At 43.6% G+C, this 144,179-nt stretch overlaps 3 protein-coding genes across 4 annotated transcripts; all 3 read left to right on the plus strand.

Annotated features, from left to right (window-relative positions):
* Window positions 1-1,469: 1,469 nt before the first annotated feature.
* Window positions 1,470-55,851, plus strand: actn4 (actinin, alpha 4). Its single transcript, XM_079166532.1, has 22 exons — window positions 1,470-1,860; window positions 31,047-31,161; window positions 33,207-33,326; window positions 35,816-35,902; window positions 37,227-37,314; window positions 38,263-38,341; window positions 38,542-38,623; window positions 39,755-39,840; window positions 43,768-43,860; window positions 43,994-44,119; window positions 44,258-44,362; window positions 44,584-44,731; window positions 45,628-45,778; window positions 46,623-46,731; window positions 48,045-48,185; window positions 48,277-48,459; window positions 49,159-49,293; window positions 50,102-50,281; window positions 50,458-50,604; window positions 51,890-51,970; window positions 54,742-54,900; window positions 55,092-55,851. Exons 1-22 carry the CDS (start codon window positions 1,735-1,737, stop codon window positions 55,248-55,250), a joined length of 2,700 nt encoding a protein of 899 aa, XP_079022658.1. The 5' UTR covers window positions 1,470-1,734; the 3' UTR covers window positions 55,251-55,851.
* A 1,968-nt stretch (window positions 55,852-57,819) lies between these two features.
* Window positions 57,820-80,620, plus strand: LOC306701121 (SPARC-related modular calcium-binding protein 1-like; the record flags this gene model as incomplete). The annotated part of the gene is made up of 12 exons (XM_079166368.1): window positions 57,820-57,900; window positions 68,916-69,090; window positions 69,832-70,065; window positions 70,195-70,248; window positions 70,327-70,348; window positions 70,506-70,609; window positions 70,821-70,901; window positions 72,015-72,195; window positions 72,918-72,991; window positions 73,225-73,318; window positions 75,923-76,243; window positions 79,617-80,620. 11 exons carry the CDS (start codon window positions 57,820-57,822, stop codon window positions 76,239-76,241), a joined length of 1,419 nt encoding a protein of 472 aa, XP_079022494.1. The 3' UTR covers window positions 76,242-76,243; window positions 79,617-80,620.
* Window positions 59,281-63,229, plus strand: LOC306701064 (uncharacterized protein). 2 transcript variants are annotated; one of them, XM_079166299.1, is made up of 5 exons: window positions 59,281-59,436; window positions 60,962-61,255; window positions 61,561-61,685; window positions 62,088-62,180; window positions 62,533-63,229. In XM_079166299.1, the coding sequence occupies exons 3-5, from the start codon at window positions 61,677-61,679 to the stop codon at window positions 62,842-62,844; spliced, it is 414 nt and encodes a 137-aa protein (XP_079022425.1). In that variant the 5' UTR covers window positions 59,281-59,436; window positions 60,962-61,255; window positions 61,561-61,676; the 3' UTR covers window positions 62,845-63,229. The 2 variants fall into 2 exon arrangements, with proteins under 2 accessions (XP_079022425.1, XP_079022424.1); XM_079166298.1 differs by having other exon boundaries at window positions 61,566-61,685.
* Window positions 80,621-144,179: the final 63,559 nt, after the last annotated feature.

Genomic DNA, 144,179 nt, shown 5'->3' on the forward strand with positions numbered 1-144,179 from the left:
CTTTGGATGTCTGTCCAGTGGAGGAAACATGATGAAGTTCACTTTAAAATGCCCTTTTAGTGGAGAAGAAGCGATCAAAGGCCCCCTAACAGGGTATTTTCTGCGTGCTGGTGCCCCACCGCATGCCGCACCAGTGCCCTTTGTATACGTTTTACGCCCATGCCCCTCAGACAGCATGAGTCCGCCACTGTAAAAACATATCATTCTTCCTGTCCTGGTTCAATACTCATACTGATATTCTACTTGCTAAAATATGGGCCTCGGGATTCGGAGCACGATTACAGTTTTTCAGCAACACCTCCTCGCTGCACTGTCACACTGTTACAGAAAAATCACACATAAAAAACTCCTCAATACAAGTAGTGTTCAAGTCTGGCAACAGATGAGACACTGTTGCAGTTTGGAGTCAAATGTGCTGCTCAAGGGCACCTCAACAACAGAAACCTGCATCCTTCTGCTCACAAAGTGGCTTCTTTACTCTTATTTCCCTGCACATGCAAAGGATACTCGTCTCAACCTTAAACTAAACTGAACTGTCATAATGTTAGTGTAAAACGATCACAGATTAATTACTAGTTTTATGTATGTGTATATATATATATTTAAAATGTTTCATTGGTTCAGAAGCTCACGTTCAAATAGTTTATGAATATTCATGAGCTGTCTGGGCCTATAGAAGCTCCTGCAGACAGGTGTGTCAATTTACACACGAATACAGTTCCACAGGGCGACATACGCGACGTTCTCTTCAAAATAAAATACCATAACTTTGTGTGAGGATTTACATAAACAGGATTTAAACAAAATAAACCACAAATGCACTTTGCTGTTCGTTTGCAAATTGATAATACAAGTTGGAGGCATTAACATTATTATGGAAGATGGATACTAGGGACATTTTAAGAATTGATTAAATACATTTCTTGTTGAAAATCACAATCCAGTTTATTGCCAGGTTTGCACATACAAATGCCTTAACATATTGCAGCATAACATAAACATAGTAAAAAAGAATGAAAACACAAGGTAAAAGAAAGATATATATATAAATAAATATAATAAGAATTTCAAAAGTACCCAAAAATATGTACAAGAAACAAAAATATAGAATGGAAGAGAAAAACAATAAAAAGGAAATAATACTATACAAATATGTACAATACATCTAGAATTTAATATGGAGGAGCTGTGCAGGTTTTTTAGAAAAGTCCTATTCAAGCAAATATAATACATTTGTGTAAGAGAAAAAGAAAAAAGCCCCCCTGCACAATTAAACAAAAAACCTGAGAGGTGTTTGTGGAAGTTTGTGTTGGTGTGGGGGGGAAGATGAAAGCTAAAACGCGCACATGAATTACTTTGAAAGGTGACACCGGAAGCATCACTCCCCGGCGCGTGCAGCTTGTCGGTGCCGCTTTCAAGCCTGTAGGAGCGGCCGGTTCCTCCCAGCAGCCTCACAGCTCCGAGGGAAAGCTTTTTCTTCTCACAGCAGCAGCGGAGATTTTCTGACTGCACACGCCGGATATTCATCATATTCAAAAAAAAAGACACTCACTCACGACCGAAAGCGGCGAGCGATAGACGGACACCTCCCTGTGTCGTGTATCCCTCCACGTTCCTCCTTGTTTTTGCCGTAGTTGCGTTTTTTTTTCTCTTCATTTTTATGTTTTACATCTAAAAAAATTTCATACGTGTTGTCAGTCTCTCTGTGTCGCACTCAGGTTTGATTGTGCTGACATGGTAGATTACCACGCTGCTAATAACCAATCCTCGACCGGAGACGCGCAGATCTACATGGAGCAAGAAAACGACTGGGACCGGGACCTGCTGCTGGACCCGGCATGGGAGAAACAGCAGAGGAAGGTAAGGGAACCTAAAGTCGGGCCCAGCTGGGCCGAGTCGAGCCGGGCTGAGAAGGAGGCGGCGGCGGGCGGAAAGAAAATGGCAGGGGAGGGATGGGACAGGGAGTGGAGGTCAGAGACCGAGCACGGGCCTCTAAACCCCGCAGCTCAGCTCACAATGCCCCACTTTTTTTTAAAATATCAACCATTTTTTTTCTCCTCCCAGCCCGGCTCTCCTCTTCGCTCGTCTCCTCCGTGTACAGCTGCTTTTATTTCTCCGAAGGTTAAATGCTAATATCTTGCATTTTAATCCCCCTTCCCGTGAATGAAAAGTAATAACTCTGTTTGCTGAGCAAAGTCTAAACATTAGCTTTCACTCCTTTTTTTAAAAAGGGAGATTTCCCCCCCCCCTCTCCGCGAGCGGAAACACGGCGCCACATTGTTGCAAAAAAAAAAAAAAAAAAAATCTAAATTGTGGTTGTGCTGACATTTGGGGCTTAACATAGCTTGATATACTGTGCTTTTTGGAAATGGTTAGTGCGTTATCGAGGCTTCCTGTCCCGCTTGGCTTGACTGGCTGCTCGGAGGCCGATAAGACCGAGCCTGCTGGAAGAAGAGCCGACCGATACAACGCCGTTCAGGGGCCGATATGCAGATCATTTAACCCTGAAGCTGCTGCGGTTCGTTGCGTCCCACGTTTAGTCGTTCGTGTTAACTGAGAGGAGTTAGTGATTTAACTCGGCAGGTTGGCTTCAGTATCACCCATTGGCCTGCTGGGGACATTCCTAGCATGGTTAGCAGCTTTTATCGGTTTTTTTTTTAGAGCAGAAATGAATCACCAACATTTGAAATGACTATATGACTATATGACACGTTGTCCATCCTGGATTTGTAAATCAGGATGCCCTGTGAACAGCAAAGGTGTTTTTAAACTAAGAGCAATGATGAGCACACCTGTTGTACATGCAGATATGCACACACTGCAATGATTGAGGGAACACACCCATATGCACACATATGTTAAAACGTGTGTAACATATAATATATATATATATATATATATATATATATATATATATATATATATATATATATAAATGTATATACTTCTTCTTAAAAGTCTAACCAGGGACATGATCTGCTTTGGCGACAAGTCCTTCACACATTGCATCTGTCACACTTTATTTAAATGTAACACTGCCTGTGTGTTGTCCCTGTTAACTATATAAATACAAAATAAAATGTTCTCTCCACAGCTCTGGGACATGCACGTTTCTGTAGCCACACTGGTTTCACTGCACAGAACTAAACGCCCACTTGCTGCAGATTCAATTTTTTTTTTTAGCTCCAGTAACTATTCTGCACAAAACTAGCATAAAACCCCACTCGGTACTCCGTGGAACATCGTTCCCCTGTTCTTTGGCCTAACACTACACCAATCCTTTCCAGTTGTACTCCTCTTCACCACCTAACCGATCCTCATGCACACAGCGTTGTGCTATTTCTACTTGTCTATAACCAGCAGCTCCTACTCCTACTCCACTCTCCCACCCCCACCTTCATCAGCTCTCCGTCCAACTTCTCCTCATCCTCTAACACTTCCTCTTCCTCGACATGGTTATTTTTTTAACAGATTCCGCTAATGTTCCTCCTCCTGATATTCACTAGACAAAGGTGACCTTGTTTTTTACGCAGTGTCCCCCCCCCTCTCCTGCTGTAATGAATGACAATGCCTCAAAATATAGACCCATTCAAGCTCGTGCAACATGAAAATGGACGTGGCGATGCGGGACACATCACCCTCTCCCATGAGGGAGTGGAGTGATTTGAGTGGGGTGTGTTGTTCATGCTAACCGCCCCCGTCTTACTCACTCGCCGGCCAGATGACTGGCATACTTTTACTAGTGGTGCAGCAGCATGCCGAGCATTGACTCGTGCATTTCTATCGGGCCACTCAGCGTTTTTAGGCCGTCGACGTCAGACATTCCTGCTGCTGTCGATTGGCATCAGAACCTCTCGGGCGGCGCCGGGCCTTTCGCCGTTCCCCTCGTGGCGGTCGGACGGCCCGCGAGGACTCTCTGCGTGTTTGTTCTAGACAACACACGGGTCAAAGTTTCCTCAACAAGAAAAGAATAAAAAACCTAACCTGCCGATCATTAACTGAGCGAGGCCGAGGTCCACCCCTGAACCTGCACTCATAGGTGTTTGGTTGCACAGGCCTGGCTGGGGACACGTCGTCCCTCCCCTCCTCCTCCCCCTTGTCGAGCCTGAGCTGCGGGGGGAACCAAGGGCAAATTCCTGCGGTGCATTCGCGCTCACTGTGCCAGTTATTGCGCAAAAGTGAGCACATGCCCTCCCACAGGAAATTTGAAGAGAGGAGTGGATGTAATGAGTGTGGGAATGAATTTGTCCTTGTAGTAGTGTGTGTGTGTGTGTGTGTGTGTGTGTGTGTGTGTGTGTGTGTGTGTGTGTGTGTGTGTGTGTGTGTGTGTGTGTGTGTGTGTGTGTGTGTGTGTGTGTGTGTGTGTGTGTGTGTGTGTGTGTGTGAGGGGGCTTAGTCCGTGAGGTCAAAACCAGGAGCGGGTTTGTCGGACGCAGTGTTTTTTCCTCATGCTGACTCTTTGCGTTTTCCCCATTGATTAATATAACACGGGGGAGGGTGTGTGTGTGCGTGTGTCTTGTCGTTCTTTATTCAGTGACCGTCATGTAGAGCGGGACGGTCGGGGAAGCCAGAGTGATGACACGAATATATGCAAAAAATAAAATGCTCCATACTCTCACCTCATCTCAAGTTATCTTTTCAGAAAAAAAGTTAGAAAAGATGCTTCAGAGACATTTGATTTGAATTTGCTCCGTTGAATAAACTTGTTTTGAGAGTTCTCTCGTGACGTCAGAGTCTCACAGTGTTTGTTTTTTTGCCATTCGAGCATGTCCCAACAGCCCAGAGACTGAGCCCAGCTGCCTCCGGTTTGTAGCAAGGCAAAGCTCCTCCTCACCCTCTGATACACAAAACAAGTCTTTCTCGCCACTCTTTGCATCCACAGCAGGCTGCGACACGTCAAAGGTATGCGGCGACGCCACCCGAGTTTTCACTGCCTCTCTGCGCATGTAAATGCTGCTCCTAGGCGACAGTTAGGCTGTGGCGAAAGTGCAGCGAGGTGGGCGGGTAAGCCAACAGGGGAAGCAGTTAAGCACACAAGCCAGAAGGGGCAGGGGGGGCATCGGCGATTGATTGTTCTCATTCGTCAAAGCCATGCGCTTTTGAAAATCGCATTTGCCTGCATTTGTCCCGGCAGTAGTGTTTGGTTGATTCACAAAACAAAGCAAAAGGTCAAACTTTAGATGATTTCAAGAACTAGATAAATGGAGCCATTCAAATCAGAGCCGATGTGCTGCCAAAACAAACTGATTCCTGGATTCACGCCGGAGCTCTTGTGTTTTTATTCCCTTCCCTCAGCTCGTGTCAGGAGTGCGTATCCACGACCGTGGAGCGTTTCCTCATGAATCAGCTTGTGGCCGAATCAGTTGCGGTGAAATACTGTGATGTTTATCTGTCCTTCATTTTCCTACGCTGACTGCCCGTGTGCACAGACGTGATTTGGAGCTGGGGGGGGGGGGGGGGGCACTTTCTGTTTTCTGTTCTTGTACGCGACCTGTCAGATGGTCCGTTACAGTTTCTACACAAAGAAAACATATTTTTCTCGTTCCACGTTTAGTTGTCCCATTGCGGATGTGTCCTCCGATGTCACAAAGCAAGCAGCAAGAGTTTGTGCGTAGACGGCCTCCTCACCAGTGCCCAGACTTGCAACAAAACACACACTGGTTTATTATTTTCCCGTCACTGCCAAGGTGGGCAGCCGGACACACAATGTTAGTTTGTTCTCCTGCCGCCCACTTTTCACATGCTTTGTGCGTGACTGGCTGGCCGGCAGGCGGAGCCAGGTTCAGACGGCCCGGGTTGGATCGGGACATTTCGTCGATCGTCGCTAATAAGGCTGCACGATAAGCTGTCCATTTTTTAGTTTTTTCCTGTTCCAAAATATTAAAAAAAAAGAATGAAGGGAGCTGAAAAATAGTTGACTTACTAGCCGACTCGCTAAACAACAATCGACAATGCTCTGTTTGTAGAGAGTTAAAGGAGCAGATGCTCCAATCGGTTCGTCTGTTTTGTGAGCGTGTGATTGGCTGACTCGGCATAGCCAGGACCGACCTGACCGGGGAGTCAAAGCTGTGGAGCTCACCGGGTGTGCAGTTTAATCCAGATTATATTCCAGATGATGTGTGTGTGTTCTAGATATGAAGCCCAAATGAGGTCTCTCTGATGATTGTTGTTGTTCAAATGTCTTTTTAGAGAATAAAACTGAAGCGGGAAATCTGGTGCAAAGAAAGAAATGTTTTGCATTTTTAATTGGAATTATAGTTTTGTGAAAACAATTGGTCATAGGCCGAAACATTTTCAACAACCGATGAATCGTCTGCGTCATTTGTGGAGCCAAAGTTTACCCGCTTTCAGCTTCTAAGATGTGAGACCTTTCTCTGGTTTTACAAATTGTACATGTTTGGGATTTATTTTGGGACTGTTTTTTGACATTTTTATTGAGTGAATAATCCAGCAATTGTCAAAGATACTCACCACTTGAACCGATGTATAAATGCTTGTTGATGAGTCCTGACCCCGCTGCATACAACCCCCCCCCCCCCCCCCCCCCCCCCCCCCCCCAACACACTGGGAGGAGTACGTGATCAGCAGTAGCCGCCTCTAGAGCAGCTAGGGACGTGAGATGATTTGAAGGTGCAGCCTTTGGTCCTTCCCCCTCGCTGCCAGCTGATCCAGGGTCAGCTGTGGGAAAGCCCTCAGCTGACGGCGATCCAGAATCAGCTTGTGGACCTAAACAAGGAACCAGTCAGTGAGAGGAATGTATCCCCTCAGTCCCCCCCCCCCCACGCCCCTCAGTCTTTCTCTCCGTTCTGTCATTGGCGGTGGCGAGAGAGCATGCAGGGGGGAAACATTCCTCTGGTGGCCCATTATAGGCCAGTGGGAGGGGGCTTACTTTTACTAAAGGGGGGCGGGGTGTCCTGTTTTGCCAGACACGGGGGGGGGGGGGGGGGGGGGTTGCAGGATTGCAGATGTGGTCTGCGTGATTGGAGGCGAGAGGGAGAATCCTCCATGGGCGAGAGTTTCCAGATGCGGCTGGAAGTCGTGGCGCTGATCGTCGCTCCAAATATTTATTTGCAGAAATGTTTTCAGACGCCACCAGACCAGAAGAGTCCAGCACACCAAGCACCTTAAAACACAACCCGATCAGTGAGGGGGCTGTAGTCCCCCCCCCCAGGGCTGGTATCGACATTGGTCGGCTGCATGGCTGTGTCTTCGCTTTGAAATAAATCTCTTTCCGGTCTGTTTCTCTCCAACTCTTTGTGTTTGTGCGAGGAAGGCGTCGCTTTTCGGGGTCAGAGAAGAGGATCTGAATGTTGCAGAATCCAGTTTACGGCTGACACAACCTCCTTAGCTGCCCCCCCCCCAATTGCGGCCGTGTTCACAAGCTCACTTCTTGGCCATTGTGCGTAGTTATGAGGATTAGTAAATGGCATTTCCCCCTGATGAATTGCAAATAGCACACAATGGGGAGTAAGAATTTCCATTTGGTCGGCTGCCAGCGCGCATGGCGGTAGTTTATTTTGAAACTCAGACTCCCTTTCTTCTTCTTCTGTATCCTCAACCGAGAGATTTAAAGGAAGATACAAACTTCTTTATTGTCTTTTTAAAAATCTGCCATTTGATTAATTTGTGCAAAAACAGTTATTGCAGTGTTTCTGCTGACCTCAGTGCTTTGCATCATCATTTCACACTGAAGACAGAAGCTGAAACCCGGAGTGCTTTAGTCAAAAGATAACATGTCACCAATTCATCATTTCATTCTTCTGTCGTGCTAAAGTGCACAACATTTGCAGGTTCCCAGTCACATAGCTGTGGGTTGAGTCTGCCGCTAAACAAACACAGGACCTCATGTCCTCAATTACTGCCAGTTTCAAACGAAGGTCCGTTGAACACACGGGGAAATAAAATGGTCTGAAACAATGGAATATTGAAAAGGCTGCAGTTCAGCTTTTAGCAACTTCCTCGTAAAGAAACGCCTCGATAGACTTTAAATTGAGGGATTACAGTAACCCCAACTCGCACCCCCACTTTATGTAGGTGTGTAATTGGGCAGCACTTACACCGCTTAAAAATAATGATCATCATGCTGCGTTCACTGCTGCAGTTTTCTAAAACAGGAGCCTAACGACGGGAACGAAGAATCCTTTTTCTGCAAACTTAGATTCTAGTAAAATGTTTGTCATTATACTCAAACTACCTCGTGACAATAAGGGCTGAAAGACATTATTAAAAAGTTGATGGCAGTCGTTAATCTCTGAAAACTTTAAAGTGGGAACTTCACTGATTTTACACATAAAGGTCAGTCAGTCAGGAGAGAGTACCACTCCACCTGAAGATTGTTGTTCTGTGGAGATTGGTGAAGTCTAACATAAAGATGATATTAGTTGCATTATGGGAAATGTAGGATCTAGTGATTTTGGAGCTTGTCCCAAACCAGGGACTAAAAGTCAGGATATCATTTCCTTTTATCTAGTACCAGGTTTAGCAAATGGCTTTTTTTTTCAGGGTGGAACAAACCGTCATGTGCGTGTGTGTGTGTGTGTGTGGACACACACTGCCACTCACCCAGAGATTACATCCCAGCTCAGATGACCAGCTTATGTCCAGACCTGACACATATCTGACATGAACAGAAACGGTGGGGAATGATGCGCATGACACCTCCAACATGGCCGCTGCTTTATTTGTCCGTTTGGTAGCGAAATAAGAGTCACAAATATTAGACACACTTTTCATGATGGCTGCCCTAAAGAAAACAATGTCCCCGTGAACGGAATAAAAGGAAGTGAATAGCTCTCTGGAACAGCGGTTCAAACGTGCATAATGACTGTCTGATAAGAAAGGTTTAACCAGGAAAGATGTAAGATCAAAATGATGCCGAGATTAAGATTTATTTTCTTTGGCTGTTTCAGGTCAGGAATCCATGAAGCAGACCACGTTCTTCAGATAATAGCGTTGTTCCTGTAGAATAAAGCTTGATGGGTATCTGCATACTCGGCCACACCTAGACAGGTTCTCCCTCAAGGGGAGGGTGTGTGTGTGTGTGTGTGTGTGTGTGTGTGTGTGTGTGTGTGTGTGTGTGTGTGTGTGTGTGTGTGTGTGTGTGTGTGTGTGTGTGTGTGTGTGTGTGTGTGTGTGTGTGTGTGTGTGTGTGTGTGTGTGTGTGTGTGTGTGTGTGTGTGTGTGTGTGTGTGTGTGTGCGCGCAACAAACAGGCCGTGCTAGTCTGGTAACAAAGAGATAGCTGAGATCCTCATGCTACATCTGGGATACGCTTATACACACACACACACACACACACACACACACACACACACACACACACACACACACACACACACACAGGGGGCAGACATCTGGAGGGGATGTAGGGCTGCATCAGGGTTTAGCACCGTAGCTGCTGCAGCTCCAGATAAACCATTAGACAGGCATTAAAAAAAGACACCTGATTATCTTCGGTTCTTCACCAGACACAAAAAGCTATTTCTGGTTTTTGTTTTTTTGGTTCCTCGTAGCAACCAGGTGGAAACCTCTGGTTCTGAAGAGTGATGCTAATGCAGAAGTGCCTAAAACCTGCATTCTCTCTCCTGGCCAGCAGGGGGCGACTCCTCTGGTTGTATAGAAGTCTATGAGGAAATGACTCTACTTCTCTCTTGATTTATTCCCTCAGTAAACATTGTAAACATGAGTTTATGGTCTCAATCTCTAGTTTCAAGTCTTCTTCAATACAGCATGATGTTCATTTAGTAAATGATGGTCCATTTAGAGTCAAACAGACCATAAAGCAGAGTATGCTTTAGGGCGGGGCTACACGGTGATTGACAGGTCGCTGACCAAGCTTCAAAACGTCTCTTGTAGCCGACGGCTACGTTGCACCTACGCTTTCTGATCGTAATAAAATAACGGCAAACACTTCGTTATCGCCCACATTGTCAGCAGCAGCGGATAACGGCTTCACTGCTTCCGCTCGGACCTTTCACAATAAAAGCCCTTGACAAATGGGCCACACCGCATCAAGAGGCAGACAAGATCAGCTGGGCGTCACATGCACGTCTTCGTCCAATCAGCTCACACAACAGTCTGTCTGCGTTTTAAACAGAGCAGTGAAATTTCTTTAAATCGCCATGAACGGGTTGTTCAGGAAGCTGTAGCTGCTTCACAATAAAAGCCTTGTAATGTTTGGCTGTTGGAGAGCTTTAATAGCAAAGCATTAGTGTTTGGTGTTTTTTTCATGTTTTTTTGATGGGGACTCATTTCTGTGTAATTCCACATCACATGTTGATTCTGTTATTTTTTGCGGACCGTTGAAGGTTCACTGAGCTGGACTCAGATCTGCTTCTGGGATCTGCAGGCATCGTTTGTCGTGGTGCCGCCCGTCACAGCGGCTTTTAAAAACAAAAGACACGAGTGGAGACGGGGCAAACGGACCATGATTCAAACAGTGTGTGCTTGTTTCCTCCGCGGCCGTCTCTGATTTCCTCCCGCTGTATTATTTAACAGCTTTCTAACTGGGGCAAAGAGGTGTAGAGGAGAAGCCTACTGGGACACACACATGCATACGGCAGACATGCTGGATAGTGTGTATACAGTTATTTCAACCCACACACACACACACTACAACTGCCTTCTATGAAATATGCAAAAACAGTGAGTCTATGGCAGAATCTGAAACATAAAGTACTTCCCTAAAGCTACACGATGCCAAAGTAACATCTGCTTTTTTAAACACACGCATTTGAAAGCCTGATAAACATTTTGTGCATCTTAAAAAAAGATTGATTTGTAAATGAGAGAAGACAAATCCAGAATGTTAAACTGGTGTGAAGTAAAAAGAGAATTGGGAGCATTTGTACACCTGAAGCAGAAACGTGTCAGTGGAGCTTCCATGTGTGCTGGTTTCAGGGCACATAACGGCAGCATTAAATATTTACTGACTGTGCCTGGCCTTCAGGTTCCTCCGCTCTCATTTTCAGCGAAGGACGCTCCGCTCGCCAGAGAATCCCACGCAGCGCTCTCCCTCTCCCACTCCTGACTCTCCACATTCATTCCTTCCCCTCGCACATTCTCCACCAGCTCTCTCTTGTCTTTGCCAGAGTCGTTAAGGCAACCGGTTCAGACAGAAGAGAACAGGAGTGTGTGTGTGTTGCTATTTTCAGGACTTGGTGTTGCAATTGTTTTCCTGTGTAATTCAGCTTTGGGGGCTTCTATCTATATTGTGCGGTATATTTCTGGTCGGGCATCTCCAGGACCACCCTGGGGTCTGTTCACTTCAATCAGTTTGTAGTTGTCTTTCATGGTTCAGAGGAAGTCCTTCAGAGACCACACGCCCAGAGCTCCTTCTCCGTTTAGAGTTTTACCACACCGAGAAGAACTCTGTTGGTCTTTGAGCTCATGCATAAACATTTCACTTTAAAGACCCATAGAATAGTTGAATATTTCAAAGCGTTAATTCCTAATGAATCCACCTTCTCTCGACCCCTCTCCTAAACACACACGGCGTTTAGTTTTCAGTTCAACATTCATTGAGATATATAACATATTATAATTTCCAGAATTCACATCTTGTTTTTAATCCAGCTAAATGTTCTGCTTCAATCCACATTTGTTGGCGTTTAGCCTGTATCTGTATGGGGCGGTCTAGCAGCAATCTAACAGCACCATAAATGACACTTATAGAATCACAATAACATCAAATATAATGACGTACTATTGCAGCTTCATTCCAATATTCTGAAGATGATGATTCGGCCAAGCCCTTTTTGGCACAGTGTCCTGCAGAGAACAAGAGAGAAATCGAGACACAGACAGACAGACAGATAGACCTTTATTTTGGGATATACAGTCTGCTAATGTAAGACTGCATTCAGACTCCAATAGCCGTCGGCAGAGAGCTCGAGACAGATGGATGATAAGCACTTACTGCAGGTTCACTGCCAGTTTATGCCACTGCTGGCCTCAGGGTTTCAAACAAATATGGAAAGCAGAAGGATTCTTTCCCGTCATTTTCCTGGTGACAGCATCGGAGAACTGCAAATCTGAGGAGTTGATAATGGTGGTTTTGGTGGTGAAGTAGTTTTGTGTGTGTGTGTGTGTGTGTGTGTGTGTGTGTGTGTGTGTGTGTGTGTGTGTGTGTGTGTGTGTGTGTGTGTGTGTGTGTGGAGAGACTGTACCGGTGGAAGAATGTGTCACGTGGACAAATAAATCATTTCTTCAGAAATGCAGAAATAATCCTTTTTTATTTTTGATAAATGGCTCAGCGTTAACGAAAAAAACCCCAACCTCAGAGAAGAAGGAAAGAGGATGAGTGTGAGTCGGGAGGCGGCGTTGGAGGGTGACTGCAGCACTGTGTGTGTTTATCCCCCTGGGAGTCGTAGTAGTGGGAGAAAGAGGAAGGAAGGCTCTGTGGTTTCTGCGGTTTTCTGTCTCAGATATAAAGTCGCCACGTGTGTGTGTGTGTGTGTGTGTGTGTGTGTGTGTGTGTGTGTGTGTGTGTCAGTGTGTGTGTGTGTGTCAGTGTGTCACCCCCGCCTCAACGGCCCAGATGGCTGGCCCGAGAAAGCAGGCAATGTCTGCAGACCGGCACCCACTGTATATCGAATAAACACGCAGAACAAGGCGTTAACTGTCACTTTTAAAACTGTTGTGAATAATACACTTCACACAGTTGTCTTTATGTTGCAGAAGGAAAATACCAGAAATGAAACGAAACAACAGCAAAAATAGGGTAGTTATCATCTGCTGAGGTGGAGAAGCTGCAACAATCTGCACTAAACTCCACACCGCGTTGACCAACTGTTTCATGTTGCTTCTGTACTTGAAACGCTCTTTTCTAGATCCTTGACGACTGTGACTTTTTAAATTCTGCCTCCAAAAGACTTTCGGAGTAGAAGCCTGAGTAGCAGGAAGTGGTCCAGGTCTCTGCTCTCAATGTGGGTCAGGGAAGTCCTCTCCGCCATGGGCCACGAGCCTACTATCCTGTCTGATCCAATCAAAGCCAGCCTGCAGGGGGATTACTCAGCTACCCCCCCCCCCCCCCTTCGGTCAACAAAGACTACTCTGTTGGCCCTCGTCTGACTCACAGCGCTGTGGGGAGTGCATGCGGAGCAAACACAGACCCTGGTACAGTTTTGTCTCGGCTCTCTGGTTTTGACACCACTGCCGTCTCTGCAGCGTGAGCGTTTCCTGCTCAACACCTCTGAACACCTTCACGGGGTCGACGGGTTATTTGTCGCTTTCTCGCACACGTCGATGACTGCAGCGGTGCTGCTCTCCAGCTGCGCTTTGGTGTGTGTGTGTGTGTGTGTGTGTGTGTGTGTGTGTGTGTGTGTGTGTGTGTGTGTGTGTGTGTGTGTGTGTGTGTGTGTGTGTGTGTGTGTGTGTGTGTGTGTGTGTGTGTGTGTGTGTGTGTGTGTGTGTGTGAAAAAAATCTACTTCAGAGGAGGATGGAGAGGTGACGGGGGCAGGAACACTGACGGATGAGAGGCCAGAGAATGAAAGTGTAGTCGGACACCAGGTGCTGAGATGCATTTTAAACCTTTCTAAAAATAAGATGCTGTAGCCCTGGGTTGCTTAGCAACAGCCCTGAAGCAGAGTTGGGGTGCTCATACGGCTGCTGCGCTATCCTTCACCACCAAACGGTTCATGAGGATTTTCCTCCAGTGAAACTTGGTAATTATCTATAACAGCAGCTGTAACATCTCATCTGCAGACAGAGCTGCATATCTGTGCAACACTGCTGATCTCAGAAGTCTCTCAGTTCTTGGAAGAGAAGCGTCGGTAAAGCGGAGGAAGCCAGCCGAGCGTCGAGCTCTGAGACGACTGAGGTGTGAATGTGCGAGAGGAAGTTCAGCGTTTCAAAGTCTGCCCCGACAGATCTGATACCAGTGTGATTTAAGAACAGGTTAAATGTCACAATGACCTCTCTAATATCTATTTTACGTTGCAGGGAAAACCTTCAAACAACTGGAGTCATTCAAGTTTCTTGCCAAGAACTACATTTTACGAGATGACATTTGAACGCATCGTCATAACGCAAAAATGAAGCTCTGCCTCATACTCTTTGTTACTGAACAGAATTTAAACGTAATGCAACCTCCAATCACTTTAGCCGTTTGCTCCAATTGTGCTAGTTAGTTTATATTCGCCCGATACTCGTTGGTGAATGGAGCTTGAATGCACCGTAACGCTACTCTAGCTGTTAGCGCCGTTGTTTAGCCAAACAGGACTGTGCTTCAAAGCTCTCTTTTATGCAAACAATGCAATAAATTAATATTTAGAGGTAAGATTAAATATTTCCACCCTTTTAGGACTGTTTCAGTTCACTGCATTAAAGCAACTGAGGGTTTTATGTTGGTGTGGGAGGAGTGTGTGGATTCACAATCACCAAGTAACCATTGTATTTAGTGTGGGAACAGAAATCCTGCTCCTATAAGCAGCGGTAGAAAGTAACTAAGTACATTTACCTAAATATTCAGTTTGGTGTTGGCCATTTGCATGCCGATTTGCTTTGGCATGCACTCGTGTGTGTGTGTGTGTGTGTGTGTGTGTGTGTGTGTGTGTGTGTGTGTGTGTGTGTGTGTGTGTGTGTGTGTGTGTGTGTGTGTGTGTGTGTGTGTGTGTGTGTGTGTGTGTGTGTGTGTGTGTGTGTGTGTGTGTGTGGGTCATCAACAAGCGCAAACTCCGGAACAAACAACGTGCCGGTCCTTGTATCGGGATCTGGGCCATTTCAGCACCTTTACTCCCACACAGGGTGTTCAAATCCAGCACATAGGAGCCAAGGCTGCCTGAGGACACGCACGCGCTTGTTGACACACACGTTTGACCGGAGTCTCCTGTACACTGGCAGGACGTTGGGAGGTTGTTTGTCATTGGGCAGCAGCTCTACTCTATAGTCTTTAGTCTTCACTTAACTGAACCTGCCCGTCACTCCCTGTCTCTCCTTCTGCTCATCCATCTCTCTCCTTGTTTCTGCTGCTTCATGCAGAACGTAGGTAGAAAAGGTGTGTGTGTCGTGTTTCACATTCCTGCACTTTACAGCACACACACACACACACACACACACACACACACACACACACACACACACACACACACACACACACACACACACACACACACACACACACACACACACACACACACACACACACACACACAGTGGACATAGATGCACTCGGGTTACTTTAAAGGCTCTGCAGTGTCGCCCTGAAAGTGTTTTTTTCATTTAATTCTAAACTCTCTGCATGTCCATTCTTGGTGTGTGTTTGTTGGGGGGGGGGGGGGCGGTGCACCTTGCTGCCCTCTTACGTCACCATTGTCGCCGTGACAGCCAGTCAAATGCGTTGCCTTATAAGGTAAAAGTGTGCGAGTAGGAGGAGGAGGGGCAGGAAGAGCCTGTTACCGTGACAATGCTGTCTGCTGCCGGGCAACTAGGCCGGCCTGAAACTCCCGTTTGGCCACATTTTCACTCTCACACACACACACACACAGACACACAGACACACAGACACACAGACACACAGACACACAGACAGACAGAGAGAGAGAGCCCTCCGTTCTCTCGCCTTCGTATCTGGAGCGCCACATGATTCACTCATTACATATTTGCTCCATGAGATATTTCTGTCCCTTTGTTGTCTGTCTGTCTCTCTCTGAGGTGTGTGTGCACTGGGTTTGGTTATCGTAGCAGGTTTTGTATGAGATCAGAAACAAATTCCAATTTTTCGAGGGAATGCCAAGTATGAAGATTTCTAGCTGTTGGAATGTTGCGCTTCTCATACCACACGCACACACACACACACACACTACGCTACTCTAAAACAAGCAGGCCTGCTTTGTTTGTTCACACTCAAACCGTGCAGTTTCTCCTTCTCCTTTTCCTGTCTTTCCTCCCCCTCACAGAGGTCGAGCTGCACTGACCTTGGTTTTTGTGTGTGTGTGTGTGTGTGTGTGTGTGTGTGTGTGTGTGTGTGTGTGTGTGTGTGTGTGTGTGTGTGTGTGTGTGTGTGTGTGTGTGTGTGTGTGTGTGTGTGTGTGTGTGTGTGTGTGTGTGTGTTAGAGGGAAGCGATGCTGCCAGCTAATCATGTGTTTTTTTATTAAAATGACCCAGCAGCACTGAGTAACTCTGTCTTGTAGTGCTCACTCATTCCATCTACAGCGGTGTTTCCTGTCTGACACGTTGACCCGCTACAGACAGAGAGGGGAGATCAGGTACAGCGCTGGTAAAATGTTGTTTCTACGTGTATCAGAAGTTTTACTGCCCCACCCCTCTAGATGAACACAATCAGAACTTCATTTCTCACACACTTGTGCACCAACAAAAGTGACTTCTCTTTTGCTGACCAATAACTTCCTCTAGCTGGTTTTTATCAGTCACGGTTCCAAAGGGACTCTGTGGTGTGATGAAACGGTAGAAAACAGAAGTTAAGCAGCCGCTGTGACTGTTGCCTAAGCCTGGCTTTAGTTAGTCACCAGACTCACTGTTTAGTTTCATTTCTTTTAAATTTACAAGGGCGAGGTAATAATGACATGCATCTAAATGACAATAAATAGGTGCACTGTGCAGCAGTAAAACACTGATAACATGCGGCGATCAAAGGAGAGAAGAGATGCAGTCAGAAGTGTATGAAGGTGAGATCTAACGAGCCAATCAGACTTTGTTGCTGGTCAGAAAAACTGGTCCCGCTCTTTGAATACTCATCACTGCTGATGTTTCATTGGTCGTAACGACACAAACCATCAGCGAGGCCTCTGGTCTCAGAAGCCACAGTCTCTTCTCCAGCTGTGTCCTGTGCTGCACATTGTGATCTATGCAAGCCGCATCGCACCACATCTTTTGTATTTACACCATCACCTCTATTAGGCCGGTTCTTTTGTAATATTTGAAAGTGTAAGAGTGTGATTTTTGAGGGAAGACGCCCAATGCTAATATTGAATTTCTGATAAAGTATGCCCACCATCATCAAACACGATAACATAATGGCTAAAGCATGTTAAAAATATATCCTATTATCTAACTAACTGACTGTGATACACTCACTGTAGCGTCTGGCCCTGCTTTACCCTACAATATGAAGACAACGAGATGTGACTGGTGTGTTTGTGTCGAGCTGGTCTTGTGTGTTAATGGTGCTGATGAGCAGTAAACGCTGTAGCGTCAGCCATCACATCACATCATCAGCGCTGTCATAATAGTGGACTTGGCATACTATGGTTCAGCCGGTTGTTACTCAACAAATGTGTGCACACGGACACACCCGACGTTAACGGTTACTCACTTCACACTGGCACAGTAAATCACGTCCACATGTCGGTGAATCATGTTTTCCAGAAATATCCGCTCTGTCAAGAAACCTTGTGTTCACTCCAAATGAATTCATTCGTGACCTGTTTTTCTGATGCTCTTATCCCGACTTGTTGATGCTTCATATCATGTTTGCCGGTTTTACCAGCTGTTGAATTCCACCGTAAAGCCACTACGAGGAACTTTTGTTTGGTGTTGATTTTGGCGGTCCCTGTGGACAGAAGCGGTAGTGTCTCTAAGCGCCACAGTCCCTTTAGAAAACCCCTCGTTTTGACTGCAGTAGGGGTCTGACGGTCTGCCTTGGTTCTGTCCCCCCCCCCCCCCCCCCCGTGCCTTCCTTCCCTCCAGCGGGCCGAAGCAATGCGACCTGGGTAGCCAGGTGTCTTCCTTGGCCGTTAGTAAGTACTAACGGCAGACTGTTTGCTGCCGTTCGGGTCCAGGGGAGTCTGAACTAAAGGACCTGCTTGAGTTTGCATGATGTCCCGCGAAATTCCGACACAGTTGCATCGATGACGATCATCAAGAATCACGATATAGACCCGACAGTCTTCTAGCTGATGGTCTCGTTCACTTATGTAGGACATTTAGAGGCATCCGTATGAAAATTGAGACTATTCCTTTAAACTTTAACTATTTAAAAATGCCTTCCATTTCATGTGTTGCCATTGCTATCGTATATTTTTCTTTTTTATGGCATCAGTCTGGTTCGTTGCCATTTTCTGCACTTACAGAAACATGTTTGTCTCACGCTGCGAAAATCCATAAATGCTGAAAAAGCCCCAAACAGCAAGAGCCGGCACCAAGAGCCAGTTTGGCATCGAGACAACGGAGCGCTTTGTAACCAGAAGCGGGTTCGGTGGAGTGATTCCGTTTCCTGCTGCCTGAACTGATCAACAACAGAACGGCAGAACTGTCGCGGCGCTCTGGAAAGATTCAGCCAGCGGTTTTAATAAAAGGCCGACACAAACAGCTGACGCTTCGCCTTGCCAGCTGCTCTCGGGCCTGCCAAAGCTCCTGATTGGGACTGTGTAAAAACACACACGCACACACAGACAGAAGTGGGTGTGTTTAGTAATAATAATAGTAATGACCTCAGCTCATTCAGTGATGGCAGAGCTCTGGTTTTGTAATGGGTGGTCGGGCTGAGGAAAGAAGGGGAACACCGCTCTGGCTACCGGTGGTTCTTGCTGCCCAGACCATTAGAACGTAATGACCCACTTCTACGTCACAGCAAGGCAAAAAGTCAACTCCGCCAAAGGAGGCGTCGGCTCTCTCAGTTGATTGCGATCATTTTTCCAGATTTGCGGCCAAGTTGAGACTCGACTAGTGCGGAGTCGAGGTTTTTGTCCCTTAAAGAAGGTGATGTGAAGTTGGATTCACTCAACTTGGACCTGAAGCACGTTATTTGTTTCCTTATCTGTTCTTCTGTTCCACCTTCTCTGTGTCCCCCGTACACAAGCGCCAGTTTCCAGGTGTACTCAAGACCATGAGCTGGCTCTCCACGCGTTAGTCCGTGCTGAATGGGATCCTGAACTGGGTGATGGTGTATGTCACTACACAGATTTGTTTTGAGCAGACGTCATGGAGAACAATGAGGGTCTGTCTTGGTCTAGCTCGGCTAAAAACACAGAATCCGTTAGCATGTTGCTCACTAGCCAGTTTTTATCCGGCACCGTCGACGTTCTCCTCACTTCACTTATTCGGCTATCTTTAGCAGTTTAGCTAACAAAAATGTGAACTGAGCACACGGCGGTGCGACACATGCAGAGTGAATGTCGGGAAAACACTGGAATGGATACTTGCTGTTATATTTTTTTGCCTGTCTAACTATAAGAAACGCACCTTGTTGACTGTGTTTGTGTAAATGTTTAAAAGTATATTCAGTCTTGCTTTACTGTCTAAGGCTTTGAGAAAGTATCAAATATAGTTCAGTAAATGCAGTTGAAGTGGTGTCATATTAATCGAGGTGTGTGTGTGTGTGTGTGTGAGAGTCAGTTTTCCCTCCAGAGTAGTGGAACTTTTCCAAACTCACACGGCAGTTGTGAAAACGACGTGCCGGTTGAGTCATTGAGTGGGCGGGTTTTAAGGCCCTCGATTGTAAAACGCCGTCGGTCATTGCACCACCTGTTCTCGTAATCTTTGACATGCGGTCGGTTACCTGAGGTGTGGCTTCTAGAAGGAAGGACTGTTCCACTAGAGGAGGAGTCCTGTGATTTATATCTCTCCTGGTATCAAGTGAATAATTTACCTTTTTTGCCTGTGAAAGTGCGCTGTGCGTTGTTTTTATTTATTTCCACTGTTAATTCAACTGAAACGTCATTTCACACTGAAGCGTGTTGTTTTGAACATTTACTCCTTTTCTTATTTTAATTAATCTGGGCAGGTCCTCAGCATTTGGATGCCTAAAACAATAAATTCCATTGAACTGCATCGTCGGCCGTTAGGATTTAGAAAATGATCCACAGGAGCAGGTGTTCATGGAGGCCAAAACGAGCTATTTGAACATATTGTTTTGACATTTTAAGTAGGCAATAGATTTATGCAGTTTCTTAACAATACCCTCGTCATCAATAATTCGCAGTATGGTGAATTTCAGTCCTAAAATCTTAAAAATGTTTTGCTGTTCATTTGTCTGATAAGCTAGTTGGGATATCAGAATTTCTTTTTTCTTCTTTTTACACCAATTACTTCGACTTGTGAGCCCATGCGACCTTTCTTCACAAGCCTGCATGATTCCATTAAACCAAACGCATGTGACGGTGGATCTTTCTGCTGTGGTTCTGGCCTGAGAAATACAAGCTGCAAGAGTGAGATCCTGAGAGTGTAACTGGCCAGAAACCAGTCACCTCTCACCTCCAGACTTTCTGCAGTTAGCAGCGCCTTCCGTCCCACTAACCTCACTCTGCTTTCTACATGAGTCACCTCCGTTATTTGAATCACCACAGCGCAGCAGGCCTTTATGAACTTCCTGTGCACGTTCCTCTCTGAGCCCATTGTCGGTGGACATGGAGGCTGTGTACCTCCAGAGTTTCCTCAGGGGTTAATGTTTCACGTCTTGTACAGTTGGGATTCCTTCGCTGCATTCCTGGGGAATTAACATGGACATCCTCCCGCCCCCGCCGCTTCCTGTGCTGCGACTCTAAAGACAGGAAGTGGATTAGTTTGGCTGCTGATTGGCTGGGGAGAGGTGATGGTGTGATATGAGAGAAACAGACGCACACACTGAGGGGAAAACCTTTTGCTAAGTAATGACCTCGTGTGAATGAGGTTGTTTTTTCCTCTCTCCTCGCTGCCTCTTTGAGCCGGTCTTATTCATCTTTCTCCTTTTAGCCGCAGCAGAACTTTGTCTCACCGTATTTGGCATTTGACATACAAAGACCGGCAGAAGGAAGGTTTAGGGGGAAACAAAAATCACTTTTGATATTGGAAGTACCAATTGAGTGCCCGCCCACATGTTACAGCTTATTGGAGAGTTGAGGATCCTCACTAGGTCCGTCACGATAGTTACGTTATCAACCTATCCTACGATATGTAGACATGACCTCTTCATTTTTACTTATCAACTTATTGTACGGTTATATAGACGTAACTTCATTTTTACGTTATCAACTTATAATACTGTTTCCCCAAAAAACGTCCTCGGATACATACAGAACAGAGACGTCATGCAGTTTCCTGCTTGGAAGAGATTTAACCGTTTCTGGCCTCCACCAGCGTGAACAAAGTATGAAAGAGAGAGAGAGAGAGAGAGAGAGAGCTGAAGACGAGGGCGGGAAAGAGGAAGGAGAGGAAGTAGCTGAGAGAGGGGAGAGAAGAAGTACTAGACGGGGAGTCAGAGGGAGGAAGAACATAGCTGGCATTCCTGACGTCTCCGTCATGTTGAGCAGGGGTTGACACTCGTTCATCAACCGTTCCCTTCTTCTCTTTCATTCTGTCCTTCTCTCCTCACCCCTCTCACCTTTCTCTTTTTTTCCTGCTTGCCCGACTCTGCTATGCAGAGCTGGTACAAGAAAAAGAATTTCACGAGAAAGGTTTGTAGTTTCTTTTTTTTCTTTTTCAAACTGAAGTGGGCGGAGCCAGACAACACAGACGTGTTTGATTTGTCTGTGACAGCGGCAGATAAATGATGCAGATTAAATGATCCAGATTCACATCTGGAAAACAATAGTCCATGACATTTGCATACAAATAGATCTGTTTTACTTCTCTGTGTACTCAACACAAGAACTGTAGCGTGTATGTAGTTTGTAAAACCTTTTCTGTTGTTCTCTTCCCTTCATTTCCTCCCAGAATGAGTCCCAGTGTCCTAATAAATCTCTTTAGCCCCTCAGCCTCCTCCTGCACACAACTGTCACCAAAGCATCACACATTATTTCTGCACATTTTGAAGTAGCACATTAGAAAAGCTGCACGGAAACTAAAAAACAAAATTTGATTCCTCAATTGCCCCGCGGCCTGTTAACGCTCGCTCGGGGTGGTTTTTGGCTTTTGTTGAAATAGTGTTGACGTCTCTTTTTGCCGAGTTGAAACAAATTCCTGAAGACCGTTCTGTGTTTTTCTCTCATAGATGGTGGGATGGTTTTGTTTCCGGTTCACAACCTACTCTTCTTCTTCTTCTGCTGTTTATTTGCAGGATTACAGACGCGTGGCGCAAACTTGTGACCAAACTACGCTTTAGCCGAGTTTAATCGCCTCAAACTAGCAGATTTCTAAACTGTGTTTAGAATTTAGCGAGTGTCCGGTTAAGAGAGAGAGAGAGAGAGAGAGAGAGAGAGGGGGGGGGGGGGGAGTTTGTGACGATGAGTATGAAGTCATCAGTGGCGTTATAGCCGTGAACGTAGCAGTGCTACAACTCAAGTTCCTGTGTCTTGCATGTCATTCAGCTGATAATAACGAAGGTGGTTAAAACTTCACATTTTCTCGTTGAGGGTTGAGGCTCTGGGTGGTATTTGCCCTCAGACTCCTCCGGCTTATTGCTTCACAGCAGGTTACACCGACTACCTTTTTAAGCAGGAGCGATTTCTTAATCGCGGCCCCCCTTTTAGAGCCGGAGTGATCACACATACTTTGGAGGATTAATATTTTTAATCTCTGGGCGATTTTCTTGTCTGTGGGTGAAGTACATGTGGCGGCTTAATGAACAGTAAGTATATTCAGTCCAATTTCTAATAAAGACTTGACAATAAAGACCTCAGCACATAAATCCATCTTTTCTAGAAGTCTTTCAGTGACACACCAACCTTTTTATACGTGCTACGTCGCGGATGATCGTGTCAACTGAAATCCTCACCTGGAAAAGCAGTAGATTAAGAAACGTGTGTCTTTTGTGGTGGATGGTGTCAACATACGGCGATGCAACTCTGACGCAACCGGCCCCAAAGTCCCCCAGCAGTTGGTATTGAAACACAGCCGGACGACGTGGCCTCATAGTGTGGAAACGTGCAGCTTCAGGTTGACTTTCTTTAGGACAGACAAACCGCTTCGATATGAGAGCGGTCGTATTTCAACCTTTACTTAAGTAAAAGTACTGCATGGAAAATGTTAGTTGTACTTAAGTATATAAATGTCCCTGTGACTATTTTTATATTCTATCATTAGATTATCATTACTCATGCATTCATGTAAAAGCAGCAGCAGCAGCAGCAGTAGTAGTAGTAGTTAGTTGAGCTGGAGCTTGTTTTACACTATGAACTATTATTATTATAAACTATTATATTCATTATGGATTAATCTGCAAATTATTTGCAACTCAGAAAAACAATCCCGGTCTTTAATTCAAGTAAATTCATTTGCTACACAATAATTTATGAGTTGGTATTAATCATTTGTTAGTATCACATAGCCAGTGTGTATAAAGTGTGTCTTGTTTTTAAGAGCGAGGTCGCTGATCCTAAAATAGGACACAGTCTCTGTTGGTGGAGGTGCAACCTGACCCAATGACAGCAACAAAGACAGGAAGAGGCATAAATAAATGAACAAATGACCCCACCGCTCGACACGTTAGTCCTCCTCCCCTTGTTTCCTCTCCTCACTCTGCACCTTTTTAAGTCTCCTCTCATAACACGCTAGCTATTCACTAAAAGCCAGCTGCTGATTAGTTTGGACTTTGATGACTTGTCCGATTATCGGCCATTCATTAGATACTTTTTTTTTAAGTTTAAAAAAATAGTTATATCAAAATCCAATCATCGTTTCTTCTTGTAAAACGACATGACGTGTGCTTAGACTAGTACCAACCAGTAATATTGTGACGTCCCTCCATCGATCAATCTGCAACTTTTGGCTCCACACGTCGTTTGTGTGGAGCCACCATCCTCTTTAGCTCAGTATCAAAGCCCGCCCACCTTTTAGCCGTCCAATGAAATGCGAAGGATTTGATTCGGCAGGGCGCCGAGCTCTCCTCCTCCCCGCCGGAGCTTCCGTCTGCGGGTGGAGGTTCTTTAGAGAAGCCGGATCTGTCTGCTGACGTGCATTAAGACTTACGATACTCTTCTCCCTGATGATGGCGTTCACTCATGAAGGTCCTATAAACTGAGACGGTTCTCATAACCACTTAAAAGTTCCCCGCATGAACTTTAATTATATTTGTCACATATGTCGTCTCCCTTCCTCCCAGTCGGATCATTCATCATGTTTCCACTCCTCCTCCTCCTCCTCTTGATCATCTCCTGGCTTCCTCTCTCCCCCCTTCTGCATTTCCTCTCCTTAATCCTCCCTCTCCATTTGTTATCCGCTATATTGCGTCTCCTCCTGGAGAGCCGTGCGTCCGCTCTAAGCTTGTTGACTCACATAATGGCATATTTGAGGGGCATTAGGCCGGCCAAGAAGCACACAGCAATTACGTGTGTGTGTGTGTGTGTGTGCGCCCCTTATTATAGCAAGCACTACTTTACTGACTACCTGTCAGCACATGAAACAAGAGGGAGGCTCCCTGTGTTTCTCTGTGTGTGTGTGTGTGTGTGTGTGTGTGTGTGTGTGTCTGTGTGTGTGTGTGTGTGTTCGTTCACTGCTGTCCAGACTTGAGGGTAATGAGACCAAAACAAACCTCTGCAGCAGAGCTGTGCTTCATCTTCCTCGTCTGCTTCCCTGATCTATTCTTCCTCCCGTTTGCCGTCACATGACATGAGCATGTTGATCTGGCAATCACGACTTTTCTCAACAAACAGCTGTTCACTGGTTTAGCTGTAGGATGGCTCCTCGTCGTCGTCTTCTTCAGCCGCTCAGTTGTCACACATGCATGCATCGATGCACCGTGAAAGCCCCCCCCCCCAACTGAGGGACGGTGTCGTGTTCCCTTACTGTGACTCCAGAGCAGCAGCTCTACAGTAGCAGGCCTGCATATCCAGTTCCAGCGGGGCTGCATGGAACCAGAGTGCAGTGGAATCTGTTTCCTAGTTTGCGGTCTCTAGATTTCTGTTCCCGCTCGGCGTCGTTGTGGAAAGCAGGCGTCCTGATGTTTGTTTCTCAAGTGGAGTTCGAGGAATGGTGATTTACGTTGTGGTTTGCTTGACTTAATGGAGGACAGTTGTGACTCCAAACATTTTAAAATGTGGAGTTGAACTTTTGGTAGTTGACAGATGCTGGGAATGCATGTGGGAGACTTCTCCTCCCTGTGTGTTGAGGCACAAAGACCAACCCGTCCTCCACAGCGTCTGAAGCCAAAGACTGCGACGACGGTGCCACGGTGTCGCACGCCACAGCCCCATTTTAGTTTTTTTTATAATCCCGTGCCTCTAAGAATAGGAGGCCTTGTGTCAGGCCAGACCAGACTATCTGCTGAGCTTTACTCGCAGCAGCCAGGTTTTGGTCTGGTGCAGCCGGTCCAGTCTAGTACGGCTCTGTCCAAAGTTCCTTGAGGTTGTAGCTCTCTGCCAGCAGGTCCCATAAAACTCCCTTAACTAGCAGCGCAAATCAGCTTTTTTTTTTTTTTTTGGTGCAGCAACTTGCCGTCTGCGTCCGTTTTTACATTTGCGTTTTTTTTCATTCTCTGGCGCGTCGTCGTGCTACGCCCGGGCTTCACCTCCACACAACCTGACTACGTTTACATGCACACAATATTCCACAAGACAGCTTTCACGAATGAATTGTATTTCATTACATTGAAAGTCACTTCCGAGCCTCCCCTGTGTCACTTTGGCTCTTTTTTTTTGGGGGGGGGGGTATTTTTCACGACAGTGTTGTGGAGGTGTTTCTTTCAGCAGCAGCACAGTATGGAGAACAAACGCTGCTGCCTAATTAATTCAAACCGCACTTTCAAACGGTGCAAACTGTCACTCTGCAATTGTTTTTACAGGAAGTGACAAAAGACGTCTTTATGTGTCAACGGTTTCATCAAGTCAGAGTCTCAACGTAGCAGTGAGATATCAAACCGTTCATTTTATCGAGGTGTGTGTGTGTGTGTGTGTGTGTGTGTGTGTGTGTGTGTGTGTGTGTGTGTGTGTGTGTGTGTGTGGCAAGGAGACCTCTTGAGGAAGACCTTGAAAAAGATGTGTGGCTTGAAAGCGTGAGACCTTTTGAAGAAGTGTGTTGCTTCGAAGAGGTCAAAACTCCAGCAACACTTTAAGTGTGAAGAAAGCGTAGTTGTAAGAACAGACGTGTGTAGCTGAGACTGTATAAGAAGTGGACGTAGTCTTTATGACTTCACCCATCGGTTTGTGGGCTGCTCTTTGGAAGCACTGTTCTTTTTGGCCATTGCCATTTTTTGCTGCCGCCGTCTCGGTTCTTGTCCATCGTCGTCTTTGTTTTTTGGCAGTCGCCATCTTGTTTCTTTGTGGAACTAGAAGTGACACGAGAGCTAAATGCTGACCAAGACTTTCTTAGGCGAAAAAAAGCTTGCAATGAACTCTTATGAGCTAAAAACACAGTGAAAGGGGCTCATTTTTTAAGACAATATATATATACGCCGTGGTAGCGGCCTGTCAATCACAAAGTAGCCCCGCACTAAAGCATGAAAATAAAGATATTTTAATCATGTATTTAAAAGACTAATATGGTTTAGTAAAAAAAAAAAAACATGACTAAACCATGTTTACCAGTTCAATGTATCTTTATTTTGTTTTCCTCTGGAATATTTTCTAGGATCTGATAAGATAAATGTTTAATGATCCTCAGACGGGAGTAGAATTTTAAAAAAGAACGATACGAGCATGTGGAGACGAGGAGTTAAAGTGACGGTATAATAGCCGTTTGTTGAAGAGTGACACAAAGTCAGCAGTGTGGATGAGTCAGTGGAGCTGCCACAGAAACAGGCTGTCAGTGTGTGGATTTGCTTTAAGAGTGAGCTCATTGGCACTGGCAAGAAAGAAAAAGGGCGTGCGATCTCCAAAACACACACACACACACACACACACACACACACACACACACACACACACACACACACACACACACACACACACACACACACACACACACACACACACACTGCTGACATGCAGAGAATGTGCGGCACTAGAGCAATAAGATTGTGTTTAACCTGGCTCATTCTTCCCTGGTATAGCAAGACACACCTGCGTGTGTGTGTGTGTGTGTGTGTGTGTGTGTGTGCTCCCTTGTCTATGTATTCAGAGAACTGCACATGCATTGAGACGTTGGGTGTGGGAAGAACTGGCGAAATAGTTGAAGAGAGCAGTACAGGTATATGATAGGTGTGTAGTGAAACGTCCATTCAAGCACATTCCTGTCCAAGGCGTGGTGTGTGTGTGTGTGTGTGTGTGAGAGAGAGATGCTGTCCACCCTTTTTCTGCTCTCTCTCTATGGAACTCCATGTTTTCAGTTTCAAATGGAGCTTTGTATCATGCATTTTCATGTGCGTGTGCATTTTGGAGTTTAAAACTTCTGCCGAGTTCCTCTCTTTGAAACGAATAGCTATCTGAACCTTGACCTTTGACCTCTGTAGGGCCCATCGGGGGGGTGGAAACTGAGATCAAACGGCTGACCCCAGTACACCCCGTTAGGCTCCGTCTGTTTTTCCACCCTCTGGCAGCAGTAAAGCAGCGAGGAGGCGGCTGTATATCTGCCACAGAGGACGGAGACACGTTGGACGACTTAACCGCTTCCAGATATTTACTCCACAACACAAACAAGGATGTCTGATGATGTCGAGAATCACGATCACGGTTATTTTGGTCACTATTGAGATGGCGATCATTCATTGAATTTGGAAACATCATGCATTCAGAAGGACAGCCTTGATTTTTAAAGTAAAAGCGACAGTTCATGCTAGAAGTCCTGACCCGGTGGCTGAAGATAAGCCACAGGCCTCGTTATGAGCAGTTTAATGTTTTAATGTTGGCCCTACGGTTGGAAGAAAATAGTTCCTTTTACCAAGACACATTTTAACATCAGTCCGTTGCACTTTGAGAGCTAGATTTGAATCATTAACCCCGTTTGTTGTATATGTACAGCGATGACACCAGTCACACCCACAAAGTGTGGTAAACGGGGGAAGGGGGGGTTCAGGACGGGTCGGTTGAGGACAGTCCGCCCCCGGGTTGACGGTCTTGCAGGGAGTCTCTCCCACACACCCTGTGCACCGTAAGGCTGCTTTGATCAAGATTTTCTGTTTAATTTGATTAGACAATGATGGATGTAACAATTGGCCGCCGGTCGATAAAAAGATGACCGTTACAAATGGAGCTTCAGACGTGTAAAATCCCCTAAAGCAGCGCTAACACACGTCACCGTGATGACACGTTGGGGTTCAGCAGTGACCTTAAACGGCGAAACGAGAGACTGTTTGAAACAGTGATGTCAGAGAGGACGTTCTCCACCGTGGCTGCAGATACCAGAGGATGAGAGCAAAGCTGGGTCGTGAGTGTTGAGAAGGCGCCGCGCAGACGTCAGCTTGTTATCTGTGTCCTCAGCTCAGAGCAGAAATCCTCTGGTCTGATCTCTCACACGCACGCACGCACACACACAGCAGCTTTAAAAGGCGTCACTGGCACTCGCCCCATTTGGTCAGTTCACTTTTAAAGTCGGTTCAGCCAGTAGATATCCACGACAATCAAAACTGGAACTCTGATGCGATAACGACTGACAAACTAATATTTAAATTAGCATTTTAAACTGGGTTATTTGAAAGCCAGTCGAGGTGAAGCAGTTGAAATAATGCTTGCAGCGTCTCAGACGTACTTTCCCAGTTAGTCGCACCAGTACAAGATTTGGTCGCACCCTTTCTTTCTGTTGCAGCACAACATGAATCAATGCTCGGTCTGTCCCTGCTGCACTTTCATCATCAGTGGCGTTGAGCCCCCTCCTCTCTCTCCTCATTCTTGCCTTTTAGAATTATCAGCCATGTGCTGCTTCATTTTTTCACAACGGTAATAGACGGTGGCTGATGTCTCTAATCCATAATGATGTGTTTGTAGAAGGGGAGTTCAGGTCAGTTCACCTTGCCTGAAATATCGCACGATAACATCGTCACATGCTGGACCTGATGCTGTTTTTGTTTCTGTTGTGACAAGAAGACCAGAATTGTTGTAGCTGCATTCTTGTGTCCACTCAGCATGGTTCAGTCTGTGTCTGAGCTTCCGTGTGTGTGTGTGTCTGCATGCCCGTACCCGTCATCAAACGAGCAGCAGCACCACACCTCGTTGTCCCGGAGTGACATCAGTTAGCCAGAGGTGTGCTACGTCCCCCCACCCCACTCCTACCATGATCAAAGCTAGCTGAACGCTGTCACGGACTCGACTACAGGGCTACTGTAAACTACGACGAAGCCGGGCTGAAGTGCCCTCGAGCAAGGCGCAGAGTGTCTGACGGGGGTCTGACCTCCGGTCCCTCAGAGGGAGGCGGATGAGAGCCGTGGGATCCGCAGCCTCGTAAAGTTCCTCAAGCTCCCTGCAGGTCTCGACCCGTCCCCGTGTGTGTTCTGGTATCCTCCTCGTCACCGCTCCCAGTGGCGGCGCTCCTGTTGGGACAGAGCACGCGTTTAGCACGGCTGCTCTCCCATACGGTTTAACGTTCCTTTATTTTAAACAAAAGCATTTTGTGTGCAGAACCCCTCGTCGTCCCTCACTTCGCTCCGTCCGGTTTTAGGTGGCAATTCAGAAAAAGAGATTTGTTTTTTAGATTGGGGACATTCATCGTGTTCATTTGATGGTCCACCAACAGCTACACCTCTTTTTAACAAACCTGTTAAACATCTGTTACAGTTTTGGAACATGGAACAGTCTGTTGCATCATACAAACCCTGAATGATTTGAGATTCATAGAAAAGTTTCTGCTTTGTGTTGAACTAAGCTGGAACTTCCTGTCATTGCGGTGCCACTTCCTGCTGCATTGTCGTTAACTCTCTGTCTGTGTGTGTGTGTGTGTGTGTGTGTGTGTGTGTGTGTGTGTGTGGGGGGGGGGGGGGGGGGGGCGGCATTGTCTTTCTGCCCCCCCAACTTTGTCTGAACGTCTGTTTGTTTATGTGAAATGTATCTCCCCTTCCTCCCTCCTCAGTGTATGTACTGGTCCAGTATTAATTGTGTGTGAGAGAGAGAGAGAGACCCTCCCCCAGATAGGCCGATACCAACCCCCAACACACACACAGAGCTGAGGGAGAGTACAGAGGGCTGAAGGGTGCTATTATCCAGGAGGCTCAATGGGCGCTTTGTGGCGGTGTCCGTGGTGGGACGGGGGGGGGGGGGGGCAGGGCAGCGAGCCCCCCTGTCATAATGTTTGTGAACACACAGCGGTGGACAAAGAGGTGTGCGGATCGATAGATACTCGCTCACTTTCAGCGGTGATGTGGTTGATTTGTACGGGTCATACCGGAGCTAACGGCTAACGTACGGAGGTTCCATAGAGTTCCATTATCTGGAGCCTTGTATACCAGCTGCCATAACAAAACAAGATGCCAAAAATGATCCGTATCAGCTGATACAGATCATCGGCAATTGGTATCGACGGCACGAACATGTTATCGCGGGCATCTCTAAAAGTTATATTTGCTCCTTTTTTCTTCTATGAATTGTCTGAGAACTCATCTTTATCATCCAGTCCAAAAGTGAAATGTATATAAATAAAGATGAAATATACAACTAAAGAAAGCATCAGCAAATTCTCAGTTAAGTAAGATGAACAATAAACATTTAGTAGTTTCGGCTTCTTAACTGTTTGTTTTATCTCCTTTATTTTCCCGCTGGGGGAAAACCTACTTTCCTTCGTCCACGTTCTTGCTTCCTTTTTCCTCCTCCCCTCTCATGACGGGCATTCCCTCTCAAAGCTGTTACATTTCAGCCGTTTTGCTTTATAACACGTATTTTGGTCACTTGGCATTTTTTAGACACTTCCCTGAATTATGTAACAAGTCAGGAAATAAAAGTGTTTTGACACATTGATGACGAGCCATAAGTGTGATTTCTGACTGAGTGGCGTGACACAAGCTCTCCGGTCCCGTGCCCACCTCAGTGCCACGAAACCCTTTCACAATAAAATGCACAAAAATACGTGAATTCCAAGCAGCTGTTGACATGTGAGATTTGTGCCATTGTGACATACAGTGTAAATTGTTCTTTGATGTCACTGGCTGCTCTCATTTCTTAGCTGTAGGTATTGTATTATAACATCGGTCTCCTCCCCTTTTTGCTTCTGCTACTTCCTGTCTTATCAAAAGTAACTCCCTGACCTTCCTTCCTGTCCATTGAAATTCATTTTCTTTTGATTTGAAAGTGGTTTATTGTCGTAAAAGCTGAAAAACCAACAAACCAAACTCTGAATAATCACCATGCGCCTCCTGTTTGTGTTCTCTCTCACGCAGACGTTCACGGCGTGGTGCAACTCCCACCTGAGGAAGTCCGGCACGCAGATCGAGAGCATCGAGGAGGACTTCAGGGATGGGCTCAAACTGATGCTGCTGCTGGAGACCATCGCAGGTAACTCGTCTGTAGAGAGTCGGGCTGCCGAGTGAAAACGTTTTTTTTAATTATATCTCGACTAAACCAGCTGTAGGGACGTCTGACGTTTCGCACAGAACCCGCAGGGAAAGCCGTCAAGCCGCACGCACGCGTCCCTGAGCCTCTGAGCTGTCAATGAAAATGTTGTTGGTTGTTTAAGATGCACAACGTCTCTGTCCGTTCCGGGACGTGGTCGCTCACAGCCTCAGCATGGACCCACCGACTGCATATAAAGATGGGCGACATGACAGCTCCTCAAGAGTGAATGTCAAACAACTCAGCCCCCTGGTGGTTGGCTGCAGTACAGGTCCCAAAGTCCTCCATGTTAGCGGCCAGAATAAATCAAAGTAAACGTCGAATAGATTTTTCCTAAATATGCTGTCTGTGATTTTGTGTAGTTCTTGTCACGCTGATGTATGTTAAAGTGTTTATTCTTTAGTCTTTATTTGATGCTTAGAGCTGCATGAGACATCATGACTGACAGCTGAGTCAGCAGTCCCAGAGCTGGATGCTTGGGGAAATGTACGAGGCAGGAGCTGTAGCTTTGACTCTCCATAGCCGTCTGGATGATAGAGCTTGTGTCAGTTTGTCCGATAGTGGCCGATGGTCGGCCACAGTCCCTCCGGGACGTACGACTCCAGATTATATTCTAGACAAATGTTAAATACTACATCAAATAGCACTCTCACTTCGAGACCGGCACTCCACTCTGGCTGTAAATGCCAGCAGACCTTACATTTTGTTTGAGATATTTTTTTATTTAGAATGTTTGAGCTATTTTTCTTCAGAACGTAATGGTCCACTTTATGTCAAAGCATTCCAGGGATAACCTTAGAAAATGCTGCTTAGAACTGTGCGGTCCTGGGAACAGCTGATTTTACAGCAAGCTCACGTCTCATCTGACCCGTTTTTAGTTTGTTTTCCCCACAAAAGATTTCTCTTAAATATATAACCTGAGGTTATTAAATAAGGTATCGGATGCTTAATCGGCTTTGTCCTGCTCCAAAACATCGTTATTATATCTGCCTTCAAAAATCCACTATCTATCGACCTCTAATTTATAGAGGTATTGTTGTTAGTTATTGTGTCTTGCTTGCCAAAAAGCCACCGCGGTGCTGACGTAGCAGCTATGTGGCTCACGCTAACGGACTGTGGCCGCCTTGCTCAGCTCGTGATTGGCTCAAGCGGGTGTTTGGGCAGGACCTCGATGCCGCTCTGGCTCCAAATGACGTCCAAATTGCAAAAAAAATCCAAATTGTTATTTATTCCCTCAGTAAACATTGTAAACATGAGTTTATGGTCTCAATCTCAAGTTTCAAGTCTTCTTCAATACAGCATGATGTTCATTTAGTAAATGATGGTCCATTTAGAGTCAAACAGACCATAAAGCAGAGTATGCTTTAGGGCGGGCTTACTGGGATTGACAGATTGCTACCAGAGCCGCATACGACGTCACTCCTCCACATTCCAAATATGATTACCGTTCATCGGTTGCGAGGAAAACAACATCGCAACAGTCCCAGATGGCAACTAACACGGCAGTCCACAAACCAATGGGTGACGTCACAATGACTACGTCCACTTCTTTTATACAGTCTATGGCAGCGTCCTTACTTTGTCTTTACTTTTGTACAGTGGAAGGAAGTGGAGACATGTAGCCCATCTGTATATACAGTCTATCCATTGACCGCAGAAACATAGAGAACCTGCTCTACATCTATCACTGTATGACTGCAGTCCTCTCCTTGTGTTTAATAGCTGTTTGTAGCTCAGTAGATCATCATATTAACTGCTATAATACAATACAATCTGACTTCACATTCACTCCAGTTTTTTTTTTTTCTGCCTTGAGCGACGCCATCGTCCCCTCTGTAACTCTAACTGTCCTGACTGAGTGCGTTTCTGCTGAGCCTGTGGAAACATGCTCAGCTGTCGTCACCGCAGGAGCTAACTGTTCACTTTGTGTTTGTTCCCCCGTGTGTGTGTGTGTGTGTGTGTGTGTGTGTGTGTGTGTGTTTCCACAGGCGAACGGTTACCCAAACCTGAGCGAGGCAAGATGAGGGTGCACAAGATCAACAACGTTAACAAAGCCCTGGACTTCATCGCCAGCAAAGGAGTCAAGCTGGTCTCTATTGGAGCAGAGGGTAAGCGTATAAAAACAGGACCCATATTCTTTGAGTCCTCAGACCTCACTGGTCATTCATCCACCTCAGTCCTGCTTAAAACTTCTGACCTCACGAGAAAAAAGCTTTCGCTTCGTTTTCATCCTTGGAGGCGAGAGTAGAATCCAAGAACACAGAACCTGCTCTGTCTCTTTAAGAACACAGAACCTGCTCCGTCTCTTTAAGAACACAGAACCTGCTCCGTCTCTTTAAGAACACAGAACCTGCTCCGTCTCGTTAAGAACACAGAACCTGCTCCGTCTCTTTAAGAACACAGAACCTGCTCCGTCTCGTTAAGAACACAGAACCTGCTCCGTCTCTTTAAGAACACAGAACCTGCTCCGTCTCTTTAAGAACACAGAACCTGCTCCGTCTCTTTAAGAACACAGAACCTGCTCCGTCTCGTTAAGAACACAGAACCTGCTCCGTCTCTTTAAGAACACAGAACCTGCTCCGTCTCTTTAAGAACACAGAACCTGCTCCGTCTCTTTAAGAACACAGAACCTGCTCCGACTCATTAAGAACACAGAACCTGCTCCGTCTCTTTAAGAACACAGAACCTGCTCCGTCTCTTTAAGAACACAGAACCTGCTCCATCCTGCCGATTGAGGACACAGGTCTAGGTCAATGCTATCACACTGCTGTGTGTGTCAGCTGGAGGAGCGTGACCTTTATTCCTACTTTATCAGGAATACGTGACATTCTTGCCACATGACACTGATCGCCATTGAACTCAAAGTTGCCCAAAATACTGCACTACCAAACACACTCTGCACGTTGTGAACTCACACACACACACACTCTTTCTGGCCTTCTCTGAAAGCAACCCACTAAAGGTCATCGAGTGGAAACTAACAGTGAGACAAATGCTGACATAGAAGATGGAAGAGGAAAGAAGTGAGGGATGGTGGCGATGCGATGAGAGAGGAGGAAATCCTACAGAAACATTTTCCCATTTGATCTTCAGGGACTTCAATCTTAAATATATACTTCATCCCCCAAAAATGTGTTTTATCAGCTACTCACCCTGTATTCTAGAAGAAAGCTGCCTTCACGGTGAACGGAGAATCCAAAAACTAAAAAATGAAATTCCTCATTAATTGATGTAAATGCAGCAAAACTATATCAAACATCTGTTTACGAACTCTCACACAACTCATGCTGAATAATCCAAGTCTCATTTATCCGGTTGTATTCTCACTAATTCCAAAACACATTCATCTTCACTGATTCTTCAAGATTTTCAAGGTAACACATTTATTAAATGAACGCTCATTTTGTGGGCGAAGTATTCCGTTAAACCTTCCTGTAATACATTAAAGGACAAAGTTGGGGAGACGCAGTGGGAAAAATAGGCCTTTTTTCTAAATATCAGAACAAAAAGAAAAGATTTGCATTAATACATTTGACAGTGATTTTTAGTAGTAGAAATTAGGGATGCACAATAAAATGAATATTAATTGCGATCACCATTTTGTCTTCCCACAATTGAACGGACACGGTCGTGGTATTGATGTTTTTTTTTTAAATACTCCGCTCGTAGAAAACTTACTGCATATCAAATCAAGCGTTTCCTAAACTAATCGGCTAACCGGGGGCGATCCAGATGTTGCACCCCTTTTTAGGGGAGCCGTCCTGCTGCTGCTGCACATCGTATAATACAACAGAGCAGGAGAACAAAATGGCACTGAATTCAAAAAGAACCTTATTTTCAATCTGATATTGACTCAAAGGCGTGTACATTAGCAGTGCACTGTGCATAAAACAGTTTGTACCTAAAATGACTTCATAATAACGATAAATAACCGTGATCTCAATATTGATCAAAATAATTGGGATTATCATTTAGGCCACAATCTGAGAGTCAAACTCAGAAGTCAAATCGAACAGGAAGAAGGTTAGAATGACAGTGACGTGAGTGTGATGGACAAACTAGAGGACAAGAGTAGGACAGCACTGACCAATGGTGGGGGGATATGAGAGTGTGTTTATATGAGAGAGAGACAGAGAGAGAGTTAATGTCTTGAATGAAGGGTTAGTTGTTGGGCAGGTCGGCGTGAAGTCTATCATTTAAGCATAAGATAATTACATTCATTTAACATGCTAATGTGCCATGATTAATATAGGCTAACAGAGCGCACAGTGGCTGATGTAGTTCATTTGTAGAAAACGTGCAGACTTTTATATTCCCCCATCAACCAATCGATTGGATTAAACAGTTAACTGCATTTTATATCTACGACATATGAATTTCATTTTATGAACGACATGATGAAAGCATCTCACTTGGAAGAGAAACTGGAAGCTGTGGGACATTAAGTGAAGCTGTGGGACATTAAGTGCAGCTGTGTGTGGGTGTGTTGGCATTATTAGATGAAACAGCGAGGTTGTACAAACAGCAGTGACAGACGGTGGAACAACAGAAATGTGGTGGTTGATTATTGACTACATTTATTTCATTTTTTGTGCAGAAATCGTGGACGGAAACGCCAAGATGACCCTGGGAATGATCTGGACCATCATCCTCCGCTTCGCCATCCAGGACATCTCCGTAGAAGGTACAACTTCCTGAGGCTTTCAGTTTGCATAAACACATTCAGCAGCAGCTTGGCAGAGAAGTGCCTTGCTGAAGGGCTCTGTTTTCTGGATTATAAAGGCAGGGTTGGTAATCTTCTTTAGAAATATTTTTGTAAAATTTTCACGACATCCTGATAGCAATCAATGAATCAAATGCTCTGACCCAAAAAAAGGAAAAAAATCCATCTGAGTTTTCCTCAAGCTGCTAGCTTAACAGTGTGAGTGCTAACAGCCATGTTTGTTGTTTACATTATGCTCATTCTGGGGGCGTGGCTTATGAGGGAGGCCTGAAGGGGACGGGCTATTGGTGTTGCCGACTTGTCGACTTCCTCGCTAGATTCAGCAACTTTTGGAGCTGCTGCTAGCTGCGTTTATTGTAAAGGAGTTGGCAACCCTGTGCTGTGGGAACGAGAGTGAAAGTAACAAAGCTAAAGACGCACGCACATACACACAAATGTACTTTTAAGCTAAAAGCGCTATCGGACTGGGATAATTTGCCTAACACTGATTCTTTTTTTTCATGACTTGAGGACTGGCTTTGCTTGCTCACCTCAAATGTACTTGTTCTTCTTTCTTTAGTTTCTATAACAAAAACTTGTTGTTTTGTCTGACAGTGTTGCTTTATTCCATTTTTGGTGCATTTAGTGCCGATGTAGTTCAGTTGATGTGGGAGGGACCTCTCGTTGATGTTACCATGTTGATCGTTTCATTGATCACCATCACTGTTGCGCATGTGTCTCCTTTCTGTTTAAATACCTGTTAATTTGGTGCAACTCAAAGGGTTTAATCCTCATTTTAAATGTAAGGAATGCTTGGTTATACAATGAAAGACTTTTACATATTTTTTCAAAGCAAGTCTCCCCACTAATGGTCATATCCACAAGCCGTTTAGTCTGGAAACTGTCAGAGGATAAGTTCTCGGCTTCAAATGAAACCCAGGACACTGAATTTAGACTGATTGAGCTGCGGTGACTCTCTGCTGGCTAATTAGAAACCGTCTGTGTTGAATTAACTCTGGTGGGTGTGGGCCACCAGAAGCAATATTGAGTCATATTTGTTCCTCTCCAGATTAGCGGCTGATGCGTTTCTTAATGTTTGTTCAGGCACACGCAGTAAAAAACAACATCCCTCACTCCTCCAGTCCGCTGAGGACGGAAGCCGTTTATATTTAGCTCGCATCATAAACAGGCACCGTTCATAGAAATATAATAAGACGGTGATTTAAATGGGATGAAGAGACATTTTCTTCCTATCCAGACCTCCTCGTCCTCTTCTCCTCCTCTAACTTCTTCCTCCTCATTGCAGAAACTTCTGCTAAGGAGGGTCTTCTGTTGTGGTGCCAGAGGAAGACCGCTCCCTACAAGAATGTCAACGTGCAGAACTTCCACATCAGGTAACGCGCACGCGCGCACACACACACACACACACACACACACACACACACACACACACACACACACACACACACACACACACACACACACCTCTAACGTTTTTAAAGGTTATTAGTGTTATTGTGTGAAAGGTATTGACAGTCAATATTACAATGAATTTATTGATTATGTTATTAATGTGCTACTACTAATAATAATAATCATCATAATAATAATAATGATGGATTAAATCAATTGTATATTTAGTAATTAATTATATTATAATTTTATAAATATGACGGCCCTCCACATGACTTTAACATTATTGTTATAGTTGTTATTAATAGTAGCTCTGGTGGTGGCAGTAAATAAAGGTTCAGTATTGGCATTAGTGTACGACACACAAACAGAAATATAACTCAACACATACAGACTTGCACTTGTCCCGGAGCAGCATGTAGTGGTGTACGAGTGAATGTGTTTGGGGATTTGTATGCACGTATCGATAGACGCACCATACCACTGTTAATGCTGAATGAAAGCTCAGTGCTGTCTATGTAAACTACTCCTGACACAGACTCCTATAATGTGTAGAAAGGTCGCCCCCTGTTGGAGAAACAGGAACATGTTTCACTTCTCTGAAGGAGTCAGAAGCCACTGACATTAGTGTGACAGGGAAACGTGGTGTGCATGTGTTTGTACATTTAAGAAACCATAGAAGAAGCTGAGGCTCATACAAAGTACAACAACCTTTTTCTATTATCAGTGCTTCACTCAAAACCAAGCAGAGACCAGGTCTAAGTTAAGACCAGGGTTCATACAGTCATGAAAACCTGGAAAAGTCATGGATTTAAAAAAAAAAAGGTTGCAGGCCTGGAGAAGTTTTGGTTCAAGCGCATCTTAGGTTAGGCTGGTTCTGTGATGTCACCCCTCCGCCTCACACTCTGCTCCTCTGTTCTCTCCAACAGCTGGAAAGATGGTCTCGCCTTCAACGCTCTGATCCACAGACACAGACCGGATCTCATTGATTACGACAGCCTCAGAAAGGTACACACACACACACACACACACACACACACGCACACGCACACACTACTGCTGTACATCAACACTAAACCCAGTCCAGACCCAAATGTTGTAAAGTCTTTACAAACTAGTAAAGTTTCAAATGACCACTAATCAAAAACTTGCTGATAATAACGTTTTAAACATGAAGTTGTCTTCTGACGCTGTGATTGGTTGTCTAGGATGACCCGGTGACCAATCTGAACAATGCCTTCGAGGTGGCTGAGAAGCACCTGGACATCCCCAAGATGTTGGACGCAGAAGGTAGGTCCTGACGTTTCCTGTGAATGATGCTGTGTTATAGTTTGGTGTGTGTGTGTGTATACTGTAATCCACCCTACTGTATGCAAACTGTTTTCAATGAGTGGCTGTGTTTACATGCACACAACAAGGTGACTTTGACGCGAGTGGGCAGTAGTCTGTAATTTTACAACAAAGTAGTCGTACTCCAGTTTCAGTGTCGCGTGTTTAGAACAAGTTGGAATATCAACAGGCAACGTGTTGCTTTATCAAAGCTCTTCTTCAAACTTCACAGTCGAAACAGAAGGTTAGTCTAGAGTTAGCACTGTTGAACATCAGCTGAACTAATCCCAGTTTAAACCTCTTCAGTCTAACCACTGAGTAGACTGGAAAACAAATTCAACAGTATTCTTTAGGGACATCCACGAAATAGATGTTTGAATCTTTTCATTATTGAAGAAAAGAAGAAAAACTCCAACATAACAGCTGATTCATTACTTTTCAACAGGAGTGAACATAGTTTGCAGGTCCTGATGCTTTCTGATGTAGTGAAACTGTAACACAGACCAATTTATAATCGCTTCATCACTTTGAGTGATTTATTTATTTACTCCTCTATCACTACCACTGAATATCTTCCAGTTGTGGACAAACAGACATTTAAGGACGTCATCTTGGACATTTTATAGACTACTAATAGGTCAATCGAAAAAGATTAATTTACAATGAAAACAATCAAACAATTGTATTATTGCCTCACTTCCATTACAGTCACAGTGTTGATGATCTCCAAATGCACAGTTACATCAGGATCGATGGAGCCTCCATCCCTCCCTCTCCTCCCCTGTCTCCTCTTTCTTTGGATTGTAAACAAATGTCTTTGCAGAACTTAATTCTTGTTATTCTAAAATATCCCACTTCCCCAAAAAATGAAGTTATGGTCGTCCTGTCAGCTTAAGTGTGTGTGTGTGTGTGTGTGTACTATGTGAGTGCATGTCCCTTCACATGTGTCCTGTGCAGTGTATAATCGCGTGCCTTCTGTCTTGCGCGCGTGTGTGTGTGTGTGTGTGTGTGTGTGTGTGTGTGTGTGTGTGTTTGTTTGTGTATATATATATATATGTGTGTGTCTTCATAACCACGGTCTCCCCCTTGTAGACATTGTGAACACTGCTCGTCCGGATGAGAAAGCCATAATGACTTATGTGTCCAGTTTCTACCATGCCTTCTCTGGAGCACAGAAGGTACCCTCTGACCCTCTGACCATGACCCTTTAACCCGCCCCCCTCCTCGTTACTAACAAGGTGCGGCTTCCTGTCCAGCATGGCCTCAGTTTCTCGACAGCGCCGCTAAGCCCCCCCCGAGCCTCGACAAGGACACTGGATTCACGGGGCACACAAACACACACAAGCTCAAATAGCGTGACTGTAACTGTGCTGCGGAACGCAGTAAATGTTCTGTCTTCTTGTCGAAATGAGTCCGTAGATTGCAGAAGAACGCAGCTGAGCTTCTTGGTAGCACTGTTTCTAGAATGAATCGCTGTTATCAAGACCGTAATGGTACATCGGTGTTTGCAGCAGCAAGACTTTTTAACTGCTAAGTTAACTATTCCACTATTTGTAGGATAAGATTGCGGCGGTTGCTTCATAGGATTGTTTCCCACTCGTGTGATCCAACCAAATCCAATAGAACTCCAGAGAGTTGTAAAGTCCAAAAGTCAACATTGATGGATGTCTATCAATGTCTCTGCATGTGAATTTTACTATTTGATCTCCTCTATTTGATTCTCTCGTTCACCTCCTCCTCTTATTTAGCCTCCCCTCCCTGTAGGCCTCTGACAGGAAGCCAGTTGGTGCGTCTCTTGTTTTGCTCCCCTTCCTCTAATTAATTTTCTGGCTCATTCAGAACTTGTTTGTGAGCCTCTGCAGTCTCGGGAGACGGCCGTGTGCGTGTGAACTTGTTCCATGTGCAGCTGATTCTCCTTCTTGAATTATTTACACAGAGTCAGACACAACAGAGTCAGTTTGTGTTTGTATCAGCTTTGAACGATTAGAAACAAACTCGTAAATCACCGGACGTGCTGCTTTAGTCAGCGTTGTACTTTATTTTCTTACATCACACGTAATCCTGTTCACGCAAAGCTTTTTACTCAACATCTGGTGTTTTTCAGTTCAGTTATGTCCAAGTGAACAGTTACAGTTGAGACCCTGAAATTGTGTCGCAGTCATTTGTTGAAAAAAAGACGTTAGTTTAATTTCAAAGGAAACTATAAAGCATTTAGTGCTGGATTAATGTGCTGTTTTTACAAATGAGGAATCGGCAAATTAACCCCAAGAAAATGCTAAATAATGTGAATATTCTATGTCTAGGGCTTTTATTGTGAAAGGTAAGAGCAGAATTGGTGGATCTGGTATGCGCTGCCTTTGTTGAGAAGACTAAAAAAGTTACTCAAATCTGCTTTGAGTAAATTAGCCCCAAACGCAGATACAAAGAGCTTCATTTAGCAGACGATGTGTGTGTTTGTGTGCCGGCCTTGAACCGTGTGGCTCCAGTGTCCTTCAGCTCACTTCAAGAGGACATGCGTCCTCCCCCTGATGTCCCTCCTCCTGCAGTCAGTGTGGGGGGAGGATGCTGCTGGTGGTAATAGGAGGAACCTGAAGCTGTGGACCTAAAGTGGGAGCCACTATCTCTTCCCAACCCTTGCGCAAGGACAATATAGCTTTGGCTTCACTCTCTCTCTCTGTCTCTGTTTGCTTTCCTTCGCCAACCTCTCTCTGTCCTGCTGGGTGCTGGGTGATGCGTAGACATCGTGGGTACGCTGAGGCCGGACGAGAAGGCCATAATGACCTATGTGTCCTGCTTCTATCACGCCTTCTCTGGCGCGCAGAAGGTGAGCTTTTCACGCTTTTTCAGACTCACATTAACACTTCAGTGCAGCAACAGAAAAAAAACGGGTTTCCATCAGTCGTTATGACATGGGTCATTTTCCTTTGTCCAAAAACGGGTCAAATCACAGGAATATACTGAAATGTTTCCCCAGCATTTATGAGATGGAGATGCTTCATGTGTCTCCTCATTGGAAATCAGATTGCTCTCTTTTACGTAATTCTGGAAAGTAGAACTACGTAAGGGAAATGTCAACAGATGAGGATCATAATGGGAGCTCTGACGACAACAAATGCTTTCTGAGGCTTCTGTTTCGGTTTCTCTGGACATCGACTGTGTTTCCCCTCCAAAGTAGCTTTACCTTATGGTCTGGATTTAAATTCCCAAACTCATGTTAGTAATGTGATCATCTACTGAAAGAATACCATGTGCCTTCACTGGATTTGTCTAAATTTCTCTCTTGAGTCTCACTGAGATTATGGATCTCAGCTGGACAACTGAAGACACACTATTAGTTAGATATGATTCCAATATAGCTGAAGATGCTGGATCGCATCATCATCGTATCATTTATCAGCTCATTTAGGCTACGCAGGAACAACCACATGTGTCACCTGCTACCGGATCAGCACTGCACATGTGCAAACTAGTACTACACACCTGTTGTTAAAACACTCTTGTGAACAACTAGTTATCGTTGAAACCAGACGGAGAACTAGTTAACGTTGGCTGTTAGCAGTCGGTGGGCAGCACAGTGCTGCTCGGCTAAAGAAGGGAGCTAACGGCTAACCTTAATGGAGGTTGCACCGAGTTACATTATGATGCATTCAAGCTCTATTCAGTAAAAATAAGTATTGGGGAAAAAGTGAATTTTAACGCTATCATGATGTGATATGAAATTAGATATTAGAGAGGGAAGTATTTCCCGTTTAACTTTCGAATAAGCACGATAAGTATTCGGAATCGGGAAGAAAAAAAAATCGTATCAGAACATCCAATCTGAATTTCTATATATGTATACATATACTTCCTATAAGTGTGTGTGTGTATGTATGTGTGTATATATATATATATATATATATATATATATATATATATATATATATATATATATATATATATATATATATATATATATATATTCATATATTCTAGGGCTGAAAAGATTCCTTAAGTAACTTGATTACAAAAAATCGATGGAAAGGCTTCATTCAACAAATTAGTTTTCTTTTGCTCCTTAATAAAGCAAAACTATTTTGTATCTGATTAATTGATGGAATAATCAGTAGAATGCTCAATTACTAAAATAGATGCAAGCTGCAGCCTTAATGTCCGTGCGGTCGTGTCCATCCCTCCGCTGGAACGCGATGAAACGTGAACGATCGTCCCACTGATGTGGTTTTGGGAAATGCAGACCTGTTTGGGTTTATTCCTGCGGGAAACACTGGTCGATGTCCTCCAGTTTCTCTCCAGCTATTAACATCTCTCAACTCTAAATGTTTGTTTTATTGTGATATTATTTGGTTGTGTGTGTGTGTGTGTGTGTGTATGTATATATATATATATATATATATATATATATATATATATATATATATATATATATATATATATATATATATATATATATATATATACATACATACACACACACACACACGGAATATATTGGCTTAGAAGTAAATATTTCAACTTAAAAGCGTGTTAGAAAGGCAAATAGAAAGTTAGTTGAACAGAATATTTTGGCTTTCATCCACTTGTCAAAGTACTGTGTACTGTGTGTTTGTTTTATTCCAGCGGTACAGTAGTGTAATATCCTAGGCAGCCCTACCGATGTGGACTACAGCGCTACATGAACCTGTAACTAGATGTATGGACTGACTCCTGAGTTTGGTCGGGAGACGCATGGAGCTTTAAAACACAAAGATTGATTTTTGTTTTTGGCACATTTAAACTAACCATCAACAGCTGGAGCATGATTTTATTCGTCCAATCCATTTGACTTCCATTTGTTTGAGTTCATTTGCACTTTTCTTTAACAATGTGTGCCTTTATGGTTAGATTCACTGCCTGTGTGTGGAGTGTGTAATCACAAATTAGGGAAGTAACCGTTATTATAACGCTAGTAATAAAAGCCCAGGTTGAGGTTGTTACAAGGAGCCGGAGATGCTTGTTTGCTGTTTGTTTTAGTGACTTTTTAACGCGCAGCTAGAGTGAGTGGATTCAATGTCACAGTGCTTTATCCAATCACTGTGAGCGCCACTCACCACTCTGTTTCCCGATAGGCCGAGACAGCCGCCAATCGCATCTGCAAAGTGCTGGCCGTCAACCAGGAGAACGAGCAAATGATGGAGGACTACGAGAAGCTTGCCAGCGAGGTGAGGACAAACGCCCTCTTCCTCTGAGATCCTCGACGTCCCCCCTGAACATTCCACACACACGCCGATGCACTGTCTAGAAAATAACGTTGATCACGAGCTTCCTGAACCCGTCTTCCTCTCTGCCTCCCAGCTGCTGGAGTGGATCCGTCGCACCGTCCCCTGGCTGGAGAACCGAACCCAGGAGAAGACCGTGAACGACATGCAGGCCAAGCAGGAGGACTTCAGAGACTACCGCTGTGTCCACAAACCGCCCAAGGTACGGGGGGGTTACTTCTGCCACGCAAATAGGCACGGCGACATGCAAGAGTGTCTTTTAGATTCAACGGTAACCCGTCTCGTTTAGAGCCAGTTGAGGGTCTTTGTCCACTAACGCTTGTGAGCCTCTTGTCTTCAGGTCCAAGAGAAATGCCAGCTGGAGATCAGCTTCAACACTCTGCAGACTAAACTGAGACTCAGCAACAGACCCGCCTTCATGCCATCAGAGGGTCGCATGGTGTCTGTATGTATGCAGTGATCGTTCGTGTCACCCATTTGTATTAAAAAGGTCCACGTCTTAAGACATTTAAAGTGTATTATCTGTTACAGGCTGCATAAAATATGCCCATTGCATTAGAAAAAAAGATAAAGTTCAACTCATTCTACTAATTGTGAACTAGAGAGGCAAAGAAACAGGCACCGCGCTGTATTCCGATATCAGTATCTCATGCCGTCTGGTCTCAGGATATCAACGGAGCGTGGCACACTCTGGAGGGGGCGGAGAAGGGCTACGAGGAGTGGATCCTCAGCGAGATCCGCCGTCTGGAGAGACTGGAGCACTTGGCCGAGAAGTTCCACCAGAAGGCCGCCATCCACGAATCCTGGACCGACGGTACGTGGAGGGTTTAATCACACACACACACGTCCACACTTCTGCCTCAGTTTGAAGACGTCAAATCCCTCTTAAATGTTTTGTCTCCTTGTCCTCCAAATGCACATTTTGTTAAAAGTGGACATAAATAATGACAGAACATAGCTTTGGTGTTTATTTAACCAGTCAGCCTTCCTCCTGAAGAGAGCAGATGATGCAGGTATTTCAAACAATCCACTTAAATCCACAATTTAGTTTTTTAAAAGTGTAGTAAGCATTTATTTGACTAAATACGTTCGTCAACGATGAAGATGAGACAAAATCTTATGGATTTTCTTTCTATCCTGTACTGAGTTAGTCGGGACACGAACTCGCAGCAGGAACAGACGACTCGCAGTAACTTACTGATGGAAAAATGTTTAAAAATATAATCTGATTACTAAAACGGTTTTCATTGAATACAACTAAAATGAAAGTTATTTTTCTTTGAGAAAGATGCGACTAAAATGCCCAGACTTTAAACTAAAACACAAACAGGAGGTTGATTAAATATAATAATATATATTACACTGCAAGAAAAAGTTGCCCCGAATCAGATTTCTTATTTTGCATAAATGAACACAAATCACATGAAATCTGGTCTTTAAAATTCAGATAAGGGCCACTTTCATATATGGTCCTAAATCAGGTCAGATTATTATTATTATTATTGTTTGCATTGACTTTTTTACATCATCCACACACACACACCTACCTCTTTAAAGAAAAAACGCTCTCATTCGTAAAACACGCTCATTAAAAATCGACAGAAGTCAAATAAACTGGCTTGGTTGGTCTTTGCACTGTTCCTACAATCACTAGCAGCACTTTAAGCAACTTTCAGATGAAGTGGATGAATGTGTTTTGTGTCTATGCAGGTAAGGAGGCCATGCTGACGAAGAAAGACTACGAGACCTCCACCCTGTCAGAGGTCAAGGCGTTGCTACGGAAACACGAGGCCTTTGAGAGCGACCTGGCGGCCCATCAGGACCGAGTGGAGCAGATCGCCGCCATCGCACAGGAGCTCAAGTGAGGAACAAGTGTGGAGAGGAGTAACGGCTGTGGACCCGACGGGTCACAGTGTGAAAGCAATAATAGACAACAAAGTCATTGTACACACAGGAAGTCTGAGAAGTTAAACCTGCATTCTCTCTCCTGACCTGCAGAGGGCGACTCCTCAGTTTGTGATCGGCAGGTTGCTACCGCGGCGTTGTCTGTTCCCGGGAGTTGTCCGCGTTTATGTCCAACAACTTTAACCCTTTCGCTGTGTGTTTTCACTTCATGGAAGTTAGTTGAAACAATTTGGTCGCCTAAAAATTTAATTTTTAAATCACATTCTGGTGGCAAAAAACCAAGATGGCGACAGGGCAAAATGACAAACTCAAGGCTTCAAAACAGTCCACAAACCAAATAGTTGGTGTCACTGTGGCTACGTCCTTTGCTTTGATAGTCTATGGTTACACGTCTTGTGCAGCAAGATAATCTTCACAAATGAACAGCACTTTTATATTTTGAGGCGTAAATAAGCTACGTAAACGGCCAACATGTGAAAGCTAACGCTAGGCTATAAAGGAACTACACCACGGTCACATGGCTTCACGTCACCACCGCTAAGCTAAAGGCGGACCAGTTGGCAGTGATGACGTTTTGTCGCCTGATTTCGACACTTATTAGCAACCGCCTTTTTTAAAAGCATCAAATTACTAGTTATCTACAGACCTTATTTCAGGCATCTAACCAAAAACCCATTCAAAAAACCCATCCGGGTGTTCGGACTCGTTCCTGCAGCACACTCCTCTTACTCTATAGAACTGGATGATTCATCTGTTGAAGTGAAGCATGGGCTCTGAACTCCTCTGCTCTGTGTTTGCAGCGAGCTGGACTACTACGACTCCATCAAGGTCAACACTCGCTGTCAGAAGATCTGCGACCAGTGGGACACCCTGGGAGCCTTCACCCAGAGCCGCAAAGAGTCACTGGAGGTAAGGCTCGCCCATCAGTCCGCTGTGTGTTGTTGAGGCTGGAACTTCACGAGAGGAGGTAGGCTGCAAACTTTCGCCGCTGCTGACTTCCAGCAACGGAGACTAATCAAAAACGAACTGGATCCACTTAAAAGTCAAAAATAGTATTTAATAAAAAGATAGCAGATACAACTGCAACCACGAAGGTAAACAATGCAAACTGATGCACTCAATTGCAACCTAATGTTTTACAAATGCAATCTGAAATACACCATGCATGGTAATGTTCTCGAGAACAGAGTCCACGTGCAATTTCACTCACAGGTCCGACCTGGCCGGGTTCTGAAAAACGAATATTGCCGAGAACTGAAACTTTCTCTCTCAAACATTCTTTTTATGTTCTTTGATGGGCGGAAAGCGTCCCACGCTGTCGCAAAACATAAAGGCCGTCATCCGGGGTCAGTGATTGGTTTCCGATTGATCTGACCCCACCTCTATCGATCCGTTGCTCATCTCAGTGGCTGGTTCCTTGTGACATCACCTCTGACATCACCTCTGACCTGGGACCGCATGGTTTTTCCCAGGAGTCCTCTCTGTTACTTTATGGCCGTCTGCTTCCTCATCAGTTGTCTCCGGTTCTCCTCCTCCTTCCTTGGCCATTTGTCCAGCACCTCTGTGTCCCCTTTGATGTCTCCTTTGATGTCTCTGAAAAGCCTCGCCTTGAATTCCCTAACTTTCCCTGATGGCTATTCGTTACAGTGTTTAAATCCTCCAGTGTTTATGCATTCATGATTTCAATACATTCAATATGTCAATATACTGTAACATATAATATCCTTCATGTAAACATATTACAAACATAATTCATTCTTCAGTAAATATTTTGTGACTCTTACATATTCTACATTTTATTATTGTGACACTTCTATTCACCACTAAGGGTGCTATTAATTCTACTAAATAATGCTTCTTAATACTGTAATTCTCCACAGTGTCTCCATCTACAGTAAATGTCAGCTAACTGGCGAACGAAATCAAAAAAAATCCACTGAACAAACGAGGTTCAATGAACCGGTGCATAATGGGCCCAAAGTAACATACTAGTGTGTTATCTGCCTACATTGATCTTTCATGACTGCATTGTGATGTTTTTTTGTTAATATTTTTATTATTATATTATATATTTATTTTATTATTATCAGTAATGTTATCCGTTTCTAAGGCCGAGTGAAGTATTTATTCTGTCCTCAAACAGCTGTATCGAGTATTAATATCAACACGTTTAAATTCTCCTCATTAATTTGTTCCTCCTCTGGCCGTTTCCTTGCCAACAGAGGACAGAGAAGCAGCTGGAGTCGATAGACGAGCTCTACCTGGAGTACGCCAAGAGAGCGGCGCCCTTCAACAACTGGATGGAGGGAGCGATGGAGGACCTGCAGGACATGTTCATCGTCCACAACATCGAGGAGATCCAGGTAACCTGTCCAGATAAACCAGTAAACTATATCTGGCACAACATTTTTATTACAGATGTAATAAATGTGTTGTTGTTTCTCCTCCTTTCAGGGTCTCATCACAGCCCACGAGCAGTTCAAGTCCACCCTGGCGGAGGCCAACAAGGAGCGGGAGGCCATCCAGGCCATCCAGGCCGAGGTACAGAAGATCGCCCAGAGCAACGGCATCAAGCTGAGCGGAGCCAACCCGTACACCACCATCACACCCGAGAGCATCGACGGCAAGTGGGAGAAGGTAGGCTGCAGCCCGCGCTCTCTACAGGGGGTCATTGGTTTTGAAAATGGCAGATAACCTGGAGATGTTTTAGAAGAAAAATGAATAAACCCAGAAAGTCTTTGGAAAAGGAAAATGGAAATTTGTTTCACAAATGTATAATAGAGCGATGCAGGGACGACGTCTTTCTGTCGGCCAACCAGGAAGTTAGAATCACACTGGTTCTCTTGACAAAAACGGGATTTTTCCATTCCATTATGGATTATTGCAAAAAAAAAATTCTACCTTTATTTAACCAGATAACTCAATTAATTTACAATGATGACCAAAAAGGAAGCAAATCGTTACAAACCTCTCAAGCTAAAGTTTGTGAAACTTATACGTTTCATTCAGCAAGATAATCTTCACTAAAACAAACCCGCCCCGGTATACAGGAGGAGTCTGTGTGAGGACGTTTTGTAGTCTCATTTAGCCGCTAGAGATGACTAGTTGATTGATTACTAACGTAACTGCAGCGAGCCAAAGATCTCTGGAGGCCGAATGATCTAAAGATGTTCTCCAGGTGTGTGTGTGTGTGTGTGTGTGTGTGTGTGTGTGTGTGTGTGTGTGTGTGTGTTACAGTAAGGAGTCTTTCTAATGTGTGTGTGTGTGTGTGTGTGTGTGTGTGTGTGTGTGTGTGTTACAGTAAGGAGTCTTTCTAATGTGTGTGTGTGTTTGCAGGCGATGGACATGGTGCCGCTGCGTGACACCGCCCTGCAGGGCGAGCTCAACAAGCAGAACTCCAACGACACCCTGAGGGCCAAGTTCGCCACCCAGGCCAACACGGTCGGCGCCTACATACAGGCCAAAATGGAGGTAACAGATTCCGCCCACGCAGTCGAGTCCGACTGACCGCCGCGTGCAAAGCGCTTCCTCACCGCACAGCTGTGTGCAGTTTGTCGCAGCTTCTCCGGGCCAACATTGTGCAACAGTGAGCTCATAGAGCAAAGTAGGGTCTGGTTTTTTTCACAAGGTTGATCACTAGTTTTTGGGATTGAGCCTTTATCCTGCTGCAACACGCACCGCTCCACTCACAACCATTCATGACAGCACATACTTTATTTTCAGGCATACCTCTGCTGCATATTTAAATGGAGCTGCTGCAACTTGTCACTGGTGCATCTTCACTTACGGTGCTTTCACACTCTGAAAGCTGTCAATCGAAACCCGTTGCGGACCAAACAAACTGAATCAAGACCCCCTGAAAAGGCTGGTCTCGGCCCGCTTCCCAGTGGACTCTGATGCGGTTCGTTTGTGGTGTGAAAGCAAACCGGGTTTTATGATAGCAGATGTGTGTGTGATTTTTAGCCTCATTACAAAAGCTACACTACCAATAAATCCATCTGCTCACGTGAAGTCTGTTCAGGAAATAATAGTTGATCTGTATAAAAAGGTCACGTGTGGACGTCAGCGTGGGTGTTTTCCCCGATCAACAGGTCAAAAGCTGTTTAAACTGCAGCGCTCGTATCCGTCTCTGTGCACTTAGTCAGTTCATTAAGTCCATTAAAAAGTGTGACAGCGAATCGCTGTGTGAGAGCTTGCGTCCGAGCGTCTTTTCCGAAGATTTCACACTCGCAGCGGCCAACGGGACAGTAAAACACTTGTGTGCATCTTTTGTCGGCAGGAAATCGGCAGGATATCCATCGAGATGAACGGCACCCTGGAGGACCAGCTGACCAACCTGAAGGAGTACCAGAAGACCATCATGTCGTACATGCCCGAAATCAACACGCTGGAGGGGTACCATCAGCTCATCCAGGAGGCCCTCATCTTCGACAACCAGTACACCTCCTACACGATGGAGGTAACGCACGCACACACACGTAACATCTTCATGAATGAATCCGTTCGATCTTCGTGGTCTCGCTCACAATTGCTGTTTTTGTGCCTTTTTTCTAAAATTTCCAAATGTAACGTGTGTCCTCCCCCTTCCTCTCCCCGTCTCCCTTTGCTTCCTCCCTCTCGTGTCCTCTCCCACAGCACCTCCGCGTGGGCTGGGAGCAGCTGCTGACCACCATTGCCAGAACCATCAACGAGGTGGAGAACCAGATCCTCACGCGCGACGCCAAGGGCATCACCCAGGAGCAGCTCCACGAGTACCGCGCCTCCTTCAACCACTTTGACAAGGTCAGGGGCCCGAGCTCCGGGGCCACGGCTCACACAGCACACTTGTTTGGTAGTTTTTATACTCGCTATATCAGTGTTACAAGAGGTCCTCTGGAGAACCAGTTGTTGGGCTGGGAGCGGAGTCGTTTTATTTGTCTTTGCTGGTATTGTTTTATTCAGTTATATCTGGGCAGCAGCCAGGCCCTGTTGTATTTATGTTGACACAGTCAGCTCAGTCAAACATACAAAAAGTGTTGCAGTTAATCTGTTCCTTTTTTATGAATTAAGATTATTATACTACCAATAATATATATATATATATATTTTAGCTATTTAGCTTTTTTTACTTTAATATCACAGCATATGACATGCATACAGAGCAGTAACCACAGGTTTTGATTATTTATTTTTTATATTTTAATTTATATATTTACTGGCAGTTGTGTAAAAATCGCTTTGCATTATTGTCCATCTCCATGCTTGGTGAGGATTTAGCCTGTCTTCTATATGAATGCGTAACACGACTGGATGTTCAGTCCTTACTAGGGGGTGAGAGAAGAGCCAAGCGCGTGAGTATCCATCCAGATGTTTAGCACATGTGGGGAGAGCAGAGAGGGAGAGTGTATCGGGGGGTCCTGTTTGGTGACCGGCTCTTACTTTAGCTGAGAGGGCAAAGGCTGAGGAACTGATGTGGGAATCACAGTACAGGTCCAGACTAAAGTCTGATGTGTTAGTCAGGTTGGCTGTTTCTGAAGGGAGGTAGAATGAGGTACTTCTCTGTAATCACATCACATACACTCTCCTCACAACTGGTGCTTCACTGGATGTAAAATGCACAACGTGTCACCAACCTTCTGTGTGTCAAACCACCGCCATTCACCATCTCACACCTGTGTGTGTGTGTGTGTGTGTGTGTGTGTGTGTGTGTCACTGATTCACCCATCACATCACAGCGGTGTTTCTGGGCACACGCCACTAGAACCTTTGAACGTCTCAGAATCTCCACACAGGACACGAGGAACGTCATTACCATGTTTTCCTCTTTAAACGGTGGCATTTTAAATGTTTATGCGAACACACCTCATGAATAACTCGATGTGTCCGGTCCTCAACGGGTCCGTCATGTGTGTGTGTGTGTTGACATTGTCTAAATGTCCGTGAATGTCTTGTCTGTCCCCCTCCATCCTCCATGTCCTCATCTTCCCCTCTGCATGCCCGTGTGGATCTCACGCTCGCCATCCACCACCCATCCCCGTGTTGTGATTTGACGTGGCGCTCGTGTCGTTGGGTGTTGGGCTGATCTCAGGACCACAGCGGGGCGCTGATGGCCGAGGAGTTCAAGGCCTGCTTGATCAGTCTGGGCTACGACGTGGAGAACGAAAAGCAGGTAGGAGCCGTTCGGAGACAGTCGCTGTTTTGTCGGGGCCTCCGAGCAGGAGAGCGGGAGCGGCGATCACCAGGCAGTCTGAGTCATTCTCAGGATGTTTTCATTGATTGTTTGAAGGCACAATGAGGAGGATTTCCCTAAAAAAACATACAAAATCATACAAAAAAATGTAAAGTTGTACCCTGTAGTATCTGACGTGGTTTTCACTCGCACGCCTCACACAACAGATATTTTAAACATTAGAGATTTGTAATCCTTTTAAACACTAATCTGGATTATTAACCCTGTTTTTACAAACATTTCTCTTGATTTTGAGTTAAGAAATAGTTTTCGGCAATTGATAGAAAAACATGATCATGACAGCTATCTGAGGAGGAAACTTTTTTTTGTTAAATCAATTCACTCATCTGCACAAGAACACAATGCATTTTTATTTCTTTAGTTATTTAACCTTCATTTATCCAGGATAATCCCGTTGAGATTTAGAATCTCATTTCCAAGAGGGGTCCTGGCCAAGATGACAGCGTAAATCACACAAAAACATAAATAAGAGTTTAAACAAACATTTTAAAAGCAAATTGCGTAAGAACTTTAAAATGTCACCAGCAAGACTGCATGTACAACTCTAAATGGAAACAAGATGACCGTGAAGTCTGGCTTTAAACATTTTAAAGGATCATAATCCCTCACACTAAAGACAAAACATCTGGATTACTGACACAATTGGATTAGTAATTACACTTTCAGATTACAAAGAACAACATAAGGATGTAAACTGAGTATATTCTGAAAATGATTGGTGCTTGTGCCTTCCTGCATCACAGCTTTCAGATCATAGACGTTGGTCACGTTTTATCTATATTCATTTGACGAACCTAAAACCTCATATTGTTATAATATGAAACAAACTGGTCCGTGATCAGCCGGCTCCGAGGCTCCTGCTCCGAGTCCAAGGCGGGGTTCAGTCCACCAGCATGGAGGGCAGAGACGATGTCCCTGTTTGTCCACCGGGGGTCTCTGTTGCTTTGTGCCGCTTCAGCTCGGAAACCAGGCTCCCTCTCGCTCTCTGGAAACCTCCCCCTCCTCCTCCCCCCTCTGTCTGTCTGTCTGTCGGGTTCTACTTTCGCTGTTAACAGTTTGTGCTTTTTTTTCATCTTTCTTTCACCCCCTCCCCAAACATCTCTCTAAAACATTTTGATATCTCTATTTCTGTCCATCCCTCTTTTTCATCCTGTCACTCCTCCTCTCTGCCACTCGTATCTCTCTGACTCCCCCCTTACCACTCCCCCCCCGGCCTTCGCTGCGCCGTGTGGCTGCCCACAGAAGCGATCGGGTCAGATGGTCTCGGAGGATTTCCGGGCTCTACTAATTTCTACAGGATACAGCCTGGTACTGCTGCTGCTGGCATGATGCTCTCACAGGGTGTCCGCAGGTCCAACAACATCCCGATTCTACCAAGTGTGGCAAATTCAAAAACCTTAAGTGACTTCAATGAATGTCTCCCGTCATGCTAATTTTCCAGTGAGAATTTGACCCATTCATGATTAGGGCTGGATGTCCATCTATCTCTATCTGGTAGAGTAACAGCCAAAATGTTTACTTATTCTTCAATCACATATTCCCTCAAATCATCATTTTTATAGACTAATGTGTAGCTTTTTGTTTATAGTTCTTTTAGTATACTTCACCCCCAAAATGACCGTTTGTATGTCAACTGTTCACCTCGAGTTCTTGAAGAAAACTTTGTTTTTCTCGCACGACTTACGGTGAACAAAGAATCAGAAGAAGATCTTGAGAAATTGAAGTCAATTATTTTTAACTTCAAAACTATATCAAAACATCGGTTTACAAACTGCCACAGCTCGAGCAGTATACTCATGTATCCAGTGGTCTGTTCTCTGCTTCCGACATGCATCTTCGCTGAAACCGGACTATTTGAAACCTCGTCCGTAGAGCGTTTTAAACGTGAGAAAAACCAAGTTTTCAAGGTAACAAGGGGTTAGGAAGTGACATCAAAAATGTCCTTTTAGGATTCCTTTAAGGAAAACAATGTGTAATTGACACATTTGAGAAGTTTGTCTTTTTGTTTTTAAATTAAATATCAAAAATGGGTTTTGTCGAAAAAGTGTTTTCATTCCTCAAAGTCAAATATAGAAAAAGAAGAAGAAATATTTTCAAACCAGCCCAGTCCTATTCATTTTAATTTGTTATCATCACACAGATATATTTACCATTTGTTTCATTTTAAAGTATATTTTGGTGCAATATCTTAAATCTGAGTTGACACCTGCAGACACCCTGCTCTCTCTCTCTCTCTCCCCCCCCCCCCTCTCTCTCTCACCTCTCGTTGCTTCTCTGTTTGTCACATCTGTGTCGCTTTTCTACTCGCTACCTTTCTGCCCCGGTCTGTGGCTACCGACTGAAGGACAAATGTCATTATTCATAGACCATCAGAGTTCTACATAACTGTTTGTCCCCGGTGCCGTCCTCTTGTCTGTGTCCCATCGGTATTAACCAGTGGTCATGTAATGTATGTATATGCATGTGTCCAAAGTGTGGAATACAAAACATCAGGACCACGATCGCAACTACTCTTCGGCTCAGTCTATTTCCTGGAGGTCCTGATGTTTTTACACACTTAGAGTTCTGCGTGTCATGTTCTGTCTCGGTGTGTGTGTGTGTGTGTGTGTGTGTGTGTGTGTGTGTGTGTGTGTGTGTGTGTGTGTGTGTGTGTGTGTCCTGGGTTAACCCGTTGCTGTCTTGGTTGCCAGGGAGAGAGTGAGTTTGCTCGCATCATGGGCATAGTGGACCCCAACAGCAGCGGCGCCGTGACCTTCCAGGCCTTCATCGACTTCATGTCCAGGGAAACGACCGACACGGACACCGCGGACCAGGTCATCGCCTCCTTCAAGATCCTGGCTGCTGATAAGGTGTGTGTGTGTGTTTTTAAAATGGAAAATCTTTTGTGAAATTGGTCCCATCAGGTGTACTTGTGTGGCTCGTAATTTGTCTTTGAATGAAGTAAGAAAAGGATTCCAAGTGTACAAGTGTAGACCAATACAAGGACAAGATGTACATTGTGGACATCACTCACTGTCCCCTTCCTCTCTGTTTCCATCAGACCTTCATCACGGCCGACGAGCTGAGGAGGGAGCTCCCCCCTGACCAGGCGGAGTACTGCATCGCCCGCATGGCGCCCTACACGGGGGCCGACGCCACCCCCGGTGCCCTGGACTACATGTCCTTCTCCACCGCCCTGTACGGAGAGAGCGACCTGTAAAGGAGGCAGGAGGAGGAGGGCTGGACAGAGGAGGGAGGGAGACAGTCATTCTGTGCATAGAGAAGACGCCCAGGAATCGAGCGTCTGGAACGAATTGGAGTGGTGGTTGTAAGGTGCCCCTGCGTGTGCCGGTTTAGAAATCGTCAGAATATTTCTTTTAAAGAGCGCGGATACTTGTTGATGGAACTTGTAGTTAGGTTTGGTTCATGTGAACGGGCATATCCAGGGGCAGCTGCGGGACGTGGGGGAGGGGTCATTCAGCTTCACCCTCTCTGCCTTTTGTGGGATCAAACGAGCTAATCTGATACTTATGCTTATTTTTTGTTTATTTTATTATAATTTCTTTCTTCTTGCCAGGCGGGTTCAGGGCATGGTGTGGGCTTTTGACATGGCGACTGGCGAGGTTTGTGTATTAGTTCCTAGAGAGATATATGCTGCGGGAGGGGGGTGTCGACCAACCAGAGATACAAAATAAAAGACGTATTTACCCATAATTCCCATGTTGCTGGACTAGGTGTCTAACCTCAGCTCTTTTTTCCTCCTCCTGTCTTTGTTTCTTTTCTTTTTCCCCAGCAGGTGGGCGGAGTTTGGGTGGGGATGGTGGTCGGGTGTGGGGGGGGGGGGGCTCAGCGCTGTACATACTTATTTTTTTCAGTGCGGATTTTCTCTAGTTGTCGAGAGTAATCGTTCACAGGCTTTCAAGTAAGGGAGGGGGGGGGGCGAAGAGTGACATTTATTATAAAAATAAATAAATAAAATGACAAAAACACAAGCAATTGGAAAGAAAAAGAAAAAAAGCCAATGACAGAGCAGTTTCACCAGTGGATAGGTTTGAGCTTCCAGAAGTCTTCACTTCTTTTTTGTTTTCTAAATGGAAGAAGTTGGTCGCCATGAAGTTTAAGGCTCGTGTACCTAAAGGCCTTCTCCTGTAAAAATCCCATGACGGGCAAACAACCATAGTTATCCACAAATATTTGCTTCTGTGAAACTTTTCTCCTGGAGTGGGCTTCAGGTGCTTATTTAAATACAAAAAGACTATACATTTATATGATAGGTAGGAATGCAGTAGTCAAAGTTAGACCAGTTTTATATGCCGGAAATCGCGCACACGTGCAGAAATATATTCAAACACACGTCATGGATGCATCTGATTGGCTGAATGAAAGTTTTTTTTTGCACTTCCTGGATCTTTTTTTTTAAGAGCTGCCATAGTGCCGCGCTATGGAGGGAAAAATGGAAAAACATAAGAAATGAGATCAATGTGCCTATTGGTGGCCACAGCCCTGTCCCTCTCTCTCTCACTCTTACTCTCTCCCACGTCCTCCCCCTCTTTTCTTACATCCCGTCATTTGTCTCTAAAGTAAAGGGAAAGAAAATGTACTGCGAGGAAAGGGGGAAAGATCAGGGAGGGGTCTTTATGTAAACATTCCATTATGTGCAAATGAAAAATATTCTAAAAAAAGGAAATTATGTATTAAAAAAACAAAAACAAAAAAAACTATGCAATCATGTGTTCAATATCTGAGTTCTAGAGCAAGTTGTGGGCATCAATCGGGCCCTTTTCTGAGAACATTACCTGTCTAAATTAAACGCAGGTTAACGAGATTTCTCCAGTGTTTGATGGCTGTTATGGGGGAGACGAGGGGGAGACGGGCAGACAGGGAAAGCAACTGAGAAGAAAAGACTCTGACCAAAAGCTTGTTTCTATTTTTTTTTCCTTTGTTCTCCTTTTTCCCCCTGCGAGGTTGGAGAGAAAAAGAACTGAAATTGTGATTTATTTTTTTCCTTTTTTTTGTACTCTTTAATATCAAACCTTATCTGCTGTACTGGAAACTGCAACGCCTTCTGTCTCTAATGATAAGTGAGTTTCACAAAAGCACACATAAAAGTTTCCTTACAAAATACCTCTGCTTGACTCCATGTCTTTTTTGTGTCTCGTCTGTCTGTCCGTGTTAAACTTGAGATCCGCTGTCAATGAGACTAAAGCGATCCCATGAAAAGTTTAGTTTCACCTCTTATTCTTTTCAAAGGTTAACACAGAATACCTTCTATTATTGTGAAGATGGTCTTATGATGATGCAGCCTTGACAGTTTGATGTGACATTAGCATATTTGTTTACAGATTTAATACAACTGGTGTATATTATATATGTTTACGTACATGCCAATGTTACTGGGGTTAACCAACGCCAGCTACAGGTTTTAACTTGTAGGGTTCAAGTCCTGAGTTTGGGCACGAGGAACTGAAATGGGCAGTACCTTTTTGAGGTGTCTGATCTGCGCACGCATCGCCGACCTGCTTGTACGCTCGCGGGTGTTTCTTTTTTTTTCTTTTTTATTAGCTCAAGACTACTAAACGGCAACATGAGCGACTCGGTGACCTCCGAAAAATTGACGACGAAGTCGGCCTTCGTTTAGACCCTTCCTCCTCCTCATCACCATCGTCATTATCTTCACCCGCTGCGTACTGCCTGTGTACGCTCCGCGCGCACAGCGGCGCTTTGAAGCCTCGGAAAGACAGGGCGCTACTAAGGGCGCGCGGCCGCTTCTCTAGTCCGCCGTCCCAGGGATGTTGCTCGCGCTCACCTTCGCCTGCCGCGCGCTGCTCGTCTTCGTGCTGTCGGAGTCGGTTCAGACCGACAGAGCAGCGGTAGGTCCTGAACTCCTCCGACTTGTTAACAAGTAGCATATTCTGTTTGCTGAGCTAGCGAGTGGAACTTTGTGCGTCTGCAGACTGGTGAGAGATGAATTTGAGGAATTAACTTCCTAAACTCGCTTTACAGTAGGCTACTAGTGTAGTAGGCCTATACCAGAACTCTATACCGGCTCTGTTGAAATATGTTAACAGGTTTGTGGCTGAAAACTTTGAATTTAGTATTTAGTCACCAATTTATCAAGCAGACAAGTGTAGATATTTATTTTAAACACGCATTTATGAAAGAGGAAACCCACAATATATCACTATATTGTGTGTTGTGGTGTGAGACTATATCGTCTTAGGTTTTGGGTATCTTATTAATGTAGTAGTATGTCATAGTAAAGTATTTTCTTCTGGTTTTAGAGGCCCCATTACAGTTGTGTGATGTCATTTTCTGAACTGCCCCTGACCCCCGAGTCATTATCTCCATATTACTGATGATGATTTGTCAAAAAAATGTAGTTGTGTAAAATAATTGGTGAAAGCTCCAAATGGCCAACCCTGCAATATTATCGCATAACATCGACATCGAGGTATTTAGACAAAGAATATTGTGATATTTGATTTTCTCCATATACCCCGGCCCTCCAACACCAAAGAGAAGTGACCTTCTTATTATATTTTATTATTGTTATTGGCTTGTACTTGGCTAATGAAACCCCCTAATTCCATGGGCTTCATTTTGTTGAAACATTTGTTTTAAATCTGATGGCTAGAACCATTTCTTTTATAGCAATTTTCAATGATTGCTTTTTCCCCCTGTATTAAATATTAAACAAGTAAAAGCTGAGTAAAACAAGATTTCCAGCCAAACAAAGCAAAGACGACCCCCTTTACATGAGACCTTTACAAGGACCTTCTCTGAAGGAGGAACGTTGATACTTCTCAGCACCAGCCAACACCTTTCACTTCACACAGGCTGTGTGTGAGAAGTGGACGTAGTCATGGTGACGTCAGCCATTGGTTTGTGGACTGCCGTCATGAAGCCTGCAGTTCGGCGATTTTGCCGTCTCCATCTTGGCTTTTTTGCAACCAATGAACAGAAGTGACGTAGAGACGCCGTATAAGACTCTGGTAGCTACTGCAAGCTGTCAATCACAGTAGCCCCGCCCTAAAACATACTCTGCTAAATGGACCATCATTTACTAAATGTTAGTAAAGGTGTGTGTTGTTTTTTTATCTAAGTAATTGGCCTACTGTTCAGGGACAACTAGCGGCTACACTCAAAAAAAGGATATTGGCTGGCTGTTACATTTACTATAGTGAAACATGTATTTCGAACGAAATGCATTCATGTTTCCAATGTGAACGTGATTCAGTCATGTAGGATTTGCATGAACTTCAAAAACGTAACATTTATTAGATCCATTCATGTTGCGATAAACTGAGACAATCGAGTATCTAGGGATGACCGCGAAAATCAAGGCGAAGGTAGTCTACGTCAGAAGAAGATTGAGAAGATAAACCGTTGGCTTGCACATGTAAAAGGTAAGCAGAAATCCATCATCCGTCTAAATGCAAAAAATAATGATATGTGCATGAATGTCTTCAGCTCTTAGCTAACTAGCTTGTTGTTCTGTTGAGGCTATTTGTTATTTAGTGTTATTTTCGACCAAACCAACAGTCCCCATGTGCATGGCTAGCTATGTCGCGTTAGCGTTAGCTAACGTTAAGTTGTCTCCTTTTTTAAAATCTGACACATAACTTGCCAATGTGAACGGTGAGCTATTGTTAATGACAAGGTAACGTGTTAGCGACATATTTGAAGGTGTTCACGACTAGCTAATGTTGACGAAGAAACTAATGTTAATGACGTTAGCATACTTCTTGTAGAGTTAAATTAGCGCGCGTGCTAACGTTAGCGCGCTAACGTTAGCACGCTGACGTTTACTAGCTAAACTCCTGAATTTAAATGAAAATAAATTACTAAGCACACGTTTCGTTTGGTAGGGGTAATACTACCGTCATTTACCTTTAATACTGGAATATAGGATATAAATTAGCTAGTCCGGACAAGGCCAATAGCGGAGCACGGCTAATTTATCGTTAGCATCCTTTTACTGACTCTAGTAAAGGCAAAGCTAACTTTAATAATTAAAACAATATTTAGCTCGAAAGGTAAGAAGTTAAAGTTTAGTTTGACACTATTAAATCAACGATACGATAATGTTTCGTGCGTGTTGTTTACTTTCTAAGCTAGGCTAAATACTAGCAGAGTTTGGGTGAGGGCGGCTGAGTTTGATTAGCCGAATATAGATACAATTTGACCGGATGAAAATCAGAAACTTTCGCGCTATGTTGCACACTTTGGAACCGAGATATCTCAACGTTTTTTACGGACAGCGACACTCTCTCTCTCTACAACCAACCCCAGCTAAAGTCATGGAGTAGCGTTACCTGAGGAAAGCGGGTACGATAGTAGTAATAAGCTATGTGTGGACATCCTTTACCACAGAATCTAGAGTCACCATAACAGTGCACTTTATCACTGTAAATATTGTTTTACCATATCTTCCAGAAAGAGTTATTTTTGTACGACAGATGAATGCCCATTGTCTATAACAGGGGAATTTGTTTGAAGAGAAGTCTTTATGATTTATTAGTGAATAAGGGCAGCTTGTTATGATGCAGAACATGCTGAATTGTTTTTACTGTGTTTTTACTATGAGGAGCTACAGGCCCGATTTTATTTATTTTCCGATTGGTTCTCTTTCCAATGATAGGAGAGATGCGTTAACTTGAGGGTAACATTTCTATTTGTTAATAATATTGAATTGATAAAAGATAATTGAAGTAAATGTATCTTTATTTTTTACATGATGAATCTTAACAAATATGCTGTGTTTTTACAATCGAAACTTGTGCCTTCAAATATAATTTATTTTCACTTCAATGCACTAGTTTAGCTAGTGAACGTTAGCTACTTTCCTTAACAATAATGATTTCATCACGATAACTTAATAACCTAAACGTCATGGATATTAATTGATTGTTCTATCTGACTTTATTACAGCTAATTCTGACTGCAAAAGTGTCCTGTGTCTGCTATCCCCCAAAGAGTGTCCTGGTCAACCTCACTGACCTGCCAGGCATGAAACAGCGAAGTTGCAGTAAATGCCCTAACACACAAACCAAATGGCAAATGCAGTCCTGCCTCCTCTCAGAAGTACAGAAAAGAAACAATGCGGACAAGGTGGCGACGATGATGGAGAAGACCTTTGCACACAGAAGGCAAGAGGTAGTTCAAGAGGCACCCATGATAGCGGCTTTCAAAACAAGGTGGCCAGCTCTCTTCCATGTGTGTGAGGTAAGTGAAGGAACACCCCCTTTTTACTTCTATTGGAATGTATCATTTACTGTGAATACTTATGGACTGCACTGAATGTGCCGTATAAAAGACATATTGGCAGATAAGTAACTCATAAACTTATTTTCTGAAGGCCAGCAACAGCCTTTGCTGGCACTCTGACAAACAGTGGCATTTTTATACAGGAAAGCCATGTATAAATAAATACATGTATTGTGCATTTGCATGTCTTGAACAGACTGAACTGCAATATCAAATGTATACCCAACAATGACAACAAAATAGCCAAACAAATTTCTTTTTAGTGTAGGTGAATGCAGAATTCAAGAGAATCACAACAATCAATTTGCAGTCAAAAGTTCTTCTCCCAGCTGGATCTTCACTCTGAAAACCTGATCCAGGTGTATGCCAAGAAAGGTGGATGACCCAGGTATGATAACAATGGAAAAGTTAAAGAGAAGCTATTCTACTCGTAGAGCTTTTGTATTTTTTTACTTCCTCGTTGCTCTTATTGGTACCTGTTGATAACGCCCCTTGGAAATTGAAAATGAACTGAGAGGTTCCAGAATAATACGCATTTCTGAAATTAGGGTGGTGATGCCAGGCTGTGATCGGCAGCGAACATTCAAAAACCTTGGGAGATTAATAAGAAACTTTAGGAAAGGTTTAGTTGAAGTCATAGGCGCCAGCAGCTACTGGATCCCAAGGGTTCACATACTAATGCGCACACGGATATTGCATGGTTAATCATTGTGATTAATAAACTGGTTAGTTGAGATGTTGTTCCTAATGTTGTTTTATTTTGCATATTTTCTCTTATCTGCATACTTAGACTGACAGTGTTGACGTCAGACGAGAATGCGCCCTCAAAGGTCTTTGTGTTTACTTGAAAGAAGATCCAAAGAAGCTGATGAGGGAATACAAGGTATGTTAATTTACCTTTATCTTTATTTGCGGATGATCACAGTTGGAATGGATGGGGTTTCCTCTTGGTTGCCATTAGCTTTAAAAACGTGAAACTTTTTTTACCTTAGTAATGTTAGAATAACAACCACTGATGTCATGGTAACAGACAAGCCACTGGTAGGGCTTAGTCATTGAAGTAGCTCACCATGGCTCAGTTAAACAATTTAATATCAGGTAGTCATAATGTCTTTTAATTATGTGAATAAAGTTATTGATAGCTGTTTATACGGTAAAATTAACATGTGCATTAAAAATGGGATGTAATGCACATAAGTGAAAAATGATTGCCCTTGTTATTTGTTTTGTCACAGAATATCGAAAGCAGTCAAACGGCCATGGCAGAGACAATCTTTGGAATCCTTGTCATTCAAAAAGAAGGTGCAGAGCCCAGTGATGACCTCGAGGGTGTTGGAATCATTCTGGAGGGCGTGGAAGTGCTTGATGAGTTGGGAAATGTACCTTTTGCGGTGTCAATTTTGCTTGCGCTTGTGTATGCTCTCAACCTGAGCTACCCTCCAGAGCTCAAGTACACCTTCGAAGCTCTGCAGAAGATCATGATGGAACTAGATGGAAACAAACTATCCATAAAAGGACAAGCTCTCAAAACAAAGCTTTCCCGTTAGTTTGAGAATGCCCACTGATGGCTAAAGCAGATAAGAAACGTCTGTGTTTCTGTGTTATTTTCTGTATTCCTGTGAGTTCACCAGGACATTAAACAAGTGCATTAAGTTAGTAATTGCAAATGTTTAAGAGGAATGTTTGAAATCTTTTAAGAAGGTTTGAAATCTTTTAAGAGGAATGTTTGAAAGGTTTTAAGGAATGTGTGTACAAAGACAAAGTCTTTAGGGTTCAGGTGAAGCAAAATGGATTAAGTACCAAGATCCACTATGTTGGCACTTTCAAAAATAAGTGAAGCAGTGTACTTTATTATTTTGATTGTATGTATGTCATGGAAAGTTGAGAAAACTTGTAATTTTGATATATATGTTTGCAAGCAACTGCTCGTTAACTGCCTACTTTGAGAAATACAATTGTATTGCAACATCTCCCATTTGTCTTGTTATGTTTCCAGCCAACCAGGCTGTATATTTTGTTAAAACTTAAGTTTCAGTTCTGGTTCATGGTAAACATTTAAAAAATGTTAACACTCTAAAGTTATTTTTAGAATTACCTTAGCTAAATCATGGAAAGTATTTCAACACGATTAAACTGCTTTCTTTAAGCAATTCTGTTAGTCCAATATAATTTACTTGGGCCGGATCAACGTAATTTATTAGGGTTAGTCCAACCTATTTTACTTAGGCCAGATTAAATTAATTAATTTGGGTTGGTCCACCTTAATTGACTATTGTATTTTTTACTAATGTAGATTTAGTCAAACCAACCCTATTAAGGTGAGTTGGACACAACCCAAGTAAATGCGTTGAACCAACCCTAATAAATTAAGTTGATCCTACTCAAATGCTTTAAGTTGGATCAACATAATTATTTTATGCTTAAAGAAAGCATTATAATCATGTGGAAATCCTTTCCATGATTTTATTAAGTTAGTTGAAAGCGTCGTTTTTTTGAGTGTACACCACAGTGGCTTCCTGATTTTGATCAGCTGGAGAGAGAGAGAGAGAGAGAAAGAGAGAGAGAAAAAATGAATACGTGTGTGTGTGTGAGAGAGAGAGATAATATGAGAGTGTGTGTGTGTGAGAGAGAATATGAGTGTGTGTGTGTGAGAGAGAATATGAGAGTGTGTGTGTCTGTGAGAGAGAGAGTATGAGAGTGTGTGTGTGTGAGAGAGAGAGAGTATGAGAGTGTGTGTGTGAGCTCTCTGGAGGAGGCAGGGCATAAGACCAGCCATGAACCAAACCATAAACACACACATTGCTGCCAGGCAAATATTGAACCTGCTACTCAGGGGACACAGACAGGTGTGTGAGAGAGAAATTAAGGAATTCCTGTGAAAAAGCGCCCCAGTAATCCTATAATGTATTTAAACAGCAGGCTGAACAAACATCACAGCGACACGAAATATGGTCGGGGCTCTAAAGTCAAGAGGCTGGAAATATACCAATGATTGATATTTTACTATTTAAGACCATAGATGGAAAAAAACATACAAAGCATACAATGTATTAAAGAATTAAGGAGGCATGCTTCAACCTTATATTACTGTAAATCATTTTTAATTATTTGCGTTTTTTATTATAGCTTAGAATAAGTCATCTGTTTCTTTCCCTTTTAATGAGACAGAAATGTCAAGATTTAAATTCTCTTTCCATTCATTTGTGATTTTAAGTGTTGCGTGCTCATGCAGTTGAGAGCAGGACTTTTGGGGTTAATGTACCTTCATTTTATTTGAAATGTTCTGGTGTTTTATTCCATAAGTCCTCCAAACCAAACAATCTAAAACGACCAATTAGGGAGTTTTCTGATCTGTAGCCCCTGTTGACGACAGTGTTCCAAAATTCTTATTTCATCTGATGGTTTAGGCTCACATACAACCTGCCAAAAACATACAAATAAACAGCAAACATTAAAAAGCAAGAAATAACAAATATTTCTTTTTTTTTCTTTACCGTCTCTATCTTTTATATTCTGCAGTTTAACGTTATTGTCCCCTGGGGGAATGTGTCTTGCAGGCCAGGTTCAACATGGAGCACAGAGTTGAACATACACAGAAGAAAATACATAAAACATAGTACAAATATGCAAAAACACAAGTTCACATAAAGCAGTGTACATCAAAGACCTAATGACTTTAAATACAAACCTTCATCATCACTCATCAGTGGTTAAAACTGCAGTATGGAACTTTGATTCTTCATCGGGTGATGTTTGTACTCACACACACCTCTGAGATGTTAAATATGTCATCGCCAGCCCTCAGCATGTCAACGGCCGCTTTACCTGCTTAGCTGTACAGAGTGATGGCAGAGACGGCTACCTTCACAAGTGAGCGATTCACCCCTTCACAGGCAGGTAGTTCAGACGCTGAAATCCCCGCCGCTGGGTGTCAACAGGCCTTTCAGCAGCGTCAGCAAGTCTTTTCCAGGACAAACATCGTGTTTCAAAGCTCTGGAGATGAGTTTTTATGTTTTCCTAAAGCAAGAAGCAAGTGAGAGGCACGAGGAGACAGTGGTGGCTTGTTCTGGCTTTCTCTGCTGTTTGCTTTCTCTCTCTGTCTGTCTGTCTGTCTGTCTCTCTCCTCTCTCTCTCCCTCCCTCTATCTGTATGTATAGTAAAGATCGTCTATAATAGAGAAATGTGTAAACAGCTGTGTAGCATTGTAATCAAATATATAAATTAAATAGGCTTAAGTTTAATTCAAAAATACTAACTGAAAATATATATATGTATAAAAGTGTGTACACATATATATATGTGTATATATATATATATATATAAATGTGTGTACACATATATATATATATATATATAAATGTGTGTATACATATATATATATGTATGTATGTGTATATATGTATGTATACATATATATGTATATAAGTACAGATAACTTGAGATAAAAATGTACACATTGCAGTCGAAAAATGAGAACTGTGCAAATACTTTTACACTTTTTAAAAGAAAAGTCTTTAAAGGTATAAGTCTGTTTCTATGGGGTCAGATCAGTCTCAATAATTGCAAATGCAAACAGAACAATTCACAAATACATTCCAATGCACAAATAAATAAATTACGATTTATATAAATGTAAAAATAAATCACAAATATATTTCTGCATTTGTATGTATTTGTTTGTGGATTTGTATGTATTTATTTGTGGATCGCACTGCATTTATTTGTAAATCGCTTCACATTTATTTGTGGATTTATGAGACTCATCTCACGCCGCTGGATTCACAAATGGTTTTTTTTCAACATAGACCTATCTGTAGCCAATCAGATGTCCGCCTCATTTTCAACCAATCACATGAGCGCAGCTCCCCCCTCCCCTCCCCACGAGACTGTCAGCTTTGTTGAATCAGGAAATAAATATTGTAGCCGTCTATGTTCACCCAGAGCTCTACGATACCTCATATCAGTAGAGACCGGACCAAACTATGTGTGTGTAAACCATATGGTACAAACAATGAGGCCACGAGGCTGCCAGCGTAATGCTGCGTTCACAAATCACCTCACCAATCGCGCTGGACGCGCCGGTGAGGGGGCGCGGCTTATCGCCCTGATAGCCGTTCAACTGTCCGCCGTCAACTGTGGAAAAAATAACCTCTATTTCTGCTTAGTATGTGTTGTGGAAGTCCCAGATATCACGGGGAACTAAACGCCGTCATGTCTGGTTCATAACATAGTCCGGAGGAGCTCCGTGGATTTCATCGAGCTGTATTCACTGTGTCTAGCGAGCCACACGTCGGCTGTTTACCACAGCTGTATGAACACAACATAAAGTGATTTGGCTATGATTTAACGGCAATAAACCAACAAAAAGGAACTCCGAAATAACATTTATACACATAGTTTGGTCCAGTCTCTACTGATATGAGGTATCGTAGAGCTCTGGGTGAACACAGATGGCTACAATATTTATTTCCTGATTCAACAAAGCTGACAGTCTCGTGGGGAGGGGAGGGGGGAGCTGCGCTCATGTGATTGGTTGAAAATGAGGCGGACATCTGATTGGCTACAGATAGGTCTATGTTGAAAAAAACGCATTTGTGAATCCAGCGACGGCAGGACAGTCTCATAAATCCACAAATAAATGTGAAGCGATTTACAAATAAATGCAGTGCGATCCACAAATAAATACATACAAATCCACAAACAAATACATACAAATGCAGAAATATATTTGTGTTTTTTTTTTGACATTTATATAAATCGTAATTTATTTATTTGTGCATTGGAATGTATTTGTGAATTGTTCTGCGTGCATTTGTGAGTCTTTCTGTTTGCATTTGCAATTATTGAGACTGATCTGACCCCATATGTTTCTCTATCACACCCACACATGCACACACTCATGGCTGAAGTTTGACTGGCCCTAAAAACACTGGTGGTAATTGTTTTAACAACACTGAGGATATTGTAGTTGCTGTATACTGACAGACAGGAACTCCAGTCCCCCCTCCCTCCAGTCTTCCTTTGCATTTATTCCACTCAGACTTTCATTCCTCAATTCGCTCTGCAGGCCTCCTTCATATAATCACACATTATTCACCATAACCAGCAAATGATCGGCCTTCATAATAACAATACAAATAGCTGATTCATATATACAGGACTGTCTCAGAAAATTAGAATATTGTGATAAAGTTCTTTATTTTGTGTAATGCAATTAAAAAAACAAAAATGTCATGCATTCTAGATTCATTACAAATCAACTGAAATATTGCAAGCCTTTTATTCTTTTAATATTGCTGATTATGGCTTACAGCTTAAGAAAACTCAAATATCCTATCTCTAAATATTAGAATATCATGAAAAAGTATACTAGTAGGGTATTCAACTAATCACTTGAATCGTCTAATTAACTCGAAACACCTGCAAGGGTTTCCTGAGCCTTGAAAAACACTCAGCTTGGTTCAGTAAACTAAATCACACGTATGGGGATTATCACAATATTCTAATTTTCTGAGACAGTCCTGTATTATATTGAATGTTCAATCCCTGCAGCAGTCAATTCATACGTTAATGTCTGGATATTAAGGAACAGAGGTCTCATTTACCACTAAGTTATGTCAACACTGTAAGACACTGTGTGTGTGTGTGTGTGTGTGTGGTGAGGCTGATGGACAAAGAGGTACTGATGCAGACTGTGTAGCAGCGGGCAGTGTGTCCGTACTTGTCTCAGGTGTTTTCAGTGAGTGTGTCTCTGATATTCTTTGGAGACGTGTGTGTGTGTGTGTGTGTGTGATCCTGAGCCTGAGAGTGGAGAGGAGCATGTGGAAGTCTTTTAGATCATCACGCTCTCCCGGACTTTCCTCTCCTTGTTTCGTCTCCTCCCTTCTTTTCAAATCTCCTCTCGTCTCCTTGTTTCGTCTCCTCCCTTCTACTTGTTTTCTGTCCTCTTTCCTCTTCTCCTTTCTTTTGTCTAGACACAGCATGAATAAGCCGCATCTTCCCCTCTCGGGTGCTTCACTCTAGCTGATGTCGGTGCTAGGAGGAGTGTCTTGAGGGACAGAATCTTGGGAGCGCACAGCGCCGGCGGTAAATCTGTGGTGCTAAAGAACTCTCCTTCTGAAAGCCACCTGAGCGGCACACTGGTCCTATCAGTTAATGAGGCGAGCGTCCAGCGGCTCCTGCTTGTCGATATCCAGCTGCAGGTTGTTCTCACGACATCCCAATGCCTCTCAGATCTGCCGCCGTTGTTATGATGCCTGTAAAAAAGGCAGAGGCTGTACATTGTTTCAGTGGTGTGTGTCTCTTCTCTTCTTCTCCTGGGGGGCGGCTGTGGGTGGAGTCGGTTGTCCTGTAACTACAAGTTTGGTAGTTTGATACCCGTTCTCTCCTGTTGAAGGTTCCCTGAGTGAGACACTGAACCCCCCGGGCTTAGGATGGGTTAAATGCAGAGGTCAAATGTCATGTATGTACCTGTATGTTTAGGACAATTGTATACACATTGAATAAAACACGACTGCTTTTGTCCACAGGGAAGTGTTTCATTCATGCAGGACGGAAACAAAGCTTCCATTGGCTGGTTTTAATGGTTATTCCAAAACTTCTGTCTGTGCGTTTGTAGCCTTTCCTGATCACCGAGAACATGTGGCCCCGTGGTTGTGTCCTGGACTGCCAGAGGGGGCGCCACAGAGCCGTGTGCGGCAGCAACGGCAGGCTGTATAAATCACCGTGTGCTTTCCAGAGGGCGCGGTGCATCAACACAAAGCTCCGCCTTGCTCCACGAGCACACTGCTCAGGTACGGACCTTCACACTTTCATCATCAGCACCTGGTAATGTGCTCCTAAATCCTGCGTAGTGTACACGATTTAGAGTTACTTTACGCTGACTCAGGTGAACAAGGACTGCTTCTCATTGTGGAGAGTTGTGGGACTGTGTATGCATGTGCTCCACACTCCCCGTCAAAGGGAGCACATGCAGGAAGTACTCACCTCCGTTACTTCAGTAAAAGCAGCAATACTACAGTGTAGTAAAAGCCCTGCATTCAAATGCAAGTACACGAGTCGTGGCTTTAAAGTATCCCTAAAGTACACAGTTAAAGTTTTCACGATACAAAATGGCCTATTTCTAGGATAATATATAGTATAATATTGTATTATAATTATTGATGCATTAATGTGTTCATCACTTTCATGTTGCAGCTGGTAAAGGTGGAGCTACTGAGAATATGTTATTAATCTGAATCTGCAAAGTAACTAAAATGATCAAATGAAAGTAGTGGAGTAAAAAGTACTACAATATTTGTGTCTGAGATGTAGTGTAGTGGAAGTATAAAGTAGAATGTCGTCTGCAGCGTTCTCCCTCAGTGATGGACCAATTTTAAAATTCATTGTCCCAATTAGTCACTTAGATACAAAAACATGGCTTTGAAAAATGCCTAGGTATAAATATACTCTAAGTACCTGAGTAAATGTACCTCGTCACTCTCCACCACTGGGAACATGTGGACACTAATGACTCGATGTCCCTTTCTTCTCAGACCCGAGTCAGTCCAAATGCCAGCTGGCCCGGTCTCAGGCCCTGGAGGCCGGCGCCCACCACAGCGGCGGCCATGTTGGCCCGGCAGCTGCCGTCTTTGTGCCAGAGTGCGGTCCGGACGGTCACTTCCTGCCAGTGCAGTGCCACAACCAGACCAGATACTGCTGGTGCTCCATGCCCGACGGCAAACCTGTCAGCGGGACCTCGGCCCACCATCTGATGCCCGACTGTACCGGTCAGATGTACTTTATTCAACAGAGTTCTACACATTAAAAGGAACAAAAACTAGCTCAGACATCCATGTGTCCGTCATTAAAGGTGGTGTATTTCCCACACTTCTGTCTCAATAAATCATCCCGAACAGATCACATCGCCAAGCTGGCTCAGACCAGCGATGCAGATTCAGCTCCAATTAAAGGTGAGAAGGACGTTTAACCCCAAAAGGCAGCATTGCTCTTTCTCTGCATACAGTACATGTTTATTCTTCCCATTCTAGATGTGGACTTGAATGCATACTTGTTCTGTATGTTTCTCTCTTTTTTTTCCGTCTCCTGGCATGGCACTGGTTGTTTTCTCTTGCCAGACGCGCCTGCAGGAAGTGGAGCATTCACAGGTCGCTCCACGCGCCGAGCCTCCCTCCGTTCTCTGATTCTCCACATGCCTTCTTCCTCCGAGACGATTCTTTTCCCCTCTCTGGTTCGTGTTACTTTCACTCTTTTCTTATGTTCCAGATGAAGTTGGTGAACCAGGACCTACATTGGAGCCCAGGAAGCCGACAGGTGACAAACCCAACCTTCTCCAATAAGAACACGATTATTTTTGTCCATTTATACCAAATTACAGATTTCATCCAAGCTACACTCACTTAGTACAGTTGATCATGTAATCCATGTGTTAGTGAAGCATTGTGCAGTTAACTGGCAGATCTTTTGCTTCGCTCTCCTCTTTACATCTCCACAAACACAAACACCTTTAAACGTTCTTTGACAGAGCTGACCGCTCCTCCGTTCTGGGTGACCATCCTGATGAACTCTGACCCTAAAGGAAACCGCTCAGTCAGACGACCCTCTGGTAAGAGCCAGTTCACTTCTGAAAGTCTGCAAATGTAATCTGGTGACTAGAAAATGAGCTGTTGCTCAACAATGTCACCAGGTTGTCTTCACGCTTACACAGTGTTCTTTTTTTTCAAGACTTCTATTATAACTTATTATCGTCCAAAACAAATGTTTTTTGTGACTGTGTGGACTGTATTTGCCAGTTTATAAATAAATAGCTATACTTATACACCCGGTGTCCACTTTATTAGGTACACTTGTAATAAAAAAACTTTTTTAATCCCGTAACGGGTTCAATTTAATTTTGTCACTCTATTATATATTTTCACACAAAACAGGCTCAAATGCACAAACGGGACCGATACGCGATCATTATGTATCTAGAGATTGGATTCTGTGCCTTGCTTAAGGGCAGTGCCCAGGAGGCAAACTGGCACCTCTCTAGCTACCAGTGGTTTGTGTCGGAACAGATGACACAAGCACAGTCTAATGCATAACATCTATCAATATTCAGCTTGTGTTGACATTGTGGAAACTGTTTGAATTAACGTTACTGTGAGGAACCTTTAACTGCTTATGAAATGGCGATAAGAAGAGGACGTCCATTTACGCAAACATTTGCTCATCTTCCCCTTTTACAATTCATAGATAAGGCCAGCTGTCAATTGGTCGCAATAGTTTCTTTTCTTTTAAGTGGGTTCCCAGAAAATGAGATGCTGTATATGACCTACATAAGCAAACGAGACCATCAGTGAGATGTTAGTTATATCTCCCCTTCAATCCCACATACCTGAGGAATGTTGGTCATTCCTTCATAGTTATTCCTAATAGGAAATGGTAAATGGACTTGCGTTTCAGTTTCTTGCACAAGGACACTTCAACGTGGACTGGAGGAGCTGGGGATCGATCTAACGATTGGAAGACGACCAGCTTTACCTCGAAGAATGTCAGACCTCTACTGCAGTTAAACGAGAGGGATCTGGTGCTCGCAATCACTACCGGTTTTGTCCCCAGGGACCTCCAAAATCAACACCAAACGAAAGTTCCTCTTTGGTACTAAAACAGGTGTAGGGTGTATAGTCTTTAAATGTCCTCACAAATATACTGTAGTATTCATGTTTTTGCACAGACACTCCTCAGACGTGCGAGCGCGAGCGGGCGTCGCTGCTCTCTCTCTGGCAGGAGGAGCGCTTCATCCCAGAATGCACTGCGGACGGCCGCTACAGCCCCGCGCAGTGTCACGCTGCCACGGGTTACTGTTGGTGTGTCCGGGTGGACAGCGGCAGGCCGCTGCCGGGCACATCTGCGAGGTAATCAATCAGTCTGTTAGTTCAATAGTTCTCAATAAGTCATTTGTCTTTCCTTCTGTTCTCCCTCCCCTCCCCTCCTCTCCCCTCCTCTCCTCTCCCCTCCCCTCCCTGGATATGACGGCTTTATATATGCACAAATGTAATTACGCACTGATGCACAGAAGCGTCGCCTCTTAATCATCCAATTTTACACCAATTACTGTCTCTGTTCCCTCAGTAAGTTCCCCTTAAAGGAATCACACAGAACAAATCAGAATAAATTGCGGTTGGACGATTTTGTTCTCTGGGGGTTTTATCAGCGTTGTTGATGCTCAACGTTTTTAATGGGATGGTTTTCTTTGGTTCACTGGTGTGAGGAGAACTCCCCCGAGAACCTACCAACGTTTCTCCTACTGACAAACCGCGTATGTGCACATCTCTGGGTGTAATTATTTCAAGTATTTCATTTTTACCAGGGAAGGACATTTTGACCAATTAAGTAATACATTTCTTTAGCTTTTTGGCAGATAACCGATTATTTCCACCACTAATGTAGCGTCACATGAACAGAAGAGCCCTGTTTTAAAGACATTATAGATTAGACATTTAGCTATAAATGGGTGGTCATTGAGTAATCTTTCTCCTGCAGTCAGCTGACAATTCCTTGGCTTTTTCTAGTCATAATACATACTTCCACTGTAATGTTGGTTAGTTGACAGTTAAAATCCTCTGTTTCTATGCAGGAATCGCATCCCAGAGTGCACTGGGGCAGAGGAGGCACCAACAGACAGGAGGCCCAGGAAAAACCCTCTGCCTGGTAAATACGAGAGTCTCTGTTACATACAAAAATACATATATTTAGAAAACATTATAATAAGTCTGTTAAAAGTTTCAGAAAATCATCCTGTTTATTTCATTTCTAATTCTTGAAACATTTAGTTGTTTGTCTAGAAACATGAGGCGGGAGGATGGGACCGGGTAGACTGTTGTCATGTGAGGACAGTCTCCAGCAGCCATGGTAACGCTCCTCTCTGCTCTGCTCCCCCTCAGGCTGTCCCGGAGCTCGTAGGAAGCACTTCCTGCAGAGTCTGGTTAGAGCTCTGCAGCTGGAAGCAGAGCATGCTGGAAGTGTGAGCCTCTACCAGTAAGTCTAATTCTAGTGTGGTGATTAGTAATCTCCGGTGAATACTGTGTGGGCTACTTACCTCCTGCAGCAGCTGATGTCCCAGCGAGGAGGCGGGGATCAGATCGTTGCGCTCTGGTTTTATATCCATGGTGAGATTGTTGGCGTGTTCCACAGGAACTCTCCTCAGTTCATGTGGAACTCAGGATCACACTCAGGTGAGGTTTTGAGGATCCGGTGGGTTTTTGGCTTTGTCCCATTTCATGGAATTATTGGTTTATTTGGTAGGCACAGTGCACATTAATAAAACACCAAATGTGCCAGAGCCAAGAGCCTATTGTTCATCTGTATTCCCTGGACAGATGTTACAACATCACCCTTAATTAAACAGAATATAAGATAAACATTACAAAGTTATGCATCATTTATCCTTTCTAAGCATGCAGAAACAATAATAAAAGAAGAGAATATTAATACGAGGAGAAACATCAATTCATGACACCCTCACACTACATTGTCAAGTACTGTTAAGACATCCAAAGCAAACAAATGAGGGATAATTGTGTTAACAGACACATGCACTAAAGACTATGCTGCGTGGTTTGACACTAAACACATACAGAGCAGAAGCACAGAACATAAAACCATGCAGAGTATGACACGTATATAAATCAGTCTGCCAGAGCAATAAAAGAGTTCACGCTTTGACTTTGCTAGCAACTCTATTGTTCAGGCTTCTAGCTCTACGTACAGGCTGTTCCTTACGTCCCCATAATGGTGAGGGCCCGGCCCGGCACAGACAGACAGACAGACAGACAGACAGACAGACAGACAGACAGACAGACAGACAGACAGACAGACAGACAGACAGACAGACAGACAGACAGACAGAGTCCCTGAAGGACCACTTTTAAATGCCTCATAGTTACATGTGATAATTGGCTTGTATGCACTGCAGCATGTTGTTTGCCGAGTGTAAATCTAGGAAATAATCAGGTGACCTTTGACAATTTGAAAATAAAAATCTAGCATGACTTAACATGATCAAATAAATGGATAGTAAGCAACTAAAACTGAAGGGAAAAAGAAAACCTATGACCAGGGTTACACTTAGTTTTTAACATGAGCCGATAGGGAATACACCCGACCTGTTGAAAGCTCTGCATTAAAGGTCTCATAAAGGTAAGTAAACACGTTTTGGTTAACGTTTCATATTTCTCTTTAAACTGCAGTGTGTTCATAAGGCCTTGGAAGCGCATTAAATGCATCCTCTACCTCGTGGAACATTTCCAAAGTCACTGTTTTGAATCGTTAGAACTCATCCTCTCCTCTAGAATTGTCACCTTGTTGATTACAAATGCAAACAGCTAATTATACTTTCCACCTTGGACCTCGGGGGGATGCAGAACTTTCCTCTGGTCAGTGCCGAGACGCTGCTCAGAGTGCCAAATGAAAACCAATTTCACAGTTCAGTGAACAACCGACTCGATCAAATACCTGATTAACTGATGGGGACTGTTGGAAGAACAGCACGGACCGACTCCATCTGTTTCCCTGTTCTGCGCCTCTCTTTGCCAATCAACGTTCATTACTTACCTCTGTTCCCTCCCTCTGTTCATCTCTCCCTCTCACTTTGTCGTCTTCATAACGTCCTCTTCTTCTCATTTGCACCAATCTGCGTCTCATCCTGCACCTCCTTCTCTGCCCCGCTCTCCTGCTTTCCCAACATTACGTTTTATGGTGTTTGTGTTTTGGTCTGATACAGTAAAGTGGAGCTGTGTGTGTTTCAGCTGTTTTTTGCTCTCTGTGTAACCAATCAGGAGCCCGGGAGACGCCCGGGAGTTTGCGCTTCAGCGGGCTGCCACGTCCTCGTGAAATTGGATATTTATTGAGTTCAGGAGGAATATAACGTGATTGGTTTACAATAATTTGGACCTGTTGACGCCTTCTGTGGTCGCAAATATAATCTCACTTGAAATCAAATGTTGTATCACGCTCACGTTACTGCAGTGTATAACGGCGGCATCTGTGGTGTGATGTGGTTGATCCAACCTTGCAAAGTGAAACAATTTGGTTCCTTTCCTACTTTTTTTATCACCATGGGTTTTCTTTCTCAGAAATATGATTTAATAAAAAGATTTTCCCCGGGACTTTACAACTTTCTCACAGAATATTTCCCCCGACCCTGGCTCATTATTAAATCATAATAATGGTTTTTACTGGCGTTGTACATTCACCTGCCCAGGCTTTAGTGGTGGCTGAAATGGTGAGTAGTTTCTGATGGATTCATGTCTGTTCAAAGGGATCTTAAAGCAAAAAAATATCTATAGGAATGTTTCCAATCATTGCCACATGATATACTTCTCGTCCATGTATGGTCAGTCATTGATATATGACTAAATACATATCTGACCCTGGTGAGCTCCACAGAAGGGATATGATGCCATCGTTGGGTTTTTGGATGTTGGATCAACCACTTCCGGTAACTGCTGTGAGTCAAAGCCGTCTGCAGCTGCAGCTTCATGTACAGACGGAGTATCTCATTCTGAAAACGACAGATTCTCAGTGGATTACTCCTTTAAACCTCTCACCTCTTTAGGTTTTTGTCCCGTCTCTTTCCACCAGGCCCTCGAACACGCCTCCCTCCAGCTCTCCCTCCCCGACCTCCGCCGCCCCGTCCTCCTCCGCTCCGGACGACGCTTCTCCCGCCACTCCGGAGGCCGCGGAGTCCTCCGGGCCAGAGGCGGCGCTGCGGTGGCACTTCGGCCGGCTGGACGCGGACTCCAGCGGGTCGCTGAGCGAACGCGAGGCCCGACCCCTCCGGCAGTTCCTGCGGAGGAGGCTGAAGCCGCGACGGTGCGCCAAGAAGTTCGCCCAGCACTGCGACGGGGACGGAGACCGAAGCCTGACGCTGGAGGAGCTGAGGGTCTGCCTGGGCCTCTAAAGGTGGGTCAGAGCCGGGTGTCGAAACCGCTGTAGTGTTATCTAGTAGTGTTTTCACATTTTACACATCTTTAACTAATCTTTCATTGTTTAAGGGCCTGATCAGACAAATTCGAAAAAACTTTTTGAAGTTTGCTGCATTTTTTGTTGTTCGAATGAGTGCAAATGTATGCTTAACACAAACCCATGAACTGTTAAACTTAGTTAAAAAGTACAGTTTAGATGGATGAAAACAACCCAGAAATCTCAAGTACAGCACTAATTTGTCTCCTGCTGTTTGGGTTGAGATCGTGCTAACTACTACAGTCATGTAGTTCAGGGTATCCAGCAGAGATCGAGGTCACAGGGAAACTCCTGCAAAAAATGTGAGGCACATTAAGTGGAAAAACGAGTGGCGTCTGGCAACGCAAAAGCAGCTCTCGAAACGATTCCCTCATTGAAATCAAGTGCAGAAAGCCGCCCCAGGCTGTCTGATCAGGGACCGCCACTAACAGCTCTGGCAAAAAACAAGATACAATCTAAGCCGAGACACAACACGATAAAAGCTGGCAGGTTGGCCGCCTTCAATTTTCAGCGTAAAAAAAAACTGTGTGGATCCCAACGGTGGAGTCTCAAAGAAAGCAGTGTGCACACTGTGCACCTGTTCCGAGCCAATCAACGTATTAACCTGATTCAGAGCAGGTGCACCAGCTGGCACGACGAAAGGGAGCCAAAGTCCCCGTCCACCAGCACGGTGCTCACAGCTAAACCTGCTACAACGGGGAAAACAATCTCACTGAGATTTTTAGACCACTCTTCTGTATTATTCACTATAAACAAGCAGTAAATCATTCTATAGTGTGACCAACACAAGCACTGGATACAGTCAACTGCTCTTTCATATAGGCCAGACAATATGAATAGCATATCTGGATTTAGCGATTGGATTGTAAAAGAGTTCAATCACAGTGTTAAGTATGATTATACTACATGGTAGACATGTAATATAATCATCATGACTTCACTTTTTAATCAAATCTGAAAAAAGAACAACAAAGCGCCGCAGAACAGCAGCCCTTGTGTGATCACTGACATACGTAATAATTATGAATCTGACATCAGTGACAGTATTGTAAGAAATCACTCAAACTAAAGTGCCCGCTGACCGCTCGTAAACACGTCAACAGTTCCCGCTTCAGCTGCAGCTTTTACTCGTCGACAAACTGAAACCTACTCTGTACATTTGCGACAACCTCGACTGCTAATTCCCTCTCTGCCAAGATGGCCGCCACCCGTCTGCTCTGAGCTCGTCAACCGCCACTCTCTCTCTCTCGCTCGACGACCACACGCTCGCCATGTCACACGACTTACAGCAACGTACATCATGCTGTATTGAAGAAGACTTGAAACTAGAGATTGAGACCATAAACTCATGTTTACAATGTTTACTGAGGGAATAAATCAAGAGAGAAGTAGAGTCATTTTCTCATAGACTTCTATACAACCAGACACTTCTGCATCGGCTTCACTCTGCAGAACCGGAGGTTGCCGCCTGCTTAAAGCCAGACCGTGGACACTTTAACGCGGTAGCACTGCGAGCATCAAAAGCGTGCACGTGGCATTTTACAAGCTCTTCATCCACTCTCATTCGGCGATGTCCCGCTGAATGTAGGACGGGGTGTGTGCACATGAAGCCCACGTGGGCCAGGTGTTTCTAACCCTCTGGTTGTTTTTAATCACAGCCTTTGGGAAAGCTACATGAAAACACAATATTTAGGAAATTCTATCAGATGAGTTTTATTCAGTTTGTCAGTACAGTGGAGGTGTTACTCATGAAGTAACTAATAGCTCATTTGCAGCCCCGTCCTTGTTTTCTGTGTTTTTTATTTTGTCAAAATCAGCTAAATATTCAGCCATGATATTGTAAATGTTTCAGATAACACTAAGCTACGCTTTCTGTGCTCCGACACAACAAACTCTGACGATACCGGCCGTCCTCTTTCCAACTCTGACTCACGTTTTCATCCCGTTGTTTTCCGACAAGTCACCTCTCGCAGGATTTCAGAACGAGACTTCTGTAAGACACAAAAACAAACAATGGATCAATGGAAAAGTAAAGAAAGATATTTGATTTTTTTCTGTAGCGTTCTCCCTCAATACTCGACCAATGTTTAAAAAGTCTCGTCCCCGTTACAAAAAATATGGGAAAATAAGGGTTGAAAAATACCAAAGTAACCCTTTCAGCATGCTTCAGTGAGCGTACTTAGCTGCCTTTTACCACCTCACAGTGAGACTAAGCTCAGGCTGAGATAAAAGCGTCTTTTTTTCCCTCCTCTCCCGCTTGCTGATGCCAGGGGAGCGCAGCGTTTCGGGGGCCGGCAGCCAGACAAGTTCCACCCGGCACCGTCCGAGTGTTTATGTACCTTTATGAAACGAAAACAAGCGCGGGCAGCGGTTTAAATGGCCTGCTTGTCAGCGAGCCATCAGTCACAACTCAGCCGTGACACCAGCTCACTAATCAGGCCCCTGCAGACGGCCGTGACAGGTGTGTGTGTGTGTGTGTGTGTGTGTGTGGCTGGCTGGGAGTCGGGGTGTTATTATGAGTGTGTGTCACTAACTCACTATTCAACCTTCCTGGGACAAAGAGTCTATTTCTATGAATTTACGGCGTTTCTGTTGACATACACAAATTGTAATATGTGGTTCATACAGAGAAGTTATAGTGCCTCACTACACAGATCCCATTGACTTACACTACCGTTTAAAAAAGAGTTCCGAAGCTCGATTGTGTCCAGTCAGATGTCTGGGATACGTCTGAATGGCCTTTCATGCTTTTATCTTGTAGAACGTGCTCTTTACTGAGAGATGTCAGATTTAAAACAGGAACAGCGTCCAACAAAAGAGGAATAACAATAACAGCTTATTCATAACTTTTCAAAGTTAATGTAAGTGGTATAAAAAGTAATTATCATCCAGTTTACTACGTGGCACAGTGTTTTATGACTCGACCTATGGGTGCGTACATTATGCTGGACATATTTGGGATTTAAATTCAACAGAGGATTCTTCGACAATCTGAAATATTGTCGTGTCATTTTCCGCAGACTTCACCTTCATCATTTTAACATCACAATCACTCAGTGAAGTGAGATGTGCAGGTCAGCAGGGATATGAGGGCAGGAGATAGAGAAGGAGAAAGGGAGGAATAGATAAGGAGGGGCTGCCATTAGTTTGGAGTTGTTGGTGCTTAATGTGTTTTATTCTCTCTCTCTCTCTCTCTCTCTCTCTCTCTCTCTCTCTCTCTCTCTCTCTCTCTCTCTCTCTCTCTCTCTCTCTCTCTCGCTCTCTCTCTCTCTCTCTCTCTCTCTCTCTCTCTCTCTCTCTCTCTCTGCCACAGAGAGCAACAGAAGAACTCACCCGATGCCAAAGGCCGACTGGTTTCCTTCTCCCGCCGCTTCATTCTCACGGTTCTATTCTATACAGCACTGAATGTAAATGTAGTCCGCTGAAGAAATGAATTCCTCAGAGCGTGCTGTATCGACTGAGTAAGCAGCTCAACACCTTCTGAATTCAAGTTTCTCTCTTGCACCAAACTGAGACGTACTCGTCGTTTAAACTTCCTTCATATTAGACAGAAACAAACTAAACCTCACCAAACACTGTTCCAACAACTAGCAACTCCTCAAATTCACAGAGTGAGATGTGATGATGTGTTATCCCCACGCCGTCTCTCTCTGCCGTGCCGGCTGCCGGAAGAAACAACAGATTTTTGCAGCTGCGCTCCAGACAGAAATACGTGCTGTCTTTTGTCCTCACAGCCTCCTCATTCCCACCCTCAACATGCAATGACTTCAGCTTCCTCTGGCAGTGTTGGTGTCAACATACTGTTTCTGTGATGTAATCCTCGTGGTCGCTACTTCATCTTTGTTTTGCATTGCCCCTTCCACCAGTCCTCCACAAAACCATCATTTGTTTATGAATTGGTTGACCCATGTTAGCAATTTTAGCGTAGCTGCATGTGTCGGCTGTAGTGAGCATAAGACGGGAAAAATGAGACTTGGATTAAAGTGCACGGGTAGTGTGAGTTTGTAAATGGATGTTTTGTTACAGGTTTGCTGTTGATAAAGATTTTGTGCAGTTTTGGGATTCTTTGTTCACCATGGAGGCGAGAAAAAACAAGACTTTAAGGAAACATAGTTGAGTGTTTACTGTACGAATGGTCATTTGGGGATTGAAGTATTCCTTTAACTCTCCTCTCCTTGGTCCTTTCCTTAATTTCTTTGATTCCTTCTTCCTTCAGGTTGCCTGAATCCTCGCTTCCTTCTTTTGTTCATCATCGCACCTTCTCTTTTTCCCTCTCTCCTTTCCTTAACCTCTTTCTCTCATCCTTGGTGACTTTCCCTCTCCAAACATCCTCACCTTTGGATGTTCCCTTCCTTCCTCCTGCTTCCTACGTTCCTCCCTGCTTTGAACATACTTTGCTTCTCCATATGTTATATACATATTGCCAATATATTGATGTAACATATTTTGATCATGTTTAATTCATAACTTTGTGTCCATTATGTTTTAGACACACTTTCTAAGAGACTGACTGATTGATTGAGTCATTTCCAGTTTTTGATTTCTTGACGTTTGTAAATGTGATTTCAATAAAGTGATGATGTCATTAATCGTGTGCCAGTAGTCATCAGTGGATGTGAATGAAGTCCTTCTCTGGTTGTGGTCTCACTGGAAGGCCTGGCTGGTTGCCACAGAAACCGCCGCCCTTATTGCCCCATGGTACACAAATCAGCGGATAAACAGGAAGCAGGAGAGGAGCAGCGGCCAAGTATTTCCCAGGATGCATTAGCTCCTGTCCGAGTTGATCACTGTGCTTACGTTTGATTGGACGGGACGTTCACAAGGCGTCTAAACTGCAGCAGGAAGGAGACGTGTCTCCAGCGTGATTTCTCTTCCTCTGTGGTGTCCAGACAGCCTGAGGGTCTGACATGAGGACTGTGTGTGTGTGTGTGTGTGTGTGTGTGTGTGTGTGTTTGTATTATCAGGGGGCTCTAACTACACAAAGCTACAATGACACCGGAGGACAAATGTGTTTGTCACAGTAATGACCATCTGCTTATCTGTCCCTGACGGACAGCCTGCAGGTCAAGAGTCGAGGTTTCTGGCTCTATGATAAAGCTACTGAATGAGCAAAACTACAGAATGTAATAAATAAAAAGGAATGTAAAGCTCGTCATCAAAACAACCTCTATTGTTATTGTCCATCATGTTTTAATGGGAACCAAAGAGATGAGAGGTGAAACTCTAGGAGTTGTTGTTGTGTTTTGTGATACTGTGTCGATTCTAAAAAACAACTACTGATTTTTAATTAAAGCTCCAGTGTGTAGGATTTGGTGGCAGACAGCAACCAGGCGGCAACCTCCGGTTCTGACAAGTGAATTGAATTAGAGTCAAATAGATTCATTCATTTGTTACTTGATACCAGAGTGTCAGTATCGCAAATTAGGACCAATCTAGTCTCAGTAAGTATGAAAGTCTTGCTCTCTCTTCATCTCTATTTTGCCCATCAGACAGCTAAAAAGGACGTTTTTATTTTTAATAAAACACAGCGCAGATTAACTGATGTGACAATCAGTGTTCCTATCCTGTCTGCAGAACACATTCCCATGCACAGAAAAACAAGTTGTCAGTTTAAAGACCAAGTCTATAAAAAAGGCAAACAATTGTGAAAACTGTTTTGTAGCCAACAGTGACGCTTTATGTTACCTTCATTTAACCAGAGAGTCACGTTGAGATGAAAACCTCTTTTACCAGAGGAGCATCCTACTCTTGGCACTGATAGAATAGCCCTCAAATTGCTTGTATTAACTAACCGATAGTCCAGAATAAAAAATAATCTATAATCCATCTGCACTCCTAAAACAGGTAGAAGTGACATACGACTTGATAAATTGTTCATTTGACAGTCATTTTTTGGTTATCAAAAAATAATAGGGTCAAACTCTCCAGAACGTTTTTTTTTAATTTATTTTTAAATCAATTTAGAAATGTACTGCAGAAAGACATGAGACATGGCATCGGTTCCCATCTTTTAGACAACATTTTGGGTTTAAAGCAGGATGTGAAGCAGTATAGCACGACCTGTCATGTCTGTCAAGTCTCTTAGAAGCACGAACCAAACCACTCCAGCAGATCCTTTGTATCTCCTCCCAGCAGATCCAGATGTTGTTTGCCATCCTGACTTTATGCAGAACCGCCGTGGTTATGAGTAGAAACAATGTCGTCGTAACATGTTATGTCCACGAGTCGTAAACGGTCCCGTTGGGATTTCTTTCTTCTAAGCCTGATATATTTGAATTTAACCAGGATTGAAGAGGTGAAACTATCCAGTATTTCACAAAAGGAGCAAAGATTGCATCAAAGTCAGGAAAAATAAAATCATTTAGCGCAGCAGATATACAAGTTTGTCCTTCTTTTCTTGTTCTCAGATTTGTGACTCTTTGGAGGTGTCCCAGAACAGCAGGAATCCCCACAAACTGACAAACTATTGTTCATCTTTCAACTCTAAAGTCAAATCCATCATCAGCTGACCACACCCCGGCCTCTCCACTGGGTGATGTATATCTGTGACCAGCAGATGGCGCTCTGGCTGCAGTGAGAGCAGCAGGTGAGGGAACCTCTTGCACTCACGCGCACACACACACACACACACACACACACACACACACACACACACACTGTATCGCTCCCCAGACATAATACCAGCAGAACAGACAGGAAACGCTGCATACTGATAATAGATCTCATAAGAAAACACAGGTATGGATTTTATGATTATACAAACTACTCATAAGATGGAAGTGAGTGGAGTTAGAGCCCCGGGAAGAAAAAGCAACGGGGGTTTGATATGGATTGTGTTAATGATATGATATTTATATAAATTATACATGAGCTGGAGCCTTTACATTAAAAAGTCTATAACGGTTTGTGTATGTTTGTGTTTGTGTTTTAGTCTTTGTTTGTGTATGTGTGTGTGTGTGTGTGTGTGTGTGTGTGTGTGTGTGCGCGCTGAGCCCATGACTAACAACAGAGAAATAGCCTGTGGGTCACACCGAGCCATCAATCTGCCAAGGATTTCAGCACATGGAGAAACAACCACACACACACACACGGGAGTATAATCCAGTATAATCCATAACTGCCATTTTCCCCAGGCTGTATCTTTGGGCCACACGAACAAAATGGAAACAGTAAAGTCTTTATAGTAATAAAAAAGCCAAAAGACTGAAGCAGCAAGTACAATTGCTTATCTGGAGAGAACACACACACACACACACACACACACACACACACACACACACACACACACACACACACACACACACACACACACACAGAGGTGCAGACCATTGTATCGCTTAACTCTGAACATTGTGTGCATGCAGACGTTACAAAAGCAAAACTCGCCACCAAGCAAATTGATCTTATGTCTGACTTGCTGTAGTCTCAACCGGATGGTTGTGAAAGCTCACAACAGGCAGGAATATCAGCAATAATAATAATAATAATGTGCAGTTTGTGTGAAACATATATACTCTGTAAAACCTTTGACTTGTTGTTAGACCATCCATGGGGAAGGAGCTCTATCCATTCAGTAGAATTATTCTAAGTGTCTGTTCAATAGAATACTTAAAGACAATTGAGAGCTTTCTCATCACTTTTACTTCTTCCCACCACAAATAACAACGTAACTACTACGTAAATATATAACCGCCACCTTCAGCGGATGTTCTTACATAACGTTTCGTAATAAGCGTAACCACGGTACATAACGTGCAAATTTAACATTTAGTTTTGTTTTTTAATGCGGGACACGAACAGGGTCTCCTGGGTGAGAGGCCTGCATTTCATTAACTCCTCCCACCTACTCTTTGTGGATTTTCTCTCTTTTCATACTCGCGGTTACGTAACTTTCAACAACGGCCGCTCGACATACTTCATCACTTACTCTGTCTGAATGCAAAACGGCAACAGTCACCGCATACGTGGTTTGCAGAAACATACAGTGCCAAACATTCTCCCTGGTGACTGGGCTGTTAATCCTGATGATGCCAGTGTGAGCAGTCCTACATGAGACATCACAGCCGGTGTTTACTGGCCACTAGCATCTTCTCGTCACCTACTGACTTGGTCTTGCTGGGTCAGTAGCCTTGGCGTCGCACTGGGTAGCCCAGCGCGCCAAACTATGACGCTACTCCACGGTCACAGTAAACAGATGGTTAACATTGGGAATTTAAAGAAAACCGCTTAGCTTAGAAAAACATCATGCTTGGGCTTTAAAAAAGAACGTAAACTAAGCATAAACAACGTAACATAAGTATGGAAAACACGTCACAAACATCACTAATGTAGCTTCAAAATGACTCGACAACTGTTTAGGACACTAACACCGGGCTCTTGGTTGAAAGTCCTGTGTTTGTTTGACCCATCCACCTCCACTCCCACTCCCACTGTGTGGGGTTATTTTTTGTCTTCATTCTACGTCATCACACTCCCCGAGCATTTTCTCTGAGCGTCCAATAACGACACGGATGGGCTTACATTGTTGTTACTCGAAGAAAGTCTCATGCAGATGCTAAGGGACGCCCTGTGTGTCTGTATTGGATGCAGAGTGGGCGTAACAAAACGTCTCTGTTTGACGCCGGGCTGAACGTTGTTATGAGACTCATAATAACAACGAAATATAGATGTTGTAATCAAGACACAAATATTCGGTTGGCTTAAACTCACAAAAGTTATAATTGCAAGGCAACTTGTAAAGTTGTCCATGCTGATGAACAAAGGGCTTCTTTTGTTAAGTATACCGTGCTGCATTCACTGTCTCTACCTGACCTTAATAATGGACTGACTCTTGTAGTTGTTGGGCTGTAGTAGAGAGCTGTCATAGGCAATATGATTTTACCAAGCCCACACTTTACTTGTCCTTCATTGCAAGACAACACTATATTCCTTGGACCAGTGGAAATGTTTCACTTCACACAGTCCAGTCTGCTTTCCTTCAACACTGCTGTAAATAAAAGTGTGTTTGTGGTCAAAGGCTTTGGCCCGGTATACGCAGCCGCAGTGGTATACTGGCAACCACTGAGAACATGCAGTGGTAATATCACAATCTGCAGGAACTGGTACTCAGCTAATATAAGAAAATCAATGTGCACAAAAAGACATCCATCCTGTGAAAATATGTGGTGATATCTGTGGGAATAACCGGCGAGCTCTTATACATGGACTTGTGTACTTTGACCTTGGGAAAGGTTCCCGTGGGAAGCACCCTGGTGCTGATGCGGCGTGAAGCCTTGTTTGAAGTCGACAGAGTTATGTTATTACTGATGAGTAATCAGTGGCTGGTAACGGTCTGATAGATGGGAGGGTTGCATTAGAGGGTCAGTTCCATAATTATGTCTCTGTTCTGTCTCTTGCAGCCTCTTTGTTCCCGTAATTAGAAACGTTTCATATTGTATTCCTTACTCTAAACCACAGTAATGAATGCTTTTATTCTCAGTGTTAGCAGGGAACCCACCAGGACCACCTCTTGTCTGCTAATCGGATGCAGGCGGGTTAAACTGAAGTAATAATCCAATTCATCATTTCCACTGAAATTTCCACTCAGATGTATCATTTATCATGTCACTGGGGTCAGAACTAATAGAAATACAGGGGTGGAAGAAGTACTCTGATCTTGTACTTAAGTAAAAGTAGTAATACTTTTTTAGAAACAAGTCAACTGGATTCAAAGTCGTAATCAGAATCACACACGGTTTATTGCCAAGTATGTATAAGGAATTTGACTTGTCATTAGTGCATAAACACGGTACAATGGTATAAAGACACAATCTAAAATAACAATGGAATACAATAGAATATGAAACAAAGAATATGTAAAAGTATGTCATCAATATGTTATTCAAGTGTTTGAATTTACACTGTGTTTAAGTGTAAATTTTACTTCAGTAAATGTTGAAAAGTATTAGCATCAAGATATACTTAAAGTACCAAAAGCACTCGTTATGCAGAATGTCCCTGTTAGAAAAATTCTCGCGAGACCGATTGAAAATCATTAATCAGTTAACATTTATTCTTTGCAAAGAAGGAGACAGAGTTGATTCACATACAGTATACATGGATCAAGGCTGCTCAGAGGTCTGACTCTGAGCCTCGGATATTTATACCAAGTAAACAATACAGTGTCACAGGCAATACGTCACGAAAGCATAACACACACACAAAATGGCTTCCACGCCATGTAGTAGTCAGGAGGCTATGTTCTCATAACATAGCTCTGTACCCATCTTAACGCTCCCACAGTCCTTATTATCATTTCAATCCAGGACATGCTGCTGAGTGTTCTTTCGCATAGACTAAACAACTGTGGTGAGGCAGTTCACACAACAAGGACACATAAGGACACCAAGCTTTTTAAGCACACCTTATAATTAGTCATTTAGATTTTCCCCAACAGTCCCATTTTAGAATAATTTATATTTTATTGTTGGATTATAATTATTAATGCATTAATGTGTTCTCTTTGATGTTGACACTGGTAAAGCTGGAGCAAATTGTAATTACTTTATATGCTTTACCTGATGGGTAGAATGTGAATTTATACATATACATATTGTTACATGGCCACATTCCCTGTTGCATATCCAACACTGTATATTGGACACCATGGAAGGATGATTCAGCATTATTTACTCTCAGCAGAGAAGTACACCGCCACCTAAAAACATGCGTAACACCTGCAGACCATCCATCATCACGTTCAGGCATCCCGGCAGCTGGTTCTGGCCCGATTAGCAATATCTGCATCTCCACGACCGACATCGGCGTTAGACTGACGCTGAGCTCACAGCGCCGCACAGACAGAAGTGATGTAAACTCCTCAGCACAGATGGTTGGAGCCAGAGGCAGGATTTGTACCTCCGTCTGGCACTGAGGAGCAATGGTGTAACTAAACTTCAAGGCCATTAAAGTGTCTTGCAGACTAAATCAATTTCATATTTGGAGCCACTAAAGTAGAGCGTTTGCTCGTGTTTCAGTGAAGTTGCTTCTTAAAGGGATTAGTATTGACTTAAAGGCAATGGGACCTCTCACGACCAGGTCCTAAAGGGGGTGAAGAGCAGAGGAGCAGATTCAATCATGTTTAAGACTAAAAACAGGAGCCGTCAATGTCAACATTTAGCTGATAAGCTTTCAAGTGGATTGACATCACAGTACTGATTAACTAGCCCAAATCAGCATTTTAAATCATGTCTCAGGCAGGCAGGTTTATGTTAAAATCAACTTCATTTTATAGGCAGTGCGATTGCACTGATCGATCGATCGATCCGAGTGGATGCAAACCAACATGAATTAGGCAGCAGAAACTTGTCTGTGTGAGAATCCAATAATTGAGGCTAAATCCTCACTAATATGTTTTCGTTTTAAAACCCATGATTTTTTTGCTACGTTTGCGCCCAAGCGTCCACGCTACTCTGGCGTTTGAGAACCCCTAAAACGGACATGTAGAAACACGGCTAACCCCGTTTTACTTTGAACGCTCCGAGGTTGCGTGTCAGTCTGGATAGGCAGAAATGGAGACGTGACTTTTTCTTTCCTCCTGATTGGACACGCTCCTATCATGTGACGCGCCTTTAATTCAACATAGGGTAACGAATTACAGGCGTTACTGACCTTTGTTTTCTATGCTATGCTACAGTCGTTAAATGAAAAATAAATCATAAATATAAACTAGCCACTAATTTAAAATCTGGGATTAAGAATGACTGGCTCAGATGAATGTTTTTAAACTTCCCCAACAATTTAATTTAATTTAATACAATTTAACAAAATTAAACGCAGGCTGACTGTGCAGCTGTTTTATTCTGCTTTTTTATTTCTTGGCTTGCTAAACTTCCAACATAGAACATAACACACACAAACACACACACATGCTGAGGGCTTCACCATTTTTGGGGTCATCACCCATCAGACATTATGTGAAACCGAGTCAAATGAGCACAGAGAATATCGCAGCGATCTGCACAAGGCCAACTCACTGGAGCGGATAAAGTTTATATAATGTTGCTGAATTACATGACGGTGATGTGTTCTCCTGCACTCCACTGAACACACTCACCGGTGCTTCAGGTGACGGATATAAGAGGATTAATGCCTGCATGTGTGTAATCAGTAATCAAATTCTCTGTGATTCTGGATAATGATGCTAATTGGAGCTAAAGCTCAGGCACATTGACAGAGGGGGTTAATTTGGTCACGTCCTTTCTTCTGAATCTCATCAAAGAACAGCAGGACTGTATATGTTCTTCTCCGTGGGACTCCTGGCATGGAAGGTTTGGACACCCCTGGTTGACTACAACCATCACGTTCTCATCCCAACTTGTCGCATAGTGACGCTTGATCAACCTCCGGTTCTAAAATGTGACGCCAATGCGGAAGTGTCTTGAACTTGCATTCCCTCTACTGACCAGCGACTCCTCTGGTTGCAAAAATAAGTCTGATTGTATAGAAGTCTATGAGAAAATGACTCTACTTCTTACTTAATTTATTACCTCAGTAAACATTGTAAACGTGAGTTTATGGTCTCAATCTCTAGTTTCAAGTCTTCTTCAATACAGCATGATGTTCATTTAGTAAATGATGGTCCATTTAGAGTCAAACAGAACATAAAGCAGAGTATGCTTTAGGGCGGGGCTACCTTGTGATTGACAGGTCACTACCGCTACCAGAGCCGTACACAGTGTCTCTACGTCACTCCTCCGTAGTTTAAATATGGTCAGTTCCGTTCACTGGTTGCAAAAAGTAAAGATGGTGACGGCCAAAATCGAAGATGGCGACGGCCAAAATGCCAAACTCAAGGCTTTAAAACCGCAGACAAACTAATATGTGACGTCACAACGACTAAGTCCACTTCTTATGTCTAGTCTGTTACTAACGAATTAGGTGGCCCAGCGCGTCAAGCTGTGACGCTCCACTACGATCATGGTACACATGTGGTTAACGAAAATAGTGAGGCAACAAAACCACTTACTTAGGTTTAGGAAAAACATTTTTAGTTTTATTGAATCATGACTCACAAAAACTGTACGGAAAAAAGAAAATCTGATAAAATTGTGCAAAAACACGGTAATGCCCCGTGAGGTGGTTTTTGTCTTACATAAGGCATCTTCCCACATATATTTATAATGTTTTCATCTCTGTACGCTAGATAATAAATCCATACTCTGCCTCTGATTGGCAAGTACTTTGTTGGTTGGACTGGTTAGGGTTAGGATAAGAATATTAGGGTAAGCCAATCAGAGGCAGACTATTGCGAGTCATGCCTTCGCCATAGAAGGATTCTTAACATTGCTCTCCGGACGACTACAGACAGCATGAAACGGGACCAATACTAGCTGAAATGAAACACTAACTTGCCCCAATTGAAACAAATTCCTGAAGACCTCTCTCCGTCTGTTCTTGGGTAGATCGGCCAATGAGACTTGTTTTGTTTCCAGTTCACAATCTCCACTTCTTCTTCTGCTGTAATTACTGGCGGATTAAAGCCATGCTTAAAGCGTGGCCTATACCGCCAACTTCTCTGCAGCCTAGTTTATTCGCTTCAAACCAGCTGATGAAAACGCATTTCTTTTTTGCAACTTTTCAAAAGTTTGCCTAAGATTGGCTTGACAACCGAATGGAAACATGCTTTCAGCTGCAGATATCACGGTCCAACAAGGCCAACAGGACGACATCCCCTCTCAGCAGCAAAAAGAAAGCCTGACTCCTAAAGTCCTAAATCTCTGTTGTGATGAACTGGCTCAAGGAATATGAGAGTCCGTAGCTCATGTGCAAACCTGTGGAGATTGCTTGTGCTTTCTTTGGAGGCATTTATCGTGACCGATCCTTGTCTGGAACTCTGTAACTGTCCCCTCTTCGTCACTGTGTAACATCTCTCCTGTTGGTGCTGGAGCCAGAGGTGCGGTATGAATTATACTGCAGTTTGTTTGCTGATGACGTCCTGTTTTTCTCCACATCCTTCATTTGGCCCCTGTGGCCTGGCGGCAGGAGCTGACAGCACAAAACCCACACATAAATTCCAGTTAGCCATTTCACGTTTGCCAGCATCTCTCTTCTTCTGGCCCTAATTTTCATCTCTCTGTTCTTTATTCTGTTGTTTTTTTTCCAATTTATATTATTAGCCAGCTAAAATGAATTCATGAAGGCACACACAATAAGGCAGCCCTCCACTGATCACATCACTGCTGAAAAGTTGTAGTCTGTGTTGTTCGTGGTGTCTCCCTCTCTCTCTCTCTCTTAGCTCCTCATGTCTCTCAGTGCTAATGGTGATGACAGTGAGGTGCCAATATATGTTTAGAGATTGATTGATGAATCCACATTTGTCACACATGAACACACACACACACATACTGAACGCCGCTTCTGCTCTCCTCCTCTCCCTCATTGTCCCAACAGACTCATTGCACATTTTCACCCCGCCGTCGACAGCTCCTCCTGGCTCCTCCATTCGCTCCACATTTTCTTCTTTTCTAAGCCGTTATCATCATTTTCTCCCTGTGCAATTTCTTGGATTTCCATTTTCTTCTCGCTTAGGGCTTTTCTGATTTTCACCCCCTTGGAGATCTCACTAAATTCTCCTATAAATCTCCCTCGTCGTATCTCGCCTCCACCTCATCATCATCTCAAGCTTTCCATTTTGCTCCCTCATCCTCTGTCCATCTCCCCCTCGGTTTCCACAATCCTTTCTTTTGCTTTCTGCTTCTTCTCACCTCACTTGACTTCTTATCACCTTTCTCCTTCTCTCCTCCTCTCTGCACCTCTTCATAGAATCTCAACATAAGCATCCTACATTCACTGTCTTTACCTGGACTGAGCTGAGTTGCAGCAGCTTTCTTGGAAAAAAGGAGATGAAAGCTGAAAATCAATACACCATTTTCCTGTGATAAATCGCCAGCACCAATATTCTTCACACATATTTTCACTGAAACCTGAAGTAATGATAGGAGATGATTTGTTACATTTAAATTTGTTAAATTTATATATATATATATATATATATATATATATATATATATATAAATTATAATAATAATAATAATAAATATATAAAATTTGTTTCTGCTGATTCATGACTGTATGCTCAAGAACCTGTTGTGGTTGCGATGATTTCACAATTTTTTTAAAACTTAATTTCCAGCTAAAAACAAGCCTTACCTAGTGTGATTTAAAAACTGACCTTCACAGAAAAGTTTAGTCTCATTTTGAACCAGAGCGTAAGCGGATTAATTCCATACCTGAGGCACGAGAAGAGATAAATAAATCCCTGTTTTTGTCATCTCAGTCACCATGTTGACTGGAAGGGAGCCAGGATTGTCAATCGAGAGAGACACGCCATGTCGGAGATCTGGGATCCCGTTTGTAACCGTTGCGTACGTCACTTCCCACGCACAAGTTGTGATCTATAAAAACAAACTTGACGGGAAAATGTGCGCACCTCAACCCATGTGTGTGAACATTTTGGAGACACAGGGAAATTGGCAACGCAGATGGTGAGGTGGTGAATTGAAGCCAGATTGTAGAAATTAAATGTGCATCAGTACAGGTATAATGATGCCTCTCACACATTTAATTTCACTTCATATCACAAGTCACTTTGCACTTATAGCCTCCTCAGCGCAGAGGCGACACCAAACTACCGACACTCGATGGTCAGCCGTGGAGCAGCTGATGAAATGATCATTATCTGTAAGATGATGTCAAATAGCGTTAAACTGCAGAATAGAGCGACAATAGTTTTGTTTTTGTGAGTAAAATCGCTGCAGTGAACACGACTTTATTTATTCATTCACGGTTTATTCCATAGTGACAGTCATATGGGGTCAGATCAGTCTCAATAATTGCAAATGCAAACAGAAAGATTCACAAATGCGCACAGAACAATTCACAAATACATTCCAATGCACAAATAAATAAATTACGATTTATATAAATGTAAAAAAAAATCACAAATATATTTCTGCATTTGTATGTATTTGTTTGTGGATTTGTATGTATTTATTTGTGGATCGCACTGCATTTATTTGTAAATCGCTTCACATTTATTTGTGGGTTTATGAGACTCATCTCACGTTGCTGGATTCACAAATGCGTTTTTTTCAACATAGACCTATCTGTAGCCAATCAGATGTCCGCCTCATTTTCAACCAATCACATGAGCGCAGCTCCCTCCTCCCCTCCCCACGAGACTGGCAGCTTTGTTGAATCAGGAAATAAATATTGTAGCCGTCTATGTTCACCCAGAGCTCTACGATCCCTCATATCAGTAGAGACCGGACCAAACTATGTGTATAAATGTTATTTCGGAGTCCCTTTTTGTTGGTTTATTGCCGTTAAATCACTTTATGTTGTGTTCATACAGCTGTGGTAAACAGCCGACGTGTGGCTTGCTAGACACAGTGAATACAGCTCGATGAAATCCACGGAGCTCCTCCGGACTATGTTATGAACCAGACATGACGCCGTTTAGTTCCCCGTGATATCTGGGACTTCCACAACACATACTAAGCAGAAATAGAGGTTATTTTTTCCACAGTTGAACGGCTTTCAACTCCGGCGCGTCCAGCGCGATTAACCGATTAAGCGATCAGTCCCCCGGGGAGACAGGCGGCGTGAATAACGCGAATAACGCGGCGCGAATCGCGTTTAGTGTGAACGCAGCATTACGCTGGCAGCCTCGTGGCCTCATTGTTTGTACCATATGGTTTACACACACATAGTTTGGTCCGGTCTCTACTGATATGAGGTATCGTAGAGCTCTGGGTGAACACAGACGGCTACAATATTTATTTACTGATTCAACAAAGCTGCCAGTCTCGTGGGGAGGGGAGGGGGGAGCTGCGCTCATGTGATTGGTTGAAAATGAGGCGGACATCTGATTGGCTACAGATAGGTCTATGTTGAAAAAAACGCATTTGTGAATCCAGCGGCGGCAAGACAGTCTCATAAATCCACAAATAAATGTGAAGCGATTTACAAATAAATGCAGTGCGATCCACAAATAAATACATACAAATCCACAAACAAATCCATACAAATGCAGAAATATATTTGTGATTTTTTTTTACATTTATATAAATTGTAATTTATTTATTTGTGCATTGGAATGTATTTGTGAATTGTTCTGCGTGCATTTGTGAATCTTTCTGTTTGCATTTGTGAGTCTTTCTGTTTGCATTTGCAATTATTGAGACTGATCTGACCCCATACAGTCTACTGTACAGAAAAACTGAGCTATCCGATGCGAGTACTGGAGCAGAGGTTCCACCTGCACATAATGATTGTGTAATTTAGCAATGTGTAGAAATATAGCCATTGACAGCTCTCGCACAATCTCGGGACAAACAAGTTTCCCTCTGATGAAGCAGAGGACGAACCCTCCACGGCAAGCTTCATCTGTCAGCTCTCAACCAGCTGCACCAGGAGGATCGATGAAAAGATTTCCAATCAAAGTAAGTCATTTCTTTCTCCCTCTTTGGCCTCCACTTCCCCCCTCTCTCCTCCGCTCTTTCTCCATGTCAGTATGCCTTCATAGCTGTATTTTCTCTTTTAACATAATTTCCCCATTTTTAAGTCTTGTTTTCCACACAGACTGTATTTAAGAAGTGGACGTAGTCATCGTGACGTCACACATTGGTTTGTGGACTGCCGTTATGAAGCCTTGACTTTGGCGATTTCATCGTTGCCATCTTGGATTATGGTCGTCGCCATGTTGTTTTTTTTCGCAACCAATGAACAGAAGTTACTATATTTGGAATGCAGAGGAGTGATGTAGAGACGCCGTATACGTCTCTGGCAGCGGCAGCGACCTGTCAATCACAGCCCCGCCCTAAAGCATACTCTGCTTTATGGTCTGTTTGACTCTAAATGGACCATCATTTACTAAATGAACATCATGCTGTATTGAAGAAGATTTGAAACTAGAGATTGAGACCATAAACTCATGTTTACAATGTTTACTGAGGGAATAAATCAAGAGAGAAGTAGAGTCATTTTCTCATAGACTTCTACACAATCAGACTTCTTTTTGCAACCAGAGGAGTCGCCCCCTGCTGGTCAGTAGAGAGAATGCAAGTTTTAAGACACTTACTTTCCTTCCAACATACCTGAATATTTAGTGTGGATCCTACACACTGTGAAATGATACCCCTGCACTCTACTGGGTGCACTTTTCTAGTTCATTAGTTGTAAACATTTGTTGAATTTGTTCTTGTCACTGCACAGTGTGACAACGTGCTGAAGCTTTACATGTGCTGTAATAATTAGCACAAGCAAAGAAGCCCATCTCATGCCGGCAGTGTTATAGTTGACGCTCCCCAACATTTTAACTCACATTTCCCATAATCTCTGTTACGCTGTGTTCCCTGTCTCCAAACATGTGAAAGAAATTCCTCCACCAGTCCATCACTGTTCCGCCATCTGCCACGTTGAGAGAGCGGAGCTCCGTTAGTGTGCAGGAATGCTGCCGTCCGCTTGTTTTGTCCCATAAAGCAATCAACCCACTGGCATACAAAGGGAAATGCAGAGTGCATGCTTTTAGAAGCCCACCGTCATCCTGCCAATGGTTACAATGTTGTACTAATGTCTCAAAATCTTATGTTCGTTCTGACTGATCCCTAACTATCTCTCTGCTGTGCATCTCTCGCTTGAGCTGTGATCCTCCAGTCAAGTGGATTCGATTTAGGGGCCCCTGGTTGCAAATCGGTCAGTCAACATGCCAGTGGCTTGCCTCAGGGGGGAGGGGGGGGACAAACAGATTTCCCCAACCATGCAGCCACACCAGGAGGATCCATGAAATGATTTCCAATCAAAGTAAGTCATTTCTTTCTTCCTCTTTGGCCTCCACTTTCCCCCTCTCTCCTCTTTCTCCCACTGAGTATGCCTTCATCTCAGCTGTATTTTTGTCAGAGTCTCTTTTTGCATGATTTCCCCATCTCTCTTGTCTTCTTTTCTTTCTTTCTAGCTCTCCGTCCCCATTCCATGTCCGTCTATCTGGCCTTCTCTATCCATCTCCCAGTTGTCTGCTTTCTAGACGGATCCACAGCCGACCGTGTCCCGCCCACTCACAAAACACTCATTGGCGAGGCCACTTATTACACTGTCATTTATTTGAGTGCCGTGTGTATGTTTGTGTGAGTGTGTGTCAAGAGAAAAGAGACGGAAAAGGAAATGGCCTCACAGCATCTCCAGGCTGATTTTCGATTCAATGCACCTCGCAGAGCCTATTGGTGGTGCGGTGCGAGGCTTGGGATGGGGGGATGGGGGGATGGGGGGGGTCTGGTCGGCTATCACAGACACCCTTACACTGAGACAGAGATATTACAAGTTGTTCCAATGGTGAAAGCTTCCGCTGTTGTGGGAGAGCTCCTACCATCTGTTGCTGGAAAGAGGCTCAACTTTGCAACATGTTTCTGTCGCTGAACGTATTGAAACAAATTGCTTTGTGATGCTCAGAAACAGCAGCCAGCCGTCCACGAGCCAAAGAGCTCAGCGGCAAACAGTAGAAAGTAATTGTGGCCGTTTTGGAGCCCCTTTGAGCCTTTTAACTTGAATATACTTGATAGCCCAAAGATTAAAAAGTATGTTATTTAAAAAGTGTGCCGTAAATCAATCCATTTCCTGAATCCACTAATTCATTCCCAGCCAGTTGACACCGTAATTCCGACAGCATTCAGTCAGGTTGCAGGAGAGAACCGAGGAGAACTGATGTTGTGTTATACTGAGCTTCAGTTGGGGAAAAAAAATGGTACAGCTACTATGAAGAGCCACAACTTTACGTAATGGTCGTGCGTAATTGCTGTTCTTTTCGTTAAAGGTGCAAAATTCAGAGCATTAATATAGCAGCAAACAACTATTTGCTATAGATATAGTAGAGTAATGTCTACCTGAGGGAGAGAATGAAGAATGAATTTGTAAATCTGTGTCTGTGCTTCTAATATACAACTCGTATATCTTCTTTGTAAATAAACACAAAATACATTGTACTCTCCAGTAGGTGGCGGTCTAATGTATGGATGCCGCGGAGAAAAACAAATGTAGAACTATATCTATAACTGGATACCTACCTGCAACAGCTGACATGCACTTGCATTAATGTTTAGAGTAAAAGGCTAACTAACCACTAACAATCAGAATTATCTTCAGTCAGTTTAATTTTTCTCATGAAGAATGAGATATTCAATTCAATTCCATTACATTTATTTTTGTATAGCCCAAAATCACAAATTACAAATTTGCCTCAGAGGGCTTTACACTCTGTACACATACGACATCCTCTGTCCCGGGACCCTCACATTGGAACAGGAAAAACTCCCCCAAAAAACCCTTTAACAGGGAGAAAAGAGGAAGAGACCTGTGGTAGTGATATGACGTACGGCGGTTTAAAATGCTGCAAGCAGCTTTTAGAATGATGTCTTATAAGATATATATAAAGAGCGGCTGGAAGTAGTTTTGTTAAACCTAACAAAGTATTTTTATGACATTTTCCCAAATCTAACTATTTTACAATCTTTTCCCAAACCCAACCAAGCAACGTATCCTCACACAATGGTTCGTATGATAAGTCCTCATGTTTTTGTGCGTTTTTCTAAGAAAATACAGCAACTTGGATCAATTACACGCATGTGGTCTTTTCAAAATAAACTTCAATTTTTAAAGGAAACTCGGTTAGGTTCAGGCAACACAACTACTTGGTTCGGTTGAGGAAAAGATCGTTGTTTCAGTTCAAATAACCACTGAAGAGCCTTCACTGAAGTACGCGTGACAAATAAACAACATTGACTTCTCATCTCCCACAGGCTGAAGCACAGTCTCCTGGCTGACAGATCGTTGTTTGTTGGACCCGTGCTCCTCCCGGCCCTCCCGCCCGTGTGTGCTTTTATATTTAGTCATTTATGATTACGTGGATAACATACAAAATAATCAACGAATTACGCCACATTATGTGTAGCTTTTTGCTACAAATGCCGGATGAGACCAGCCCGAATCATTGAGATTGAGATCTTTTAACACACCAAACACCAAACTATAATATAGCATATAGTCACAATTTGGTATAATGTAGTATAGCCCACTACGAGCATATTGGTAACCGACAGTAAGAGCATGATTTGAAACGTTAGGAGCTGTGATGGCACCATTACATTGATTACGATTGCACAAATCAAAAATCCTCATTCTCACCAGCCAACTGTAGAGTACCACATTCATTCAGCTCACAGATTCAGCAGCATTTACACAGTAGTTAGTGTCTCGATTGATGCATGGTTGATAATTTGACACTAATTTGCATCGTTTTATGCACATTATCAAAATCAATTTGTAATTTAAGTCACGGCGTGACTAGACACGTATCATTTCATAATCTGTCCTGCTTGTTTCTGAGGTATTATGTTCAAGTTTTCGTCTTCAGATCAAAGAAGCAAGTTGTTTGTCTCTGCTGTCTCTGCTGCTGTCTCCCCCTTCACTTCATCCCTAATTAAATATAGAAGGAAGAGTGCAGAGGAATTACGAGGGTGAGTACTTAAAGCTTTCATGCTCCAGATGAACTGACACAAACTCATTGTGGAGCAAGCAACTGATGAATTGGACTTTGTGTCGTTGTTTCTCTCTGATCACTTTCTTTTCTTTTCTTTTCTTTAGTCTTGTCTTTTGTATCGTCCTTTCCAGCTGAGTGGAGGCAGTGGACCGCCAGGGACGAAAGAAGTCAAGAGGTTGATTTGCTGCCCTGCTCCTCCTCCCCAGGTACAGTAGTCTCACCCCGTTTGCTTTATGAGGCATTTTATTGACCTTGGTGCCCCACTGCTTTATAAAGCTCATAAACTGGTACTTCTCTTTTCATAGACAGAACGTCTTCAACATAAATGGCCATTAAAGTCACTGAGAAGAACCTGTAACTGTTTGTGAAACAGTCTCAATGTAATACTGATGCCTCTATATGACCTACATAAGTAAAGAAGACCATCAGCTCAAAGATTCTCTAATTCTAAAACATTATGTCCACGTAGAATTTCGACGAAACGATTTACAGAAAGCAGTTTCATCTGAAACTCCTACAGCTCAGACTCCAGCGGGGCCTCCAGCGGGGCCTCCAGCGGGGGCCTCCGGCAGCGACCAGCCCGCGAGCGCAAACACCCGTGCGGGCGTTCAGGTCATGTGACCATGGTCTGATATGACCGATTTACACATAAGCAGCAAAAGATATGGTGCGTCCAAAAGGCCTTTTGTCCACTGACGTGTCCGACATTTTGTCATGACCCAGAGGAAAAGCCACAGGTGTGAATAATGAAACTTAAGACAGCTGAATGCTAGTTAGCTGCTGCAGTGCTCCGGCTGTCGCACAATCAGGACTTGAATAGAACAGCCGACGCTAAATGTTATTCGTAACATCTGTGTTTTTACTACAGTGAGGGGATGTCGAAGGGAGACGTGTGCATGGTTTGCGTCTGGAAATGGGACGGAGTGCAAGATATTCAAGGCAAGGTGAGCCAAAACGTGTTGGTTAATGCTCGTCCTCGAATGCAGGGCCCTGCTTGAGAAAATGTACATTTCAGCACGACATACTTAAACATGGTTTGAATCTGACCTCTGTGCCACGCCCCCTGACCTTTCATGTCTGTGAAAGAAATGTCAAATTAGGCTTAAAGGAAGCTTTCACCACCAACATTCAATATGAAAATAAACCCCCAGAAACTACAGCGTCGTTATTCTGATGCTGGAATAACTGAACATGGTTTTTTATGTGATGTCTCTCGGTGCCTCTCTCCTCCTCCGCCTTGATACGATTTAATGATAAACATGTTGGATCTTTCATCGAGGAATCTCACCACCGCCGCCCTCTCTCATTTACATAATTGTCCAGCACTCACGTGTCCGTGACTCGTGTGATGCATCGCATCATTTATCTGAATGAGAGCGAGGGGGAGTCACTGCTGCTGCAGGCAATACCCTGTTCTGTATGTAACATTTAATTCACCGAGATGTAGTGTGTGTGTGTGTGTGTGTGTGTGTGTGTGTGTGTGTGTGTGTGTGTGTGTGTGTGTGTGTGTGTGAGTGTGTGTGTGTGTGTGAGTGTGTACAAGCACTTTGGCGTTGAGATGTATAGTGCAGCACTGAGGTCATTGTGGGGTCATTTCAGCCAATCTCTTCTCTCTCCAAATTGTATTCACTAGCAGAGACTTACTGCCAGAATGTCTCTCCTCTCTGATACTTAATGAGGCGATGAAGAGAAACAGAGGTGTCTTTACTTGCACCCAGGAATTATTTCAAGTACATTAACCTACCATATATACATGTCATACATCAATAAATGTACCATTTGAGTAGATTAAAGCCCAAGTGCCTGTGGAGGGAAGCGGTAGGGTTTCCGAGCACCAGAGTCTCTTTAGAAAACGTCTCACTTTACTGCGGCAGAGTCTGACTCTCCTGCTTCTGTTACGTACGAGGTAACACTGTAAACTCACCAGGTTCTTCTTTTTGCTCATGCGTCTGTATGGTTTTCGGTATGACTTGTGTTTATTCTCTGTCTCTGTTTTGTATCATTTTATTACTGTTCAAAATGTTTACAAATATATATTGAAAATAAAAAAGTACAAAGTATTGTAGGCTAAGCAAATACTTCCAAGTGTAAAGTTCAGATGAAATGAACGGAAAGTGTTTTTGTTTGAGTGTTTTTTGTTTTATTGTATTGGCCCTCTCAATACAGCATTATTCAACTCTTGAGTGTACAGAAACGTATTAAATGCATATTTCAGTAGAAACAGATGTTGTCTCAGATTATATCAGGTTTTTATACATTTGCCACACGGTGAGATCTAAAAAACTGAACACGTTTACCGAAGTAAAAGAAAAGATTAACGAGACATAGAGATGAACCTGTGCTAGGAAAGTGAACGAGAAGCAGAAGTGGGCTCCCTGTAAACGTAGCGTCTGTATTTCCTGCCTGCTTGGTCAGCAGGGCTCTGCAGTCAGCAGGGCTCTGCGTGGCGCGCTGGCTAAGTAATTGGCCCCTGCTCGATATTCTGATGAATGTCCCCCCCTCCCCCTCCCCCCCACCAGCCCTCCTCTCTCCCTCTGCAAACGCCCCACTGCACCCCTGACTTCAGTTATTGGATCCACTCAGGAAATGCACAAATGTGGAACCTGCTAATATCCAGATAAGAGCGTCAGGTATGATAATGTTTAATGTGATATGACTAATACAAACAAGGAGGAGACGAAGATGTCTCGTGGCTGTTTGTAAAAAAATCACGACATTTTAATTATGACTATTGATTCGTGTACAAGGACACCAGTTTTCTATGTTTTTTGTGTCACTCAGCAGGAATGTCAATTCGGATCCTTTTTCCGTGGTGTAGCAAAGACTATATAAGAAGTGGACGTTGTCATCGTGACGTCATCCGTTGGTTTGTGGACACGGTAGTGACCAAATTTGGACTACGGAGGAGGGACGTAGAGACGCTGTATAACAGATCTGGTAGCTGTAGCGAACTGTCAATCACACGGTAGCCCCGCCCTAAAGCATACTCTGCTTTATGGTCTGTTTGACTCTAAATGAACCATCATTTACTAAATGAACATCATGCTGTATTGAAGAAGACTTGAAACTAGAGATTGAGACCATAAACTCATGTTTACAATGTTTACTGAGGTAATAAATCAAGAGAGAAGTAGTCATTTTCTCATAGACTTCTATACAACCAGAGGAGTCGCCCCCTGCTGGACATTACAGAGAATGCACGTTTTAAGACACTTTCGCATTGGCTTCACTTTTTAGAACCCGAGGCTGTCACCTGGTGGACACACGAATTACACACATCCACGTGACTGTGCAACGGTCAGAGCTGGTGACGTAGTATTAAATAGTGAGAAAGACGAGACCGCTGTTCGAGAGTGTTGTTGTGAAGTGACGCGTTCTAGGCGGTTTTCCTAAACCTAACTATGTGGTTTTGTTCCCTGAACCTAGTGTTCGTTCGTTCGTGTGCATGTACACAAATAACTAGATTACAATTTTGTCACTATTTTGTAAACTGCCTCGAGACTGTTTTGTCTTATTCACTTTGTATTCTTCTTCTTCCACTTCCTCCTCCTTTTTTTTGAGGCCACTCCACCTCCATTTCTTTAATGTCGTCCCCCATGTCCTTCTTCTGTCTCCTCTCCTTTCTTTCCATATCCCTCCTTTTGTTTCATCCCATGTCTTTATTTATCCTTTCATGTCACCTCTCCTCTCTCCTTCCTCTCTCATCTCCTCTACTCTCCACTCTTATCTTCATTTTCTCCTGTCCTCTCTCCTAGAATTTACTCTCCTCTCCAACCCATCAATCACTTGTTTAATTCCATCCCTCCTACTCCCCCTCATCTCTTTCTTTTCGTTCCTTCCTCTCCCTTCCTCTCCTGTTTTTTAATTTTTCTTTAAATTGTAAATTGTTTTGTATGCAATTGATTTATGTCCTTTATCCCTCCTTTAATCCTCCTCTTGTCTCCTCAACTCCCCTTTCCACTCATCTCCTTGACTCCTCTCCTCTCTCTTTGTCTCTTCTCCCCTTTCCTTTCCATTCCTTGATCCTTCATCCCTTCTTTAATCCTCATTTGCTCTCTCCTGGCTTCCTCCCCTCTCCACTGCTTTTCTCTCCTCTGTCCTTGTCTCCTCTCCTCTCTCATTGTCTCCTCCCCTCAGCACCCATCTCCTCCCCTCCCTTGGTTTTGTTTTTTTCCTTTTCTGTTTTGTCTGCACTTGATTTATATCATGTATCTCCTTTAATCCTCCTCTTATTTCCTCAACTCCCCTTTCCTCTCCTCGCCTCTCACTTTGTGTCCTCTCCTTGTCTCCTCACCATTCCTGTCCACTCTCCTCTCTTTTCCATTTCCTCTTCCATTTCTGTTTCATCTGCCCTTGATTTGTTTCCTTTATCTCTCATTTAATCCTCCTCTTTACTTCTTACCTCATCTTTCCTTCCTCTCCTCTCTTCTTGGGTCCGCTCCTCTCTTCTCCTCTCTCATTGTCTTCTTCTCCTCTCCCTCTCCCTTTTCCTTTCCATTTCTATGTTTTGTTTGCCCTTGATTTATGTCCTTCATCTCTTCTTTAATCCTCCTCTCCTCTCTCCTCTCTCCTGTCCTCTCCTGTCCTCTCTCCTTGTCTCCTATGGGCGCACATCCTCTCTCCCCATCCATCCGCGCCCCCGAGGACAAACCGCGCTCCCCGCCCGGCTGCGCGCTGTGTGTGATGAAGGGACCGCTGGGAGGGGGAGCGCGAGTTCTTGTGTGCAGTTAGTTGAGTGTGTCAGAGAGAGAGAGAGAGAGAGAGAGAGAGAGAGAGAGAGCGCGCGAGAGAGAGTGAGAGTCGAGCAGCGGGGACGGAGCAACAGCACCGAGATCAGTTTTCTCTCCCACTCTCTCATTCTAACATCAGATGCTCGCCTCCTCGCGTGGCCGGCACGAGAACACGAGGTAAGAGACATTCTCCCTTACTCTTCTGCGCTGTTCTTCTGTGTTTGGTGCGCCTCTGCTCATGTGCGCTTGCACAGCCCCATGCGGGCATCACCGGGCTGCTTGCTGACCGTGGCCGCGTACGACCATGTGGAGCTGCTTTGTGGTGCCACTGACAGAGTGCGTCTCCCTACAAGTGTTGCAGTTGCTTTAAAGGCTGTAAATAGATGGCTATCTATAAAGATGTAGGCTACATGAGAATATCTGCTTTGACAGCCAGTTGTCATAATCTGTGGAAAGATTAAAAATATATATACAAGCACCCTCGACATAATCATCATGTCTCCTCGTTTGCGAGGCGTCTCTGTGTGCTACATTCCCCCTGAAGTTTTTTTGTAGGGAGCGTGTGTGAAATGCTAAGGATGTTGCGGGGATTTTTTTTTTTGCGAGCGATGCACACGGGCCGCTTTTATGCGATGTGCCTCCCCGGCTTTAATGAGCGCCACTGCCCCGCGTGGCCCCAGAGGGAGTCCGTGCAGCCCTGGGAGCGCTGGGGCCGCGCGCCGCGGATGGTGTTGTTCCTGCGGCGGAGATCAACAACACCAACCAACTCTTGGCGTTTGCGCTGGAGCTGGCTTCATTTACCGCGGAGAGACAGTTCACCACAGATAGGGGGTGATTTTCTGATTCTGCTTATAATTTAACGAAAAAAATGAAACATAAAAAAAATGACGTAAACCGGTGAGGATATCAAACGTCTCCTAAATGTCAACTATTTTGGAGCCGTCGCTTCGTTGGTGGTGAAACAACTATATGAGGTTGTAGTAAATCAATGATGATGACACCGCGCCTCTTGCCATGTGTCAAGTCAACAGGAATAAACACGCGACTTCCGGTTGAACTATTCAAAATAATAACCGTGCAGATAAACAGTTTATGGGAGTTGAACGGAAACGCACGTGTTTGTTTTTTTAAGACTGACTTTGGTCAAATGTTTTGCATTATGATTTTATTTCCTTGTTGCACGTCATCTATGTCAATAACCAAAATACATTTCTGTAACCAACGAAATGTAGCAGTCCGGAAACACAGTGTATGGTTGCATATAATAGGGAGGCTGCATTCGGATTATGCCTGACTGTGTGACAGAATTAAAAGCTTTTATCTTGAAAGCTACTTTGCTCATCTTCCGGTTTCCAGTTGTCTCTTTCTGTCCACCTTGACGCAGCAGATTGTTCTGTCCGGGCAGGGCTTTCTGCTCAGCAGGTTGGGTTGTATGATGTTCCATCACCCGACTACAGTTCGTTATGCCGGGATCACCTCCACCCCTCCTCCATCCACCATCATCTCACCAGACTCCATGTCATTTTTCACCGTTTTAACTGACCGAGTCACTGCAGGTTTCCAACGACTTTATTAATGTTGTAGTTGAGCACAATATATGGAGGAAATATAAAATATATATAAAACACAGAATCTTCATGCATTTACATGCAAATATTGCACCTTAAAGTGTTTTTAATGATATCAGATTATGAAGTGAATATGTCTTAAATAATGGCCATTTCTGTTTTTGTTTTTTGAATATACATTTTTATTATTTAGCCCTGGCTTAAAGGCAGGTCTACTGGTATAAATGATGCACAGCTCTTGATTATTAATATAGAACAGTTTATGCATTCAGTTTGAAGTCGGGGGGGGGGGGGGGGGGGGGGGGGGGGGGGGTCGGTATATATATAAGGGCCGGGCTGCAGCGTGCCGGCTGCAGAGAAAGTAGAGAAGTGGGATCCTCCTCCTGTGCACAGAAACTGCAGCGGGGCTTCCCAGGGCTTTTCCTCTCTCTCTCTGTCTCCCTCTCTCTGTCCCTGCAGTTTTTTCCCGGGGCTTCCCTTGTTTTCCCTGCACCAGCCTTCCGCCCAGCCCCTCTCGATGAGGCCGGGTTACTCCCCTCCCTCCATCCCTCCATCCATCTGAAGGGAGAAAATGCTGTAGGATACAGATGCAGCAGCAGAACGAGATGTTGAATGTTTGGAAAAAAACACAGGAGAATGCTGTTTGAGTGCTTTTGTTGCCTAAACCTAACCAAGTACTTTTGTTTTGATTTAATTTGTATTAATTTTAAGCCAAACCGTGATGTAACCAAATAGGCGTTGATATCCCACGTTTTTTTTTTGTCGTACGTTATCCACGTAATCTTGAACGAAGACGTATAAAGACTGTTAAATCACACCCCGTGCAGGCGGGCGGGACGGGAGGTGGATGGGTCCAACAAACAGCCATCTTTCAGCCAAGAGAGTGTGAAACGAGACATTATTGTTGATGTTTTTGTAACTTGCCTATTTCAGTAACGGCACATAGTTATTTGAACCCAAACGACGATCTATTCCTAAACCTAAGAACTGAGTTTCCGACCCAATCAAGCAGTTTTTTTGTTGTTGGTCTTTGTTTCAATTTACAACGTTAACCTCGTGTTTCAAAATGTGACCGTGACCCAGGAGAAATGTAACTAAAGGTGCAGTTAAGTTGGATGGAAACGTAATGTTGTTGTTGACATGGTTGGAAATAAAGGCTGTCCATACAATCAAACTTCTTTTTTGCAACCAGAGCAGTCGCCCCCTGCTGGCCATTACACAGAATGCAGGTTTAAGGCACTTCGGCATCGGCTTCCCTTTTCAGCCTAACCTTTGCCGCCTCTTCGTTTTATTGTACTTCTGGTGATTTCATCGACACTTCAAAAATCAAAAAAGTGGTGTTCATTTGTAAAGATTATCTTAATGAGCTAACCGTGTTATTTTCTGCATTGGCCCGTTGTCGAGGGAACCAGTGTGATGCTAACTTCTGCGGTTGTCCTACATAAACACGTCATCCTGCGGTGCACTACACAGCTGCAGCAGCAGCCGTTTGTCCCTCGGGGAATGTTTTAGGACTACTCAGAGTCATGTTAAATCAAACTCATTGTACAGTGTGTTCTTCTGCCGTTTGATTAGGACACTTTGGCCTTCCCGTCCTCTGGCGTCTGGTATTAGCTTTTACGGGCATTTTTAGAACTCCACCTACATCTTCTGAGCACTAGTGCTGCTTTACCTTTACTATTGGCTGATGGATTATTCATTAGTACTCCTCCTTCCTCCCCTCCATTATCTCCAACGCTCCCTCTCTCTTTCCTCTCCCCCCGTCCTCCACATGGTTTCCGTCTCTGTCTTGTACATTTCACTATAAGGCGATTCTCTTATCGTGAGCCACCGCACACAGAGAGACATATGTCCCCTTTCCGCTGCATCCTCTAACCTTTATTTACCCAGCAGGTGTTTTGCCGCTCTTTCATCACCGCCACACTTCACATGCGTACATTAATAAATCACACTTGGGAAAAGCTCCGGCACAACCACAGCTCCTGCATTGCTGGCTGCTGTGTCGGGCTGTTACATAATGTTATGTTTCTCAGCTCGGCTGTTAAAGTGACGATCTGCAACATTTTGATAGAATACAATATTACCAAGCTTATGATTTAGCAGAAAGCCACTTCATGACAGCTTTCCCATCCGTCAGCTGATGTGATGAAGTGAGCATAGACTGTATAGAAGAAGTGGCTTTTTAAAGCCTGGAGTTCGGCATTTTGGCCATCTCCATCTTGTTATTTGCCGCGACGGAAGAGGGTGGAGCTAAGTGCAACCGGTGCAATCTAAATGTTACAATTACCTTTCATGAACTGAAAACACTGTGAAAGGTTTAAAGACAAAAACAAGGACAGCGTTGTCGTGGTTACAACCTGTTAATCACAAGGTAGCCCCGCCCTAAAGCATACTCTACTTTATGGTCTGTTTGACACTAAATGGACCATAATTTACTAAATGAACGTCATGCTGTATTGAAGAAGACTTGAAACTAGAGATTGAGACCATAAACTCATGTTTACAATGTTTACTGAGGTAATAAATCAAGAGAGAAGTAGAGTTATTTTCTCATAGACTTCTATACAATCAGAGGAGTCACATTTCCGCATTCGCATTCAGAACCGGAGGTTGCTGCCTGGAAGTGATGCATTCAGTGTCTTTGTAATAAGCAGACGAAGTAAATGTAAAGTTAGCATGAAAAAGTGATGCTTAGGAACTCAAAAGACATCAATAGAAAGTGGCTGTTTGAACCATCAATGTTTTATAACTGCAACAATGTATCAATTGGTCGATCAGCCATCAGGCAACTTTTAAAATAATAATCTTTTTTTGTTTTTTAATCATCATTTAAGAACCTTTTCCATGTTATCAAATCTCTTGAACTTGCTGCATTTGTTTTTTGTTCTGACATTATAGGAAATTGAACATATTGTGTGGCGACACTTTGCGCCTGTGGCGTCTGATAAAGTAAAGGGTGCCTTGATAATGAATGATGGGTACCGAATGAAGTACTCTATTGGTATTACTTTAAGGGTACTAGTATTGGTAATGGTATTGTAATATTTTAACAATACCCAGCCCATTGGCTACACTTGTTTCGTAACCTTAACCAAGTATTTATAATGCTTCTATGCATTGGAAGGCACTGAAAAATAACTTTTTTTCGTCTTTAGCTTTAAAAACTTAGATTGTTTTTTGAAATATTCTGGGAACTAACGAGCATCCACGATTAAAAGCACAACCTCCTTGGCGGAGGTATAAAGAATCTGCAGATTACTTCAAGCAGAACCTTTCTCTAGAAGGATTTATGATAGTACAACACACCAGACAACACAAAGACCACACAAAGAGCAGCAAACCAGAAGCAACAAATCCATTAATCTCCTTTATCAAAGAACGCGTCCCTCTCTGTAGTCCTTCGCCTCAGCGCCTCATTATCCATCTTCCTCCAGTCTCCTACGTCCTCCGCTGTCTCCTCTCCACCTGATTGCTCTCTTGGGATACATTCAGGGCTGTTTCCGTACCTCTGGCCTCTTCACAATTTTTAATTACTCAAATGATCTGACTGATTGATGCAGGGTAAAGCGGCGTGTGTCTGAGTGGGTCAGGTGGTACACGGACAGTCTGGAGCTCTGTTACTTTGGAGATTAAACCGTAAATCTGAAAATGTGAGAGTGCTGTAGTGAGAAGCATCGCTCTTTGGCTGATATTGGATCAGTGCTGTATGATCGAGCAAACAAGAAAACAAATAAAAGAGCAAACAGACTTTCTTTTCCTAATCCCTACACCTCCAATTTCATTTTGGAGGATTAAAAAAAAGAGAAAGATTAAGTTTAGGTAGACATGTAAACAGACAGACAAAGACCCTGGAGAGCAGGTGTCAAATAAGATCCAGGAGATGGATTTAGACAGGAAGACGGAGTCAGAAAATAAAGGCTTAGAGAGAGGAGATATATGAAGGAGCACAAGAAACGACGCCTGGTTTCAAGTCCGTCACAAGCCTTTAAGAACTAGTTCACGTCAATTCACAAGTCTTTATATGCACTGAAATTAAGTTGCAAAACTTTTTTTTCAGTGCAGGCGCCTAATTGTTCAGACTTCTCCGTCAATGTCTTATCCTTCTTTTCTGTGTTCTGGGATTTTATGGAGTCAAAACTTGATTGTTTTTACATGGAGTTTTTTTTTACCGTTGTTCTGTTACCTAACTTCCAGACTTTATGGATACCAGTTACGTAACTTACTTAACGAAACATACTTATTTTAACCTTTTCCCAACGCTCGCGACGTAGTTTTGTTGAGTAAACCTTAAAAAAACTCTGTATGCATGTAAGGAGCGGAAACTCTGTTTCCTCTGAACACAAAAGTTTATTTTGAAAAAGCACTGTGTACTGTGTGCATGTAACTAGCACAAACTGTGTGTTTCCTGTGAACACAGAAGTTTATTTTGAAAACACAGTGTATGCATGTAACATTATGGAAACTGACCCTGAGCCCCAAACTGACGCGAGAGGGTACCTAGAGCGTCAGAGTTCCATTTCTTCCAGAAGAAGAAGAAGTTGTTTACCTCGATGAGCCTGAACCTGCAGCTGTTCTTCATGGAGCCGTGGAAAGGTCACGATGGGATTATTACCAGCTGTGACACTGCTATTGTTTCCACCTGGTGGGACTGTGTGTGAGTCATTATCGCAAACCGGGTCCTGGAGACACCTACTGTAGCAGGAACACACCACATAGGAGTTTTTTTACTACGCGCCAGGTGTCTTATTTATGTCTGTTTACAGATTTTGTCACCGTGAGTCTCAACTGTGCAAGACAGTCATTAAAAAACTTTACAGGTGTGTAGTTGAGATCAAAATGAAGGTACATTTCGCAGATGAGTGAGGTGCAAGAAAGGGTGCCGGAAGTATGTGTGTGCAGCTGGTGTGATCGCAAGATGGTCTCTAGTTCTGTGAAGTACTGCGTTCCGACTGATTCATAGAGGAAGGCTGAGCTGTATTAGGACATCGCATCAAGCATTAGACGGCTGTGACTTTTGTTTTCAAGCTCAGTCACTTGCAATTTGGCAGTTTTGACCTAAAAGAGACAAATGAAATCACAGAGCCACAATCGGGTCAACAGAGTGATTCGACAAACAGACAGTACAGAGTGCGTCAGATTCTTTAGACAGACAGACGGGCTGAGTGCAATGGTGTTTCATTGATAAACTAACTGCAGGCAGTGTTAGTGTGTGTGTGTGTATGTGTGGGTGCGAGAATAACTGCTGCAGTGGCCCCCTGCTGAGAGCCTATGAGTCTTATTATCAGATGTGTTTGAAACTGTGTGTTATAGAGGCACACAAACACACATGCTAGGGAGAAATGGATTTTATGCTACTCTTACCACAGTAGTGAATCATGGGTTGAGCGGAGCTGCGTGTGTCGGGCGTCTTTCTCACTATTGTTCTGATCCACAAGGTTACATAACCACCAGAGTAATGGGCCCTTCGCTAAGCCTGTCCAATCCAACGTTAGCAACCGTAACTAAAGACCCAGGAGGCCTGTCGAGCTTTCAGCGGTGTGTCTGGAACCTGCAGAAGATGTCCTCAAAGTTTAGGGGGCAGTGTCTTAAGAGATGTGTTGGATATGGATTAAACAGTGTGGAAGATCTCTCGAAGCTAAATTCATCGAAAAATCAACAAAAACTGCTTTGTTTGCTCCAAGGAAAGATGCTAATAACGTTAGCTAGCTTAACACGTTAGCAAACAGACGGTTCAATATTAATTCTGCACAATTTATGATATCCAGGGTGTGGATCAAGTCCTCGATTTAACAGTAATATCCTTTTAGGAAATGGAGAAGCAGGAAGATTTAGTTTAGTATTAGATTTTGATAGCTACAGGCAGGGGCGTCGTCAGGCCTATTTTAGGCTGAAGCCCCCCCCCCCCCTGTCAACGACAGCCAGGATTATAGCCAAGGAGTTTAGCTCAAAGTAAATGAAATTGTAAGTACAGGTAGTTACAGAATGTTAACGATTGTTACCTGCTTAAATTTAGGTTTACTTGAGGCAAATGAAAGGGAATATTGTAGTGGGCTATGTTAACACTAAGCTAGCTAGCTAGCTATTTTATTAGAAACTGTCTCCAGTGAGCAAGCAATTCGAAATACAAGAAATAACTATCGACATTTCTCTATTCTTTGCATTAATATATCTCTCTAGTATTTTGAAACAATAATATCAGTCCCTATAGTCATAAAATACTGTCTCTTGTGTTATCATATACTGAATGCAAGCAAAACTACAGAGCAAAATCACACTCTTTCTGATTGAACCAATCTATGAACTGTCTGAAACAATGGATATCCGCGGCCCCAAACGGGCCCCAAAAACGCGCGAAAACATGCCACTCCGCTTGGGGCTAAGCCCCCCCCTTTCTTTGAATCCTAGAAACGCCCCTGGCTACAGGGAGGAGTCATAACTAAACGTTTAACGTTAGCTTAGCTTAAAAAACAACAACAATATATTGACTCACCCTGCTGTGCAGGAACATTGTTGTCCTTCACATGAGTTGTCGTGACGTGGGGCGTCTGACACTTGCTTTGAGTTTTTTCCTTGATTATTAATGGCCTGTTCAGTCATAATACTAAAATAACATTTTGAATGTAGTTTTCGGATGCATATTGTAGTCCTTTCCTTTCCAGAAATTTGCTCTCATCTCATTTCATGAAAACGCCATATTGACATGCCGGGGGCAGAAGTTTGACAGGCTGAGCAACAGGGGGGAGGGGCTTAGCGAAGGGTCAATCGTGGCACGTTTTCATCGATGTTAGATTTTCTCTCGCTGACCCCATTGAAGCACGTCTCGCCGCGTCTTTAAAAGCATCGTCCTTTTCTTCATCTCACCTTTACACCCCCCCCTCTCTCTCCCCCCCCTCTTTCTCCCTGTATTCCTCTCTCATGTCTTTGATTTACTTTGAATTAATTTTTTCTTCTCCCACTCACACTTTCCTCCACTCTACCACTTCTATGTGTGACCTCGCCCTCTCTGCCTCTCACTCATCCATCTCTACAGCCTATGAATATCAATGAGGATCATACTGTAGTGACATAATTCATGGCTACGGCTTGTTTTATTCCGTCCACGGATACAGGGTACTCCAGATTCACACTGTGTGTTTGTCCATTCATGATTTATGATTTTAAAAGTTTCTTTTCATACATTCAGAGATTCCAAACAAGAAAAACGTGTTAAAAAAAGCAACAAAAAAACTTGCAAATCAACAAATCAATTCAATTCAAAGAGCTGATTTTATCATCCTTGACTCTTTCCTCATGCTTCCTCTGCTCTCGTGTTTGTCTGCCTGTTTTTCTGCGCGTTGTGTGTTAGTGCTCTAACCTCTGTGTGTGTGTTCGTTCCTCGCCTATTAAAAGCTCCAGGTCTCCAGAGGGAGTGGGGACTGCTGGAGGAGGGTTTACACCAGAATCAGCTGCGGGGCGTCTCATGACCGCTCCTTCCATCTCCTCTCCTCCATCATCCCTCCATCCTCGTCCTGGCAGTGTGTTTTACTCCTATACCCCTTGGCTCTCTCAACCTCCCATCTACCGCCTCGCCTGTATTTGTTCGTCTTTCATCTCTCGTCCATTTGGAAGACGATGCCCTCTTTATCCGTCATCTGATCTTTACTCCCTCCTCATCTTGTTGTTCCTCCGTCACCCTCACGGCTTTTCCCTCTCCCTTCTCTTTGAACAACTCGTTTGTCTTCTTCTTGCTTCGATCCATCCTCCAGTGCTTCTTCACTTTCCTCCCCTCTTTCCTCCAAGCTCTTACACCCTCATATGATTTTGGTCCTTTCCATCCTTCTCTTCCACCTCTCTTTTTTTATCCTCCTCCAATCATTTTCAGTGCTGTTTATCCTCCATCTGTTTTCCAGTTTCATTCATCCACTCCCCTCTTCTCCTCCCATCCTCCCATCCTCCCATACTCCCCAATCTCCTCCCTTTCTTCTTCTTACCTTCTATTTGCATACGTTTCTCTTATTAATTCCTCTCATCCTCTGTATGCCCTCCTTACTCTATTCTGCTACCACCTGCATTTTTAGCCCTCCTTTTCTGCTCTCCAGTTGCTCACTTTCCTTCCGTCCTTCCTTCTTTCGTCTCTCGTTCCTCTGACTGCTAATTTCTTTCTTTCCCGTCATTTCATCGTCTCTCCCCTCAAAAACTCTTCCCTCCCACACTCGACTCCTCCGTCCGTCAGTTGTCCCCCGAGGGTGCAATCGAGCTCTCGTGTGGGTCGGATCGGCTCTGAGTGGACCGTAGGTTTGAAGAGTGCTGATTATGCGACTCTGTTCCTCTCAGTGGTGTTCCAGTAATTTAATGGCCCACCAGGAATGAACGGTGCCCACTCAATGACCCTTTACTTTCTAGCGCCTCTTGTTCTTCTTTCTTTGAGCTTTAACATCATTCTCATCTCTTTAATAACCTGGATAATCATCTCAATGTTTGAAGAGAAGCAGGTTTACTGTTTTTCCCCAATTTTTCTCCCAGTAGAGTAATACAAAATCCTCCCACTCGTCTTCCTCTTTGTCTGACTGACAGGTTAAATATCTGCCGAGTCATCCTTTCTTCCTCCTCCTCCTCTTTTGTCCCTCATTCTCTCCCATCATCCACCCGCTACAGCCACTCTGTCCTTGACACTCCACCTTCACTTTACCTCTGCGTGTGATTGACTGGCGGTAAATGTGTCCACCCCTGCGCATTTCATCTGTCTCCCTCTGGGATCAGGAGAGTTATTAGTGGTTAGTGATGTCATATGGCACCATGCAACCTCGGCCTCCTCTCTGACGCAACGCTGGGCCGATGTTCACTCTGCAACCGTTGACGTGCATGAGATCTGAATCATCAGGCGGTGTCTGTTTGGACGTCGGAAGCTCACTTCCATCTTGTTTGATTGTGTTCACGCCTAGATTATATCAATATATTGCTTCGAAATGAGCTGACTATATGGATCAACAGTGTCGATGTGTCTCAATGACCTGGAGAATGTTCGATACATTTTGAGATGTTTTTTTTGCATCGAAAATACATTTTTGATTAGCCGTCCTGGTGTCACTTGTTAGCGCACTAGCAGCACAAGGATGAACATGCTTTTAAGGATATCTTGGCATTTTTTCAAACCCCGATTTCCCCCATGTTTTTGTGTCTAAGTGACTAATGGACCATCTTTTAAATGCAACTTTTTTTTACCTCTCGCTTGATCTCCTACCAAGTCTCGCTCAGGGAGAAGTCTCGTTGTGGATGGAAACAAGCCTTCTATTTTCTTTTTTACGGATTTCTTTGAAATTCGGTGAACATTTGTGATACGTTTGGTTGGGAATCTGGCTACAGGATGTACATCAGAAAACTCTCTGTCTGTTGTGCTCAGTTTTTACACTCCCAAAACACACACACACACACATAGATGCAGGAATACACAGACTTGACACACCCCACTGGCCCACCCACTTACATACTCATTGGTCTGAGTCCAGGAACTGTGCCACCAGCTGTTCCCCTATTGGCCGTCGTCCTCATGTAGGAGCTGTGTGTGTGTGTGTGTCACTTTAACTCAATCTCTATCTGTCAGTCTCACCCACTCTTTCTTACTTACTTTGTTTATCTGCGTCTGTAGATTTTTCCTAAATTCCAAATTTCCAAAAGTTACCATTACAGAATGTCTCATTTGCATATTCAAACATAACATTTCAGAAAACTTGTTATACAAAAAATGATTGACTTATGTAAGTAAAGAACTGGAGAAGGTGATATTTATTAGTTACATATTTCATCCTATTGAAATATCTTGAAAGGGATTATTATTATTATTATTATTTTTTGTCTCACTCTGAGGCAGAAATCTCCACTTCAGTAGCCCTTACATACATTCACTTTCCAGTTTCATCCCTGTCTATAGTGTGAAGGTTTATGCAGAGGGGTTTGCTCATATATTATTCATAGCCGGATTTATACAACATTGTATTACTAAAATCATGGTGAAAATAGATTTTTATATGGCACAAAGTGACACAAAGAGATATCCACAATCCCCTCTGTAAAAACCTTTTACTTTAACATGTCAACAAAATAAAACAAGAATTTTGGACCTGGCTTTATCCAATGTTCAGATTTCTGTTCTGGAAATCTATGAATATTCACACATATTTAATAAGAAAATGCCTCATATCCATATTTAAACATAACATTTTAGAACACGTATAATACAGAAAAATATTGTCTTGATGTAAATAATCAGCTGGGGAAAGTTTCATGGTTCTTTACCCTCTTCACCTGTAGTGTCTCTCCTGAGTCATCAGTGTTACACAAAGGACCTAAACAGAAGGCAGAAACAAACAATGGTACAGTGCTGTGCAGAAGATACAACATTGGAGGTGTTTTGAGGGGAAATCAATCTATCGATGAAAGATAACATCCGCCCCCTCTTCCTTTAATTCTCGCTCACAGTGTGTGAATGTGGGTTTGTGTCTATCATTCATTAAACTATTCCTCTTGGAGCAGTTTCTTGTCGTGAATAATGTAGCCTGTAAAGATTAAAATTGCAGTGGCTCATCCGAAATACATCGCTAAAATTTGCAATATTTTTTGAGTTATTTTCTCAGTAATGATCTTGTTTGTGGTTATTTCTCTCCAGAGTCACCCTGGAAATTGAGCCTATGAGCTTCCTGCCATGTACGCCTCCAGCAGACTCCATAAACATATACTGTTTGGTTTCTGTTACTTTAAAAAAGTCCTTCCATCAAATTCCAACTGCATTTTATTTATTCCCTTGTACATATTTATTCCCATATTCATTTATTACTTGTATGTAGAGCCAATACAACTCCAAAGATGTGTAACATCTCAGCTATCTTACTGTTTTCATAGGTCACAGCAAATACATATTTTCTATCTATAATATTTGATACTTCTTTATTTTTAAATGATTTGTGTGCATGCACCGTCAGGATTGCTACTTACTTTCGTTGCTCAATTCTCTAATCTATTCGATACAGCGAGTGCCTCTGAAATGGGTTATTCATAAGCAGGTAGAATTGGCAAAGAATTGTTCTGATTTGACCATTAATTGTGGAAAGAAATGTAGCTGGGACTTGAAAACAATTCAAGATCACGCAAATATTTTAACGGTGTCGGTCGAACTTGGGTTAATACATTCAAGTGCGGGGTCTTAAAGGTACAGGTGCATTTAGAGAGATCTGTTGGCCGGAATGGAACTGCATAAGTATGTTTTTCTTCTGTGTATCACCTGAAACTAAGAGACGTTTTTGTTACCTTAGAATGAGCCGTTTTCATCTACGTATCTTCCTGTTCCATGTTTCTACAGTAGCTCATAACGGACAAATTGAACACTGGCTATAGAGAGTACTGTGTTTTATGTGCAGGCACGCGGGAGAAGTTTCAGTTGGTTGCAGTCTACAACCTCACCGCTAGATGACGCCAAATCCCTGCACACTGCTCCTTTATTGAACCTGACAATCGGCTCCTTGAAACGTGAATGTTCTCCTTCTTTCTCATAGACTGTATATAAGAAGTGGACATAGTCATCTTGACATCACCCATTGGTTTTTGGACTGCTGTTTTGAAGCCCTGAGTTCGGTGATTCCGCCATCTCCATCTTGTATTTTGGCCGTCGCCATGTTGTTGTTTTTCGCAACCAATGAACGTAAGTTACCATACTTGGAATGTGGAGGAGTGACGTAGAGACGCCGTATATGTATCTGGTACCCGGCAGCAACCTGTCAATCACAGTAAGCCCGCCCTAAAGCATACTCTGCTTTATGGTCTGTTTGACTCTAAATGGACCATCATTTACTAAATGAACATCATGCTGTATTGAAGAAGACTTGAAACTAGAGATTGAGACCATAAACTCATGTTTACAATGTTTACTGAGGTAAGAAATCAAGAGAGAAGTAGAGTCATTTTCTCATAGACTTCTATACAATCAGACTTCTTTTTGAAACCAGAGGAGTCGCCGAAGTTTTAAGACACTTCCACATCAACTTCACTCTGCAGAATCAGAGGTCACCTCCTGGTCTTTCCTCGTCTTCCTCCGGCTCAGTAGCAGTCAATGTAATTAGATTGAGATTGTTTACAGCCACAGTCTCATCAAATATTCTCACTGTCTGGCACACACACACACACACACACACACACACACACAAACACTCACGCTGTGATTGGTTATTGCTTTTTCATCCCTTCTCCACACACCTCCACACACACTGTGACCACATCACATTCTGTCAGGGACTTCTTCAAACCATTAATGGTCTCACTGATGTCTGTTTTCTTGGTTTATCATGTGTGTGTGTGGTTGTCTTGGCCCTACCGTATATTATTATATTCTACAGCCTGATGCTTTCTGCATTCTGCCCTCAGCAGTTTGTGTTAATTAATTTAAATTAATTAAATATCGGCTCCCGCAGGATGCCGCCAATTGATGTTCCAGACTCTTTATCAAGGAGGTCTGGTGCTGAGCAGAATCTTTGCTCCTAAACAAACTGAGCTCAAGAGAAAATCTATGATTAAAAAAACCCTGCAGGCCTGGTGTTACATGATAGCCTCAAGCTGTGTTCACGCCAAACGCGGCGCGAGTAGATTACATACAAAGGTTACAAAGTGACGCAAATGGTCAGTTGACATTGTTTAACTCGGTCGAAAAAAACGCTCTACGATACCTCCTATACACAACACGTCCTAAGCAGAAATAGAGGTTATTTCTTCCGTGGTTGATGGCGGAAATAAATGGCTTAGTTGATAACGGCTGCCAGGGCGATAAGCCACGCCCCCCCTCCAGCGCGTCTAGCAGGAATGGCGCGAGACTTTATAGTTTTTAAGTTGTCCCAGCTGATCCGCCTGCTGGACTGGTGGTCTGAGCTGCGTCATGTGTAAGAAGCTTACTGTAACGACCATCTCTGCACTCCCGCTCTCAGCTGAAAGTAAAGAGGTTCTATCAAACCCTTTTAAAGCTTTTTGTGCTTGTTGGATTTATGTCTGTGTTTTTTGTGTGCTGCTGTTTCATTGATGTAATGCAAGACTTGTGATGTGTGTGTGTGTGTGTGTGTGTGTGTGTGTGTGTGTGTGTGTCATATGCTCGTCAGTGCTGCCCTTTTGTAATCAAGGCAATACGTGTGGTATATAAGATGTAAACATTTATCCTGCCATGCGCAGTAATTTCATCTGACCTCTGCGATTTTATAATGGAAACACATCACATCCTTCGGCTTTTTATCTTGTTAGCTGTGAACTATATCATCGGTGTGTTTACTGCCACTTTTATTTGATTAGTATTTATCCAGAGGAGACTCTGCTGAGCATGTGGAGTCTCTTTATTTATTTTTTTAAAAGAATCCCTTTGTGGTATTAAAGACAGTGAAACGGCTTCACCATAACCTGCAGGCCTGTGACACATTTATTGATCACTGCTCATACTATCCATATGACGGATTAAAACATAAATATAAAGAGGTTTACTGCTGAGCTTCCAGCATTGTGTTATGAAACACGACATGTCGGATGCGAAAGCCTCTGGCTGTGATTATGCAACTCTGAGCTGTCTGTTGGTCAGATGTGGCTGCAGTTAGCGTCTCAGACTGAGTTCTCCACCGATTAAGCATGCATTTCTATAATTTTGTTGGACGTACAGCTTTAAAAAATTAGAATTGATGCAACAGAAGCAGATATATCGTCTTTTTCTGTCCACATAGATCGGGGTGTGTTATGCTACTAGCGGCTAATGCATCATGGAGCCTCTGGCCTGCAGCAGAGGCTAGAGGTCTGGTAAATTCACTTCCTTCTAACTCCAAACCTCCAGGATTGATTTTTTATTTTCAAATTTGTAGTCTTCAGCCCCAACCAACGCTGACCCAAACGACATCACTTGAGACGATTTATCGGAGTTCACGCAGCCCCCTTAGGAGCCACAAAGGGCTTTATACAACTTATTTTTCACATAAGCAGTATGTACACACACAACAGATATGACGTTATAATGTATAACCTTTCATACATACATACATATGTACATACATATTTAAAATATTTAACAACTAGAGGTAAAAGAATACTGAATGACTAATTTAAAGGTGCACTGTGGAGATTCTGACCACTAGTGGAGCTGTAGAGCAATGTTCTGTTCTACACTTTTATCTTGCTAATACATAGACAAGTGGCTGTAATGTTAGCAGCGTTGCTCACACGCTTGCAAAACGTGCTCACAAAATGGTGGAAATGCTCCATTATAAAGGAATCTGACCTAAATTGCAGAAATGTAGAAAACATGAGAATTTGCTCAGATTTTACGAAATACAAAATGCAATCCATCTCATAAGGGCGTGAGAAAATACATTTTTTGAGATAAGCCATAAATAAAACTGTTTACAATGTAAATCTCCACAGGGCACGTTTAACTTGCATGCAACTTCTGCTATCTCGTTACAGTTTCAACTCGAGCCTGCTCTAGAAAATGAATGAAATGAAGTGTGACCCGAGGAAAATGGAAAGACATTTCTAACACAACAATTATTTATTTATGCGGTAAATGCGAGTTTTCTTGCCGGCGGTGCTGTAAATAATGTATGCAGAATCCTGGCCAAATTCCCAAATGAGCTGACAAAATTTGTTCCACGGCACAAAATGACCCGGCTGACCGATCTCCCCGGCTCCCTCTTTCATGTCTCTCAACCTCAGTGGTTCCCCTGTGGCCCCCGGGGGCCGTGTTGTTTTATTTTTTAGATGGCAGCAGGGGTCAGGGCCGGGGTCATTCGCTGTGACCACCGGGGCCGTCGCTCATTGTTACTGCAGGGGTAACTGACACACAATTCTGGCTACCGCTGCTGCTGTATTATTTAGCACAGACACACATCATTGGTTACGCTCACACATACATATTACACATGAAATGATTGAAAGCAAATGTTCTTGATGACTTTCTTTTTAATCCTCCAAACAAGGAAATGTGGTTGATAATAAAAAACAAACCGACACCCACGCTGGGGCATCAAACGTCTCCCCTCCACGCTGCCGGGTGCTCCCCTGTGTGTCAGCATGAGCGAGCGTTTTGTTCGGCCGGTAGCATTGTGTTGGGGGGTTTCTGGCCGCCTGCCTGCATCATCGTCTGGCTGCTCTTCCCGATAACACGTTGTTGTTCGGTCACATTCACATCCACAGCACACTTTCAATGAGCTCTGCTGACACACGGATCAGTGCTCTGGAAACGAAGGTGGAAATCAGTTTTGTGTCTTTGTGAAACGGAACACCTTTGGTTCTTATGACCGTTGAACGAAACAAGCAATGTGAAGACACCGTCTCGGGAGAAACTGCGACGGGCGTTTTTTTATAATTTCATGATATTCTATAAGATGATTGAGCAAATTATCAATGGATCGTGAAAACAGTTGCGGCCCTGCTGCGATGCTGTGTCCGCTGCCCTGTTGTGTTTCTGGACAACGTCTTTGAGACATCTCTCGCTACCACTGTCTCTTTTGACATTTAGCGGGTGATGTTATCTCCTCTGCCTGTTTCTCCTCTGGAGCTGCCATAGCTGGCAGCTGTGTGGCTGGCTTGAAATGTCAGTGGTCGACTGTGGTACAGTTAGAGAAAAAGTCCTGAGAGAGCATGTTTCAACATAGATTGTCATTATGAAGGCTGTTCCTCTGCAGCTAAAACAGGACAGGATATACTGGAAGGACTGACATTTTGAAGGGATCTTAGTTTCCCAGAAGTATTTCGGCCAATTAATTCTACGTGCTGTACGATTTCAGTCCCACCCTCACTAAATTGCGATTCATAGACGCATTTACACAGAAACCAGTGTACAGTTGACTCCTGAATATTGTTCCACTGGACAATACAGAACAGAACAATTATATGTACAGATACTATATATGTATTTGAATATATGAGATTAAAGCTGGAATAGCTATCAGGTAGATCCAGACGTTTTTATGACCCGACAAACACAGAAATAAAATGTAGTCTTCTTTTACAGCCTGATAAGTGACACGGTAATACGACTGCCACAGGTTCGATCTGCTCCCCTGATCTGATCCCTGAATCCTTATTTTCTTTTGCTGATCTTCAGGCGTGTTTTTGAGAAGTCTGTTTGGATCTCATGGTCCCTGAGATCAAGAAAGTGTAAATGGGCCATGAGAGGGAAATAACTGAAAATACCAACAGGTGACAGCAGCTCTGAAGCGTGACCATACTAGATGGTGGTGGTGGTGGTGGTGGTGGGAGGCAAAAACAGAGGAGAGAGATGAGGTTTACAAGAAAATGCAACACCAAAATTGAAGAGAGAAGAAGGCTCTGGTCACTGTTATTAAATTAGGAGACTTTTAAGGAGTGTTATTGGAGACCTAAGGCCATGGTGAGGAGCTGGAGAAGCTCTAATTCACAGCCATTACTGTAATACAGCTTGAGCTTGTTATCGTCGAGACAGACCAATAGGAAACAGCAGGGGAAGCATATTAAAGGACCATATTTGAGAATGTTCATGTTTTCCGTAGCTAAAACATTTCACGAATAAAGCTTGAATTTTCATATTAATTTCCTTGGTTTCAGTTCATTTTAGCACAATATTGAAAATCTGTTTCCAGAGGCTTAAAACCTGTTTGAGCTCCAGAATACCTGCAAGACAAGGTTGTAGTAAGGTTAGAAGCTAACGGTGCTAACGGCGCTAATGGCGCTAATAGCGCAAACCTAGACAACGTTGCTGACAGAGCTGTCAGCTGTAACCTCCATATGAGAGCCATGCAGAGCAGTGGCTGTTGACATCCACTATATATTTATATTGCTAAAAGTTGTTCGCTGCTATATTAATGTCTTGACTTTTGTATATTGCACCTTTAGAAATGTCTTCAGCCTTATAAAAAGAAGTGACAGCTGGTCACTGTAGATTTTATTAAACAAACAGGTGTGTTTGCTGTCATTCTTAATCAATGACTTAATCCACATTCGGTGCTGTAGTGAGTATTTTGGACAGCAGGACGGTGTCAAAAAAAACCACAGCATACATACATAGTGCTTGTAAGTAGATACATTCCCTGTTGGTTAACTGTTCTGACAATAAGAAACATAAAAATAATTGCTTTCCTGTTTTATCATGTTCTCGTATTGCTGATGACGTCATGCTAGGTGGAATCATTACACACTAAAAACAATAAAGACAATAGAGGTGAGGTCGACATGAAGACTCGGAGGTGTAAATGAGTTTGACTGTGTCTGAATCAGTTTGCAGCAAACTGTTTCTGGATGGATAGACATTTAAATGTTCCCCACCTTCCTGCTGTGACAGTGTTCTTTTGAACTTCTCTTCTAAAGTTACAGTGTCACGCACGATAAACTCACCTGTGCTGAATCCTAAATGAAGTTTAATATGTATAAATATATATGGTGAAACCAGTAATTGCTGTTGTGTAACTTGGTTCCTGCTGTCTCTCTGTATTGAAGCTTTTTACCCCCCAATGTGACACTCTCTTCCAGAACTGTTTAAAACCATTGGCTGTTTGATAATTAGCATCTGATGGTAAAATAATACTGCAATACAACATTACTTTATGGCTCTATGACTCTAACATTTTGGTTTGTTTGTACATTTTCAATGGTGCTTCTTGCATTGATATACTGTTGTTTATGAGAGAAAATTAGACAGCAGCATGAGGTGATACTAACTCGAACACTGAGGGTGTACAGCAGTGGCGGGCCGTGTATTTTATACCTGGGCCTTCACTGTCCTGCAGCTGAAACATCTCATTATGACGCCACAGCTATGGTTATTATTTGTTCTGTGTAAAAATGAAGCTCAACACCTAGAAATACACTAACGGCAGAGTGCAGATACATGAATACGCCGAGAGTGTGTCTCTTCTCTTCTCTGACTGCAGCTGGGACTGCTGCACGAGGCTGCTGTGAGAGTAACCGCCTGTGAGTGCTTTGGGGCGGTGGAGCGGCTCACGATAGTGCAGAACGGTGCTTTCACATCTGAGTCAAAACACCAGAAAAGTCTCCAACAACACCAGAAAAAGTCGCTAGATTTGTCGCTAGTTGCTTTTGACAAAAAAAGTCACCATGAGGGTTTGGAAAGTTGCCAGATTTAGCGAGAAATTCGCCAAGTTGGCCACACTGGCACCGACTCAATGTGTCCCCAGCACAACATTGGACGTAACAATAGTTCCTATCACATATAAAAACCAAACAAAAATCCATCTTCATAAAAACAAGTTGTACAAATAATAATATATAAACAAGCATATTAAAGCTACTGCAGATGTTAAAACAAAAGCAGTTAACTTACCAAAGCTGCTGTTCACTATTTAATGACAAAGTCCATCCTCCTTTCTTTGTTAATAAAGAGTTTAATCTGGTTAATCAGCCTATCTAAATAGTAACCAATCTAAGGTATGCATACCATGGTGCACCTTGCCTGTAATTTTAATAGCATCGTCACAGAAGCCACTCATCCTCAGTTTCCCCCTCGGGTAACACTGTGAGCTCTGTCAGCACTGTTACCTTTGTTGGCACTTACAGCGCTGTAAGCACCGATCGCTGGCTCGGCCGTCACCATGTTGAGAGCTGCTTCAGAGGCAAAAGAAATGATCAAATGTGTATTCATCACTTTCAGTGACACTATGACAATGTATCATGTTTGTTGTCAGCGGCCAATTGTCCAACTGTGGAGATGAACATTAAAGTTATCCTAAAGACGATGTTCCTGTGTTCTTGCTCAACCCACGCCCCGAAAGTAGTTTTAATGTAGTAACAACAAGTTTATCTTTAACGGTAGAGGAACCAGCATCAGCAGCAGGTTTGTGGTCCGTAACGTTTTGAGTTCCGCCGGGGATTATCGAACTAACTGCCTGTTCAACTTTCATTTACGGTGCATCACGCAGTGTCGGCCATCAGTTAGAAACTTCAAGTCCCCGGCTTCCATCGAAAAATACTTTGTTGTAGTCCATTGCTTCGTTGCTCATAGTGTGAACACAGCATAAGGCTAAACACATAAGTGAAGCAGGCCATCACCTGCCATTTAAAGGTCATTGCCTGAGAAATAAAAATCTGGCATTTCTTAGTGGCAATCATTAACTGTAGATTCTCACATGATAGCAGGACAAAAATAAATGTTCCCAGTCACACCCGTTTTTTGCTACTGTTGCTTAGTAAAACCTCTAGATTTAGATTTTTGTCTTTATTTCACTCTTCATTTGTCTATCTGCTGTCGACTGTAAAATGGTTGGGGATTTTAGTCTTTGTAAAGCTAACGGGTACAGAGTGTGTAGTATCCAGACGGGTGGTGTTAAGTATCCAGTTTGTGTGAAGCAAGAACAAAAGTGACAGACAGGTTTGGAGAGACTGACAGACAGAACGTGGTCCAGTGGCCCTCGGCCAAACCCTGTCAGTAATACTTACTGAGTGAGAAAGAAGGCAAGAGATTCATGCAGAGACTGAGTTGTTTTGCCTGGCCTGGCTCTCCAGCTCCTGTTCAGGCCATGTACCCTCCTCTCACTCCCCGGGACTGCCATCCATTACCTCTCCTGACATCCCCTCCAACCTACACCTGCATCTCATTTACTCGTCAGCCACACACAGTTCAGCTCTCTTTGTTCTTGGTCAGATCATCATTGTCTCTATGCAGTTTCTTGCTACCTGCCGGTTACCTGTCTGCTAGCTTCTTGCAAGCGGTAACCTCCGGTTCTTCCGAGTGAAGCCAATGCGTTAATGTCTTAAAACTTGGATTATCTCTACTGACCATCAGGGGGCGACTCCTCTGGTTGCAAAAAGAAGTCTTGATTGTATAGAAGTCTATGAGAAAATGACTCTACTTCTCTCGTGATTTATTACCTCAGTAAACATTGTAGACATGAGTTTATGGTCTCAATCTCTAGTTTCAAGTCTTCTTCAATACAGCATGATGATCAATTAGTAGATAATGGTCCATTTAGATTCAAAAAGACCCTAAAGCAGAGTGAAATTTAGGGCGGGCTTACTCTGATTGACAGGTCGCTGCCGCTACCAGAGCCGTATACGGCGTCAGTACATCACTCCTCCGCATTCAAAACATCCAAACATGATGACCCCTGTATGTCAGACCCACTGCCTTCTGGACTTTTGATCACCGTATGCTTTTATAAATATATCCTCACCTATCAGCATCTGGATCCAATCCCTGTTTCTCTGCATTGTGACATAACTAGCCTAAAGGCTTAAAACAGAGTTTTGACATTAAATACAAAACGTGATGGGAGCTTAACTGGGAGCTGGGGCTTACCTGACCTTTACATTGCAGCCAATTTGGATTTGTGTGGATATGTCTCACTGAAAAACCATGTCTAAAGCATGTCTTCAACACTGATGTGAGGACTCCAGGTACATGTCAAATCTCAGCTACAACCGCCATCACTCACCGGTTAACCAACTGCTTGTCCATTTACAAAGTAGCAGTGTATAATGTGTCACATTTATGAACCCTTGTTTATCTTCTTTGCTGCTTGGTCGCCTCAGGTAGTCATTTCTGTTTTTCAATGAAGCTGTCTTGGGCGTAATGTGATTGGTGTCTGCTTTCATTTGCTCAATCTGTTCACCTGTTTTCTGAGGTATATGTTTGATTTGTTCTGCCTTCTTTATTGCATTAATACTGCTTGATTAGTGTTATTTTTACTTCTCTAATTACATTTTTTGTGAAAACCAGCTCGGTCTCATTCCCAGTTTTTTTTTCTCTAGTACTGCGGCGGATGGGTGTACGTATCGTGTATTTTCTTTTGACTTGGACCTGTGGTTTTCAAATCCTTTGTCAATCGGTCTTTAATTTATTTGATAGCCATGATTCAATTGTTCCATGTAACAAAATTCCATGGCTGAAACAAAATTATGAAAGCTATGGATGATGAGGTGGAGCTCCTCTGACTAAAATGATTAAGGTTAATTTTATAGATGTAAGGTACTTGCCTGGAAATGCCACCTCCTGACTCTGAAATTTCTGCATGGGCGCGTAGGCTGCATTCACAACAGATCAGGTGGTGTGGCAAAAACGCCACGCTCATATTTGAGTGGGGTTAGTGTATTTGGGCTGTGGGATTCGGCTCTCCAGGGGATGCCATAAAAAAACGCAGGAAAAGTTCAAACAGAATCAAGTTTTGGAGGAACGCAACCTAAAGTCACGCTGCTTCGACCACTCACATAACTGGCGATCCAGAGCTGTACAACCCAGCCATGAGGGAACAAAAGTCATGCAGAAGCGTGAACTAGGCTTTAGACTCGGGTTGGGTTGGTTCACTCAGGAGACTGCTGTTCATGTCCCGTGTGAAACCAAAAGTCAAGGTTGACTTTGATTTGAAGTTACGTCCGTCCTTAACTTACATCACATACTTAACTTAGGTGTAGGCTTGTTATTTCTCATTATAATGTGCCACTTACCTGCAGACGATGGCTCTGATGTCTTATTGGTTTAATGTGTTGCCCTCTTTTCAGAGAGAAGTATGAGATCATAACACAAGGAAAAATTCCAAGGGCTGTTTAAGCCTGGAGGCAACTGACTCATTGATTATTCAAAAGAAGGTGAAGCTCTACATTAGTGGTGAGGTTTTCGTTGTACTACTACTGTTTTGAGTTTTCTTGTTATATGCATCTTGAACCTTGCTTTTTGCTGGCCTCAGTTTTTCCCCAGGCTCAGAGAGATGAAAGTCAGTAGCAGCGTGTGTTTTTGTGACGTTCAGGTGCCTCCTGTCTGGAGACATTTTGGCCTGCCTCACACTGACAAAACCTGACACATCACATCAGCTAACGTGTTAACCTGCACGGCAGCTGGATTGGCAGAGTTTCATATCACACAAAAAAATCCATCTTGACAGGCTTCAAATAATGTGTTTTTGTACAGACCAATCAGCGTCCTGTGAGGGGCTGCTAGAAGCTACTGGCTTAGTTTTGTGTTTGTGACAACACAGAGAGGAGACTGCTCATTCAAAACAACAGTGGCGGCTCTATCGGTTCTATCAGAACTGAATAATATTTTTACCATGAAGGAAGAGCAAGAGCGTCCCTGAAAGTTTAGTTGACAGGTGGTTCAATCCAATCATGGTTCTGTGTAACAAACCATCTGTTTTGTCTGGTTAGCTAAAACTGAAAGTAACTTAGAATACGGGAGTCAGAAAGAAAGACTGGTACAATGTCAGAAGGGATAAGAAACACTGTGGCCATGTACAATATACGGCATTCAGACCAGAACTGACCCTTCCCTAAGCCCCGTCCCCCGCCTGCTGACACAAGCTGTCAGAGCAACCATGGTGCCCACACTGTCACTAACTGCATGAATATTATCTAACTTTTGTAAAAACGAATTTCAGAGAGAAGCAGACATAAAGATCTAAGATATTTGTTTAATGAATATATCCAGGATGTCAAACTCAGCAGTGAAAACAGGTTAAAAAGATAAAGATAGAAGCTAAAGCTACAGATCACTGTGTTAAAGTGAACCACCACATCACCTGGAGATCCAGACAGAAGACAATGAAATAAAAAAAGGAAAGTAGCTCTTTATTCACCGTTACAATTATTTACAAAAGCAGTGTGTGTATACTAGGGCTGCAACTAACGATTATTTTAATAATCGATTAATCTGTCGATTATTTGTTCGATTAATCGATGAATCGGATAAAAAAAAAAAGCATTAGTTTCTAACCCTTTTTTCAAAAACAGAACTGACAAAACAACAAATTCACAGTGCAAAAAATCTTCAGAAAGTGCACAAACGGGTTGCTCGAACATCCCTGAGCTGTTAAAGTAATAATTTAAAAAAATAAATGGACTAATATCAGGAGTGGGGTTCAGCGGGTTACCCACGCCTCTCAGTGAAGGGTAGACACACGCTGATCCACTCAGTGTGGCGCGCGTGCAGCCCCAGACATCTAAGGTTATCACAGACCTGTTATTGCTTAATCTCGTGCGGCTGAACGCCACTCGTCCCTCTGAGAAGCTGGACGCCGACCGCACGGGGCCACGTAACTAGTTAGCATGCCGGAGTCTTGTTCGTTAATGGAATTAACCAGACAAATCGCTCCACCGACTAAGAACGGCCATGCACCACCACCCACAGAATCCAGAAAGAGCATCAATCTGTCAATCCTTTCCGTGTCCGGGCCGGGTGAGGTTCCCCCGGCCGTCCCTCTTAATCATGGACCCAGTTCAGAGAAAAACCCACAAAATGGTCATAAAAGAATTGCTTCTTCCTGATGTTCACGTTTATTATTGTCCTCTCATGGAAACACCAGGAAAACTAGAGACACAAAACAGCTTCATGTACAAACAACAAAGAAACAAATACTCTGTCTCTCATCACCTACAAGTATAACAGCACTTTAATGAGTGAACTGAATACACGTCACCGTGTTCTGGTAGACCAGCAGTAGAATAACACGGGGAAGAAAGAGTTCGCTGTTTTCTCCCGCCATTTCTCATCTTTCTGAGCTCCGCTTAACTTCCGGTTTAATGGTCACGTTACAAAAACAAAATCTCGTCTATCATAAGTAAAACAACGGCAAAACGGTTACGAGTTAAACACAAGGTACCCAAAATGGCAGTAAATGTAATTATTATAATTGCAGAAATAAACTAAAAATACAACTCGCGTAAATCAACTTCCGGTGTTGTCACGGCAACGTTTATACGCCGGTCAGCGTTAGCTACAGAACCGGAGTCCTGTTCCGTTATTCCGAGCTGCTGTGAACACTCAAACATCTCCGCAACTTATTGAGTGGCGTAATAATCGCGCGACACAACGAATCGATAATGAAATTCGTTGCCAACTCTTTTGATAATCGATTTTTATCGATTCGTTGTTGCAGCCCTAGTGTATACATTTAATAAACCTTAGGTAGCTAGCGTAGAAGTGCTAACTCTAGTTAATGATGTGCTAGCATATTCGGCTAATGTTAGTTCCACAGGTTTTTACGTAGAAACGCAACATTATAGAAATATATATGTTCTTCCAACCTCTCCGGGTAACGAGCATCACTATAGACACACCCTCTGGGCCAACACAGCATGTGTAGCACAGACGTGCTAACACTTGTTATTGATGTGCCAGTATACTTTGCTAATGTTAGCTCCACAGGTTTTTAGGTAGAAACGTGATGTTTATATCTCCTGTCAACCTCTCCGGGTAACGAGCATCCCTATAGCCAATAGAATATAGAGTAATATATATAGTCACAACCTCTGTGCCAACAGAGGGTCTGTCTGATACTGATGTCTCAACTTATTTTTGTCCTCCGACAAACTTTTTCTGTCTCTTCTTCCTTTATTCCTGTCACCATTCTGCAGCTGCTCCTCCGAGTTAATGCCTTGATGCGCAAATACCACACAGGCCAGTGGTTCGACTCTGTGTGTGTGTGTGTGTGTGTGTGTGTGTTGTGTCACGCGCGGTGCCGCCACACACTCTTAAAAAATAAACAAAAAGAGGCCTTCTGTTTGAAACAAACAGAAGTGAACGAGGATCTACTCAGAAGTGTGTGCAGCGAACTGAGAGGACCTCGCTGGCGACGGGCAGACCCGAGCTGCCACCGGGGTGACCACGGACCCACGGGACTCGTGTCCCGATGTCTGGTCGCCCCCTGTGAGTGCCCCTGGTGCAGGAAAGGACTGCGAGAAGGGGTAGAGAGGTGGAGGACCAGTTCTCTCTCTATATGACTCACTCACCTGGCCTGAGGGAGAGTGGCTGAAAAGGAGCTTAACATAGTCCGGAGGAGCTCCGTGGATTTCATCGAGCTCACTGTGTCTAGCAAGCCACACGTCGGCTGTACTACAGCTGTATGAACACAAAATAAACTGATTTGGCTGTGATTTAACTGCAATAAACCGACTAAAAGGAACTCCGAAATAATGTAATGATGCCGATTTGTACTTGTTTTCTCAATGGAGCTCGGATCAATCAGTGCTAGGCTATGCTAACATTGTAGCAGCTCCATCAACACTGAACATAACGTCATCTAGACATAAATATGGCAGCGTCTTTTTCATTGTTTGTACCATATGGTTTACACACACATTTATACACATAGTTTGGTCCGGTCTCTACTGATATGAGGGATCGTAGAGCTCTGGGTGAACACAGACGGCTACAATATTTATTTCCTGATTCAACAACGCTGGCAGCCTCGTGGGGAGGCGAGGGGGGAGCTGCGCTCATGTGATTGGTTGAAAATGAGGCGGATATCTGATTGGCTACAGATAGGTCTATGTTGAAAAAAACACATTTGCGAATCCAGCCGCGTCAGGGGAGTCTCAAAAAACCCACTCACAAATGTGGAGCGATCCACAAACAAATACATACAAATCCACAAACAAATAGAAAAACCCACACACAAATACATACAAATGCAGAAATATATTTGTGATTTTTTTTTACATTTATATAAATCGTAATTTATTTATGTGTGCATTGGAATGTATTTGTGAATCGTTCTGCATGCATTTGTGAGTCAAATTTATTTGTAAATTGTTCTGTGTGCATTTGTGAATCTTTCTGTGTGCATTTGCAATTATTGAGACTGATCTGACCCCATACTTGCACCGCTGACCACAATGCCTTCGTTGCAAAAACATCATCACCGAAGCACATCATCTTGTTCTGTCACCCGGAAAGTACTTTTCAGACCTAACCACAAGGTTACCTGGAATGCCGCTAGAAGCCCTATACATCTGTGTGTGTGTGTGTGTGTGTGTGTGTCTGAGAGTATGTCGTAACTGCACGTCCGTGCAGCTGGCGCCATTTTACAAGAGACACAGAGCCCTATACCTCTCTAAGTTACATTTTTGTTTTTCCTGTATTTTCTATTCATTGTTTTGCTGAGCCGCAATACGGTGCCTCTAACACCTAATAACCTGGGCAGTCCGTCTAAAAGGAATCCACAATTTCGCAAACACTCCAACCCATCTAACAGTGTGTGTGTGTGTGTGTGCGCGCGCGTGCGTGCGTGTCATATCTCTCTCTTTTTGAAAGTGTGCAGGCTTGCTTCAGTTTGTTGTGTATTTGTGTGTTCGGGGACTGCATCTCTTCCTTTTGTTACGCGACCGTGCTTCTCTTTCATTTCTCTGTCTTTTCCCTCCGGTCCTCTCAGTCTCTCACTTGTTCTTCTCTGTCCTCCCTCATTCATCCCATCATCCCTCACTTCCTTTCAGCCTGTCACGGACTTCTCCAAAGGGCCTTGTTTTAGAGCGCTGCAGCCTGACACTGAATGGCACTCACTCTCTCTCTCTCTCTCTCTCTCTCTTTCTCTCTCTTCTCTTCTCTCAGCATGCACACATTTAAACATTAAAACTTGCAGCCTCCTTCACGCACACACACACACACACACACACACACACACACACACACACAGGACGACACGCATTTTAAATGTTTTATATAAATTAAATTAATAATACACAACATTCAACTGTTTACAGAGACTTTTGAAGATACTTAACAAACTCTTTCTGTGCCAAAGGAAGGAAACACACACACACACACACACACACACACACACATGCACGCGCGCGTGCACACACACACACACATGAGAAGTGGAAACAAGTTTATATTTTTTAAGATTTGAATATTTTGAGTGAGCTGACCTTTAGCTGCAAATGAATGGCTCAGACTTACTTGTGTATTCATAGGCTCCACATAAACAGTTTGACCTGTTAGAAATGAACTCATCTGTTGTTTCACATTTAGGGTTCGACAGTAGCATTTTAACTGGCTGCTGCAATGTTGCCTGACTGTGAGTTTAAAGCTGAGTTATACAATTTTGTGACAGCGCTGAAACTCCAAAAAACAGACTCACAGAAAGGGAGTTAAAGCAGCACACACACACACACACACACACACACAGGTTTTGTAGAAACTTTGCAGAAGGTGCCACACACAGCTGGGATTTGAATCAGTTTACTGAAGAGTGACATGCGGAGAGGAGGTGTGTGTGTGCAGAATGTATCATGTTAAATGTGTAATATCTAGCCACATGCAATCTAAATTTCCAATCATCAGTTACATAAATGAAAGTCAGCTATTAACTAACAACAGGTCAAGTAAACGCAAAATTCAACCAAACTGCTGAAACTCTGAGAGCCGGTCAAACAAACACTGCTATTATATAATCTTCACCTGTGCTGTGTCGGCCTAAAGTTTACGTTAGTCACCTGTGTGTTCATTTTGACGCTCACCGGGGGGGTTTTGATAGTTTGTTTATTAGATCAAACCCAAAGTGGTAGAAAAGAGAAAATGGCATCGTCCAGGAGACCACTCGGCTGGAAGGAGAGTGGTCTGCACTTGGCAGCTCTGGGAGATGGAGCCAGAGGCAGCGGTGTCACAAACTCTCATTCCTCCAGCAGAAACCCCCAGCGACAAGGGGTCACAGCGTAGGGTCTCACCCAAGCCTCCAGGATGAGTGCCGGGCTTTGAAACAAAATTTGACAACGTGGTCAAACGGTGAAATTACAACTTCCACGTGATGCCACATGGCCCAAAGAGACTATTTCCCATATACCGACATCGGGAATGAGATGTCTGTAAATCATATACATGATTAGCCCTTATTTAAATCAAGTTGTAAAATACACTAATTGCTGAATCCAGAGTTATTTTCCTTCCTCCGTTCATGTGACAGAGTGCTGGGAGGCGGGGTTTAAGGAAACGCTTGTGCGCATGCTCTATGGGCCCCGTAATGTGGAGGATCCGGGTATTCTTATATGAATTCTATACTCAGAAGTCAAGCTCATTTTGCTTCATGTGTCTTCATACATCCATGGTCTAACCTGTGTAACGGCAGTAACAGACAGTTTAATGATCCGGTGGGGATCAGATATCCGGTGCTGGGGTTTGCTCTGGTTGAATTCAAGCTAACTTCAACTGAAAGTACCTCCGTCTCCCCAAACAAAAACAGGAGTTGTTTTCTTGTTTTTGCAACTTTGAATTTAATCCGACAAAAAAACTATTGCAACACACACGGACCCTGTACCTTCAGCGTGATTGACAAGCTCTTTGGGCAGCTCTGCCTCCTCTTCCTCTCATGTTGGACTGAGGACAGACTGGACGCTACAGCGACTCACTATCGTCCTCGCGAGGCGCAAGTGCAAGCATGCCCATTCCACTAAATATCTCTGTAGCACAACGTCAACATTGTAACATCTTCACATTCCGTTGATAATATTAGTTCATGTTTTTAAACCAGATCTTACACATTTGCACCTTTAATCAGCAGATAAAGTCACGCGAAAGCAAGAGAGAGAAACTTTAACAAGATGTGAGCGATGAGCCGAGATGTGTGAAACGAAGTGTGATGGAGGCAGTCACCAGAGTACCTGAGCTCTTCCCACCACAGCTTCAGCTTTACCTGCAAAACTGACAGCCGGGGGAGCAGGGGACTCAGCCAAGGCTTATTGGAGCTCTTATTTTTCTAAACTATTTACTTTTTTAAATTTACACAGGGAGTGCGACTCTCTTCTCTTTCAGCACTGTCACACCGATCCTCAGCCGGGGCGCTTACCAGTAGAACCACAGGCCTTTAAACTGAGCAGCTGGCCGGCCAAAGGATGAGACGGCTGTTTATTATCAACTCGTCGAATGAAAAGACCGAAACCAACGCTGGATTTGTCCTGCAGAGAGTGCTGTCTGCGTAGCAGCGTACGCCTCTGCGCCGCAGAGCTCCACTATCATCCAAAATCACACGTTACCATTAGTATTTGTTCATTATTATGTGTTCGTTACGCCAAGCAGAACCAGTGTGATTTATTCACCGTGTCGCCATTACATCACTGAAAACATCCCCCCCAAAAAAGTTGATTTTTAAAATAAATTGTCCCAACACGTATTGTTCCAATTTAAATCGTTAACATTGTTAGAATGTTACATTTATTGAGGAGTGGATTGTCGTCTCTTTAGGGGAATAAAAACGTAAGATGTGAATAAAGGGCACTTTGTCAATTAGGGGATCGTTAATGAGGTCAAACATGATGACACTTTCGCAGCCTTCATCCCACAGAAATGCATGCAGCTCCATGTTGAGGCAGAAGCTCATATCCTCCAGCAGACAGTTTTTCCACTCAATTAACCTCTGTTCAGATTTGCATAAATGTGTTTCTGCGGCGTGTAGCTTCAGCTACCGTGTTCTCATTAATACGGACAATAAGCAGTGTATTCATGCTGGGCCAACACAGAAAGACCGCTTCTCATCGGTGAGTGGTTCCAGGTAATAGAGCCGCTCTGGTTTGAAACAATGGGAGCAGAGATATAAAAGGCTGGCGGCACCAAAACATGAGATTTAAAGGGGACAAGAGAACAAATGAGCCACGTGACCGAATGAGAGACTGCTGAACTACTCTACGTGGATGATGGTAATCCGGCCCATTATTCACCTTTGTCCCTTTTGTTCTATCTAGAGTGGTAATCTACCTTTTATGTCATGAAACTGATAACGCCGCCCCGACTGTTAGCTCTGTTACCACCACTAGGACCGTTAGCTGCTAGCTGCTAGCTGCCGGCTCAGCCGCCGCCATGTTGAGAGCTGTGTGGGGGCAATACCTCAACATATATTTCATCAGAATTTAAATTTGAGCATTTTTTGACAAGTTTGATAAAGTAAAAATAGTAATACTATATACTGCCGTAAATTATGTAATACAACTGTCATTAAGGGAATTTTGGTCCAGTTTGGATTGATTGTATACTCCATTTAATGCAAGATTATTGTAACCACAAAACTTGTCCGAATGTTTCCACAGAAAAAAGCCTTTTAAAATAATATTTTTTTATCATGCTACTCGGAAACTTGTAAAATCCAAACTTAAAGCCTGCCTGCTCACCCTGTCGCTGTCTTTTCTGCTTCTGTGCTCGTCAGCTTCGCTCTCAACTCAAAACTGCCAGACTGTGCAGGTTTCTGCAGAGACATCCATAATTCATAACTGAAGGGTTCAAACAAGCGTGTGTGTGTGTGTGTGTGTGTGTGGTGTTCATACATAAGAGTGTACAGTAGTATTTATGTGTGCTTGTGTGTGTGCATGCAGCTCTGATGTTTCATGTTGCGCTGATACGTTTTTGATTAGCTGGACCTCAGCAGGACATTGTGTTCAAAAGCGTTCGACCTCATGTTATTAACCGTTTTCTTTTTTTATCAGAGCTTGTCGGCTCTAATAGAGCAAATAGATGTTATACTGGTGCAAAATACGCACTTACATGACAAGTGATTCCATCTGCTTTATAAAGCGGGACATTCCCTGCAGTGCAATTTCAATTTTAATAGACTGGAATTTTTTTGAAGTGAAGTGAGTGGAGTTATGAACTTAATTTGGCTTTCACATGAATGTCCAGTACATTATTACTTTTTTTATATCATATTTGCATTCACATTGGGTTTTTATTGAGTTGAATTGAAAAGGTGACAGGGTCACTTTAGGTGGATTCACGTGGTCAATCTAACAGGTGCAGGTTATATAGTCCTAACTGCGCTGCCAAGCAAATAGCATCTCAGTGCTCCCCGGCTTAAATTACAACATACCGTTAACACATTGACACCCACTGACTAAAGTAGGACAATAACACTTTATTCACAAGTATTCACAATCACAAGTGTTGAAAACAACACAAATTTGTTGTTGCATGTATTAGATTAGCCAGTGGAAATGTACATGATGCTTACTTGTCATGCACATTATGTGACAGGCAACAGATGTTTATCCACACTTTTTAAAAAATATGTTTGAGATCAGCTTCTATTTGAAAAAACACAGTGACTCGCTATAAGTCTGTATTAACTGAAGGTCCTCTCAGCTTCTGAATATGTAAATTGACATTTGATTGTAACTCTGCAACACATTCTCACTCAGTGTCAAATACCGCTGCCTGGTCGGTGGCGCTACACTTTCAACGTTGACGCTCTAGGTAACCCTCGGTTTTGGACTCAAGGACGAAGTGTCAGTTTCCACTCGATACACACACATCTTTGTCTTATCAAAATAAACGTCCTTTGAAAAAAAGTCATGGGTTAAAATAAGTAGGCATGTTACGCAATTGGTGCTCGTTAACTTTGTATGTTACGTAACAAAACTACGGTAAAATAAGTCAATGCAGATTTCGTTTCACATGGGGCGTGAACAGCTGTCTCCTGGGTGAAAATCTGTTTGTTTGACGCGCCGTCCTCTCTGACTTCTTCCCTAAATAGACTTTCTCGCTCTTTATACTTGGTCAGTTGCTCTGACTGTCTAACAATGACACGGATGGGTTTATATGCAGTTAGTCGAAAGCCTGGTGCGCCTCATGCAGACGGACCAAGAGGTGGTGTTTGATGAGTTGGGAGTGACAACGGATTGAACTGTAATACTGTGCGGTTGATCTTATATATTTGTTCACTATGTGGATATTAAATTCGATTAACAAAAAAAACAACATGTGAGCTTGATCAAGCCATATATTTGTCCTCATTAAATCAGTGTATTCCACCATCTCTGTCAAACTTCCATCAGCTGCTGTCTTATGCGGCCCTTGGGGACTGTGGCAGTTAATGGAAATGTTTATAGAACAAGTGTGGATATCAGGGCGGACCCGATGGGACTGAGAGCGATGCTCATTTATTTACACACAGGGCAGACCTCTGAGAAGTGATTGAGACTCTTCCCATTCTAACTGATGCCATCTGGGTTTAGACTTGGAGCTGCCAATTAACGATCCCACCTGGGGCCCCTAAAAGAATGAGGCCGGCCCCACTAATGGCTGTCAGACCTCCCCGAGTCCTTGAAGGTTTCACTCTGAAGCACTGAGTTTTCTACGAAGTAGACCAAATGTGACTCCCTCCTCGTCTCCCTGTGATCGCAGTGTTCGTCGATTTTTGTGTTACAAAAAAAGCTTTGCTTTGCTTAAATTTTGCTTTAAAAGCCAAGAAAGTGATGCCTCGCTCATACTAGAGCTTGGCGTTGTTAAATCCATCGGTGTTAAACCCGTCATTGGCCTTATAATGATGGTTCCTCCCACAAGTCTCCTCCAGAACGGGGGCGACCTCTGGCCCATGTTGTAATGTCTCATTAATTTAATAACGGCTGTGTTTTGCCTCCGTGTGAGCTGGATGTCCCACTGAGACAATACTCAGCCCGAGCTAATAACTCTGCTGTTGTAAAGAGTCTGATGAGTCAGGAGGTGGTGGTTCTGTGTGTGTGTTGTTCCCTGTCAGTGTTTTGCTATTATATATATGATCTTCCTGGAACAATATCACTGCAGCATTCATGTGTATGTTGCATTTTACTGCATGTGTTTTAACTCCTCTATCTACTGTTGGCTTAATCTACATCAATGCATCATATTCTATAAGATCATCATATGTTTGTATGATGTCCTGTGAGAACCTCGTATCTCTAAAAAAGATAAACAGTCCTGTTTTCAGCTTTGTGACGATGCATTTTCCAGCTGATCCAAGAGGCTTTTTAAAGAGTTTATTTAGCTGAAGAAGTACGAGGGTTTTCTCAACACATAAAGAAACACTTCATCCTTCAGTTTATCACAAAGATTCAACATCAGCACATCTGGAGATACGTGGTTTTCACTGGACAGGAAGGGGTAAAAACCATTCTCTGAGAGAGATCTAAAAGCTGTCAGTGAAAAATACAATCTTTACCTCTGAGGTGTAGTGAAGTAGAAGTATGAAGGGCCTATAGTTCGGATTCTTACCTCAGTACAGTTCTTTAGTAAATGTACTTAGTTACAGGGTGAATTAGGGAAACCTAAGTTTACATTTTCCCTGAACACAAATTGTGCATCAAAATATTGTTTTTACTCTGTGGTATTGCAGCTTTTACTTAAGTAAGATCTGAATTCAATTAATTATTCATGCTCTCATTATATCACCACCTCTCTCGCTGCCTTCATAAAATATATGTATTCCTGGTGTGAAATGAACCATGGCCGTGGCCACATAAAGTTACTCTGTGGCACTAAATTTCCCCTGTAAGTGAACCCCACGTTTGATCTGGTCTGTCTCAATGAGATCACAGTGTCCCGTGTCCTAACTGAATCTCATGCGTGTGAGTGTAATTGTTTTCTACTGGAATGTTCTCCCTGCTGCTATGAGATTTGTTGTCTATACCATAGCTTCTCATTTCACTGCAAGAAGTGATAGACTTTATATCTTTTTGCAGTGTGTCAATTAAAAGACTGTTTTCCATTTAGATAAGAAATAACACATTTTCATTCTTTTCATTTATTGAGGTGTCACAGTGAAGGAAGACCGTGTTGAGCTGCGTTCACTTTCCTTGATTGTGTTGTTTTTACATGAGTTTACATTTGGGCCACCGAAAAATGTACTTTGGCCACCAAATTTAGGGACTTGGTGCTTAAAAATGATGAGCATCCCTGTGTATTAAATATATATTGTTCCCTCACAAATGCCGTACTTTGTTAAATATTTGCATTCCATTTATTTATTTTTAGCAAGCATTGTGTGGTTCAAAAGCTTGATATTTAATTCTGGATAAAACCCTCTATTGTCAGAGTGTATAGTTGCTGTTGTGGCAACATTGTTAACTGTTAATTAGCTAGATTTAAAATGTTGTTAAGAAAGTTTCTTCACTGTTCTCTCTGTCCACTTACGGGGCCGTCCAATCTAGGTTCATGTATTTTCCCCAATCTATCTGTCGGCCTTCATATTTATTCCCACTTTGTCATCTTCCATTCATCAGTCCTGCCGTCTGCGCTTTACCGAACAGGTCGTTATTCTCTTTAAGTGCACGCTGCTCCTCTGCTTCTCTGGGCTCCAGCAGAAAAACCTGTTGTTTTGAAACAGGTTGAAACCAGTTGTGAAAAACCTTTTCTCTCCTTTGCATCAGAGCCAGCGGGCGGCGGCTGAGCGGGAGGAGGATTCATGGCTTAATTTCGGTGTAGAGTGAGATCGGGCCATTTTATTTATTCAGGGGGAAATATAAATACAATGAGATCAATTACGATATTTAGCTGCTGCTGTCTCAGCTGTCGGCAGACGTGATGGAGGGAGAAGTGGACAAATGCTAGGCTAACTTTAGCCGGTAGTGTGGTTAGGTGAGATAAGACTGTGACTGGACTCCTCGCGGTGCAGGACCCTGACCCGACGGCTACAGGACCGTTCCTGTGATTTCTTTTTCTTTCACTTTGCTTATCTGGCACTTCTCACTCCCTTCAGCAGTGGCCATCCGTCCGTCCGTCCACACATCCATCTCTTCATTCACTCTGGTTGTTTTATCACTCCATTTATTCTTATTTATTTTCCGCTGACTGCAGCCAAGTTGGTTGGCTCGCACAGCTCTGCTTTATCAGCAGCGGACCATACGTACAACCTTCAGTGAGGACAGAGGAGAGGAGGGGGTGAGGAGAGGGATAGAGCGGAGAGATGAGGGATTGAGAGGAGAGATGTGGGATTGAGGGGAGAGATGAGGGATTGAGGGGAGGGATGAATGAAGGATGGAGGGGAGGGAGGAGAAGAGAGGAGGGAAGGGAGAGTTTAGGGATGTAGAGAGGGGTAGAGGGATGGAAAGGAGAGATGTGGAGAGAAGAAGGTTGGAAGGGAGATCAGAGAGGAGAGGAGAGAAGAGAGATGGAGGGGAGGGGAGAGGACAAGGATGAAGGGCAGGGAAAAGGAGAGGAGGATGAAGGGGAGAGAAGAGAAGAGGAAAGGAGAGGAGAAGGATGAAGGGGAGAGGAGAAGGTTGGAGGGGAGAGGAGAAGGATGGAGTGGAGAGGAGAAGGTTGGAGGGGAGAGGAGAAGGATGGAGGGGAGAGGAGAAGGATGGAGTGGAGAGAAGGTTGGAGGGGAGAGGAGAAGGTTGGAGGGGAGAGGAGAAGGTTGGAGTGGAGAGGAGAAGGATGGAGTGGAGAGGAGAAGGTTGGAAGGGAGAGGGGAAGGATGGAGGGGAGAGGAGAAGGACGGAGGGGAGAGGAGAAGGTTGGAGTGGAGAGGAGAAGGATGGAGGGGAGAGGTGAAGGTTGGAGGGGAGAGGAGAAGGTTGGAGGGGAGAGGAGAAGGATGGAGTGGAGAGGAGAAGGTTGGAAGGGAGAGGAGAAGGATGGAGTGGAGAGGAGAAGGTTGGAGGGGAGAGGAGAAGGATGGAGTGGAGAGAAGGTTGGAGGGGAGAGGAGAAGGTTGGAGGGGAGAGGAGAAGGATGGAGGGGAGAGGAGAAGGTTGGAGGGGAGAGGAGAAGGATGGAGGGGAGGGGAGAGGACAAGGATGAAGGGCAGGGAAAAGGAGAGGAGGATGAAGGGGAGAGAAGAGGAAAGGAGAGGAGAAGGATGAAGGGGAGAGGAGAAGGTTGGAGGGGAGAGGAGAAGGATGGAGTGGAGAGGAGAAGGTTGGAGGGGAGAGGAGAAGGATGGAGTGGAGAGGAGAAGGTTGGAGGGGAGAGGAGAAGGATGGAGGGGAGAGGAGAAGGTTGGAGGGGAGAGGAGAAGGTTGGAGGGGAGAGGAGAAGGTTGGAGGGGAGAGGAGAAGGTTGGAGTGGAGAAGGATGGAGGGGAGAGGAGAAGGATGGAGGGGAGAGGAGAAGGTTGGAGGGGAGAGGAGAAGGTTGGAGTGGAGAAGGATGGAGGGGAGAGGAGAAGGATGGAGGGGAGAGGAGAAGGTTGGAGTGGAGAAGGATGGAGGGGAGAGGAGAAGGATGGAGGGGAGAGGAGAAGGTTGGAGGGGAGAGGAGAAGGTTGGAGTGGAGAAGGATGGAGGGGAGAGGAGAAGGATGGAGGGGAGAGGAGAAGGTTGGAGTGGAGAGGAGAAGGTTGGAGTGGAGAGGAGAAGGATGGAGGGGAGAGGAGAAGGTTGGAGTGGAGAGGAGAAGGATGGAGGGGAGAGGAGAAGGTTGGAGGGGAGAGGAGAAGGTTGGAGTGGAGAGGAGAAGGTTGGAGGGGAGAGGAGAAGGTTGGAGTGGAGAGGAAAAGGTTGGAGTGGAGAGGAGAAGGATGGAGTGGAGAGGAGAAGGATGGAGGGGAGAGGAGAAAAGGTGAAAGCCGAGAGAAAAGAAATGTGGCTGTTAGGAATCATGGATTTATGAAGAGGCTGAAAACAGTGTTGAGATGGCCATTTGCTCCAGTTAAAGTTGCTCACACAGCAGATACACTGAAATTAATTTTCAGTTTGGTGTCATCTGATGTGATCTCAGCTTTGAGAAGCAAATCATTTAATTTGTCAGGTCCAGTTTTCTTCAGGTGAGGACATTAAGAACTCATTTCCTGTTGCTGAGTCTACTGTGGCTCCTTATCTTATGGTATCAGTCGTTCGTGTGTGTCCCTTCTGCAGCCCCAGACCTTTAAGCCCCTCGTCGGCCGTCCGATCTACCTCCACCCTGAGCCGCCTAGCAACTACTGACACACTGCCAAAACTTTCCCGGGGAAACTCACATTGACTAATTTGCTTTCCTTTTTTAACGGTTTGGAAACAAATACACTTACCATTCCAACCTTGGTGCTTGTGCTTGTGTGTGTGTGTGTGTGTTAGATCGATCCCATGCCGTGAGCTCCTGCAGGTGTTGATCTGTGTGTCTCATTAGCTGCTGGGTGACTGTTGTGAAAGACCAGGACGTCCAGCTGGTAACCTGTTAGAAAAACAACAGGAACACACACACAACAGTATGAATGCACTGAAACACACACACACACACACACACACACACACACACACACACACACACACACACACACACACACACACACACACACACACACACACACACACACACACACAGTGTGCTATCAGGCAGCAGGATTAAAGCACTTAACAGCACTGAGCTTAAAGGCTCCATGAATGACCCCATGTTAATTATTTTTCCTCTTGATTATCAAGCGGTGCAGTCGCCAGGATGTCGTCCGTACGCGTCCGTCTGGAATAAACCCGCCTCGCGCATCAGAGCGGCAGCCATCTGTCTGGCAGGGGACGGGTGTTTTTGGACGTGAGTTTATTGGAGCTTTCAGTTTGTTTACCTTTGGGAGCCGTTGAACAGAGAGACGGCCGTGTTTGTATCATTTGTTTCTCAGTGTTTTCTCATTATTTATTAATGTGTATTTTTGCGGGGGACAGATAAACAGAATGCTCCGTCACTGCATGTGGTGCTTCGGGGTTATGTTTGCCACCTCCTTACTCTCTTTAACACGGCCATAGTTGACGTTCATCTCAGGGTTCGCCGTTACCCGTGATTGAAATGCTGTCGCCTCCAGTTCAGCAAACCACAAACGTGACATTTAAAGGTGTTCCAATTCACAGTTTAAAGGAATTGGAACACCGATTCCTTTAAACTGATAAAAGAGTCCATCAGTATGGACTCTTTAGACATTTTCTTTCTTTGCTGTTTATACAAAGAAAAAACATGCCGTAAGCAGCAACTTTGTAAATCAACTAAGAGTTGAACTTAAGTGTGTAAGACTTAGTGGCATCTAGTGGTGAGTTTACAGCAACATGACCCTTAGTACTACGGTGGCCTGCAGGAAAGGTATCTTTAGGACTTTATTACTACTTTTATACATACGCAATTATTTTTCATGACTAAATACTCGCTTTTAAAAACATATGTATATAATATTTTAAAAGCAAATAAATTCAGAAGAGGAATAGAACATATATATTTAAATGATATCTAAACATTGTTGATAGAGCAGCAACAGTTATGTTTACTACAGCAAAGTTACTATATAAAGTCATTAACACCTCACTGGAAACAAATGAAAATGTTAATAAATAACATCTTGGAGTGAAGTTGATGAAGAATAAAGAACACAGAGAGTCAGTCACAGTCATTCCTTCTGTCCTCTGTCCTCTGTCCTCTGTCCTCTGTCCTCTGTCCTCTGTCCTCGATAGACTCATAATGCAAGCTGGGAATTTGTGGCTTCATTTCCTTTGTGTTGTTGCAATGTGAGACAATACCAACATTTTTGAGAATATCTATTTCTGTCATTTTGTGAATGTAGTATAGAACTCAGCATTGGTGTACTGTAGAAGTCTGTATATCTGTTTTAAATGTTTCTTAAGTAAGGGTGTAACGCATCTCGTCACAGGCGGTCCTGGCTCAGTGCGCTCTGCAGGAGTCTGCAGTTCTTTGATGGAGTCCGATGCAGTGCATCACGTACGGGCCGTTTGCCCTAATTAATGTCTCGACCGCAAGTTCAAGAGCCGTGTTGTTCCATTTCATGTTATCTTGCTTCTATGCAGCTGAGCACGGCTTCCGTGTGGGACAAATAAACCACACTCTGTGATGTGTGGAAAAGCATTTTAAGGTGAAGTGAAGTTCGCTCTCCCTCTTCTCCCCCGACACCATCTGACTCACCCTGAACGTCCCTTCATGTATGTTGAATCAAAAAGCTTATTTGCAGGTGGAGTAGCCTCGTGTATGATTGTGGTCGAGTTTTTTGCCAGAGCAGGTGAGCGTCCTCGTGTCAGATCTTTCCATTCGAGCCTTTGTCCTCCCGGACTTTGTTCTCCCTCGAGGGAGGAGGCAATAATGGTGCAACATCTGGATCAGGGAATGTTAAAGGAACAACTCTCTCTCTCTCTCCGGGGCAAAGATACCATCAGATACCATCTCCAATCAAGGTTGCAAAAAAACGTATATATTTGGCTTTGAGAAGCTGTCATCACATGGCTGTTTACTTTTCGGCCTGCACCTCTCCCACTGTGTCTCCTGGTTCAGTGCAACGTCCCTCTAACTATACTCTCAGTCCTGATACAGAGAACCGGTCCAACCGGTGTTTACTTTTAAGTAACTGTAATTATAATAATATATAAATACATAAATAAATGAATAATTAGAGGTATGCCTCACTGTGTGGAAGAGACTGGGATTATTTTGGCATCATCAGGCTTGACTTAAACATTGCTGTGTTATTATTTAAATAATAAATATACACTGGCAACTTGTTAATAGCAATTAAAAATGAAATGAAATTAGTGTAAGTGTAAACCTTCTATTAATGCAGCAACACATTGGTCAAAACTGGGATTAGAAATCTAGTATATAATGTATATTGCATATAAACATACAATTGAAGCATAATATGGGTTGCATCACATCCTCCCCAGGGCTGTTGCCGTGGCGACATGCAGACGCGTGGAGCCGAGGAGGTAACACGCAGCTGAGGCCGCTGTCTGCACACCGATAACAAGAGATACAAGAGATACAAGAGCTACTCCCTACTGCTGCTGCACAGCTCGCCGCTGCATCGTCTGTCTGCATGTTGGTGCCTCATTAGGACTCAGCCGGGGACAGGTAACCCCGGCTGAGTCCGCTGGCCGTTACTCACCCACTGGCGACCATATTGGAGGTCCTCATTGCACCACATCAGCTGATTAAGATTCTGAAAAATGCAATTCAATTAGCTCAGCAGAAATTCAGTTGCATTTCATTATCATGCTCGAATGTTATTAAGTTTGATTTTAAATGGCATTCTATCGAGTAGAATCTATTAACCAATCAAACATTAACATTTGTTGTGTGGCCAGTTTCTCATGCTGGTGGCGAGGGCCAACCAGCCCCGCGGAGAGGATCCCCCCCCACACCGAGCGGCCGTCTCTGACCCGTCGAGTCCAATCCCCCGTGCTCGTGTTGAGAAGCGAAAAATATATACAGTTCACTATGAAACTGTATTAGTCATGGACAAATTAGAACCGTACGAGTTTTTCCCTTTTGTATCAAGCAGCAGACAAAATTGTAGCTTGATGTGTTTGAGTTCAATTGCCAACATCACAATATCGATGCTGAAACGACATAACGTGCAGTTTGGCTCTCTAACATGGCCCAAAACAAAGATGGTGAAGCTGCATGAGTCAAGCCCCGGGATCAGCTCTGACCAGACTCAGCTCGGCCACGGAGGGACTCAGGGCGCCATCTTGGGACACTGAGTGAGCTAAGCTGCAACTTTGGCTCCGCTGCAGGATTCCAACAGCACCGTGTCATAGTAACTTCAGCTTGGCAGCAAATGAACACAACATGATGTTTCATGCACAATCTTTATGACTCCGCCGTCCGTCCCATTCTCTTGAACATA

The sequence above is a fragment of the Pholis gunnellus genome, assembly GCF_910591455.1.
Source record: "Pholis gunnellus genome assembly, chromosome: 9".
Classification (NCBI taxonomy): Eukaryota; Metazoa; Chordata; class Actinopteri; order Perciformes; family Pholidae; genus Pholis; species Pholis gunnellus.

Bases quoted from the DNA above. Each gene is read 5' to 3' on its own strand.
- actn4 (XM_079166532.1), top strand. From the start codon at position 1,735: ATGGTAGATTACCACGCTGCTAATAACCAATCCTCGACCGGAGACGCG. The intron at 44,732-45,627 runs GTACGTGGAGGG...GTGTCTATGCAG, and splicing joins CCACGAATCCTGGACCGACG to GTAAGGAGGCCATGCTGACG. The intron at 45,779-46,622 runs GTGAGGAACAAG...CTGTGTTTGCAG, and splicing joins GCCATCGCACAGGAGCTCAA to CGAGCTGGACTACTACGACT.
- LOC306701064 (XM_079166299.1), top strand. The intron at 62,181-62,532 runs GTATGTTAATTT...GTTTTGTCACAG, and splicing joins AGCTGATGAGGGAATACAAG to AATATCGAAAGCAGTCAAAC.